Source organism: Panthera pardus, unplaced genomic scaffold (genome assembly GCF_024362965.1).
Source record: "Panthera pardus isolate Hobbes unplaced genomic scaffold, ASM2436296v1 HiC_scaffold_23, whole genome shotgun sequence".
Classification (NCBI taxonomy): domain Eukaryota; kingdom Metazoa; phylum Chordata; class Mammalia; order Carnivora; family Felidae; genus Panthera; species Panthera pardus.
The window spans coordinates 5,794,357-5,937,209 of record NW_026526799.1 but is presented as its reverse complement, the minus strand read 5'-3'; the positions used below and the strand labels follow the sequence as shown (position 1 = coordinate 5,937,209).

The 142,853-nt window shown below is 46.8% G+C and overlaps 4 protein-coding genes and 1 long non-coding RNA gene across 12 annotated transcripts in view; 1 reads left to right on the top strand and 4 right to left on the bottom strand.

The window, feature by feature from the left end:
* The window catches only part of ANPEP (alanyl aminopeptidase, membrane), an 18,938-nt gene extending 15,321 nt beyond the window's left edge, over positions 1-3,617 (bottom strand). The window contains exons 1-10 of one of the 2 annotated variants that reach the window (XM_053888673.1): positions 3,274-3,616; positions 2,743-3,225; positions 2,026-2,168; positions 1,773-1,912; positions 1,239-1,365; positions 993-1,147; positions 646-759; positions 391-534; positions 172-237; positions 1-19 (exon numbers count right to left, since the gene is read on the bottom strand). The exon at positions 1-19 is cut by the window's left edge and continues 47 nt beyond it. In XM_053888673.1, coding sequence (XP_053744648.1) covers positions 1-19; positions 172-237; positions 391-534; positions 646-759; positions 993-1,147; positions 1,239-1,365; positions 1,773-1,912; positions 2,026-2,168; positions 2,743-3,225; positions 3,274-3,401 — 1,519 coding nt within the window. In that variant the 5' untranslated portion in view covers positions 3,402-3,616. Of the gene's footprint in view, positions 20-171; positions 238-390; positions 535-645; positions 760-992; positions 1,148-1,238; positions 1,366-1,772; positions 1,913-2,025; positions 2,169-2,742 lie in introns of both variants that reach the window. The other variant, XM_053888672.1, reaches the window with a different exon arrangement.
* Positions 3,618-27,849: 24,232 nt separating this feature from the next.
* AP3S2 (adaptor related protein complex 3 subunit sigma 2) lies at positions 27,850-85,539 on the bottom strand. Of its 3 annotated transcripts, XR_008416889.1 has the most exons (7): positions 85,395-85,535; positions 82,121-82,212; positions 81,645-81,756; positions 62,264-62,335; positions 33,594-33,701; positions 29,547-31,860; positions 27,850-29,248 (listed from the first exon to the last, which is right to left on the bottom strand). XR_008416889.1 is itself a non-coding variant. In XM_019460259.2 (6 exons), the coding sequence occupies exons 1-6, from the start codon at positions 85,461-85,463 to the stop codon at positions 31,732-31,734; spliced, it is 582 nt and encodes a 193-aa protein (XP_019315804.1). In that variant the 5' UTR covers positions 85,464-85,539; the 3' UTR covers positions 27,850-31,731. The 3 variants fall into 3 exon arrangements, 2 of the variants coding, with proteins under 2 accessions (XP_019315804.1, XP_019315805.1); XM_019460259.2 differs by having other exon boundaries at positions 27,850-31,860; positions 85,395-85,539; XM_019460260.2 differs by lacking the exon at positions 62,264-62,335 and having other exon boundaries at positions 27,850-31,860; positions 85,395-85,536.
* Positions 85,540-87,903: 2,364 nt separating this feature from the next.
* Positions 87,904-101,181, bottom strand: ARPIN (actin related protein 2/3 complex inhibitor). The gene is made up of 6 exons (XM_019460258.2): positions 100,968-101,181; positions 99,648-99,723; positions 96,502-96,634; positions 93,286-93,492; positions 92,732-92,895; positions 87,904-91,831 (listed from the first exon to the last, which is right to left on the bottom strand). Exons 1-6 carry the CDS (start codon positions 101,057-101,059, stop codon positions 91,823-91,825), a joined length of 681 nt encoding a protein of 226 aa, XP_019315803.1. The 5' UTR covers positions 101,060-101,181; the 3' UTR covers positions 87,904-91,822.
* Positions 100,324-107,145, top strand: LOC109273448 (uncharacterized). 5 transcript variants are annotated; one of them, XR_002083054.2, is made up of 3 exons: positions 100,324-100,680; positions 105,372-105,496; positions 105,653-107,145. It is a non-coding gene; the product is annotated as an uncharacterized LOC109273448 (long non-coding RNA). The 5 variants fall into 5 exon arrangements; XR_002083053.2 differs by having other exon boundaries at positions 100,326-100,680; positions 105,387-105,496; XR_008416890.1 differs by lacking the exon at positions 100,324-100,680 and adding an exon at positions 102,900-103,446 and having other exon boundaries at positions 105,387-105,496.
* Positions 107,146-139,855: 32,710 nt separating this feature from the next.
* LOC109273296 (dnaJ homolog subfamily A member 1-like) lies at positions 139,856-141,102 on the bottom strand. Its single transcript, XM_053888582.1, has 2 exons — positions 140,794-141,102; positions 139,856-140,221 (listed from the first exon to the last, which is right to left on the bottom strand). Exons 1-2 carry the CDS (start codon positions 141,100-141,102, stop codon positions 139,856-139,858), a joined length of 675 nt encoding a protein of 224 aa, XP_053744557.1.
* Between the last annotated feature and the right edge of the window lie 1,751 nt (positions 141,103-142,853).

Sequence of the window (142,853 nt, the reverse complement as noted above, 5' to 3'; positions counted from 1 at the left end):
TATAGGTATGGAGGTAGGACTGTGGAAAGACAGGTCGCAGTGAGGGCAAAGCCGGTGCTCCCCAGCCTCCACCACTGAGTGTCTGTGGCGACGCACCTCGGGGGCTGGAGGAAACCGCCCCCCTCCCCCCCCCCCCCCCCCCCCGCCTCCATGGCTGCAGAGGGGACTCACCGCTATGCCCATCTTGAACAGGTCCTCAGTCAGGAAGTTGGAGAGCATCCTGAGGACAGAGGCTCCCTGGGGAAGGAGAGGGGGTTCAGAAGGCTGTGCAGAGCCAGCCGGACCCTGGGCCCCCACCGGACAAGGGCAGATGCTCCCAGTGCCCTAGCTGTGTCCCCGCCCCTTCCACACGCCCCCCCCCCCCAAAAAAAAACCACACTGTCTCAGTACCTTGCTGTAGGAGATGGAGTCAAACACCTCGCTGATCTGGGCCGGCGTGTTGATCTCCGAGGCAGGAGTTGACAGCGGGTGGGAGGAGGCCAGGGCGTCCACAGCCATCACATGGTACACGTCGTTCAGCACCATGAGGTCTTTCTGCAAAGCCCCGCTGGGCGTCAGGAGACCTGCCCGACACGGGATGACCCGGGTCTTCCCCTCCCCCAGCCCCTCGTCCCCAGACCTCGGGGCCCGGGGCAGCCGGCTCACCAAATTCCACGTGGGCTCTGCAAAGTCAGCACCTAGGTACTCCACGTAGGAGGCGAAGCCCTCGTTCAGCCATAGGTCATTCCACCACTCCAAGGTCACCAGGTTCCCAAACCACTGTCGGGTGGGGGGTGGGGGGAAGATCAGCCCGGCTGGCCACGCTGGCCTTGTGCTCACGGTCACCGGGTGTCCCCCACGCGCCAGGCACCGGTTCGGGACTCCACCGACCTTGCCGTGACTCCCCTCTGCCATCCTGTCGGGTGGGACCCTCCTCCCTTCGCAGGTGCCCAGGGCAGAGCGGGGACTTGGGCCGTGTCCTTTCCCTACCCTCCCTGGGAAGCAGGGGCTACCTGGTGGGCCAGCTCATGAGCAATCACGGTGACCACACGCTCCTGGTTGCCGCTGGAGGAGGACCGCCTGTCATACAGCAGCGCACTCTCGCGGTAGGTCACCAGCCCCCAGTTCTCCATGGCGCCAGCGTTGAAGTCAGGCAAGGCAATCTGGTCTGGGGGTGGCGTGGGCCAAAGCCATTGTCAGGACGGCCTCTGGGTGGGGAACCCTACCCGCCGCCCCCACCACAACGCCCCCTCACTCACCCGATTTGTTGAGCGGGTAGGGCGTGTCGTAATGTTGGGAAAAGAAGTCCAGGATGGGGCCTGTCACCTTCAGGGCATAATCGCCATGGCCCTGGTTGATCGCACCGGGCCGGGCCCAGATCCGGATCTGCAAAGAGGGTGGGGGTAGGTCAGAGGCCCCCCTCGGCTCCTGGTGCAGATGGGCCAAGCCGTGGGGATCCCAGGCTAGTAAGGGGGATGACTAGGTTAAAATGAGGGGCTGGGGGGTCTTTGGGGGGCTTTGAGCCTTAGGGAGGAGCTCTGGGAATAATAATAGCCACGGCCATCATCCGTTTGGCATCCATGCGCTGGGAACTCCCTTCACGAGGACAGACCCATTTTTCAGATGCAGAGACCGAGGTTCAGAGAACTTAAGACACTTGCCCAAGATCACTCAGAGCTGGGGTTTAAACACCGGCCTAACAACTCAGGGGCTGAGATGGGAATTAATAAAAGAGGAATATCCGTCAGGCCAGAACCAATCCCGGGGAAGGGCCGACAGGCCCAGCTTCTTACCAGGACGCCACTGGGAGCTCTTGTCTCCACATATGAGAACTCACTAACGATGTAGGCCAGCAGGTAAGTAGACATTATGGGTGTGGTTTCGAACTCGGTGACTTTCCAGGTGGGATCTCCATCAAACGGGACGCTGGGGCCTGGGCATGGACCGTTCAGGCATGTGGAGACGCCTCCTCTCCCCCGCCCAGCATCCCAACCCTGGGCTGCCTTCTTCCCAAGGCTGTGTGGCCCCTGGGACAGACCCGCTCACCTCTGGGCAGCATGTTGGACAGGGCCACCAAGTTGTTGGGGTGGATGATGGTGATGTTAAACGTGGCCTTCATGGCGGGCTCGTCAAAGCACGGGAAGGATTTCCGGGCCTCTGTAGCCTGCATGTGTGTCGTGGCCAGCACCCTGCCCAGACCGGGGTATTAGAGGGTGTGCTGGCAGAATGCCTGCACCCCGTGAGGGTGGGCAGGGCGGGGGCTTCAGGGCGCCGCTGGGCATGCGGGAGAAGGGCATGTCGCTGGGCATGAAAGCCCGGTCCGGCTCATCCCTGCCCTCCCCACCTCCCCCAAACAGCCTCTGGGCCCCGACAGGCCAGCTCCTATGGGAGAGCAGAACTCCTTCAGGAGTCGGGGTCAAAGTCCTGGCAGGATCCGTGCCCGAGTTAACTAGGAGGCTTTGGGCAAGTTTCTCTCTTCTGAGCCCCAGTTCTCCTATCTGTCTGAGGGGTTCTTTCGCCACTTGCCCCCGACTCCCTCGTGGGGGGGGGGGATGGAAGCTCCCCAGGAAGGAGTCCCAGGAAGTCCCCAGGAAGGCTCCCCAGGGGCCCCCCACCCCCGGCCCCCGCGGATGGAGTCATGGCCAGCCGAAGGCTCCAGGCGGTTCCGAGGCCCGCAACCCAAAACCTTCCTCGGCCCCCGGGACCCGGCTCTGCCTCAGCCTCTGGGACCTGCCCCACTGAGCAGACGCAGACGCAGCTTACTTTTTGACGCCGTTCTCCATGTACTCGCTGCGGTAGAAGCCCGCCAGGTCGTCGGCCAGCTCCCCCTGGAACTCACTCTTCATCTCGTACTGTCTGCCGGCCACCAGCGGCTCCTGGAGGTGCACGACCAGGTACTCGGTGAGCTCCACCAGCTCCGTCCTGACGATGACAGGTTGCGGCTGGAAGCCCCCCACGCCCGACAAGGACACCATGTGCCCCTGGTGGTTGGTGTAGTTGAGCCTCTTGCTGTGGATGATGACGACGCTGGTGGACTCATTGCACATGAAGCGAACGACGCTTGTGCCCGTGAAGACGTACAGGCCCTTATCGTTGGGGGTGAGGTAGGGCCTCAGCGTCACGTTGTAGGAGTCGGGAATCAGCGTCTTGGGTAGACGGTAGACGTTCCATGGCTTGCTTTGGTCCAAGGTGGTAGCCACGGTGGTGGTAGGGCCCGTGGGGGCCGCCGTGGAGGCCGCCGTGGAGGCCGCCGTGGAGGCCGCCGTGGAGGCCGCCGTGGAGGCCGCCGTGGAGCTCTCGGTGCTCCTGTTCTTCTCCTGGGAGTACACCACGGACAGAGCGATGATGGTGCACACGGCCGCCACGCCCAGGAGGATGGCCAGGATGCCCACGGGCTTGGAAATGTAGAAGCCCTGGGCCATGGTGAGGGCAGGGGGGGAGCTGGGGGAGGTTCAGGACGGCGAGGAGCAGGCGCAGCGTCTGGCCAGACTTATATCCCTGAGGGGCAGGGGGAGGAGCCCCACAGCCCACAGATTGGGCAAAAATTAACCAGGGCTCAGGCAGGCAAAGGTCAGTGGGCTGGCCAGGGGCGCCCTGTGCTCGGGCCCTGGAGAGGCTGAGATCCAGGAACAGCGTGCTGGGGGCGCCTGGTGGGGAGCAAACAGTGTCCGGTTACAGGCTGCAGGAAGGAGGGCTGACGGGCAGGCAGCGGGTAGAGGGAGCGGCAGGGCCGGGTGGCATCGATCGGCCTGTGCCCCGGGACAGCGGGGACAGAGGAGGAGGACCGAGGTTGGAGTCTGCGAAGGACTTCCCAGGAGCAAGAAGGAGGCGATACAAGGGAGGAGAGGATCGGTTTCTGGCTTGGGTCAAGAGTGCCTTGGGTCACCCCTGTGGCTGGATCCTGGCAGGGTGCCCGGGGCTCGTCGGCGACAGGGGCCCCAGCCCTCCCTCGATTCTTCCAGAGCAGGGAGTCCTTCCAGGTTCCCCTCTCACCCCTTCCTGCCCAAAACTTCTATCTCAGCTATCGGCATACTGAGGGGAAAGAAAGATGTTTTGCCATGTTTTTTTTGTTTTGTTGGTTTTAAAATGTATATTTATTTTTGAGAGAGAGGGAGAGAGAGAGAGTGTGTGTGAACAGGGGAGGAGCAGAGAGGAGGGGAGACAGAGAATCCAAAGCAGGCTCCATGCTGTCCGCACAGATGAACCGTGAGATCATGATCTGAGCCCAAGTCGACACTTAACTGACTGAACCATCCAGGCGCCCCTGTTTTGTTTTGTTTTGTTTTGTTTTGTTTTTAAAGAAAGGAGGCTGGGGGCGCCTGGGTGGCTCAGTCAATTAAGCGTCTGACTCCTGATTTTGGCTCAGGCCATGATCTCGCGGTTCGTGAGTTCAAGCCCCGAAGCAGGCTCTGTGCTGACAGTTCGGAGCCTGTTTGGGATTCTCTCTCTCTCTCCCTCTTTCTCTGGCCCACCCCCACCCTTGTCAAAATAAATAAATAAATAAATAAACTTTTTAAAAAAGAGAGAGAGAGAGAGAAGAGGCTGGTGGAGACTTAACCTCTTCCCCGCTGGGACCTTGGGCAGGTAACTTTCCCTTTCTGAGATCTCTCTCTTCATAAATAGATAATAGCATTCACCTCTCGGGTTTGTTGCACAGATTTACCGAGAAAACACGTTAAACTCCACATAATAGACCCGAAACATCGCGCCCTTCTTCCCCACTCAGAGCTCGGCCAGGCCTCTATTCCCATCCTCAGTGGAACGAAGATGTCACTCATCATACTTAATAAAATAATGTTCGTGATCACTCTTGCCATCCAGCAGCTCAGTGCCTCAGACCTTGACCCCTCCTGACCCTCACCTCCACATCCAATTCTACCCTCATCCTCTGATCTGACCATGTCCTTGGTCAAAGTCACTCTCCCTGTTTAAGTAGACACCACTATACTCTCACGGAGTCACCACTTCCGCTCGGGCCCCTCCAACCTGTTTGGCCCAAGAATTGGCTCATTTTTCACCGCGGCTTACAACCTTCCTGGGTCTCCTGGCTGGCTCAGTCAGCGGAATGTGCGACTCGAGCCTGGGGCTGGGAGTTCAAGCCCCCTGTTGGGTGTAGAGATCACTGAAACATAAAATCTTTTTTTAAAATTTAGTCAGCTTTCATTCCTTCTTTCTTGTTTTTTTTTTTTAATTTTATTATTTATTTTTTAAAATTTACATCCAAATTAGTGAGCCTATAGCGCAACAATGATTTCAGGAGTAGATTCCTTAGTGCCCCTTCCCCATTTAGCCCATCCCCCCTCCCACAACCCCTCCAGCAACCCTCAGTTTGTTCTCCGTATTTATGAGTCTCTTCTGTTTTGTCCCCCTCCCTGTTTTTATATGATTTTTGTTTCCCTTCCCTTAGGTTCATCTGTTCTGTCTCAAGTCATCCTATGAGTGAAGTCGTATGATTTTTGTCTTTGACTAATTTCACTTAGCATAATACCCTCCAGTTCCATCCACGTGGTTGCAAATGGCAAGATTTCCTTCTTTTTGATTGCCGAGTAATACTCCATTGTATATATAGACCACATCTTCTTTATCCATTCATCCCTCGATGGACATTTGGGCTCTTTCCATACTTTGGCTATTGTCGATAGTGCTGCTAAAAACATGGGGGTGCATGTGTCCCTTTGAAACAGCACACCTGTATCCTGTGGATAAATGCCTAGTAGTGCCATTGCTGGGTCATAAAGTAGTTCTATTTGTAGTTTTTGGAGGAACCTCCATACTGTTTTCCAGAGTGGCTGCACCAGCTTGCATTCCCATCATTCTTTCTTTCTTAATGTTTGTTTATTAATTTGAGAGAGAGAAAGAGAGAGGGTACGGGGGGAGGGGCAGAGGGAGAGGAAGAGAGAGAGAATCTCAAGCAGGCCCTGCACTCAGTGCAGATAGGAGGCTCGATCCCACCACCGTGAGATCATGACCTGAGCCGAAATCAAGAGTGGATGCTTAACCGACTGAACCACCCAGGTGCCCCAAAAATAAAATCCTAAAAACAAAAACCAAAAAAACCCTTCCTTCTGTTCATAAAATCCAGACTAAATTTTCTAAAAGGGACCCACAAGTTCAGCTGCCCATTTCCCAGACTCTTCTGTCTCTGTCTCTGACTCTTCCCTTCTGTCACGGTGGTCCAGCCACTCTGGGCTTCATCCAGCCTCTCCACCACAGGCCCTTTGCACATGCTGTTCCTGCTGCCTGAATCACCTTTTCCTCCCTCTTTCCCCACCTATGTCCTAGTCATCCTTCAAGTCTTCCTCAGAGAAGCCACCTCAACCTCCCTGACCAGGTCAAGTCCCCCTAGTTCCATGAGTTCCATGAGTTCCCATTAGTCCCACGAACCTCTTCTTCAAAGCTCCATAACTCAGTGCAGTTTTTTCCATTTGATCGAATGGTGAAGACCCGAGTCCTGCCTGTCTCTCCCGGCAGCTGCGGTCCCCATCAGCCCTGCCACAGTGCCTGGCTCACACTAGGTGCTGCACACACGTTTGATGAGTGCACACACGCACGAACAGGTGAATGCGTGAGTCGTTTCAGGAGTCCCTCCTTACTGAAGGCTTTCTAGCCCATTTCCAGCCCTGTCCCTGCCCCCACCCTTGCCCGGGGAGCACTGCCTGCCCCCTTCTCTGCACCTTCCTCCAACCATGGCAGACAAGCAGTATTCTTGCTGGGGCCAAATGCATCCCAGGGCTCACATACGCCTGCTCCATCAGCTTGTAAATTCCCGAGGAACCTCACGTGGCTGGCACTCCCAGCCCTGGCTCGGGTCTTTCATCCCTTGAGCCTGGGCGAGGGCTTCGTAAGTGAAGGGACGCGGAGATCAGTTCACTCACTTGTAACTGCCAGAAGGAATGACTGCCACCGTCATCTGGCCAGGGGACGCGAGGTCTGAGTGCAGGGTCTGCGGGGGAACCCTGGGTGCCCACCTCCCAGACTGAGGGTGTTCTGAGCCCTTGGCATCTCCCTCCTTCCACAGAGACCCGCCGACAGGGCTCGGGCCTGGGCGGTGTGGACCTCCCACCGCCACGGCCGGGAGCCACCCCCTCAGGCCCAGGCTGCGCTAATGGGAAGCCAAGAGCCCAAGAGAAAGCTCCAGCTGGGGCATGGTGACAGGGAACTGCGGCTCCCAAGGGTGACGTGTCACGTGCTCCCGATCTCCTACCATCAGGACTAGGATTCGCCTAGGGAGGCCATCTTTATCGTAACCCCGGAGGCTGGCATCCAGGGCCACGTGTCCCCCTGAACTAAGTTTCACTCTGTCTCCGACTGGGCCTGCAGCCCCCTCCCACCTTTGTAGCAGAAAGTCCCGACAGCCCACTTGGCCGAGTCCCTCCTCCAAACACAATCCCTCCTCCTCCCGCCCGGCCCAGTGTGGTCTCTTCCTGTTTGCTTTGGACACGGACCGCAGGCCCAGCTGGCTAGAATCTTTACCCTTTTGGAAAGAGCCTCCAGTTCTCAAAGCTGGTGCAGCAGGCAGCCTCCTGCCCTGTGATAAGGGGTCTCTGCTCCGGGGGCTCAGAGAGGGCATGATCCGTGGCTCCCACCTGCCATTCCACTGAGAAGCCCCCCCCCATGCCGTGGCCCAAGCCCGGCCGTCTTCACACCCCACTGGGTCGTGGTGGCAAGTGCCCAACCTCACCCAGCCTTGCCACACGCCTCAGCAGAAGGATCTTCCTTTCCCGCTCGAACCGGGTCTCCGGCTCCTTCTTGTCTGCGGAATGAAACCTCAGACCTTCTGTGAACTGCACCCTCTGGCCTCTCCTCTTTCCAAAGCCTAGTGTGGCTCCAGCCGCAGGCATTTCCCACACCTTTCCATACCTCGGCGGCTTTACTCATCCTGCTTCTGCTCCTAGGAGTGCCTTTCCCCTCCCTCCTGTCCAACTCCTACTCATCCTTCAAAGCCCAGCTCACATGTCACTGCCTTCTCGTGCCTGACGGCTCCTCTCCCCTCGGTGCTTCACTGGCCTCTGGGTCACACTTCTAACACAGCACTTACGAATAGGTCATCTTTGTGTCCAAAGACCTGTCCCTAGACCTAAGCCCCCTGAAGGAAGACTCTAATTTTGTAAACCCCTCCATCACGAGCACAGGGCAGGAGCCCAGTAAATATTGGCTAAATCAATGATAACGCACACAATCCCTGCCATGGCTTTTAGGTCTGGCGTGATCCAGCCCCCAAAGATTCTCCGGTCTCATTTTAGGTTTTCTTGCCCTGTCACCCCCCTGGGCTCTGCCCACTGGCCTCTTCCTGTTCCTCAAGCCCACCACATTCTCCCTCTTCTAGCCACATACTGCAACCCCCTCCCCACCAGCAACAAGCTGTTCCTTGGGGCTGGGAGGCTCCTGTCTTTCCCTCACCCATCATCCCGGAGGCTCACTTCAGCGCTGCTGTCCCAGCACAGCCTTCCCGGCCCCCTAAAGACTCTGAGCACCACGGGGATAGTATCCCCCACACCAGGCAGGCACCTAGCACAGCCAGCAGGTGACGCATGTTTGTGGAATGGATACATCACTAAGAAAACGAGACCGTGGTTAAAGATGGAACTCAGTGTAATTCAGACACTCGATCCTCAGGGCAGATTGCCCCCCACCCCCCACACCTCACCTTCTTCTTGGGCTCCTGGGTCATATGTACAGACCACCTTTGTGAGTTTTGCCAAATTTTCATCCTCTTGTGTATTATTCACTTAATATCTTTCCTTAACTCCATCCACTACTTAACTCTACTTCTGGGCAATAATGACCATGAACTCATGGTTAGATGTGTTATCGTTTTTCCGATACACATTTTAATTGAAGATTATTGACTTAAAACCTATTCATCCAGGTGGCCCCTAAAATCATCTTGCATAAGTGCACTCACTCTGGAAATCCTTGTTCCACCCTGTGTGATCCTGGGGGTGGTGTTCCCTGCGGGCTGTCTTTGGAGTGGGACCTTTCTGCAGGGGAGCAAAATGTGTGTTCCTTCTACTGTTAATCTCTTTTTTTATTTGTTTATTTATTTTTTTGAGTTTGCTTTTTGGGAGAGAGAGAGAGAGATTGAGCAGGCAAGGGGCAGAGAAAGAGGGAGAGAGAGGATCTCAAGCAGGCTCCACACGGTCAGCACAGAGCCCGATGCGGGGCTCGAACCCACAAACTGTGAGATCATGACCTGAGCTGAAATCAAGAGCGGGACACTTAACCGACAGAGCCACCCAGGTGCCCCCTTTTACCATTAATCTCTTGATGGGGGAGAAGCTGAGGACCTCCAGCCCCATCTCAACCAAAGCAGTCCTCCTATGGCTATCTATATTTTCGTCTAGAGAACAAAGGTTCTTCTAAATTAAAAATAAAATAAAATTAAGGTTGACAACTTGGAGAATATTTAAGCCAGAGCCACACGTGCAGGAGACCTCAGCTAAACAAGTAAAAGTCACCTTTGTCTCAGATGTGGGGGTACAAGCTGCCTCCTATTCAAACATGGAAACACCAGGAGCCTGGGAGGGGGCGTGGTGGGGAGACCCCAGGACCAGCAGCCGGGTGCGATCTAGGCTCCCTCACAGACCCCTCGGTAAGCCGCTTCTCAGTGCTCGCTCAGTTTCCCCATCACCTGCAGGGCTGGGCAGGCTGGGTTCTAGGGACAATCTGAAGCCCATCTGTCTGTCCTGAAGGAACAGTGAGTGGGAGGCAGGGACGCAGCTAGGGCCCCAGCACAGGGCACGCTCTGGCCCCTCAAGGCCCTGGCCTACTCCCAGACTTCCGAGGCCTCAATCCACAGCTGCATGAGGCTGGGTGTGGGCCAGCCCCCCAGGGTGCTTCCTCTGGGAGCATCAGACGTTGTTCATCCTGTGAGAACCTCAGAAGGGCCCTAATGGGAAGTCAGCTCCCGCTACAGATTTCTAGCCCCATGTAGGGCACTCAGGAGGGAAGGAGCAGAGAGGCCTTGTCGGGGTATGTGGGGGGGGGGGGCAGTCTGGCCTGTGGCTCTTGCCTGGCAACTGCTGTCTGTGTAACTGAGCACCTACTGTGTGCCCCACCAGGATAATCACCACCAGTGGGCTGCTGAGGAAGCCAAAGAGCCGAGAGAGATTAAGTGACTCGCCCAAGGTCACACGGCTAGTTAGTGGCAGCTTTTACAGGCTCAACTACGTAAGCATCCTCCCAACCTCCTACCCCGGCCCCCATTGGCTCCTGTGCAGTGCCCAGGAAATGTTAGGGACCCCGGGAGGAGACAAACACCTTTTAGCATAACAACACATGATAGACAGCAAGTTACAGAAGGCAGATCTGGGCAGGATGAAAGGTCAGATCGTCAGTTAGGGGAATGGTGTCCCGTCTGGATTTTCTAGGCACAGTAAGGGGCAAGGAGCTGCAGTGGCTGAGAGATTGAAAATCTGATGGAAGCCAGCCTGAGGGCTCTGCGAAAGGGCTAGGAGCCCCAGGCCTCCAGGACAGGAAGCTGGAGGGGGGGGGGGGGGGGGGGGAGGGTGGTTCTAGAAAGTGGAACTTCTTGGCAATAGGTTAGTGCTCGGGGGCTGCCTGCGGAGGCCCCTGGCCCAACCTCCATGGGTGCAGCTGAAGCCACTGTAGGGTTGTTGATGACAGACACCTAGGGTTGGGACCAGGCAGATGGTGATGGCTGACGGCTGACGCGGAGGAAGGCACCAGGGGACTTCAGTGTGAACGGCTCGCCCACCACCCCTGCCATCCCTCAGACCGTCCAGGAGCCCCCAGCAAGGGGGCCTGGACCTTCCACTAGAGCCACAAGCCCTGGAACCACGCCCAGTTCCAACCCCCACTCTCCCCACCACCACCCCTTCCAATGTGGGGACCCCTGCTGTCTCTCCAGACTGCTGAGCAGTAAAACTTCAGGGGCGCCTGGGTGGCTCAGATGGTTGAGTGTCCGACTTCACTCGGGTCATGATCTCACGGTTCGTGGGTTCAAGCCCTGGTCCGGCTCTGTGCTGACAGCTGACAGCTCAGAGCCTGGAGCCTGCTTTGGATTCTGTCTCTCCCTCTCTCTCTGCCCTTCCCCTGCTCGTGCTCTGTCTCTCAAAAATGAATAACTGTTAAAAAAAAAAAAAGTTTCAAAAGCAAGCAAACAAACTTCAAGCAGAGGGGCTGGAGGACCTGACTTAGAGATGTGGGAGTGGTAAGAGACTGGGGTGGGGGAGGTGGGAATCCAAGGAGGGGGCTGGGCTGCCGCACTCAGCTGGGCCTGTTCCCCACCTGCGAAATGGAAGCAGCTTAACTTTCTTCTGCAGGTGGTCTAGCCTTAACTCCAAGGCTTCACAGGGAAGCGGGTGAGCGGGCCCTAAGATCGCAGCAGGATCTCTGCCAAAGGCATTCCTCGCACTTCTGCGGGCGGGGCCCCGGGGACGGGACAGCAGGCACCCAGCCGGGCCACCGAGGTGCAGCAAGGAGTCCCTGAAGCAGCCCGAGAAGCTGGCCAAGGAGGCGGCCGAGGGAAGGCACTCCAGCAGAAGTGGAGAGAGACGGGCAGGACACACACATCAGGAGCTGAACACGAAGCCGCGGGGAAGGGCCCCCTGGCCACAGGTGGAATGAAGAAATCTGGCCCAAGTAAGCCCTTCCTGTGCCTGGGGCCCTGGCGATCCTTCATTGCATTCCTGCTGAAACATCTGGGTCCCCTGCCACAGCATCTGCTGCCACCTACATCTAGAGCGAAGGGTCGTCCTGGAAGCTGCTGCACATTTAGGAATAATCTTTTGTAAAAAGAAGAGGAGGAGGAGGAGGGGCGGGAGAAAAGAAGAGAAGAGAAAAGCAGAAGAAAACAGAAAAGAAAAAAAGAAAGAAAAGAAAAAAGACAAGAAAGGAAGAAAAGTTTTCGCTCTCCCTGGGCCTCAGTGTGCCGGACGGAGAAGGGGGCGTGGGCAGCAGACGTGGGGTCCTCTGCCGGCGTCGCGGTCCCTGCCTGACTCCTGCTGCCGCCGCGCAGCCCCTCCGCGCCCGCAGCCCCGCCCCTGCAGCATCCCGCACCTGCCCCGCCGGCTCGCGGCCCCCCACCCTCCCCACGGCCCCGCCGCCGCCCCGCACCCCCTGCGCGCCCGCAGCCCCGCCCCCGCCCCGCACCCCCTCCGCGCCCGCAGCCCTCCACCGCGTTGCACTTGCCCGAGGGACCCGCACAGGCGCTCGACCCAGGCCGGCTGGGAGCCTCCTCCCCGACGACGTCCAGGAGCCAGGCCGCCACCGAAAACCGCCCCACCAGGACCTGACTCCTCCTCTCCCCGTCTGTTTAAAAGGGAAGTAACCTGACCCGACCACTACTCCTCCCGGTTAACCCCTTTCAGGCCACGCGCCCGCCCCCGGCTCCGCCCGGACTCCTCCCGCGCCCGCCCCCGCCGCCCGCAGCCCTCAATCGCCCTTGGGTTCCTGGTCCCCCGCACCCTCCCCTCCCCCCCCCACCCCCACCGAGTCCCCCTGGGGCCCCGCAGCCTCAGCGCCCCGCCCCTCCACATCTGGACTGAAGTTGCCACCGAAGGAGGGACACAGAGCCTCCTCGCCTTTGGAGTTGTGGGTGGGGAGAGAGAGGCCCTGTCACCCAGAAAGAAAACAGATCGCTGAATCTCGCCAGCATATATATATTTTAAGAGTCAACATATATGTCCTAATGTTTTTATTTATTTTGAGAGAGAGAGAGAGAGTGAGAGAGACAGAATCCCAAGCAGGCTTCGTTCGCGCTGTTCAGCGTGGAGCCTGACATCAGGCTGGATCTCAGGAGCCTTGCGATCGTGACCTGAGCTGAAATCGAGTCGGACGCGTAAGGACTAAGCCACCCAGGCGCCCCTTGCCAGGACATAATTTAACTTTGGTGATGCCTGGGGCTCATCATCAGAAGGCAGAGAAGAAGCAGGGTTCAGCAAATAAATGAATACATAAATGCATAAATAAAATAGCAATTAAAAAATAAAAATAAAAATACCAGAGCCAGGAGTATGCACATGTGCACTTCTCGTTCAGATTCGGCTTCCAGAAGCTGTGCAGCCACGGCTGGGCCTTCTTCTTCTCTGGGCATCTTTTCACTGGACAGTCCCTGGTGAGACTCGCTATTCCTTTCCTCTGGCTGCTGCAACAAATTAACACAAACTGAAAACAATGCACATTTAGTACCTTACGGTTCTCTCTAGACTAAACTCAGCGGTGTCCACAGGGCCTCCTTCTGGAGGGTCTACAGAGTATCCATTTATTGCCTCTCCAGGCTTCCAGAGGCCGCCCACATTCCTTGTTTCATGGCGGCCACTATTTTCAAAGCCGGCGATGGCCGGCCTTCCTGCCCTGGGATCCGTCCAACACTGACTCTTCTTCTGCCTCCTGCTCCTACTTCTGAGATCCCGGTAGTTACATTGTCCACCGAGAGAATCCCAAATAATCGCCCCATTTTAAGTTCAGCCGATTAGCAGTTTTAATTCCATCTGCAACTTCAGGGGCCCTTTGGCACGTAGCATGACAGTGGTCACGGTTTCTGGGGATTAGGACGAGGACATCTCTGGGGAGGAGGGCAGCATTCTGCGTACACAAGACGTTCAAGGTGCCTGCCAGAGTCTCAGGTTTAGAAGCACATTTAGAGACCAGCCAGTCTCATCTGCTCTCCTTATCTGTCCTGGGAGCTGTGGGACAGTTAAGCACTTCACCGCATGGTCCGGGCCGTTGCTGCTTGACCCCATTTCATTATACTTTCACCTGCTCTTCCTTGGAAACTGCACAGCGGACCAGGGTACCCCTATGCAGCAGTCTTGCTTCCCCTCCCTCATTTGTTCCTGTGCTGTTAACAGCCAGCTCACAAGTTTAGTGGAATGTAGAACTGTGCGTAAAGTAAGAGTAGGCAGGCTCTGAGTGAGGCCCCGCAGCTGGTCTGGCTTTTCCTTCTCTCTCTCTCCCCGGGTCTCATCCTGCCCCCGTCCCCTCCTCCAGCATATTTCTCATAATCTGCTCTCCGGCCCCAGAAGCCAAGGAAAGATTCAATCAGGGCAGGAGAGAATCTTCTGCCCTGGGTCCCTTTGCTCCGCCTTAGGCCCCGAGGGCATTTGGAGAAGAATAAACATATGCCTCTGCAGCAGGAGAGTGCAGCCCAACTTTCTGGAGGGTAGTTTGGGGACAGGAATGAAGGTCACTTTCAGGAATTTAGCCTAATGAAATAGAATATTTATGGACAAGGCCCTTCGCTGCAGCGTGACTTCTATAATTCAGGAAAATCGGAAATAGCCTACACGTTCAGCTGTAGGTGACTGGTGAGATAAATTATGGTCTTCCCGTGCGAGGAAATACTACTCCACCATGAAAACAAATCATGTTTTATAACTACTGAATGAACCCATGGGAGAACTAAAAAACAGCACCGCCACTAACAACAAATCCCGGAGTGGGGAAGGCCTTCCTAAGTATGACCCAAAACCTGAAGGCTCAAAAGATTGATAAATTTGAGTTCGTAAAAAAGTTAAAATTTCTGCCTCGCACGAACTACCACAAGTCAACAGAAAACCTTGAAACTGGGGAGTGAGGGGCTGCGGGTCATAACAAAGGCAGAGGGATGATTTCTCTAATATATAAAGGGCTCCCACAAATCGTTTTTAAATGAACCCACAATGACGCAAATTGGGGGCGGGGGGGGGGCTGCGGAATAGGCAAAGAATATGAAGAAACAGTAGGGAAAGGGGAAATTCAAAGGAACTCTTAAACGTGTGAAAACATGCTCAACAACTCTCCTAAAAGGATAAACGAAAACTTGACCTCCAAAGATACTCTGGTTGACATCAGATGGGCAGAGACAACAAGGTTTGGAAACACACGAGGTTTGCGGGGTTGGGGCGGGGGACACAGACGCCCTCCTGCCCGGCTGGCTGGTGCGTAAACTGATAAACCCCTGACGGAAGGAATTTGGCAATATTTAGCGAACATAGAAACACACGTACCCTTTGACTCAGCACTTCCACTCCTAGAGATTTATCTTACCGATATCCTCACCCACAAGTGCAATGGTGAATGCAGGCTTTTCACGGGCAGAACCGTCTGTAGTTGGGAGGAACCTACCACCAGCAGAGGTAGGATCAGGGTCGCTGAACCCTTCCTTTGTGTCTCTGCAGTGGGATGTATGGAGCGATAAAAAAGAAGGAGGATGCATACCTAGAACAATCTCCAAGGCACGCTGTTAAGGAACGAGAATAACAAATAAAAATGTGTTTAGAACCAAATACACAGACCATTGTTTACGTGGATTGCCAATTGTGTTTTAAGCAGGAGAAAGCACACAATTCGCTTTTACACGTGTAAGTAATGACTGAAGATACGCAAGACGTTGATAAGACTGGTGGTTTTCCAGGAAGGGAACGGGGCAGCCCGAGAACAGGATAGAAAACAGATTTTTCCATGCTTGCTTTTGTCCTTTTGAATGTCTAGCCGTGTGCATATGCTGTCTATTCAAACGTAAATAAAAAGTGCAAGACAAAAAGACCAGAGGATTAACAGATTTTACGATATAAATTTTTTTTTTGACTTTTATATGTTTATGGATGAAAAGACTTGATTTCTGGGGTTTGCTTTGAAATAATCCAGGTGCGGTGGGGAAGTCAGGGCTGACTGCCCAATACAGCGTGATTTAAAATAGGGGGAAATCGAAGACAGTCTTAATGCTCAGTCAGTGCGGATTGGTTCAATAAATTACGGTCCTCCGTGTGAAAAAATGCTACGCCATCATTCACAAAATAACAAATCATGTTTTAGAAGTAGTGGAAGAATCTTTTTTTGTTTTGCTAATAGCCTTAGACTGGAAAGACCTTTCTAAGAATTATACAAAGCCCAAAAGTCACAAAAGGAAAGACTAAGAAATTCGACTGCGTAAAAGCAAAAAAAATCTCTGCATTGCAAAAAGCGACATCCAAAGGAAAATTCTATACTGGGGGGGAAAAATCAACCTTGCCTTGATCACTGTTGGAGCTCGAAGATGGGGACACGGGGAGTTCACTGAACTCTTCTTACTACTTTTGAGTATGTTTTCAAATTTCTGTAATAAAAAGTTAAAAATGGGGGCACCTAGGTGACTCTGTTGAGCACCCGACTCTTGGTTTCGGCTCAGGTCATGATCCCAGGGGTGTGGGATCGAGCCCCATGTCGTGCTCCGCCCTGAGCGTGCTTGAGATTCTCTCTCTCTCTCTCTCTCTCTCTCTCTCTCTCTCTCCTTCAGCCCTCTCCCTGGCTCTCTCTGTTAAAAAAAAAAAAAAAAGAAAGAAACCAGGACAAAGGACTAGATTCAAAAACTCATAGCGGAGGAAATAAAAAAGGCCAATTGACATATGAAAAGTCATTCAACCTCAGCTGTATTCAGGAAACACAATTTCAAAACAATGAGAGGTCAGGTTTTGCCCAGGAGGCTGGCAGAGGTTTAGACAATGCACCACACCTACAGTTAGCCAGGGTGCGGTGACCCAGTGACACCAGCTCCTAGCACACTTGTCAATTGCTCTGATTGCTCGAGAAAGTAAAATTAAAAATCAAAAACGTAAGGATGTGTAGGAGGAGGTTTATTGAAGTATTCCTTGTCATAGGGGGAGCAACAACAAAAAAAAGGTCAAAGTGTCCGTAGGGGGCCATTTAAACAAATTATCAAACATCCACGGGAAGCACTACACAGCAGTTAGAATGAGTTAATGCCGTGTACTTACCTTGGGATGATGTCTGTGTATATTATTTTTGAGGTTTTTTTTTAATCTTTTATTTATTTTTGAGAGAGAGACACAGAGTGAGAGCAGGGGAGGAACAGAGAGAGAGAGGGAGGCACAGAATCCGAAGCAGGCTCCAGGCTCTGAGCTGTCAGCACAGAGCCCGACGCGGGGCTCGAACCCACGAACCATGAGATCGTGACCTGAGCCGAAGTCGGACGGTTAACCGACTGAGCCACCCAGGCGCCCCGATGTCTGTGTATATTTTTAAGTAAAAAAGAAAAAGCAAGTGCTACAGGAACACAGTTACTATGTTTCATCTTCCTAAGAACTCTCTCGGGGCATGAATACTCCTGCGGTGTCACGAGTGTTGGGGCGAGTGGAAAGGCATGTGCCCAGTGATTAACCTGGGTGTTCTCAGTGAGGCCGGCTGGTGGCAGGGGGTGGGAGGGAGGGCAGGGAGACTGACGTTGCTTTCTTAGACGCTTGTGTTCTCTTTACACCGGAGAACAAACACACACTAATTTTGTAGCGACAACCACCCAAACCAGTCAAATGCTACTTACAAACGGGAAGGATAGATGACAGCGTTGGGGAAGGGGGAGATGGGAGGGGTCAGGCCCTGCCCAGCCCGTGTGGGGCCCCTCCGTGGCTCTGAGGCTTCTGGGCAGGGCCCTGGTGGGGAGTACTGGCTGTCAGGGTGGGCCAGGGACCAGGGCAATCCCTTCAAGGTCTCCATCTCCCCGTGAGTTCAGAAGTAGGGTGGGAGTAGGCAGGAGAGGGGTGGAGACTCCCGGGGTTCCCCAGCCTTGAGCACTGGGAGCACTCCCCTTCTCTTCCCTCAGTGTCCCTTCCCTACACACTCCTTCCTCTCCCGGGGGAACAATCGATCGATGGATTGTGTCCTTGAACGGAACACCTGCTGTGAGCAGGTGATTCAGCTCCCGGCTCTGGGGGACAGTGAAAAGAGAAAGGGTTACACTTCTTCATTCACTCATCTGGTCGGTCAGTCAGTCAACAAATGTTTGAGGAGCCCACACTGTGTGGGGGCACCACGCCTGGCTCTGTGGACACAGGTGGCACCTGTTCTAGGGGACCCGTGGTCTACCTGGGCAACAGTAGCAGGGATGATGAACTCCCAGGGTGCAGGGGCCGGATCTGTACTGCTTTCCGCTGCGCCCCAGTGCCTAGCACGGGACTTGGCGCTTACCGAGTGAATGTAGGAACCAAATTCCACACTATTGTCATGATGGTGGCAGGAGGTCTGCTCTGTGCCTGGGGAAGGGCAGGGGAGGGTAAGCGAGCAGGGAGAGCTCTCTGGGCTGAGTCTTGAGGATTGAGTTGAATTAACCTAACAGGCAGATGGAGGAAGGTTGTTCCTGAGCAGAGGGACCGGTATCTGTAAAGGCAGGGGGTCAAGTGTCCGGTGGGGCACAAGGCTGGGGCAGGTGAGGACAGGACATGAGAGCCTTGGATGCCACGATAAGGATTTTAGGCTCTACTCCTCGGGGACGCCGAGTCCCTGATGACTTTTGAGCAAATCTGGGACCAGCGTGGAGGGGAGTCGGGTGGGAGGCAGGGAGAGCGTTGGGAGGGGGCTCAGGCTCTCCAGAGGCTGGAGAAACCCAGCAGCGGAGGCAGGGGCTTCGCGGAAGGGGCTTGATAACCAGGAACTGCGGGCTTGAGGAGGTAGGTGTCCAGAGAGGGAGGACAATCCAGAGGGGCCGCTAGGGCTGGGATTTTATGATTATGATTTCTCATTGCTGCTGTTTTCAAGAAGTCAGTTTGGGTTTTATTATAAAATTGATTAAAAACACATTGTTTGGGGGAACGCCTAGGGGGCTCGGTCGGTTGACCTGAGACTTCGGCTCGGGTCAAGATCTCACTGTTTGTGAGTTCGAGCCCCGCGTCGGGCTCTGCGCTGACGGCTCGGAGCCTGGAGCCTGGAGCCTGGAGCCCGCTTCGGATTCTGTGTCTCCCTCTCTCTCTGCCCCTCCCCCGCTTGCACTCTGTCTCTGTCTCTCTCAAAAATAAATAAACATTTTAAAAAATCTTTAAAAAAACACACAAAAAAACACATTGTTTGAGAAAAAAAGGAGGACAAAGAGCGGCTTTGAGAGCAAACTCTGTTGGCCAGGCAGGAAGCAGGAAAGGACTTTTGATGTGGAGCTGGGCCCGGCAGGGTCCTGGGCCTCGGAAGGGACAGGACTGACCAGAGCACAGTGGGAGGGACAGAGGCCCCCAGGTGGGGTGAGAAGGGACAGGCAGGCAGGGCGGGGAGGCAGAGTGAGTCCCGCACCCCTGGGTGGGCTCCCATTCCAGTGCTGCCTCAGCACCCGACTCACGGGGGGGCCTCCCCAGGGCAGGCAGGGCGCTCAGTAGGAGCCCAGCTTTGCAGCCAGACGCTCGGCTTCCAGTCGGGGTCTGATGCATACAAGTGACATAACTGACTTTGAGCGCTTACTTGCCGAGGAAGCTTCACCTTCCTCATCTGTAAAATGGGCACAGTCCCTCATGAAGCACATAGGGAGCCCTCCGTAAAGACCCTACCATGCAAATGTCCGCCTTTGCCCGCTTTGGCAAGTTTCGTGCCCCCTCTGGCCATGCCTCTTCCTGGGGCCAACGGCCTTGTTCCCAGCAATCCCCAGCTCTGGGGTATCCCCATGTGCCTTCTCAGCCGTCCCTCCCGCATCCTTTCCCGGGCCCTGCTATCTCTTGAAAGTGCCCTTTCCTGAATCCCCATCATCCCTCTGAGAGCTCCGGGCCTCCTCCCCCCTCCCACCCCGGGTCTTGTCCATCCGTCAGGCCTTCCTGTGCCCACCCCACCCCCCACCCCCACCGCCTGAGCCCACCCAAGGCTACGAGGCAGCCCGCTCCCTGGCTCCCCCTCTCTCTGCCCCCCTGCCAGTCTGCAAACCTCCTTTCCCGGCCCAGGCGCCGCCCTGTGCAGTGGAGGAAAACGCGGGTTTTCGCCTCCACTGTGTTGGTTTCTTCTGGCTTCAGTAACAAATGATCACAAACCGGGTGGCTTAAAACAATAGAAACTTACTGTCTCCCCGTTTGGAGGCCAGATGTCTGAGATCCAGGCGTCGGCAGGCCCACGCTCCCTCCGAGGCTCTAGGCAAGGATCCTCAGCGCTTCCGGCTTCTGGTGGCTCCGGGTGGACCTTGCCTGGTGGCTGTGTCCCTCTGACCTCCCCCTCTGTGGTCACAGGGATTTCTCCTCTGTGTGTCTCTTATGAGGACACTTGTCATTGGAATGGGGGCTTCCCTAAGTGATCCAAGATGACCTCATGTCCAGGATTTTCACTTAATTATATCAAACATCCTTTTCCCAAATAAGGTCACATTCACAGATTCTGGGGACTAAGACATAGACATCTTTTGGAGGGCCACCATTCAACCCACCCCTTAGCCTCTTCCAGGCCGGCCTCGGCCCAGTGCCATGTGGCTTCCCTAGAGCATAGCGACCCCTCCCTCCACACCCCACACCACAGCCTCCCTGCTTCCAGCATCTTCCCACGTGCCCTGGGGACCAGGGAGGCCTCCTCCTCTTGCTCTGGCAGCCTGAGACCTTTTCTAGAATTCTCTCTTTTGCAAACCCCAGATGTTGAACAGTTTAACCCCTTCTCAACCCAGGGACCTCTCCATTCACACCCTCCACTGACCTGCTGAGAGGCCCTCAGGCTGCACCATCCAGGCACTTGTCAGAGCCCCGGGCCGCCCAGCCTCACCCCGAGCGCTCCAGGGCTCCCAAGAATATCCTCAAGCTGCTTTGGGAAAGAGGACCCCCACCCTTGGCCTGGGTCTCCCTGGCACTCGGAGCTGATAAAATGTGGTCCCCAAGACTGTCTGTCCACAGGAGAGGTGAGGCCATGGGCCTGCTGGTCCCTGAAGCCCACTCGAGGCTTCCGGGGTGTCTGGGGTCTGCACCTCCCTGGGGGTTTCAGGAAAGAGACCAGACCCTGTGTCCGACACCGGGGACAGAGTATGGACAGTGATCATTAAGGGTCAGGCTTTGTATCCCGGTCGTGACAATTTATTAGCTGAGCGACTGGGCAGGTAGCTCCTCCGTGCCTCAGTTTCCTCATCTGCCAACAGTCATAGCACTTTGCCTCACAGGGTGTGGTGAGGGTTAAGTGGGAGAATACACAAAACACTCATCAGGCAGCAGGGCGCAGAGGCCCTAGCCATCTTATCATTGTTATGACAGGCAGCCCTGGGCCTCGGCCTCCGGCTTTCCTGCCCCACCCTTCACGTGCCGGTCAGGGGCCAGACAGTAGGGCTCGGTGACCCGTTGGTTAAATGTGTAACGACTGGCAGGTGGTGGGGGTGAGGGGTTAGCCCCGCTTTAGCGTCTTCCGATCTCTGGGGCATAAATAACCCCACCACTTCTGAGTTCCATCCCCCACGCCAGGCAGAGTTGGGCACAGACGCTGAGGGCACGGCCTTGCAGACTGCCCCACCGCAGGGACGCCGTCGGCGTGCTGGGCCTCACGTGACACCGCTCAGGCGTGGGGACGTAATGAAGAAGCCATGAGCTTTGAGTAGTGCCTTTGGTTTTCAATATACTTTATTTAGTTGTAAGCATACATAATTTAATTTTTTAAAAGATTTTATTTTTAAGTAATCTCTATGCCCAACGTGGAGCTCGAATTTATAACCCTGTGATCAAGGGTTGCATTCTCTACCAACTGAGCCAGCCGGGCACCCTTTTTTTTTTTTTTTTAAGATTTTATATAATTTTATGTCTATCTATCTATCTATCTATCTATCGAGAGTGCACGTAAGCAGGGAAGGGCCAGAGAGAGAGAGAGAGGGAGAATCAGCGAGGACCCCGACGTAGGGCTCGATCCCACGAACCGCGAGATCACGACCGGAGCCGAAATCGGGAGTCAGACGCTTCACCGACTGAGCCCCCCTTCACCGGCGCCCCCCGAAGTTTCTTCTTAGAAGTGGCACATCTCACTTACGGTCAGGCCACCAAAGCAGATCAGGTTGCCCAGCTTGATGGCGGAGTTACGCGGAGTGCCGTGTTCCCCCGGAGCGGAGAGAGGCGATAGGTCTTTCGAACGGTGATAATGTCCACCGCAGCTGCTTTCCCTGTTATTATCATTATCATTGTTTCTGCTCAACCCCTCCCTCGGGTTGGAGATGACTCGAAGGCTCCACAGACACACGGTCCGGCCTCCTGGCCCAGGCACCGTCGCCCCGGACTGGGCTCCCTCCTCTCCACCGACAGTCTTCCCATCCACCAGTGCCCGGTTCGCGGTTTGGGAAATGAAGAGATTAGGGAAGTCCACCAGGCCCCACATCTCTTATCCTTGGCCCCAGCCCACTCCGCACCCTTCCCGATTCCCACTGAGACCCAGAAACCCTCCTGCCACGGCCCCCGCTCTCCCAATGGCTCTCTGAGCACGCAGCTTCCCTTCCCTCCCGTGGCCGGGAACCTCCACAGGCTTTGCCCGCTGCGTCTTCTCTCTTCTTGCTCTGCTCCCCAAACCTAACTTACCCTCCACCCCGGTTCCTGCTCCTCCCGCGGGGCTCGACAAGAGAGGCCCGCACTGGCCGCACGGCCGCCCCGGGGCCCTGGTCACCACGCCCATCAACGCTGCACGATGAGCCCCAAGACTTGTCAGCTCTAACCCCACGACGTCCCGCGCGTCGTCCGCATCTACCTCCACGGTCCCGCCCTGGCCCGGTCTGGGCCGCCACAGAAGGCCTCCTGGGATTCTTTCCCTCCCTCTTCACCCACTCTCTGTGCGAAAGCCAGACTGCAAAACTGGACCCGTAACCACCCTCCCCGTGCACAACACACACGCACAGCCGCTCGCCGGTTTCCTGCTTGTCTTCAGGACAGGCTCGCAAGGTCCCAGCGCTGGTCACCTCCCCGGCCTCGCTGTCTCCACACCTGCTCTGGCTGCTGGCCGACCCTTACGCTCCCTGGCCGCCTGGCCTCTGTGGGGAGCTGGCTAATTCCGAGATGAAGGAGCTGAGCCGTGTGGTCCCGGGGGTCTCTCCCACCTCCCGCAAACGAGCTCAGAGCCCCCTGGATGGTGGCGCCAGCTCTGTCTACTGAGGGCCGAGGACTCGTGGGTCTCTTCCCGGCTGGGAGGGTGGGGGAGGGGAGGGGTGGCGTGGGAGAGACCAGCCAGTGACAACACCGACCTCACGTTTATTCAGCTCATACCGTGAGCCACTGGTCCCAAGTGCTTCCGATGCACTTTTTTTTTTCTTCCTTAAACCCATGTTATTTGCTGTCGAAGTGTAACAAAACCTGGAGGAACCCACGAAATCCTAAGTGAAGGGCCCGTGGAAGCTTCACAGAGTGAACACATAAGGGGAAGCAGCGTCCGGATCAAGGGAGCGGACGTGCCCGACACCCCGGCAAACCCCCTCCTGCCCCGTCTGTCTCTGGCCTTCCGGGAGGACACCCGCTCTCCCGAACATTCACGTCGCCCGTGCCCGCAGGGCAGACACATGAAACCACACAACCTACGTTGTGCTCCTGGCTTCCCACGGCCGGGCGTTCTGTTGCTTGGGCTTATGCACGACGTCACGCGTCGGGGGAGTTGGCTCGCTCTCGGGCCGTGTGGCGTTCCAGGCTACTTATTCACTCCTGCCTTCCATTCAGATGGGCGTTTGGTTGTTCCTGCTTCTTGGCGATGACGCGCCAGGCCGCCAACATTCCTGTCCGTGTCTTCGGCTTGGACACGTGCACTCATTTGGCACCGCCAAGTCAAAGGATGAGCGTGCGTTCACTCCCGCGGGTTCCACAGACGGTTTCCCACCGGCTGCAGAGGAGAGTTCTGCACGAATTCTGCATCCGCACGACTGCCCTCTGCACGCAGTGTGGTGGACAGCTGTCTCTGGGACCAGTCCCCTCCGCGTCTGTCCAGGCCCTGGGCCTGGGCGTCACCAATCAGAGGTACCTGCCTAGGACTCTGTGTCTTCAAGGAAGGCCGGCAGGGTCTGTGGCCTCGGGGTCCGGTGTTGACGCTGGAGGTGACACGTTCCAGAGGATTTGTTTCTCCCTGTGTCCCGGCCAGCTTGGTTTGGGGCCTGCCAGAACTTCCCCGTGCTGGGTTGGTTCTATTGTTTGCTACCGAGAACCCCGGGCGATTCAAGGGAGCTATTTTATTCCCATTTCACAGATGAGGAAACAATCACAGGGAGGTCACGGGTGTTGCCCAAGGTCACACAGCTGACCTGGTGGAGCCGGGACTCACACCAAGTTTATACCCCATTTAGGGCTTTCTGTCTAAGCTGATGGGTACTCTCTCGTACACTATGCCTACAACTTGGAGTAGGCGGCTAAATGACTCACTCAAGGTCACACAGAGTCAAGGAGTCAGGCCGCATGACTCCCACCCACAGAGCTTCCTGTCCTAAAGCTTGAGCGAGTGTGGAGCGTCAGCACACGGGGAGGGCGACGGGAACGTGCCTTCCTGCATCCGACGATCATTTAATTCCTGACGGCTCACAGGGATCAGGCACTGTGCTAGGTACCAGCACAACAGCACCAAGAAGTAATGAAGACAGCAGAGGAGACATTACGCTGTCGTGTCAGGGGACAAGCCCATGGAGGATAAAGCCGGGCGAGGGATGGGGACAGGGAGTGATCGGGAAGGCAGGCGGGACAGGGAGGTCCTCTGAAGGCATTTGAATAGAGGACCCCCCCTGGAGTGACAAAGGGCGGAAGACAGGCAGCGGGGAGGTGGGGGCAAAGGCCCCCCGTGTTCAGGGACCCACCAAGGCCCATGTGGTTGGAGAGGGGGAAGCAGGGAGCTGGGCGGGGCAGCAGGAACCGAGGACAAAAGATGGATAGCAGCCAGCTAAGCAGGGCCCCGAGTTTTGTTCCGAGACCAGTGGGAAGCCTTTGGGAGGGTTTAAGGCCTGCAGGCCGGTGTCGTGGTCTGATTAATACTTCGGAAGGTTCAGTCTGCCTGCTGGGTGATAAAACAGGGCCATGAGGAGGCGGGGGGGGGGGGGGGGGCGACAGTTTAGGGGCTGTGGTGGCGTCCAGGCAGGGGATGAGGGACGTTGGGTGGAGATGTGAGTTACTGGACAGTTGGTTGATTGTCAGACAGGATCTGAGACCGGTGGGCACTGGGGTCCCAGGGAGAGGGCTTAACCTGGGGGCTCTGATGGGGTGGGAACATTGGGGCTGTACCACCCGAGGCTCCAACCAGGGACATGGGTGGGGACTGCAGATCCCGAACAAAGGGGCCACCTCTGAGGTCACAGAGAGGCCAGGAGAACCTGGCCTGGCCTTGGGCCCGTGGCCTTTCTGGGGACACCAGCACCCGGAGCTGAGCAGGGCTGGGCTGATGGGGAGCCTGAAGGGCCTGATGGGGAACGCCCGCCCCGGGCTGTCAACCTGTGCCAGGCATGGCTCCACGCCAGGTAGCATCGCTGTGGCGTTTGCCCGTTTGGCACAGACAGTTTGAACCCAAGGGTTTCCTTCCAATCCTGTCACGTCACCGTGCCCTTTAAGCAGCTGACGGGTTGGTTGACATTTCTGAGGGCCCAGGAGGGCCTGGCTGCCGGAGAAGAGGCAGGTAGAGGCTGGGAAGTTGGGAAGAGGGTTTCAGCAGAGAACGCCCCGAGGTGCCCAGCCCGGCATCTGAGCGGGAGCACCTTCCTCAGGGTCCCGGGGGAGCAAGTCTCCGCACACCTCCCGGCCACACAAAGGAAGTTCCAGGAAAGCTGGCTTAGCAGCTGGCAACGCAAATCCTAGCCTGCCTGTTTGCCAAGCACTCCCCAGCAAGGAGCAATGACTTCCCAGCCTGTGCGTGTCGACATCTTTGGCCCACAGCTTCCTTGGGCCGGGCAGCCAGGGTGAGATCCCCTCGGCCCGCGGCCAGCTGGGGAGCCACCCGGAGGCTCGGGGAGGAGTCAAAAGGGCGCTGGGTGCCAATCGCTCAGGACCAAGGGGCTGGAGGAAAGCTCCCCACCCACGCTGCCCAGGGTAGCAGGAGCGGTCTCCGGCCATGGGAAGTGCCCTGGGTTCGTGGCTGCCCGTCGGCCTCCGGCTTCGCTGCCAGCTGGGGAGGGTCCAGAGACGGGGCGTGGGAAGGCCCCCTCCCACCGCACTGCCCCTGCTGGAGGAGGCAGGCGAAGGAGTGGCTGCCTCCCGGGTTCTCGCCTCTGTCGCCTCCGGAGTGGCCGGGTCCTTCCTGGGGGCAGAACCAACACGGACACCACCGGTAACACCCTCACTCTCAGTCTGGTACCTTCACTCTGGCCAATGCCTGAACCATGCCAGTTGGTCAAGATTTTGAGAACCACCTCAATCTGGGGGAACAATGAGAAATGGGCCTGGTCTTCCCCTATCCCTGAGAATCTACCTTCCTTCCTTCCCGTTTCAGCTGTGCCTTTATGTCCTGAGTTCGCACAGGGCATTCATTCTCAGCAATCCGGAAGACGACCCTCAAGCTGCCCTCCTGAAGCCACACCCACTCCCAGGAGGCAGGGGAGGGCACCCCTGTTCCCGAGTGTTCTCAGGAGGCCCCGCTGATGGCAGAGTTGGAAGAACAATGGGAGATTTGCCCTTGAGAAGGCCCAACGATCCCCTTTCTCAGGGAAGTGCTCCAGGACCCTGACTCTCAGGCAGGCCTGCCTCACCCCTACACGGACTCCCTCCACTGAGCCCCCTGCGTGTCTTTAATTCCCTGCTGACGGGGAAGGGAGTTCTGGCCGCACCTCCCACCCTTCAGGTTCCGGGATCTTCGCTTTCCAGACACTCCGCCACTTCCCCCGATTTATCCAGTTTTGGCGGCCTCGGGATGTGGGCCTGGGGCTCGCTGGTGGGGCCAGGCCAGCAGCCAGGGCCCTGCGAGGCCCACCTGGGCTCCCCTCCCAGCTTCCTGGATCTACCCTACTCCCTCTGTAAAAAGCCGCACGACGACGGTGGCCAGGTTCAGGGAGCCTCCGCGGTCTACACCAGTCCTCTCGTTAAACCTCACAAGTCCCCAAGGCAGGAAGGAGTTCCTGGTCCCTCTTTCTTTTTTTTTTTTTTTTTTTTTTTTTTAACATTTTATTTATCTTTGAGACAGGGAGAGCGTGAACGGGGGAGGGTCAGAGAGAGAGGGAGACACAGACTGAAACAGGCTCCAGGCTCCGAGCTGTCAGCACAGAGCCCAACGCGGGGCTCGAACTCACAGACTGTGAGATCATGACCTGAGCCGAAGTCGGACGCTCAACCGACTGAGCCACCCAGGCGCCCCTCCTGGTCCCTCTTTCGATGGCAGAGGACAGGGACCTTCCGAGGGCTCTGCACGTCTCACACTCTCACGTGACCACCTTGCAGTTCAAAAGCTCCACTTGGCTAGAACCGCCGAGTTCTCTGGTGGTGCTGCCTCACTGGAGGACAACTGTGAGCTCAGAGGCCACGTCTTCAGTTCCCAGCCCCTTGGCCTCTCCCTGACCTGAGGTTGCCCTGCTGTCTCCCCTCTCTTCCCTCGCCCGCAGGCTGTATCCTCACCCCTCCTGCCACTTCTGGGCTCCGGGGCTCACCCCACAGCTTCGAGCCGTCTCCTCTCCTGCCCACGCCCAGGCTCCCAGCTGGCTGGCGGACCTCAGCCCCCCGCCCCCGCTCCCCTCCGACTCTCCCCATCAGGCCCGTCTCATCCACACTCTGGGCCCCTCTTCCTCCCAAACCACTTCCTCCTCTTGAGGAACCCCCTCACTGGTCCTGCAGTCACTTGGGTTCCACGGTCATCAGCTTCGCCTCTCTCCTCTCCCTCGGCCTCCACAGGCCATCACCGGGTCGCTCCCCTCCTGCTGCTCCCAATACCATTGCCCTGGTTCTCCTTCCCAGAGGGCAGAGCGCGGGGCCCGGGAAAGCCTCCACCGGCCGCTCATTCAACACTTCTTTATTGAGAGCACGCACCAGGCGTTGTCCCCACCGCGTGGAGCGAGACAACGCCCGCCCGTGGGGGCACTCATCCTAGCGGGGACAGATAGTAACTTCGATCCAAACGTACATCAGGTCGGAGTGCCCTGAAAACAGGAAAAGCAGAGCTGGGATAGGTATGCCCAAGCAGGGGGGCTCCTTGATGCGGGGTGGTCTGGGAGGCCCTCCTCCGTCCAGAGGGTGGCATGGCTGCAGAGGGCCGAGGCCAGTCACCGAGGTCAAAAGGAACGTAACTCTCTGAGGAAGAGCACACCGTCAGTTTGGTAATAAAAACCCAGGGACTTTATTTCTTAATCCTTTCAACTGGAAACACTTGTTGCCACGGGGTCGGGGGGTAACTTGGTGGTCTGTGGGAACACGGTGGGAATCTGGCTGAACAGGCTTCTGTTATCTTAAATTTTGAACTACATGAATGTACTTCCTTTTTAAAACATTAACTCGTTGAATAGGAAAGAACGTACCCAGTCTTTTGGAAAAGATTAATTATTCTCGTGGAACTATTTCCCTAGAGAGGGCCTGTCTGCATCTCTGGCAGCCGCTGCCAGGTCAGAGCAGACGGGAGCCCTGCCGCACTCCCGAGAGGGCAAAGCGACGTGAGCAGGGTCCTCAGCGCAGCGAGACAGGTGCCCCTAGGAGACCAGGTAGAGGACAGGGAAGGCTGAAGAGCAGGGTCCTCGCTGGGAGCCGACAACGCCCTGGTCTCTCATTCGTAAGTGGCTCTCCATCTTGGCTGTCACGTTCACCCCGATTTTTATCATCAGGCGCCACTGATGCATCCTATTTGGAAAGCCACGGACGGACGGCTACACGAAGGAAACGCCCTACTAAAGACCGGTCCACCAGACAGGATTTAGCCGGCGCGCTCCCGTGGTTTTGGGTGGAGCTGGGGCCAGAGAGCGCTTCGCTAGTGTGGCTCCGTGGAGGTGGCGGCGAGGAAGGGCCGGCTTTGTAAGGGGCGGAGGCCTGAATAACAGGGGCTTGAGAAGCCTCAAGAGATCCCGAATTAATCCTCATGTGACAAGCACACGGCCGTGTAGGCCAAGAGGACAGGCAGATAATGTGACCTGTGGATGAATGTCTGCGTCCTTCAGATTCCTACGTTGAAATCTAATCCCCAGTGGGATGGTATCTGGGGCGGGGGGGGGGGGGGGGGGCGCCTTTGGGAGGTGATTAGATTTGGATGGGGTCGTGGGGTGGAGCCCCCATGATGGGACTGGCACCCTTATAAGGGGATGAAGAGCAAAGAGCCTTCTCTCTCCGCCATGTGAGGACAGAGCAAGAAGATGGCAGCCTGTGAAACAGGAAGCAGGTTCTCAGAGACATCAAATCTGCTGGCACCTCGATCTTGATCAGACTGCAGAAATGTGAGAAATGTTAAGCCACCAGCCAGTCTTTTTGTTACAGCAGCTTGCACAAGGGCTGTTTGGAGCATGGCCCAGCGGGGCACGACGGAGGCTGCCGGGGGTGGCAAATGGGTTCTTGTCCTTTAACTATTCCACAGAACAGCCACCAACTCCGGTCACTACAGATTCAGGCTTCCAGTCGCTCAATCTGGGCACTCCGGGGTCCTCGGCGGAGACAATGGCAGGAGCTGAGCCTCAGATCTCTCCGTCTTCGGTGCCTAGGACTGAGCCTGGCACACACCAGGCGCTTACAAACTGCGCAACAGAATTTTTGGTTTTAATTACGGGCCGTGAGCCCTGGAAACCCAGTATTCTGTTCCACTTCAGGAAACCCTCAGCATCAATCATCCAGGACCAAGGACTCTCAAATTTAGGCCCAGTCCCTATTTTCCTAACTGAATCTCTCAGCTGCAGTATCTGTATCTTTCTTCAAAAACAGCATACGATTTCCTCTTATTAAAACAACAACAAAAAAAGTTTATGGCTTTGCTCGAAGCACGCAAGAGAGCTAGCTGGATTTGCAGACAACCTCGAGTGGCTAACGAACGATTACCGTGGCTTGTCCAAGGGATGGACTTTTGCAAATAAAAAACCAGGCTGAAGTTTCAGGCCATTTTTTTAGAAGCAGCTTCAGGGGTAAGGATGGGATGCTCACTGGGTGGAGTCTCCGGGACCAGTCAGTGGTCTGTGGGAGGAGAGCTGAAACCAGAAAACATCGGTTTCTGACAGGTAGACATTCGAAGGCCGTCCTGGGAAATCCGGGCCAGACAGGTGCCCTGCACTGATGCATTAAACCACAACACAAATACGTAAACTCCAGAGAAATGACCAGGTTCTAGCTTCATGACCCTCAGCACAACACTTAATACTCTGGGCTGCTCATCAGCTCTCCGAAAGCCTCCAGCTTTCGCCCTCTGAGGACGTCGTCACTGGCCCCCTTAGCAAACCAGGTTTGGTTTCATCAGGGTTTGTGAGAGGCTACTAACCTCTCTGGGACTCAGTTTCCTTTTCTAGAACAAAGAGGATAAAATTGGAAGAAGCCGTCTTGAGCAGTGAAAGAAAACGGACTTTGGACTTAGGCAGGTAAGTCTCAATTCTCAGCCCCGTGCGACGCACAGCAGGTTACTCGACCTGTCTCTTACTGTCCCTGCGGAATGGGGACGATGATGCCTGCTGTAAGGCTGTAAGGCCTGTGGGAAGGTCCTGCTCACACCGCCTCACATCCGTGCTCCTCCTTTCTTATTCCACACTTAGCAAACGTGAGAGAGGGACACGGACGTGCTGAAGCGTCTGTTACAGAAATCCCAAACCCTTCAAAAGAATGCTATCAGACCTTCCTCTCCCTCTTTGGACAGAGGGCCTCCTTCTGATCGCCCGCCCGTCCCGGAGGCTACCGGGGAGGGTCTGCCCGAGTGAGCACAGGAGGCTGTGGGGAGCAGAGGGCACCAAGCACGGGAGCACCGCGGTCCTGGGGGCGGGGGCGGGGGGGGGGGGGGGCACCATCTCAGACGGGCTCTGCAGCGGCAGCAGGACATTGGAGCGGTCCGGGGCCCCCCCGCTGGCAGGCACAGGAAGCCCACTGGCTGGGAGACGTCGCCGTGGTGACGCAGCGAGCTCCCTAACCCCGGGGCAGCGCGGCAAGAGGCACTACTAGGAGGAGCAGTTTTAGCTCGTTAACCACAGAAAGACACTCATCACACGTAAACATTTACAAGTTTCCGAAGCCAACCGTGGGAGGATGTCACCTGGGGGGAACAGGGAGGGGCTCCTCCCACAGTGGGGACAAGACACCGCAGAGCCACGGGTCTCAGCACACTTCCTGTGTCCCCAGTCTTCCCAGTGCCCGTTCTAGAACCAGTGATCCCAGCTCTCGTGCTCCACAGGCTGGTGCAGGCAGCAGTGGCTCTCCCGTATGGAGAAAACCCGTCACTTCTAACACAGCAACTGACCGTCTGCTCATCAGAAGAATGTATTTTAAACCTGGAAAGAGTCATAATTCTGAGACGTTTCACATGTTGTCAGCTTTACCTTCCACAGACATGGGCCTCTCTCCTTTGCTGAGGGACCCTCGGGCTGTGCCGGAGACATGGCCGTGGGGAAGGGGGCGTTCTCCCTATCAGCATGCACCAGGTTCGTGGTTTGGATGGCGCCCTGTGCAAGGACTGTGGCGGTGGGGGACGTGTTCTGGGGGCGGGGTAACCAGCAAGCTTGCCTACACAGTACAGCCAGAAGGCAACTCTGGGTTCTCATAAAACTCTGCCCTTCTCTGCCACTCACCGCATCCCCTAAGGGTCGGCCCTTCACTAGCTATGGCATCTCACCAGCAAAAGTGAACGCTATAGGACCGCGGAAGCCTCGTGGTACTAAGGAGAAAGACTCTCGTCAGACAATATCCTGGTGGCGGGTTCTAGGAAGCAGGAGGGCCCCAGTACAGCGCCCAGTCCCTGGAAGCGGCTACACGTGGGAGGTAAAGGTACGAGTGGCTGGGGCACGCTGACCCCACGGAGGCCAGGGGCCCCCCTCACGTCTGCGGTGGCTACACGTTTCAGAGGCCGGCAAGTCGGCACAGGTGAGAACCGAGCACATGCTTAGCGGTGAACCCAGGGCTCCCCCCACCCCCGACTCCACGGCAGCGAGGGTCAGGGCCCGGGGCTCGACCCTTCTAAGGCTCAGAGTGCGTTCTGTGGCAGGACTGGCTTGGCTGGTTTCAAGGGCTCCAGTTCGGTAGTCGTGGACCCTCAGACAAACTGGGACAGGTTGGGGACTTTGATGTTGAGATCACCAATGTTGATGTTCCGAGGAATCTCCGGCAGATTGATGTTTTTCACAGCGGACACGGCCCGGGCGGGGGCTGCTGACAGGCCACCCTGAGGAGACACGAGAGGGGGCATGAGACAAACGCTCGGTGTCATCTGCTTAACGCTTAAAAACACAAGTGACGGAGACCGGAAAGTGTCCACACCGAGCACACACAACACACGTTTTGATTTTTCCTCCTTATTCCTCAAAGGTATGGCCAACGCAGCAATCCTGAGGTGGGACGGGGGCTCTGGGACAGGGGCTCCACAGCGTGCGCTCCCGAAGGGGTGGTGGCTCAGGCGGGGTGCTAGCCCCCGCACCTAACAGTGCCTGGCACGCAGCAGGCGCTCAGTCCACGCTTGCCGGAATAACCGGAGACGGTTTGACCACGTCATACTCTGTGTCAGGGGCACTTTTCAGACTACAAAACAAAGCCCTTCCCCGAAGAGCCTGAACACTCTTAGAAGCGGGTGCAGTCACAGGGAAACGCGTACGAGAAAAAGGAAAGTCCGTTTAGGGCAGCTGCCTGCCAACTATCAACGTGAGATGGGAAAGAGCTGGCTTTGGAAATGTCACGTGGCAGCAAGATGGGCGGAAGGACCCGTGGAAGGTCTGACACACCCGCAGCCACGGAAGGACTGTGACAAACACAGAGATGAGGGGCGCTCCCCGCTGGCTCGCCCCCAGTGGGCAGAGAAGGGGAGAAGCCGACGAGACTCCCAGAACCCCGTCCTCCTTACTGACTGTCGGGACACCGACTCCAGTCCCGCTCTCGCCCAGCACGTCTCCATTCTTCCTGTTTCCAAACCCCTTGCCTGTGACTCACTCACTATTCCCGGAAGCTCCCTGGCCTGTGTCACTAAAGGACCGTGGTGCCGCTCCAGTGGTAGTCTGGCGGAGCTTCGTCAGCAGGGCCACCAGTCCTCACATACAGGAATTCTTGGCTCTTTGCAAGGTCAAGTTCCATCACAAGAAGGAATGAAGCTCTCAAAGACACTCAGATAATTAAAATTCTCTTCCTGCCGCGTATGAAGGTGTAGGCCTGTAGCCTCTATGCTGCTCTCCGGCTAGGCTGACGGAGGTGATAGAGAAACCTCAGGGGGGTAGGACAGAATCTACCGTGAGCGGTTTTTGTTTAAGTTTTAAGTAATCTCTACCCCCAGCGTGGGGCTCAAACTCACGACCCTGAGACCGAGAGTCTCATGCTCCAACTGAGCCAGCCAGGTGCCCCTAGTGGGAGCGTTTGTATCAAGCCCAGCACTGTGTGGGGGTGGGCTGGGGTATGTTGTTTGTAAACCCAGCCCAAATTCTGTCCTAGCTGAGTACAGGGCTAACTGGAAATAAGGGAACTGGCAGGTCGGAGGTTTGAAAGATACCACGAGAAATGGCCGCTGGGAGAGCAGACTCCTGGAGCACTGGAAAACCACAATGGGACCAGAGACAGGGATTCTGGGTCCCTCCAAGGAACGTGTACCTTTGAAAGGAGGAATTACAAACTACAGGCACCGGCCAGAGTCCCCCAAGCCAGGAGGCGTCTGTCTTTGTGGGCCATCTGGCTTTTCCGTTCACACTCTTAGCCTATTCTTACATGTTTTAATTTTCAGGGCTGGCCTTCCAATCAGCGGGCCTTCCAATCAGTTTCGATGGACTCAAGGAAGAAAGAAGAGGCGTATACACATTGCTAAAGTTCCCCAGCAACACAAACCGACACATGCATCCCTTTCTCCTTCTGCCCCGGTCTTCTCGAACCGGGTCTTCTCGAGCCGAACTGGCTGGGGCAGAAGTACAGCGGTGTACTCACCTCGGATTTCTCCAGCCTGTTTTGAGCTTCGATCTGAGCCACGATTTCATTCATGTTGGTTTCCAACACCATCCCACCCATCACCACCTCCTGAAGGATGTAGTGCACCTGAAGGGGAAGCGGGAACGAGAAGGGTTGGAGCACCCTGCGGTAGTCGGGGTGTGGCCCAAACAGAAACCCCGCGGGCTCTCCTGCACCAGCAGAGCGGCTGGACCCGACACCAGCTCCTGATTCCCAAGACACCTAAGCCCGAGTCCTCCACCCCTCACGTGAGACCACAGGGGTGGCCCCCGCGTCTCGGCACACCGTCACGCGAACCTCTTCCGTGAGCAGCTCATTCCGTAGCTCTTTCCCACCTGCTGGCCACACTCTGGGCGGGAAGGTGGTAGCTGAGAGCACAGGCTCTGAAGTCACACAGGTTAAGCTGGGTGACTTTGGGCGAACTATCCTTTCTGTTCCCCAGCCTCCTTCCAGAACTCTGGTGAGGACTGAGATAACCTCTACCAAACACCCAGCCTGCCCCACACCGGGTTCTAAATGAATCAGGATGGCGCTCATTGCTGCTCTCGGCAGCAGCACCGCTGACGGACGCACACTCGGTCACTGCAGGGGCAGAGGGACAATCCCTGCCCAAGCACATCCCGCGTGAAATGCGACGTCTCCCGGGCTTCCTAAGATAGGCCCTCCAGCCCGTGTTACGCTGGTGGCAAAACAGGCCCGCGCCTTCGTACCTGTCCTTATCCCTTTCTTACAGCTGGGATGAGAAACTGGGTTCTCTAGGCCCTGACCACCTTGTCGGCATTGGCTCCGGCCTCTCGCATAAATCTGCCTTTCCAGGCAGATCCAGGGGCTCTGCAGACCCACCACCGGCAGAATTGCTTCCTCCGGTGCCTTTCACCCGAAGTCCTTCTTCCCACTTCTCTGATGTCAGAGACCAGCTCGGTCCTCCCACCGTCTCAGTGAATCTCTCTGGTCTCTCTAGCTGCCCTCTTCCTTCCCGGGCTGTTGATCTGGTGCCTAATTAACAATAGAAGGTGGCACCTCGAAGGCCATGTTGACAGGATCTGATTTGAAAGAAGTGCCACCCCTTACACACCCCAGCAGACACCTCTGACCGACCCTCTGGGGGTTTCTATGGCAGCTCGCTCGCTACCGTGGGGTGCAGTGTTTGAGTCAGCACAGAGGCTCAGTCAGTGCAACGGTCAAGTACACGGAGATTCAGTTTTGCTGAGGAGGGCTGGCTGGATGGAACCCGAGCGCACACGTGAGCCTGGTGCCCAGAGGAGTATTCACACTGAACCTAGTGACGAGGTCGTCTGGGTCTAAAGTTTGAGCACTATTGCCACTTGGGGCCGGATAATTTTCTGTGTGTGTGGGGGGGGGGGTGTCCTGTGCACGGTAGCCTGTTTAACAGTACCCCTGGGCTGTGCTCATTCGATCCCAGGAGCACCCCACCAGCTGTGGCCACCAAAAATGTCTCCTGGTGAAACCGCCCCCAGTTGAGACCCACTGGTCTAGCGTCTAGACTGGAGCATGGAGGAGGTGAGGCCAATTTACTCTGTGGGCAATGAAGAGTCAAGATAAAAGACGTGTCTGTCTGTGTGCTTGTGCACATGCATGTTGGACGCGTGAAGTTCTCGGGCATATTAGTTCTTCATATTTTGCCCATGGAGGGAGAGAGCATAAGAACGTGTGTTTTACGTACAAATAAAGTATATTCACTTACACTGAGTTTTATTAACCACTTTCCTGTCTATACATACACACTCATGTGGCATTCTTAAATTTTATACAAGAGGAATCATTTCATTATTTAAATGCAAATGGGGATTTAATGGTAAAATTTTCATATTTAGATAATTTACAAAATGTTAAATGCTACTGGTCTTAAAATTATTCATTGTTATACTTCCCCATCAAGAAATTAGCTTCTGGGGGCTCCTGGGTGGCTCAGGCAGTTAAGCATCTGAGTCCTGATTTTGGCTCAGGTCATGTATTCACAGTTGTGAGACTGAGCCCCACATTGGACTCTGTGCTGAGCATGGAGCTTGGGATTCTCTCTCTCTCTCTCTCTCTCTCTCTCTCTCTCTCTCCCCCCCCCCCCCGTCCCTCCCCAGCTTCCCAGCTTGCACTCGAGCGCTCCCTCTCAAAAGGAAAAAAAAAAAGAAGAAGAAATCAACCTCTGAAAACATTCTCATGGCTCCTCAAAATATTTTAAGCAACAGAATAACCATATAATCAAACAATTCCGCACCTGCATTTATACTTAAGAGATATAAACCAAGGATTCAAAAAGACATTTCTATACCTATCTTCATAGCAGCATTATTCACAGAATAACCAAAAGGTAGAAGCAGCCCACGTGCCCATCGATGGATGGATGGATAAATGTGATACAGACATACAAAGGAATATTATTCAGCCTTAAAAAGGCAGGACACTCAGACACATGCTGCGACACGGATAAACCTCGAAGCCATTACGCTAAGTGAAATGAGCCAGAATTAAAAGGACGAATACGGTACGATTTCTTTCTGTGAAGTACCCGTGGCCAAAATCAGAGGTAGAAGTGGAAACCTGGTGGCTGGAGTTGAGGGAGGAGGGGACGCCTGTTGTTTAATGCGAAACCAGTTTCAGTTTTGCAAGATGAAGAGAGTTCCCGAGAAGGGCTGCACGATCGTGTGGATGCACTTAGCACGACTCAAGTGTACACTTAGAGATGAAGATGGAAAGCTTTACGTTACGTAAAATTCACAACTGAAAAAACAAAATACAAGTGTCCACACCAGGACGCCTAGTGTTTTATTCTGTTGTTTAATGAGCTCCTTCATGGCAGGAAGTAGTATTTGTTGAGCGTCTCCACTATGATAAGCACTTTACATGGTTCTTACTTTAAGTTTATGTATCGGTGTGTAACATCGTAATATCTGGGGCGCCTGGGTGGCTCAGTCATGATCTCATGGTTCGTGAGTTTGAGCCCCATGTTGGGCTCTGTGCTGACAGGTCAGAGCCTGGGGCCTGCTTCCGATTCTGTGTGTGTGTCTCTCTCTCTGCCCCTCCCCTGCTCGCACTCTGTCTCTTTCTTTCTCTCTCTAAAATGAAGAAACGTTAAAAAAAAAATGTAGTAATATCCATCTGAGGTAGGTAATATAATCTTCATTTTAATCTTCATCTGAGGTAGGTAATATAATCTTCATTTTATATATGAGGGAACTGACACATGGAAAAGGCAATGAACTATTCCAATGTCACATGTCTGAGTAGCAGAACAGAGCACCGAGTCCGGGCCCGTCTGACTCCAGAGTTCATGTTCGGCACCCTTTCCGCCACGGTTCCTCTGAGTCCCAAGCTGTGTCTTCTACCTGCTCATCCCTCACTCCTGGTCCATATGGAATCATTTTCAGACTTTCCTTTGGTGTGTCAAAGATTTTGCATGAATTCTTTTGTGCTTCGTCCTCAAGGCCTAGTGAGCCGCAGGCATGCTGACTGAATGAAAAGGCTTTTCCTAAGCCTGAGCAGCATATTCCTGGGGCTTTAGGTGCTTAGAAGATGGATGGCAGTGTGGTGATGGAGTCCTGATGGAGAAGGTAGTAAAAGGCCACTAGCAGCTGGATAGCATATGTTAAGACTTCTGATGCGAATATGGTATCATGAAGTCATAATTCTAAGATGCTATTCAAGATGTGTTCCAAGTGCAAAAAAGGAGAAATAAATAAAAACGCAAACTCCATTTTTAACAAAACTGGAAGACAACCCAAATCCCAGACCCTAAAACAGCTAGAAAAGCTGTCAAAAGCAAGGAGTTCGAGCAAGGCTCCTTTCCTTAGAGAAAGAAAAGAAAGGATACTACAGAGAGGGAACATGGGAGCTGGAGAGAAAGATCTGCCAAAATATACTGCCTGTGGGTAAAGGACACTCGCTCTGGGACCAAACAGATTCCTTGCTGGGGAGGCAGGAACGTCTGTGGACCTGGAGCGGGAAGCAGAGGAGAAACCACCACAAACGAGCCGTATTCGCTTCACAAGTTCAGCTTCATGGTGGCGTCCGCATCGTGGAAAAGTCTGCAGGAGCCTCGCTCTACTGGCTGGACGGAGATACAGGGTAAATGAACTCACCCCAAACCCTAGATCAGGAGAATGACTGCAGTCAGCCTGGAATTCAGACTTGGGACCTCCTCTAAACAAGCATCCTGCAAATAGCTAGTCCCTGAGAAACTCACCTGCTCGAAGAGGACTTGTAAGAATGAAATCTACACCGGATGTATACAAAGATACAACAAGAACAAAATTTGGAAAGAAACAGGAAAACCAAAAAGCAGACTAGGACTGTGCACTGGGAAACCGCCGCCACGGAGGAAACGAATGACAGTAAAATCTTTTTGCCAAACTGAAAAAAAGCAAACAGTGAAGCGAGAGCTCAGGGCAGAAGAGCAGGCACTTGTGGGAGGGGTGGGGAGGCGGCAACAAGAGAAGACCTCGCGGGAACCGCTGGGGGAGAAGTGGAAGGAAACAGTATGGATATGAAGGTAAAGCTGGAAAGAAGCAAAGGGAGAAGAGACACTGCCGAAAGCATGGTAAGGAACAGAAAGGAGGGAGATGGAAAAAAGCAGGTACAATGAAACAGAAAAGGGGTTAAAAGGAATAGAGAAAAAGGAGAGTTAGAGAAGCCAGCAAAGGACATGCAGCGGATGTATCAAGGGAAACCAGGATGCGGAGCAAACACATAGGAAAAGAGGTGTTCATAAAGATTATGTGAAAGTATGATTCAAGAGGTTTCTGAAACGAAAGAGGGTCCACATACTGCAAGGCCACACTGTATCCTGGGGAAAACTGACCCACTACGGTCAACGCCAAGACAGACCCTGAGGGTAACATTTCCAGATTTTTGCAACGAGGCAAAAAGATCAAATTATTTAAGAGAGGGGCAAAATCTTGAAAATTTCCACAGTAAAATCCAACGCTAGCAGAAAAAGATGTAATACCTACAAAATTCCCAAAGAGAGAAAGTGTAATCCAAGAATTTATACCAGTCAAGAGTAACAGAATAGGAAAAACCCTGTTCCTATGAGTCTGTCTTGAGAAACTGCCAGCCAAGGGGTGATGGCAGAGAGACTGGCGTTGAGCACCGAGTCCGCTTACAGGGAGGACTGAGGTTAAAGTGGGATTAGAGCGACAACAGAGGCCAAGGCTATGTGCCTGACAATGAAGGAAAGTTACAGCCAGCAGAAAGTCAGGAAGACAAAGTTGGGGGAAGGAAGGAGGTACAAGAACCCTGACTTCCTCACTCTCAATAACTGAGAGTCAATGGGTATCCTTGAAAACCAACAACTCATGTAATGAAGATCTAGTTATTATGACTTTTATTGTGATCCCCCCCAACCCCTGCCGTATCCAAGCCCAGAGTCACTTGCTATAAACAATACTTTGAGAGCCACCAAACTAATGATTTGGGGCCAGTAAGATCTTTGCTGCTGACCAGAGTTCTGTGCCACTCTTCTTGCATAAAATTCACCCATAATGCATCACCTACAACTTCCAGTTTCTCTGAAGTACAGGGAGAACTCAGACTCCTGTGAAACAGTAAGTACAGATTGCTTCTAGATTTTTCGGAGCCTCCATCTCTACCTTCTATATTTATCTTTGCCCAAACCTGATTCAACTTCATTTCCTTTTTGAAGTAACTTACCTTTCCAAAGCATTCACCTTGGTTTTCAGAGAACAATTCTCTTTTCTCATTACGGTTTATCTGTATATGATTCAGTTATATAATTACAATATCAGTTTGACTGGCATCAACAGGTCTAAAAATATCACAGCTGACCTTTGGTCAGCACAGTGACTCATGTGCTGTAGATGAGCAGAGAGTGAGCCACGAAGGGTCAGCCTGCCAGCTGCCCTCGTTCATCTGACAAGTCCATGAAGACCCCTTGCACTGAACGTGAAGTGCGCCATGAAAGACGAGTAACGTTTCTGCCAGAGGAAACACAGGGGATGTGAGAAAGTTCGAGGTTGCTAAGCCCGGGTGTATAGAGAACGCAGCATATGTGCATATGTGCAACTTAAGAAACAAAACAAGCGAACAAGGGAAAAAAGAGACAGACAAAAAACCAGACTCTTAAAAACGGGGAATAAACTGGTGGTTGCCAGAGGGGAGGCTGGTAGCGGGAGGGGTGGAAGAGATAAAGGGGACCAAGAGTACACTTATCGTGGTGAGCACTAAGAAACGTACACGATCGCTGAATCAATATATTGTACAACTGGAACTAATATAACGCCATATTGTTAATTATACTTGAACAAAAAAGGAAGAAGAATCAATACCAAACTCATGCACCTAAAAAAACTACATACAGTCAGATCACAAAGAATTAAATGACAAGAGTTAACTGATGGACTGACCTCAAGGATGCCAGCAGAAGTGGAGGTGAGGTCCTCAGAGAACACTGTGAGTTAAAAGTACCAAACCAACAAAGTGGAGGTGGGGGGGAAAGGAAGTCTGAAATCGAAGTCACATAGGGGCGGTAAGAAGCACAACAGAAGAAAGCAAAGAAGTAAAGGTCCTCAAGAGTCCTAACCCAGCCTAACATCATGTGCACTGAACAAACATGAATTATCAAGTAATTACATACTTGATATAATTATAATTCCTTGATAATTCATAGCTTTCTATTTCGGCAACCATCTAAAACGACGACAATAGCAAGATTCATTCAGAAGGACCAGTAAGAGAATCGAAACAAAAACACTACTGACTTCTTAGTTCTCGGCAAATCCAACGGTAAGCTGATCTAAGAATAATCACATCAAGGAACAGTTTCATCTGACCATAAAGATTAAGATAACCCCAATAAACCAATAGGTCAACTTGATGTAACGGGGAGGCAACAGAGAAAATACTTTGGGTGACGAATCTGAAATCTTAACAGGTAAAATGCTGGGTAGAAACATATATTACAAGATCAAAGAGACATAAACTTATGGCCACACTTTAGTGAGCCAAAGGTTGGTGTTTATATTTGTCTTATTTAAAATCTTCTCTTAAAATCTCTCAAAACAATCAAAAAATAAAATACAGTTGACCCTTCAACACCACGGGTTTGAGCTACGTGGGTCCACTTATATACAGATTTTTTTTGATAAATACAGTCCAGCACTACAAATGTATTTTCTCTTCCTTATGATTTTTTGAATTATTTTTAGTTTTAAAAATGTTTATTTATTTTTGAGAGACAGCGTATGTGTGAGTGAGCAGGGAAGGGGCAGAGAGAGAGGGGGACAGAGGATCTGAAGCGGGCTGTTCAGATGCTCAACCGAGTGAGCTACCCAGATGCCCCTTCCCTTATGATTTTAAGAGCACTTTCTCTCCTGTGGCTTGTTTTATTTGAATAATACAGTATAGAATACACATAACATACAAAATATGCTTTAATCAGCTGTTTATGTTACTGGTAAGGCTTCTGTCAACAGAAGGCTATTAGTAGTTAAGTTACTGGGGGGAATCAAAAGTTGTATGTGGACTCTGACGCTGGGGGTCGGTGCCCCCAACCCTGTGTTGTTCAAGAATAAACGGTAAACACCAGAATAACGTCTGTTCCTCTGAAGGCAATCTAACCTGCTATCAAGCTTCCATACTATGCTCCCGACACATCTGGGCAGCTGTCTTCCTTTCATTTTTCTCTTCTAGGAAGCTGGCACATTGTCCCCCCTCCCCTGAAGATACCTGCTTCTATAACTGGATCCTCTGGGCATGTAACTGGGCCTAACTGTTCTTTTCTATCAGTATAAGTTAACTGAGACCTTCCCCATCTCATCCCCATCTCACTCCCCAGAGGTAATAATGAGTATGTTGGGGCGCCTGGGTGGCTCAGTCCACTTGAGTGGCCAACTTCGGCTCAGGCCATGAGTTCGAGTGCCACACTGGGCTTGTTGTTGTCAGCCTGTCAGTGCAGAGCCTGCTTCGGATCCTCTGTCCCCCTCTCTCTACCCCTCCCCCACTTGCGTCCTCCCATAAATAAAGTAATAAAATAAAATAAAATAAATAAAAAGTAATGAGCGTCCTGATCAGGATGGGGACCTACAAGTTTGCGGCTCGTAAGGCTCCCCCGGAAGCTTTTCCGCGACCCAGTTTAATAGATGAAACAGGAAGAACAAATCTGGTGCATGCTGAGGACTCAACGGTGCTTAGGTAAAGCCTGGGGACTCCTAGAAAGCGTGACTCTCCTGTTCTGAAGAGCCGGAGTCAGAGGTTCTGGGCCAACAAAGGCCTGGCCAGCAGTTCCACTGTGAAGATGCACAGAAAGGGGAAAATGACACCGGGAGGCATCAGAGGAGAGTTTAATGACTGTCGAACCTGCTGGGATTCCCTGAAGGAAAAGAAAGCCTTTCTCAAACTGGAACAAGGGCTTGCACCGCCACCGATGCTGCTGAGATCTAATCCTAACCCTGATTACCTTCTACCATTCTTTACGCTGATCCTGTTAAGTTCTGTAAAAATCAGAGACATTCTTCCAGAATTGGAGGTGAATACCCACAGCCAAGGGCAAGTAAGCTCAAGAAAGGCTAAGACAATCCCCCTCTTCTGAGACAGAGTACTGCGGCCTGCAGGCACTTCTCCTGAGGTCCTTCATGTGGTGTGTTGTCATATGTTTTACTTGTCCGACCGTGATTTTCCTTGAGGACAGATCTATGTCACACTCACCTCTGGGTCTCCAGTGCCAAGCACGGTGCTTGGTAACAGCTCAACCTTCCTAAGGCCAGCTGAATGGATGAGAGCAGCTCGTCTAGTTCAAAAGCTCTGATCCCGAGGACACACACACAGGTCTGGCTTCCCATCCTGGCACCAAGAAACTAGTGCTACGCCCAGGACACAGAGTTAACCTCTACGGATAAGGGTGGGTTACAATAAACTTGCTAGTTTCGTGTCAGGATCGGGAGTCGAAGAGGGAACGTAAAAGTGTCACTTCAAGGACAGAGATGCTCCCTAGGACACAGCTCTGGAATTGCTGGGGAGGGAGGCAAATCAGTTTCGACAACCCTATCCAAGGACAGAGGATTCCAGGATCTTCAAGAGTACTAGTCTTGGTTATGTTTCTCACTGAGGTTAACAAAGTTCTGAATCCAAGCCCAGGTCAACGGAGACTATCGCTAAAACCAAACTGATCTGGAGCCTGAAGATAACAAACAAGACATTACTTTTTCCTCTAGTAAAAACACACAGTCGCTAGACCTCAAACTGGCCGTATTCCATAAATTTAAGTATGAAACTTACGATTATTTTTTCATAGATACAATAAGTAAGGTTCTCATGCTAGCAGCCCACAGCTAAAGCTGACTTTAATCCATAATGCTACCGGGGTGCCTGGGTGGCTCAGTCAGTTAAGCGTCCGACTTCAGCTCAGGTCATGATCTCATGGCTCGTAGGTTCGAGCCCCGCATCAGGCTCTGTGCTGACAGCTTAGAGCCTGGAGCCTGCTTTGGAATCTGTGTCTCCCTCTCTCTGCCCCTCCCCCACTCACACTCTCTGTCTCTCTCAAAAATAAATAAACGTTAAAAAAAAATCTTAAAAAAAAATCCATAATGGTACCTAGAATGTGGTACCACTGAGCACCCCTGCATCTGTATCTGCCATGAATAATACTGCTTCTTCTTTTTTTTTAATATACTACTCTTTTTTTTTTTTTAAAGTTTATTTATCTATTTCAAGAGACAGAAAGAGAGCCAGCGCAAGCAGGAGAGGGCAGAGAAAGAGGGAGAGAGAGAATCCCAAGCAGGTTCTGTGGCACCATCAGCACCGAGCCCGACTCGGGGCTCGAATCCATGAACCGCGAGATCATGACCTGAGCCAAAACCGAGAGTTGGACACTCAACAGACTGAGCGACCCAGGTACCCCAATACTGCCTCTTTAGTAAAATTCAGTTCCATCTTGGGATGGCAGGAACCTATCTAGCAGAACTCCTCGGGCAGACGGTAGGTAAAGATCTTCTGAGACACTAGTGGCACATGAAGGTACACCACACTCCAAGCTGATCACATCCATAGAAGCCTCTAGACTAGATCAATCCCTCCCAGATTTTTGCACTGGACGACAAAAGCCTGTTGTATCACAAAAGGCAAGGGATCCATCCCCACTACCTATCCGTATTTTCTCATCTTTCTAAAAACGACAGTGTTACCACAGAAGACAGTAAAACACTAATTAAATACAAAATAACACGGTCACGGTGCTTGTACTACTGGTACAGGAGGATACCAATATTGCAACACTCAAGTTTTAAGAAAGAATCACTGATAAGATACACACTTTACTACATTGAACGCTAAGTGCCGGGGTGCCTGGCTGGCTCAGTCAAAAGATCATGTGGCTCTTGATCTCGGGGTTGCGAGTTTGAGCCCCACATTGAGTGTAGAGATTACTTAAAAAAAAAAAAAAAAAAAAGAAAAGGAAAAAGAAGAAAGCTAAGTGCTGATAACTTTTTCAACCTCTTCTTGGCTTGGCTGGTTTCCTTAATTGCTAGGAAAGACCTCCAGAGGGAAGGGAGGGAAGAAATTCTTGGTAGGATGAGGTCTGCGTTACCTCGTCGCCCATGCTGGAGGGTAGTGGCTCTTGACAGGCCAAAGGAAGGAGATTCTAAGTGGACTCAGCACTGACAGGGGGAAAGGATCATCCTGGCCGAGAGTCAGTCTCTAGTTCTCACATGGCCAATTTTAGAAAGGAATGTGAAGGGGAAGAGCATATAAAAACACCTCCCAGAAACCTGGTACATACGCCTTCTTCTCCCTTATCCCTACTTTCATTCCAAAGTCCAATGTTCTATCAGTGTTTTGAGACCTGCCAGGAGTGCCTGTCCTCATCTCCGTGGTTTGCCTTTCACCTTCCCTGCCTACGAACGAACCCATGGTAATCAGACTCAACAGCTGTCAGGTGAGTACCTGTGTAGGTGTACCTGCAATGAATACTACGGACCACACAGAGTACCGGGCATACCTGGATCCATCGGGAAGCTGGCTTTCCGGTGAGAGAGACAAAACAATGCAAGAAATAGTCAAACATTAAATCACCATTAAACTATCTTAATGGAAACCTTCACAAGTACATTAGATCTGAATAGACATTTTCCCAAAGACACACAAATGGCCAACACACACGCAAAAAGATGCTCAGGGAATTGCAAATCAAAATCACAATGGGATATCATCTCACACCTGTCAGAACGGCAAGAATCAAAAAGACAAGAACGAACGAGTGCTGATGAGGATGTGGGCAGAAATGAACCCTTGGGCCCTGTTGGTGGGAATGCAAATGGGAATGCAGCCACTATGGAAAACTGTATGGAGGTTCCTCAAAAAATTAAAAACAAAACTACGACCCAGTAATTCCACTTCTGGATATTTATTGGAAGAAAATGAAAACATGAACTCAAAAAGATATACGTACTCTCTGTTCACTGCAACATTATTTACAATAGCCAAGACATGGAAACAATGTGTCGATCAACGTATGAATGGATAAAGAAATGTGGAATATAGATACATAGTGGAATATTACTCAACAGCACAGAAGGAAATCTTGGCATTTGTAAAAACATGGATGGATCCTGAGGGCCTTATACTAAATGAAATAAGTCAGAAAGAGAAAGACAAGTGCTATATGATCTCTCTTATACACGGAAGCACCAAATAAACAAACAAACTCATAAATAGAAGAGAGCGTGTTTGTCAGAGACAGGGGGAGGGGGGATGACGGAGTAGGGGGTGGGAGAAATGTGTGACAGGGGATCAAAATAGTAAAAAAATAAAAAGAGAGCAATACAACACATGCATAAACTGGTATGCCAGAAACAGAAATGGAGAAAATATACTCAACGATTAAAAGAAAACACATGGAACTTGATTTTACATGGTGAAGAGATACTGAACAGATCAGATGATTTCCCAGAAAAACTGACTCAGAATGAGTAACACAAGACTAGGAGCTCTAGGTTTTATATTGTTTCCAGGGATGAGAAAACTAACTTCCAAATTTGGAATTTGTAGATTGATGTATCTGGCTAGAATAAAAAGATAAGGGCAAGGCAAAAAACAAAAAAAAAGCAACATGTGGTTCATGATGTATGCTTGTGTGTATGTATGTGCTCGTGTATAAGTGAGATAAATGACAGCCATCATACAAGGGATAGTACGGAGGAATGAGGATTGTTTTGTTATTCCAAAGTATTTGCACTGCCAAAGAAATTATGATGTAGAGGAATATTACGTTACAAAAATGCTGATGCCGTATGAGGTTAAAAATAAACTGGCTACAGAACGGTAAGAAGAGGAAAAAGTGTGTACTACTCATTTCTATGATTTCTAAAACAGAACACCGTGAACATAATTTAGCTTTTTCTGTGCTGCTTGTTAACATCCATATTGAATGCACTATGACGCTGAGATGCCCTTGGGGACAGGGTTGTCTGGTCCCAAGCAGCTCTGCCAAAGTAAAAGAAAGCAGGCGGGGACACGTGGGTGGCTCAGTCAGTTGAGTGACCAACTCTTGATTTTGGCTCAGATCATGACTCCAGAGTTGTGGGATCTAGCCCTACGTCAAGCTCCATACTGAGCAGGGAACCTGCTTAGGATTCTCTCTCTCTTCCTCTGCCCCCGCCCCCGCTCACACACTCTCTCTTAAAAAAACAAAGAAAAGAAGAAAGCAGAGGCACCTGGGTGGCTCAGTTGGTTGAGTGTCCGACTTCTGCTCAAGTCATGATCTCACAGTTCTGTTTGTGAGTTCAAACCCCGAATTGGGCTCTGTGCTGACAGCTCAGAGCCTGGAGCCTACTTAGGATTCCGTGTCTCCCTCTCTCTCTCTCTGCCCCTCTCTGGTTCCTGCTCTGTCTCTCTCTCTCAAAAATAAACAAACATAAAAAATAAAAAAAATAAAAAAAAAAAAAGAAAGCAGGCAAAGAAACAACCTGCTTTGTAAAGTTGTTTTTCTCTTTTCCTTGCTATTAGTGTCTCCCGAACTACTTTTATGACCTTCCTTAAACTTCAGACAGAGGCAGGACATTTGCACGATTTTCTCCAGATGTCATGTCATGTAACCCCACAAACCTCAATCCCCTGCCCTTGATTTTCTTTCTTTTTTACACTCACATGACCATACATTCTTTCCATGAAGAATGAATGAATCTAGTGGAATCTCATCTTACAGAAGTTTAAGTTCTAAAGTCACCAGAAGAGACGGGAAATATACATAGCCCCAAGTTCCTATACAGTCCTCCTCCACCAATGGAGCTGCTGCCTTTTTTTTTTTTTTTTAAACCAGTTAGCACGGTTAGCACTAGCTGAAGTGGCTGGCTTGTTTAGGAACCACACGGACGGAAACTCTGTAATGTATCTTTAAGCATTAAATCACTCCGAGCACCGTAAGATGGTGAGAGGCACATGACAGGTACATAGGAACAGAGGCAAAGAGCGGATTCAAGTCTCCCAACTCACACTCATGCCAGCCATAAACAGACGGAGTCGAATTGTGGGTGGAATCATTCTGTACGTAGAATCTTCAGGGGCGCCTGGGTGGCTCAGTCAGGTGAGCGTCCGACTCTTGATTTCGGCTCAGGTCACGATCCCAGGGTTGTGGGATCGAGTCCCATATTGGGCTCTGTGCTGAGCACGGAGCCTGCTTAAGAGTCTCTCTCTCCCTCTGACCCTCTCCCCCATTTGTTCTCTCTTAAAAAAATAACAACAAAAATACAAAATAAAAATAAAAGAGAATTTTCATCCTCTTTTTTCCATATGGTTAGAGTTGAATCCATATAAGCTAAATATGTGTGTGTGAGCCCACCGTATCCACTATATACAAGATGCTGCTTTAGGTTCAAGGCAGTCACTCATTTTCACCAGAAGAATGTGACCTGTGACAACATCTGTTTTCAAATATGCTTAACATCACAGAATGGTAAGAGCTGGAAGAAGGAAGTGAAGATAAGATGTGAACCCTGTCCTCAAAGGGCTTAGAATCCAATAAGGAAGATAAAACATGTACAAAATTAACTATTGATTAAAGGAAGACTGTGAAAGTACTATGACCCAAGTACAAAATGCTGTGGCAGTTTGGAGGAGGTTGGGTCTTGAACGAGTAAACGGAGGAGAAGGCATCTGGGCAGAGGGAATGTGGCACAAAGCCAACAACTCACGAACTACCCTCCGAGCCCTGCCGACAGCTCTTGAAGAAAAGGATTCTGCGCACGCTGGCTGCATGTTTCACACTCTGCAGCAAAGCAGACTCGTTGCATGTTATTCCTTCTTCCCCTTTTTTTAATTTCCAAAGAATTCCTATTATGAGTCAGAGTGCTCTGTGACATAGATTTTAAAAAGATGTCCCAGTAGGACTTTTTCTTACTCGTCTGTTTCACTCTCCTTCATTTCCTGCCTATTTCCCGTATTCTGCAATACTGGTCCCATATGCGAAGCACAGTACCGGGTAAAGAAAACGGTCCGGGCCTTGTCCGCTTGAATTTTATCCTCTCTCTGACTGGTTATCTGCTAACAAAACATGACCCAGATACATCTCTTTCCACACTGAGGGCACTAGCTCAGAAGAGGACACTGAGGGCAGTGTGGGGGTCCGAATTCTGTCTCTGCTTACTAGGACCGTGTGACCTTAGAGAAACAGAGCTTTTCTACCTCGAAACTCAGTTTTTTCATCTGCAAAATGGGGAGAACTAGAGTTCTCACTTGACAGGCCTATTCTAAGGACAAAATAAGGTAACGCAGGAAATGAGACGTTATATTTAAAGCACCTGGCTACTGTGTGCCTGAAATGTAAGTAAGCACTTGATGAATACTAGTTAATGGAGTAATTATACTCAAAGTCACCTTGTCCAACCTCCTTCCTGATGCAAGAATTTATTCTTCAGCTCTTGAGACAGAACAGACCCTTCACCTAAGTGGAGAGAGCTCGCTGCTGTTCCTAAGCCGCCCAGTCTACTGTGGAGCAGAAGGAACCGTCAGAACCTTCTTAGTTTTTTTGAGCTGCAGTGTGCTTGGAACCATTTCCATCACCTGGTCCTGGTCCTACCTATGCCCGCTGAAGGAACAAAGAAAAAAATCCCTGCCCTCTACCTGGGATTCTATCACTCTTCCTGATCTGACCAATTGGCAGGCAGTCAGGTAAGGGAAGCGCGATTTATCTGACCATCAAGAAAAAAAAAAATCCCAATGCCCTGCTTGGATCCACAAACCTGTTTCTAAGGAGATGAGGTACATCTGCAAGTTCCCGTCCCTTCTACAGCACTGGTCGTGAGAGGGCCACGGACCCCGCTCCACCCTCTCCGGCTCTTTACATGCTGGCTCAAAAACGGATGAAGCCATAATACCCCATAAATAAAGAGCTCAGTATTGCTTCAGCACAAAGTTCAAGGCAGAAAATGGCAAGAGGTGAGGCTAGTAACGCAGGGTGGGACAGATGTCAGAGGTCCTTGTAAACAACATGAAGGGGCCTCGGCGCCAGCCATTTGGCAGTGGTCCCCAGCTCCTTCTACACTCTCGAGAATTCATTTGTATGACACGCTTCCTCAATCACGCATTTTAGCATTCATGCGGGCTCTGAGGACAGCAGGGGAGTGAGGCGTGTCCTCCTTTTCTTCAAGAATCACTGCTGTGTAGGATATAGAGCCACTGAATAATTCAGACAAGGGAAGCAAACAGTCAAAACACATTTTTAATGTCATTAGGGAGGTGTGTAAAGGATGGATTTAAGGGAGTAATGCTGGAGGCAGAGAGAACAGTGGGGAAAAAGAAAATAAAGACAAGGTCACCATTTATTGAGCTAGGCAATTACTAACTCCAGTCCTCAAAATAACCATGAATGGCGGATGTTACTTTACTTCATCAAGGCCAAGACTCCACTGATTATAAAACACACCGTTATTTTATGTACCACTAGAAGAGAAAAATGTTGCCAATTAAACTATGAAATGCCAGTGATGTAAGACAACTCTTGACCTGAGATGTTAAAATCACAAATATTACCCCAAATGGGAGTCTAAGAATCAATGAAATATGGGATCACCCCCGTTTTACAACCGAAGACAGTGAGGCACAAGAGTCTTGGAGATTTGAAGAGTCTTCAAGAGGGTGGCCTAAGCCACACAACTGGAATCCAGAAGTCTACAAAGCCACTTTAGGCAGAACCGCACTCAAGGAACACAAGGCTTCTCGTGCGCCCGTGAAAAGGTTACCCATCTGCCAAGGGAGCAACGGCAAAGTTGAGTGAGTCTCACTTTGAAACTCGCGAGCATGCACAGGTCATACACCTTAAAAGTCAAGGTCTAATTAAAATCTCATTTATAAGAAGAGGTCTCTGTGTGTGCTAATAATCAGATATTATATCTGAAAAGTACTTTGGAAATTTTTAAAAAACCACACGTGCAGAATTAGGATACACATTTATTACATGTCAACCAGTCAGCTATATTTGAGTGCCCTGTGCTGCTCAGAAAACCAACAAAACATTACAAACTGACACTATTCCAACAGTTTTCAATATAGTGGAAACAATTAGGACTAAAAACTTTAGAGCAAGAGCAAGACAAATAACTTGGGAGAACCACAACACTGGAGTTCAGAGAAAATTTCACCGAATGTAAGACTTGGGCTGGGCCTGGAGGTCTGGGAACCTTGACAGGGGGATGGGGGCGGGGGTGCTGGGGGTGAAAGGGAGTGGTGTGGGCCCAGGCACAGTATGTCTGGAGGATGCATCTGATGGGCCTGTGGGGTTGGTATCCCAAAGCAGAGAAAGCCTAAGGGCCATGAAGGTCCACGATCCAGAGATCTTTGGAAGCAAAAGGGAAGAATGTTGACTAAAGGGCAAATGGGAGAAATGTTTTCTATGGAAGATGGGACCAGTGAGGGAGGCTGGGAAAAGGCAAAATACAGCTGCTGTAGCCACCTAGCGCCGATATGTTAGTTACCTGGATTCAGGGGAGGGGAGGGGAGGGGCGGGGCGGGGAAGGGAGGGGAGGGAAGGGAGAAGCAGACCTGAAGAAAATACTCCAAGAAGAGCTGACACCAGCTGGTGAACCCTTAGGGCTCAAAGGTAAAGCCCACATCCCTGAGACTGCAGGCCTTGAAGAAAGTCGATGTCGATGGCAGGTTGGGGAAGTTGAGAAGACATCAGGTGCAGAGGTTAGCGGGTGAAGGGCAGGTGGGAAAGGGGTGGACCCAAGGGGAGAAAATGAGTGGACTGGTGTGGTGGCAGGTCACCCAGGTGAAGTGGGGTCACACATTCCAGGAAACAGCCTTGAGCTAGGTCAGAATGAAACGCAGATGTGTCGCCCACCTAGATCAGAGCATACGCGTGCTCAAGGGGGCACGCATACAGGAAAAGGCAGCGGGGCGCCCGGGGGCTGAGATGTGGGGGGTAGACCCATCATTCTCACTCGGTAGGCAGGAAAAGCAACAGCAGTCTTAAGGCCCAAAGGGTCAGGCCGTCAGCAGAGAACCTTCAAGAGGCTTCCATGACCAGCATTACACATGATATGTACAGGGCGAATTCAGGTATGTGGATTCTGAAAATCTAAATGGCCGCACTTGTGTCATGACTGGGCCAACAAAAGGCAAGTGCTCAGCTCCTGGCTTTGACAGGATGACTGTGTTCTTCAGCGGTCTCGGTACTTAAACCAGCGGGGGTGGGCCCAGGCATGCCTCTGCCATAGCTGCTGAAAATGTCTCAGGGTACCAGGGTACAGACCTGGCTGACGTCACAAACAGGTTCAACATTTGTTCTCCCATCTGCTTTCAGACTCATAAATGTACCCTAAGGCACACTCTGGGCCATTACCCTAACTCTGCACACCACTCCCTTGGCCCTCCCCACGTGTGCTCTGGCCATTAATCATAGTTCCCAGGTTAGAGTGAAGGGGCTAATTTGCAGACCATCTATCAATTTATCTGGCTTTAAGCTCAGACTTTGCCTTAGAACGGCAGAGAGCACTTAATGTTTACCGTGCTAGGCAATAAAGCTGTGTAGAGAGAGAACTGCCTGTACCCTTCGGTGCAGTGGACCTAAAGACCCAGGATGACAGGCAGGCAATGTATGTACATGGTATATAACATTTCTTTTCTTGTTTATTATTATTATTTTTTAAAAATTTCATTTAAATCGGTTAGTTAACATGTAGTGTAATAATGGTTTCAGGAACAGAATTTAGCGATTCATTACTTACATATAACATCCAGTGCTCATCCCAACAAGTGCCCTCCTTAATGTCCATCAACCATTTAGCCCATCCCCCCCACCCAGCATCCCTCCAGCAACCCTCAGTTTGTTCTCTGATTTAAGAATCTCTTATGGTTTGTCTACCTCCCTCTTTTTATTTTCTCCCCTTCCCCTATGTTCATCTGGTTTGTTTCTTAAATTCCACATATGAGTGAAATCACATATTCATCTTTTTCTGTATAACATTTCTCAAAAGTCAGTCCCTACACTTACCTAGTTCCCCTCCCCAGAGGCAGTAACTCTTACTAATTTCTTCTGTAACACTGATCTATAAGGACCTATCTGAACCTCTTCCCCACCCCATCTCAACTTCTATTACAGGTGACCCTTCAATGATTTGGGACTTAGGGCACTGACCACCCTGCCCTGTACCCCTGCACAGTTGAAAATCTGCATGGACTTTTGACTTTCCTCAAACTCAACTCCTACTGTTCACTGGAAGCTTCATCGATAACATAAATGGTCGAGTAAAACACATTTTGTATGTTACATGTACTCTATACTGTATTCTTATGAAAAGTAAGCTAGAAAAAGAAAGCATTAAGAAAATCGTAAGGAGAGATGCCTGGGTGGTTCAACTGGTTAAGCGTCCAACTCCCGACTTCAGCTCAGGTCATCATCTCACCTCATGATCTCATGGCTCATGAGATCAAGCCCTATGTCAGGCTCAGTGCTGGTAGCACAAAGCATGCAGGATTCTCTCTCTCTCCCTCTCTCTCTCTCTCTGCCCCTCCCCTACTTGCTACTTTCTCTCAAAATAAATAAATAAACTTAAAAAAAAAAAGAAAAAGAAAATCATAAGGGAAATACATTTATAGTATGGTACTGTATTTATTAAAAAACAAAACACCTTGCATATAAGTGGACTCACACAGTTCAAAACTGTGCTGTTGGAGGATCAACTGTACCTCCCACGTTCCACACTTCCATCCAGCCATATTGGCCTCCAGGTCTTTGTACTTGCTATCCTATCTACCTAGAATGTTCTTATCCAGAAAGCCCCATCTTTCTCACTTCCCTTTCCTCTTTCAGGTTTTTGCTCACACGCCATCTTATCAGAGATGCCTTCTTCCCTAACCACCCTACATAAAGTATCAAGCCATATCTCCCCAACCCTTAGCCAGCTTTATTTTATTGCCTGCATTCATCATCACCTGACGTACATTTTGTTTCCCCTTACTAGATACAAGGTTCGTGAGGACAGAACTTTTTTGTTTCCCAAGCACCTAGAAGAGTGGATGAATAAACGAATTCAAAAATAACTGAGTAGTCAGTCGGTGCCAAGTATTGCGTTACAACCAGATCCACAGTGGTCAGTCAACCAGAAAGTCTGATCCCTACCTTAATAATATTATTGGGTGTGCAAGTGGCAAACAAACCAAAGAATGAAATACTTACTATGTACAGGCCCTATTCCAAGCATTTCCCAGGTATTTAATGCTCACAACCACCATATGAGCTAGGTGCTGTCACGATTCCCTGTCCACATGTAAGTTCCTGAGGCACAAGTCATACAATTCCTATGTGGCAGAACCAGGATTCAAGCCCAACTACACAGGCCGTAGAGTCTGTGCTCTTAACCAGGTACATAAGCAAACAAACAAACAAACAAAAAAACAAAAACAGAAACAAAAAACACCAAAAAAACTCCAAAAACCCACAACACACTGTGTTAAGGGCAGTGGCAAAAGTAGCGGAGGGGCACTGGGGGGCACAAGACAAATATACCTATTTCAGTCTACGGGTGGAGAAAGGAATGTCAGAAAGGTTTCAAAGACTAACTTCTTTGAAGGGTGAGTCAGAATTGTCAGTTTGGAGAGGCAGCGTTTTGGATACAAATGAGATTCGGTTTCGGATACAACTGAGTTCAAACTGAAGTGTGTTCGGTTGGTAATTCAGAAATTACGAGCAGACAGATGACTGTGTGGGACTTCCTTTTTTTTCTTCTTTTAAAATTTATTTATTTTAGGAAAGAGAGTGCGAGCAGGGGAGGGGCAGAGAGAGAGGGAGTGAGAGAGTCAAGCAGGCTCCGCACTGTCAGCACAGAGCCCAACGGAGGGCTCGAACTCGCAAACCGTGAGATCATGACCTGAGCCGAAACCAAGAGCCAGACGCCTCATCGACTGAGTCACTCAGGCGCCCCGACTGTGGGAGACTTCCTAAGAAGAGAGCGTCTAAAAGAAAAGAGAAGGGGGGCTTAAACAAGAGGTAAGAAGCCCAAAAGGCCAGACGGAATGGCCAGAAAGGTGGATAAAAGACCAGGTGAAGGGGTGCCATGGGAACGAGGAACAAAGAGTACTTTAAGAATGAAGAGGTATGGAAACTGCTTGGGGAGAAGGGCACCGGGAAATGCTCACTGGACCCAGCACCAAAGAGGACAGGGCTCTCCACAGCCTGGGTGCCATTTATTCCTGTGAACTTTGCTCCCACCCTGCAGGGCGTTTGCACACGCACCAGGCAGGGGCCCCGCTGGCATGTGGTAGAGGGTAGTCAGGGATGCTAAATACCAGCAATTCAATGAAAAACTGCACTACCCAAAATGTCAATAATGCCTCCAATGGCAGACCCTCTCTGGCTCAAGATGAGTTTACGCATGGTTCCAAGTCCCCCCTAACGTTCACATGTTCCTCCCCACCCTTCACCTTACCTTCACTACCTACACTGCTCTGTCTCCTAGAAGTCTGGTTCTGGAAAACAGAAATGGACAAATTCTATACATTTCTACCTATCTTATCTATCATATTATTCATGCTTTAAAATTCTCAAAGTCTGAGATTCAGTGCAAAGAATGTGGGTTTTTAACGTTTCAGGCATTTCAGCCTGAGCCTCGGCTTGCTGATCTGTCATACGGGGCTATTACCACCTCCTTTAGGAAAGGTTACTGGGCGTGAGGTACCCACCACAGTGGCCGGCACTTGGCAGCTGCCAATCGACATTAATTTCCCTTCCCCTGATGGCTGTTCTTGACTTTATACAGCCTTCACTGCTCCTCTCCGCTAGCCATGATTTTCTACCGCAAATTGCTGGTGTCTTCCCCCAATTATTTGACTCTGGGCCATCACACCTGTGCTACTCGCCCAGCCTCATTCATGTCATTACAAGTCAGCACAGGTCACAGGTCACTTGCACTCAGTGGGCTGCGTAACCTGTTCCCACACCGAGGACCCCGGACGCTCAGCCTAAAGCACCGATGGGCTACCATCTATCCCGCCCACCTCCGTTTCAGAGCCGAGCCTCAGAAACAGCCATTTCTTCAAAGTCTCACTCTTCTTTCTCCACCTCTGATCACATATCATTAAATAAAAGAAGTCGCGATTCGGTACTATATTATTCCAGACCAATAATTTATATACACCTTAGTTTTAAGATGTACAATATGCAGATGTACTATATATGTGTGACTAAACGCAGTGCCTATGACCACTTCTATGAATAGGGCAAGATGAGAGCTCCCTTATATAATACCATGCCTACTGAGAAATTAGACTCAACTTATGGCATCTTTTCCAAAAATGTGGCTTACTCCAAGGCCAAGGAATGTTTGTATGTGACCCATCCTTCTAGCTGGGCCTATGAGCTTCTTGAAGGTAGGGCTTTTGTCTTTTCCGTCTTTGTATCTCCATATCTAGTACAGTGTCCTTCTTATTAATAAACGTTTATTATTTGTCTGATAACCATTGGAGGGAAAAAAAGACCAAAAAAAATCTCAACAGACATTAGTACTTTTGGTCCCAGAGCCCAGGTAAGGAGAGACGATTTGTGGAAAGTCTCTGTAAGGAAGAACGTACCTGTCTCCCAGATAATGGAAACAATTTATTCTGTTAAGGAATTTTAACTTCTTAGTCACCTTGACTTCATGTGAGAAGTATGGGATATAAATGTCTGCCTTTCTTTTTCTTTCTTTCTTTCTTTCTTTTTCTTTCTTTCTCTCTCTTTCTTTGTTTCTTTCTTTGTTTCTGTTTCTTTCTTTCTCCCTCTCTCTCTTTCTTTCTTTCTTTCTTTTCTTTTGAGAACAAGCAGGGGAGGGGCAGAGAGAGAGGAGTACAGAGGATCTGAAAAGGGCTCCATGCCAACAGCACAGAGTCCCACGTGGGGCTCAAACTCACGAACCGTGAGGTCATGACCTGAGCCGAAGTCAGTCCCTTAACCGACTGAGCCACTCAGGTACCCCCAAATGTCATAAATTCTAGTAGAAACTGAAAGGCTGCTACACGAGAGGTCTTTTTCCGAGATTCAACCATGCTTCCTTCTTACGCAAGCATTCCTCTATTTTTCTGACACTGAAATTTCTAAGTTCCTGCCTGTAAAGCGAACCTGAAGCAAATGTCAGCTTTTCCTCTTAAAGATAAATGAAAAGGGGTGTCTGTCTGGCTCAGTCGGGAGAGCGTGTGACTCATGATCTCAGGGTTATGAGCTGGAGTCCCATGCTGGGTGTAGAGATTATGTAAAAATAAAATCTTAAAATAAATAAATAACCAAATAAGGAAATAAATGAAAAAAATGTGGTAGTCATTAGTAATTCTGAAAACAATTTCAGGCTCCCCCTAATCCCGAGCACATGGTAGGAATGCACTCCCCTAGCCACTTAGGTGTAGGCATGTGACTCGCTGTGACCAATGAAGTGGGAGCACAGCGGGGTGTGGCGCTTTAAGAGCCAAGACACAAATGCCCAGGTGGAAGTACATGTTGAGGAGGGTTTCATCAGCCTGAACACCCAAGTGACTACAGTGAACAGAGACACCACAATGATCACACGGCATGAATGAGAAATAAACCCTGTTGCTACGGAAGCTACTAGAATTTGGGGGTTCTATATTACCTCCTCTACCTAGATTGATACAAACGTCAAGCCTGGCAAAGGGCTCTCAACTAGGGATCAAGAAATTCTGGGTTTTATCTTAAGAGCAGTCCAATCCTCTCCTGCATCATAAAGGATAACAGCAAGAACAGTAGGATGGAGCCTCAATTCTAACCTTTCAGGGCACCTACAAATCAACAATCAAAGTGATACACAATTTGTTTTATCCGTAACATATCCAAGTAATATAATTAGTCATAAGCTTTGCTACTGACTACAATCTTGACAAACACTAGGTTTTATTGAAAAGGCAGGATAACAAACAGATACTTCTAAAGGTCAGATTTTGCTGTTTTGTGTACACTGGCCTCCTAAATGCCCTTAACCATTAATAAGGAATGATTAAACAGAGGAAGAAGGCTCTCTGTAATTTCAAGCGGCAGACAGTGAGACCACGCACCGAGGCAGTGCAAGTTCGGGTAAAGAAAGTGAGAATGTGGGGCGCCTGGGTGGCTCAGTCGGTTAAGCGTCCGACTTCGGCTCAGGTCACGATCTCATGGTCCGTGAGTTCGAGCCCCGTGTCGGGCTCCGGGCTGATGGCTCAGAGCCTGGAGCCTGCTTCTGATTCTGTGTCTCCCTCTCTCCCTGCCCCTCCCCATTCATGCTCTCTCTCTGTCTCAAAAATAAATAAAAACGTTAAAAAAAAAAATTTAAAAAAAAAAAAAAAAAAAGTGAGAATGTGCACTGCAGCAGACGTTAAGTGTAGTTTGGCGCAGTCTTAGCTTTTCTTTGTTTGTTTTAAACAAAGTAGAGTGAAGTTAAAGATTTTAAAAATCATTACTGCTAGTCTGTCCGTTGTTCTGAAAGGGTAAGATATTGCGCTTCTGAAAAATATTCTGCCACAAAATTCTCATCAAGCATCAGCAGAGAAGGGCTCAGGATACGATGACACAAAAGGCTGGCCTAGGCTCCCCCCTCTTCTCTCTTGGGCATATCCGGAAAGAAACAGGTAGCCAGGCATGGTCAGCACGCCAACTGGCATGTTCTCAAGCACTAAAACTCAAACAGAATGTCTTCTTCTTCTGTGCCCAAACCGCGACTCCTTCATCACTAAAAACACACAAAATATGTGTCCCTTACTCTTTCTTGCGTTCCCGGGAACTAGCAATCAGGATACCAGCTTCAGTGTCACTAGGGTGTGGAGGGCCTTAACGTCACTAGGGTGTGGAGGGCCTTAATGAGCTCTGTTATCACAGCTCTGTCCTCAGGAGGGCCATTTAATAAGCACTGTCCATTATTACATTTATGATCCTTTCATGTTGGGCTCACCAGTTCATTCCAATTTGCAGCCCTCAGCATTTTCCCATGTCAGCAGCCTATACTTAGCAGAGAGTTTTAAATTCCATACTATGAGGTTTCTTGGCCTCAGACCCGCCCCAAAGCATATGTTGCAACTGTGCTGAGACTGCCCGTTACAAACTGAAATCTATAAAAAGGACGGATAATTCCCTCGATACAGCCACTGAATTGTGACTGATGACCGAACGCTGAGCGCCCCAACTGAGAGCCCAATCCAGCTTCGGTGGTGAGGCACTGGTAGATCAAAACGTTAGGCTGCCCACATGGTTTTCTTTGAGCAAAACTCAATTCACCGCAATGAACATCGATACCTAACTCAATCGTGACACCGAGCTGGGGCTGGGGGTCTCCGAATGCCACAGGGAACCAATCGCCCCTGGCAAGAGAAGCTCCATATGGCACGGTCTGGATTGAAGACTACCCCCAGAGACTGTGAAATCAGACTTCACCCAGCCTGCGGCAGTTTAAAGCATGAGCGGCCTCACGAGTCTAGTTACCTAGGAACTCTTTGGTGATGCTCACGTGAAGACCACCTCACTCAGCAACAGGTACCACGCTGGGTTCAGTGAGGGAGACAAGGACAAACACAAAGATAAGGACGGTCTAATCAAGTAGGGAACACGCACAAACTTACATAAACCAAGGCACATAATGCCATAAACAACACTATAAATGGCCCACAGAGATCATGATGGGCCAAGGTGACGAGGTCAAGTTTACTAGGGTGGTAGGATTCGAGCTGAGCCTGAATGACAGGCTGGATTCAGTTACAAAAAGATGTGAAAGGCAATTCGGGCCGAGGCTCTGAGCAGGAATTACAGCGTGACTGAGACTGGTCCAGTCCGCTGCAGCAGGGGTATCCCGCAAGAAGTACTGGTAAGGAAGACTAAGAGAGAAAAGGGACAACTGTGGACAGCCGTGAATGCCTGGTTAGGAGGTCAAGGTGACCAAAAATGGTCTATGCTCAAGGGAGCAGTTAGTCTAAAGGGTGGTTTAGGAAAAAATATATAATTCCAGTGTGCAGGATCAATAAGAAAGAAGAGGAAATAAGGTTAGAAAACTTGTCAGGCGTAACTGACATCAAGAGGCACTATAACTTAAAGATAGCACTTGACCTACAGTCAGAATCTGACTGAAAAATATAAAGGATGTTAAGTGGGACAAGTGGAGAATTTAAATATGAACTGTATACCGAATAATAGTATTTATTAGTGTTAAATTTTAAATATGTTAATTACATTGTAGTTAATTGTTTTTTTTAATGTGTATTTATTTTGAGCGGGGAGCACGAGCAGGACAGGGGCAGAGAGAGAACAGGGAGAGAAAGAATCCCAAGCAGGCTCCGTGCTGACAGCGCAAAGCCCGACACGGGGTTTGAACTCACGAACCGCGAGATTGTGACCTGAGCCGAAATCAAGAGTTGGACACTCAACCAACTGAGCCACCCAGGCGGCCCAATTAATTATGTTAATTAGAGAACTATGCACAACGGGTTACATAAGACGATTTCCTTGTTCTGAGGAGACACCTGCTGAAGTACTTAGGGATGAGAAGTCAGGATGGGTCAAGAAGAAAAGTATGTACGTCTAGAGAGAGACATAAAGACAAGTGGGCCAAATGTGAGTAACTGGTGAGAAAAGATATAAGAAGCCTACAGGAAGAAGCAACAGGTTTTAGTGACCGACTGGCTACTGGTGGCAAAGAAGAGGGAGGAGAGGTTTTGAGTGTATTTGACAGAGGATGGAGGCAGCACTGGGAAAGGGAGGCCGGAGGAGGAAACGGCTTTCGGGAGACACGTGCCGCATCTGGCTCTGGGGAAGAAGCGGCTGGAATGAATTGAGGAAGAGGTGCCATCTGGTAGCGGGAAAGACAGGGACGGGACTCAGGCCACACTGGATTAGAAATGACAAGTTTGGGAATTACCCAGACAGATGATAATTTACACTGAAAAGTGGATACAATCTAGGATCCGAACAGGAGAGTGAGAAGAGCGAGGGAAGAGATGACAAACCTAAGTTAGTGACAGGAGGTGGGAAGAGAGTAAGAGAGAAGCCAGAAAGGTTCTGTGTAACAGAAACAAAGGTGGAAAAGGATTAAGACAGCAGTGCGCCACGGAAGGATCCACAGCCTCAAATGCTGCACGAACACGACAGAAGGTGATATTGGCAAATGAGAGCAGGAAATCGCCAGTGAATTTTGGGTAAGAGTGAAAAGCAGGCCCCAGGGCTCCAGAAAGGGAAAAGATGAAGTAGAAATGGGAGGCTGGGCGTAAGTCACGCACTCAAGATGTTTACCTTTAGTGCAAGTGTGTGGAGATGAGACTACAGTTAAAACGCGGGAAGAGCCGTGCTCTGTGAGACTGGGGTTACAGGGGAAGGAACAAATCAAGGCCCCTCAAAGAGGAGGTGACACTGAGATCACGGTGTATGCTGGGTAGAGACAGGAAGTGGCTGTGGCTCTACATATGGAATGAAACACACTTTCCTTTAAGGCAGGAAGAAGGGGTGAAGAGGTGAAGAGACTTAAGGCAGAGAGAAACTTCTTCAGTTCCGAAGGATGGAGTTCAAGGTCCTTTGCCTACTTGAGTAAAAAGACCATTTCCACCTCTATGCAGAAGATAAACTTGAATTAGCAGCTGCTCTACCTGAGGGCAAAGACAAGCCTGAAACCTCACTACAAGAAAGTCACCTGCTGGAAGACACCTTCAGACACTCTTCAAGGGAGGAGGGGGAGATGCCGACGCCTTGCATCAGCACTTTCCAAAATCTCAGGAAACAGGGATAGCAATTTCCCGATGTCAGGTGAACAACTAAAAATAGACAGTTTTATCAACTATAAAAGAAATCTGCAGCAGCAGCAAATTACTTTATGGAACCTATCTGAAGATAAGACATAGGAGAAAGAACAACATTTTTATGACTTTTTATTTCCTTTGAAAGCCACACCCACTGGTATAGCTGGTATAGATGGGAGGTGGATTTGAACTGTGGTTCTCCTTAAGAGAAATTACAACATAGCGGCACCTTTAACAACTGACAAGCCTAAAGCAACTCTAAATGCTTGCAAAGAGGGGGCTAAGAGGTCTCTGAAATTTCTAAGATTCTTTCATATGAAAAGGGAGAGTGACCACATCCAAAGCACCAATGAGCTCCGGGGGCCTCGTGAGCCTATCGGGGAGCACCGAGTCAAGTATCTACAGCAAGAGTGGGGTTCTGTGCCTCTCTTGTACCAGGCTTCCCCTGGAGCTGTGGAGCCAAGCCAGATGTTGACAGAGAAAACTTCACTCCATTCCAGCATCCAACCTTAAGAATGCACTCACCACATCTGTCTGGAAAGTGTCATCCGACAGTCTCGGGAGAGTGAACAGAGACTGAAGATCCTACTGGAAAATGACGCGAAAGGCCTCCAGATGGCGATGCCAGCGATGAGGGATGTGAAAACAACTACTTCGTTGTGATAAAAATAAATTCATAAAGGATCACGGCTTAGCACTGAGTAGCTGTCTTATAAAAAATCACTCCCTCTCTCCAAGGGCCATGAATCACAGTGACAACAACCCGCTGAAGGAAACCAGGATCAAGCACGACTAAGACACGCCAGGTGAACGGCACTGGGTACGGCATGAGCCCCGCTGGATAAAACAAATGTGGCAGTTCCCATCCCCTTGCTGGCTATCTCTCGCCTTGAATTTGGCACATGAGGACACAGACCACGTCAAAATTATGCCGGCAGCACAAGTCTGAGAACATGTACTTTGTCCTTCAATTCTGCCTGACAGTCAGCTTCCCTACTGAGTATCACCTGACCTCAAACTGTGTTACCGATGTCTGAGTCACTCTATTACTCTTGGGGAAAATTATAAACTCTGCTAGCCAGGTCAAAGACCCTGTGTCATGATTCTTCCAAAGCTTCACTGTGTCACTGGATTATGCCTAGGGAACTCGTTTCACAAGCCACACAAAGCAATTTCTCTCACCTTCGGTGTGGCCGTCAGCCAGTCATCACCGTGACATCACTGCCCTATACCAAGAAGGCTGTCCAGGTCAAGATGGACAATGACATGGGCCCGGTAATAATCACCTGTGTGTTAAAACTAATAGCAGATCTTAGCAAAATACCCCCAAAATTATGAAACTCAAGTTATTAAATGAAACATGTTCTGGGACTACTCCCAGAGTAAAAAGCCACGAGAAAGAACAGGAAGGTGTAGAGATGGACAGTTTTCTAGCAACCCTGCTCAGGGAGAGAAGGTACCTTATCCATATGGAAGATCAAATCCAACTCACAAACATTTTCAAAACACTTATCCAGGGTCTCCACAAAAACCTAGGAAACAAGGAGAAACAGAAAAAGAAAAGAAATCAGAACATATTCACATCTTCGTCACTGTCACATTTGAAAGTAAAGGGGAGCAGTCGTGATACCATTTACCTTATGATGAATTTCAGAATAAACAAAACAACTACCAGCATTAGGCAATCATCCTACTATCCCAATTTAGAGGGCACAGTCTAGACCAGGTCAATCTTGTTTTCAGTACAGCAATACAACCAGCAGACACGTGGGGCTTTCTTTCCCCCTTTAGAAGATGCTACTTTACATAGAAAAATAACAAACTGAAATACCAACTACTTGCAGCACTGTGTCCTTTCCCCAAGCCTCCACCTGTACCCACAACAAAATTTCCTTATTTCGGTGTTGCTATAGGTCTGTCCCGCTCATTTCAGTGAACATTAAAACTTCAAAATGCCTTTCCACGAATTGTTAACAAGCTCACAACTTTAGGTTTTTAACTTCTTTTTTTTTTAATTTTTTTTTTTTTAACGTTTATTCATTTTCGAGACAGACAGAGCATGAACAGGGGAGGAGCAGAGAGAGAGGGAGACACAGAATCTGAAACAGGCTCCAGGCTTTGAGCTGTCAGCACAGAGCCCGACGCGGGGCTCGAACTCACGGACCGTGAGATCATGACCTGAGCCGAAGTCGGATGCTTAACCGACCAAGCCACCCAGGCGCCCCGGTTTTTAACTTCTTAATATAACAGGAAAGGGTACTGATGAGAAGAGTACGGCTTAGTGAATTTTCAGAATGAACATATCACGTAACCGACCACCATCCGGATACCGCGTGGACTATCACCAGCTCTAGCCGCGCCCTTCACGCCCCTCCAAAGGTAGCCGCCATCCTGACTCTGGTCTTTGAACTTACACAGATGGCGTCACACAACAAGTACTCTGTCTGACTTCTCTCATTCAACAGTGCTGGGGAGCCCCTCCATGTTGCTGTGTGTCATAAAATTCGTTGTTCGTATTCGCTGCCATAGAGTACCGCATAGAAATATTCATCCATCTCCTACAGGTGGGACATTTGAGTGATTTTCCGCTTCTGACGGGGCATAGAGTGACATAAATGGAAATCCTGTTTCTAACCACTTTGGACAATTACTTGACATCATTATCTATTACAGCAGCAATTCTACCCTAGGTACATCCCCAACAGAAATGCACACATGTGTGCCAAAAAACACGTATGCTAATTTCGTAACGGCACTACGTTTTTATCAGAGGCTGAATATTTCCCAGCAAGGATAACATTCTTGAATTAGGGCGTGTTTTCTATCCAGGTGCTAGGCACTCAGTGAGCCCTTACAATCCAGCAACTCAAGACCTTCAGGTTGGGAAAATCGTATCAAGTAATTTGGCTGAGAATTTCCCCGCTTCCATGTTCCTAATCTTCCTTTTTGGGGCTGCTTCTCCTGAGGTGCTGGACCTCCTTAAGCTCTTATCTTTTCTCTTCCAGTTTTCGCTCAGATCTTTAATTTCTAAGAGATCATTTTGTTCTGTGTTTCTTGTTGATTTAGCAGCCTGTTTTTATTTGTTTGATTTCCCTGTGGCTTCAAGACAGGGGTTTGCTCATTTTACTGTTTTCCTTTCTTTGACTGGGCTCTATTTACTTTACGTTGCCTTTTAGAGTTTGTCGGTTTTAGTCTCTATCTTCCATGTTAGAGGCTTTCCTCAGATCACCGATTACCTTTGTTTTTTTATTCCTAAGAATAAAAGGCCGATTGGCAGTTCTGCAATCATAGCTACTTGTTGGGGATCCTCCCCTTCATCCACTTAGGCTTTCTTATTCCGTCCCCTTAGATTGATCAGATTTCCCAGAGAAATGTGACAATCTCCAGCCTAAAGGTTGTAAGACTGGCTACCTGAAACTCGGGAGCTGAGTGGCGGGAAAGGGCTAGGAAGTTAGCATACAACATTCACAAGGCACACATTCATTTCACCACCCTGACTTGCGCCAGCAACTCTCTGGTGGCCCCCAAACCGGAAAACTGGAGCTGGGAAAACTCAGGGATCTGACTGTTCTCAGACAGCTTTTCCTGCCCCCTCCACACCACACCCAGCACGATGCTGCCCGCTCTGGGCCGGGCGAGGCGCCCGCAGCGTGTAGCAGTTTGCCCATCAGCTCCTACTGCTGGCCCAGGATGTGGCGTCCTTGGACTTGCCAAGTCAATTACCAAACATCCATATTCTTTGCTCCTTTCGAGAAGTTTCTTGCTAGTGTTTCCTCTCCTGTCCCTGTGTGTGTGTGTGTATATATATATATATATATATATATATAGCCTTAGTTTTCAAGGAAAAAAAAGAACTTGGAAGCATGGAAGGTCTCAGGAGGACTTAAAAAAAAAAAAATGAAACAAAATCTCAAGTTCTTAACAGAAAATAAAATGTGAAAATGCTCTGCCAAGATGTTTAGAAAAACAAGGATGATAAGGAATGACTAGTCTTACTAGGTATCAAAATTCACTGCAGGGGCACCTGGGTGGCACAGTCAGTTAATCTTACTCTTGATCTTGACTCAGGTCATAATCTCACAGTTCATGAGTTCAAGCCCCTCATCGGGCTCTGCACTAATAGTGCGGAGCCTGCTTGGGATTCTGTCTCTCCTTCTCTCTGACCCTCCCCCACTTGTTCTCATTCTCTCTCTCTCTCAAAATAAATAAAATTTAAAAAATTCACTGCAAAACTTTGGTCATTAAAATAGTATAAAACTAAGGTAGAAACAAAAGTATGGATCAATGGGACAGAATATAGGGGCATCTGGGTGGCTCAGTTGGCTAAGTCCCTAACTTTGGCTCAGGTCATGATCTCAGGATTTGAGGGTTCGAGCCCCATATTGGGCTCTGTGTAGACAGCATGGGGCTGGCTTCAGATCTTCGGTCTCCCTCTCTCTCTGTCCCTCACCTGCTCATGCTCACTCTCTCTCTCTCAAAAATAAACATTTAAAAAATGGGACAGAATATAAAATACTGAAACATATACCAGTGTATAAGAAAATACATCCTTCTCCCCAAGAAGTGGTAAATAATTTTCACTATTGTCAAAGGCATAATCTAGTTTTGGAAATTTGTTAAGAAGCTAAAATTCATACAAAATCTGCTATAAACTAAGATAAAGGTAGATTAAAATGCATCGTATCTATCTCTTAAATAAAGTAACACCTTCTATAAAAAGCAAAGGTGGGCTTTTGACTTAATGCTGAACAATGCTGGCTCTAGAATTCTATCCAATTCTGAACAAAAATGAATTCTCTAACAACAGTTTTCCACTTTCTGTGAACTTCAACAGACCAAGTTCAAAAGCAAATCATGATAAAATCTACCATGGTCTTGAATTCTAAACTCCAAGAATTTCAGACAAGCTGCGCTGTAAAGCCACTGTTGAGAAATCCAGTGAAGCACGGGGCCACGTCCTGGGCACTCTGGGTTTTGAAGTCGGAGAAAATTAGAGTGAAAAGTTGATTTTGTGTGTAATATTTTTAGATGCTCTAGGAAGACCAAAACCATGAAAGCCACGGCAGTCTGTGAGTGTCCCTGCCTCCTGCTGTGGCCAGCCTGCCTCCAAGACGAGCTCCCGCAACCTGCACCGTGTTCACGCGGCCTCTGGGGGTTGGCGCCACCGAACCCTCTCCCTCTCCCTCTCCCTCTGCCTCTATTACCCATGCGCGCTCCTCTTCCCTGCCCTGCAAGGTGTGGGGACCCTTCATCGTGCATGGGGCCTGTCATGTCAAGAATACACAATTTGTGACAAACGCGGTATTTTAAATTGGTGGGGAAAACACGCACTAGTTAACCGTGCCAGGAGACACGGCTGTCCTTCGGGGGAAAATTAAAGGTAGTGACCTGTCTCAGTACAGACATAAGAGTACCTTACAGGTTTTACAGAACTAAATGTAAAGAGCAAACTAAAAAAAGCAATGGCAGGTTCCTTTTGTGCCACTCACGTCTCTCACGGGAGCGGATTTAGTCAGTCTACGGGAAGCTTCTAGGTGGTTGGTATTGTCATAAGTGCTGCCCCAGCAGCCGGGACTCTGGAGTAGGATGCCCAGAACAAAGACAGACCATATTTCTCGGCCGCCGTTTTTATTAAAGAGGGTTAATGACATGAAGATTGGCATATTAGTCGCCTGGGGCTGCCATAACAAAACACCACGGGCTGTGTGGCTTAAAGAGAAATTTATTTTCTCAGCGTTAGAGGCCAGAGTCCCAGATCAAGGTCTGGCAGGACTGGTTCCCGATGAGGGCTCCCCTCCTGGCTCACAAAGAGCCACCGTCTCACTGTGTCTCTGAAGGGACTTTCCTTGGTGCACATGGAAGGTGTCTCTTCCTCTTCTTATAAGAACAATGCCAACTGTTTGGGGTGAGAGCCTCACCCTTATGATCTCATCTAACCATAATGTCTGTAAAAGCACCATTTCTAAATATAGTCACACGGAGGGTTAGGGCCTCAACATATAAACCTGGGGGGGGGGGCACAACTTAGTCCATAACAATGGGGTTCTCACATAGGCTAGTAACATGGAATGAGATCGAATAGCTCCAGGAAAGATATCCCCAGATAAAGATCAAAAAAGAGGAGTCAGATGTATCTGTTTCTCCTAGAACCTCAAAATATCATCATTCAAGATCATGATCAAGAGGGAAAGAAAATAAAAGTCAGATAATGTAAGAAGAAAGTGCAGGAGCCAGAGCCGAAGCAAAGGGTAGGCTAACGCATGAAGAAACCGAAGATGCGGCAGACTCGGACAGCAAAATAGTAAGACGTGAAACTAAAAAAAAAAAAAAAAAAAAAAAAAAATCCTCATAGATTTGAGGAACATAATGACAAAGACCATTCTTCTTAAAGAGGAAGGGAGTGACTAAATTCATATGAAAATGGTGAGGACAGATACAAATGCAAAGAAAGAAGAAGGTCATCAAGAGGCAGAAGTCACTCAAGATCTAAGGTCATTAAAGGCATCATCATAGAAGTGGGGAGTGGAAATATCTTGATCCAGGAACAGAAAGAGAAGTCAGAGAGGAAGAACCATGATCCGGAAGCAGGGAAGAACACTGCAGATCAGATCTAGCTCCTGCTGAGGACCAAGACACGGGTAGAAGCCGGAGCAGCATAGGAGGAGACATCAAGACAGAAAGAAGAAAACAGAAAAACCAAGAAAAGTCAGCAAGTTTAAGCCAGACTCCTAGTGTACGTCTCCTGAGGCAGAAATAGCAGTGGATGCACAAAAAGCTTTAGCCAGAGGACGGAAAAGGCAGAGGTTGGAAATGACAACAGCAGCGAGAAGAGGAAATAGCTAAAAAAACAAAAGCAGGAAGTAGCCGCAGTTGCTCAAGATTCTGTTCTCAGTGTTGCTGCCCTGTTGACAAGGACAGTAAAGCTCCCCTTCATCCATGGCAGGTACGTTCCATGAGCCTGTGGATGCCTGAAACCATGGACAGTAACCAACTCTACATACGCTACGCTTTTTCCCATACACACCTATTTATGATAGTTTGTTGATTAGCCCCTCTAAGAGATTAATAATAATACAGTAGAACAATCAGAATATATTGTAATAAAAGTTATATAAATGTGGTCTCTCTCTCTCTCTCTCTCTCTCTCTCTCTTATTGTCCTGTATTCACCCTTCTGAGGATGCGAGATGACACAGTGCCTACACAACGAGAGGAAGGGAGGTGAGTGCGTAGGCGCCGGGACCAGCGTTCAGCTGCTACTGACCTGACGGTAAGTCAGAAGAAGGATCATCTGCTTCTGGATTGCGGCTGACCCAGGTAAGCGAGACCAGGGAAACGAAGCCGTGCATAAAAGGGGGGCTACCCTGAGTCCCCACACAGCTGTGGCTCAAGTATGAGCCCCAACTAACACTCTGGCAGAGATCAGACTCGCCTTCTCTAGCTATTACAACCTAGCAGTTGTGAATCCAGTGAAACCGACTGAACAAGAGAAAGGAAGACACCTCAGCAAGACAAAAAAGAAGGGACAAATCCCAGCCTACTTAAATATGGAATAAACTGAATTTTGAAAACGAGGACCAAAATGTCAAGCTTAGCAAATTAAGCAATATTACGAGTGAAGATGAAGCTGGATACAGCTCGGCTGATGAAGAAAACTCCCAAGACTTTAAGCGATGGGAAGGACGGGAGACTCTAGAACACAAGGCTTAGGGGTGCTGCCCACCCCTCACCACTTCCTGCACGCTCAAAAATCCATCTATAACGTGACTCCCCCAAAATGTAACTACTAATAGCTACTACCAGGAGCGCCTGGGTGGCTCGGTCGGTTAAGCGTCTGACTTCGGCTCAGTTCGTGATCTCACGGTTCATGGGTTCGAGCCCCACGTCGGGCTCTGTGCTGACAGCTCAGAGCCTGGAGCCTGCTTCGGATTCTGTGTCTCCTTCTCTCTCTGCCCCATCCCCACCTGCGCTCTGTCTCCCTCTGTCTCAAAAATAAATAAACATTAAAAAAATTTTTTTTTCTAATAGCTACTACTAGTAGCTGGAAGACTTACCAATAGACAGTCAGCTGACACATGCTTTGTCTGTTATATGAATTATACGCTGCATTGTTATAACAAAGAAAGCTAGAGAAAAAAATGTCATTAAGAAAATCATAAGGGGAGGGACGCTTGGGTGGCTCAGTCGGTTGGGCATCCGACTTGGGCTCAGGTCACGGACTCACGGTCCGTGAGTTCGAGCCCCACATCAGGCTCTGTGCTGACAGCTCAGAGCCTGAAGCCTGCTTAGGATTCTGTGTTTCCCTCTCGCTCTGTCTCTCCCCCATTTGCACTCTGCCTCTCTCTCTCTCAAAAATAAATAAACATTAAAAAAAAATTTTAAGAAAAAAAAAAGAAAATCATAAGGGGGCACCTGGGTGGCCCAGCTGGATGAGCATCAGACTCTTGATTTTGGCTCAGGTCATGATCTCACAGTTCATAGGATCGAGCCCTGTGTTGGGCTCCACGCTGAGCGTGGAACCTCCTTGGGATTCTCTCTCTGCTCCTCCTCTGCTCTCACTCTCTCTCTCAAAAAAAAAAAAAAAAAAAAAAAATCGTAAGGAAAATACATTTACGGTACTGTACTATATTTATTGAAAAAAACCCATGTATAAGTGGACCGGCACAGTTTAAGGGTCAACTGTATTTGGAAATCTAGATGTTCAGTATGAAATGGCAAGATCATAAACCCACTCATAAAGAGGAATGGGGCTGAGTTTCACATCTTCAATGCAAGGAATGGATTCAGTTTGAAAAAGATCACACTTTTACAGTGTGGGACTTAACAGACTTCTTGTTTGGATGTCAGGTCCTTGTTCACCAAAGAGCATTCTAGCTTGCGTGGGTATCACATTGATTTTAATTTATTGAAAAATACGATTCTCACTAATAAAAGAATGGCAATTATGTGATGCAATAAGAGGTGATTACAGCGGTAATCATTTTGCAATATGTAAGTGTATCAAATGAATAGACTGTACACCTTAAACTTAATGCTACATGTCAATTATACCTCAATAAAGCTGGGAGGAAGAGAAAAAAACATCAATTTTGGTAAATATCAAATCAGTGATACTGGTGTTAATCTTGTAATCAGGCTAAATCTTCCATTAAACTCAACAGGACAGTAATTTTTAGTTCATGAATTCTACTTTTCAAATATATAAATGCCGCAGGTGGGATAAAATATCAGACAAGGATTTTCTGTGTCATTTTGTGTATCTTTGTAGTTAACTTTTTACAGTTATTTTCACCTCTTGAAACATGAAAGAAATGTTATGCAGATGTTCTTGAGACAATCTGGCCATTTGCTACAAAATCCAGCACAAATAAGCTGGGTGGTAATAATGATAAAAATGGTTTTCTCAGGAGAATAAATGTTGTTAAAGTGGCCATACTACCCAAAGTAATCTACACATTCAATGCAATCCCTATCAAACACCAATAGCATTTTTCACAGAACAAATAATCCTAAAATTCATATGGAACCACAAAAGATCCCAAATGGCACAGCAATCTTGAGAAAGAAGAAATCCAGAGGTATCACATACAATCTCAGATTTCAAGAAATACTTCAAAGCTATAGCAATCAAACTCTATCATACTGGCACAAAAACAGACACACAGGTCAAGAGAAAATAGAATAGAGAGCCCAGAAATAAACCCATGATTATATGATCACTCAATCTTCAGCAAAGAAGGCAAGAATACACGACGGGAGAAAGTCTCTTCAAGAAATGGCGCTGGGAAAACTGGAAGCCACATGCAAAAGAATGAACCTGGACCACTTTCTTACAACATACACAAAAATAAACTCAAAATGGATTAAAGACCTAAATGTGAGACTTGAAACCATAAAAATCTTAGAAGAGCGCACAGGCATTAATTTCTCTGACATCAGTCATAGCAACGTTTTTCTAGAGATGTCTCCTGAGGCAAGGGAAACAAAGGCAAGTATGAACCACTGGCACGACATCACAGTAAAAAGCTCCTGCACAGCACAAGAAATAATCAACAAAATCCAAAGATAACCTACTGAATGGGAGAAGATATTTGCAAACGACATTCAATAAAGGGTTAGTATCCAAAAAATATAAGGAATTTACACAACACCAAAAAAACCCACAAATAATTCCATTTAAAAATGGGCAGAAGACATGAACAGACAGTTCTCCAATGAACACACACAGATGACCAACAGACACATGAAAAGATGCTCAACATCACTCACCATCAAGGAAATGCAAATCAAAACCACACCGAGATATCACCTCACACCTGTCAGAAGAGCTAAAATCAAAACCACAAGAAACAAGTGTTGGTGAGGATGCGGAGAAAAAGGAATCCTTGTGCACCACTGGTGGGAATGCGAAATGGCGCACCCACTGTGGAAGACAGTACGGAGGTTCCTCAAAAAATTGAGAACAGAATTACCATATGACCCGGTAATTCCACTACTATTTACCCAAATAATATTTAAAAAACCTAATTCAGGGGCGCCTGGGTGGCTCAGTCGGTTGAGCATCCGACCTCGGCTCAGGTCATGATCTCACAGCCTGTGAGTTTGAGCCCCGCGTCGGGCTCTGTGCTGACAGCTCAGAGCTTGGAACCGGCTTCAGATTCTGTGTCTCCCTCTCTCTGACCCTCCCCCGTTGATGCTCTGTCCCTCTCTGTCTCAAAAATAAACATTAAAAAAAAAAAAAACCTAATTCAAAAAGATACACGTACCTCTCTGTGTTTACTGCAGCATTATTTACAATAACCAAAGTGTGGAAGGAACCAAAGTGTCCACTGATAGATGAATGGATACAATACAGAAGATGTGGTACGTATATACAATGGAATATTATTCAGCCATAAAAAAGAATGAAATCTTGCCATTTGCAACAACACGGACAGATCTAGAGGGTATAATGTGATGTGACATAAGTCAGTTGGAGAAAGACAAATACATATGATTTCACTCACTCATGTGGAATTTAAGAAACTAAACAAATGAACAAACAAAAAAAGAAAACAAAAAAGACTCATAAGTACAGAGAACAAACAGGTGGGTCCCAGAGGGAAGGGGATGGGTGAAATGGGTAAAAGGGACTGAGAGTACACTTAGAGTGACAAGCACTGAGTATGTATAGAATTGTTGAATCACTCTATTGTACACCTGAAACTAATATAACATTGTATGTTAATTATACTGTACAGTCTTTAAAAATGGTTAAAAAAAAAAAAGAATGGCTAAAGAATAAGAAGAGCTATCTTTATGTGTCATCAATCAAGGGTTTACTGAGTAAAAATACATACACATATATATATGTATATATGTATATACATATATATATATATATATATATATATATATATATAGTGTGTGTGTGTATGTATATATCTACGAAGGGAAAATTTAAAAAATGGTTTTCTCAAAAGAAAAAAAAGGAACTGCAATATTGGATAACATTTTTATACCTCGGAGCTATAAGGAAAAACATCAACAAACATAACTAAAGTTAAAAGAACAAAAAGAAAAAAAAGAACAATGGACTAGGAGAAAATATTTGCAATAAATACAATAGAAAAAGGATTTAATACCCATGAAGTTAGGAAAAAAATGCAACACTTACCAATGAATAAAACAAATGGCCATTAGAAAAGCGGACAAGTGATGTGGTCAGATATTTTCAAGTATAAACGATTGGTAAACACTAAAAGACATGCAGCTTCAGCAATACTCAAGAAAGCTTGGGAAGACAATGAATTTCTAGGTTCTCACCTATCAGACTGGCAAACATTTGAGAATATTCTTAACATTGAAAGTTGGTGACATGATGGTGAAACAGGCCTTCTGGGAGAAACCTATCACACTAAAAAGTGCACACCCTTTAATCAAAGCAACAATTCAAATGTTAAGAGCCTACCAAAGAAACTAACACATGGGCATACAGATGAATGTACAAGGGTATGTGCTATTTAAAACAGTGAGAAACTGGGTACTGAATAAAATATTACGACATACCTGTATTACGGAAAAATCCTGCACTACTAAAAAGAATATATGAAATGGACAAAGCTGCAAGACTTATCATGAAGTGATAGAAATGCAAGTTACAGAAGCATGTAGTGTGACTATTCTTTATTTTTAAAAGTAAACGTATATGACGTGTATATATATGCATGCATTATTACCATTTAAAATTTATTTAGTGCTAGCAGGGGAGGGGCAGAGAGAGAAGGAGAGAGAGAATCCCAAGCAGGCTCTGCATTGTTAGCGCGGAGCCCAAACTAATGAACTGTGACATCACGACCTAAGCCGAAATCGAGACTCTGACGCGTATCTGCCTGAGACGCCCACAGGGGCCCCTGTATATGCATGCATTTAAAGACTTTATAGCGGCTGCCTCTAGGAAGGGGAGTGGTGTTTGAGTGAGGCGGTATGAATGCTAAGGGAAGGACTTCTCCGTTCTCCGTTAATAAACTTGCCGTTTGAATCTTTTATAAAAGAAAGAATATGTTCACGTACTACTTGTATAATTTTAAAAACCCAAAACGAAGTAATATATTTGAAATTCCGGAAACAGGCCTAAATGTATATAGACAGTTAAGTTTAAACAATGGGAGGCCGTATAATTTGGAGAAACTAGATAACGATATGGAAAAAAAGTAACTCGGTTCTGTACCTCAACATATACTGAAATAAATCTTTGTTCTAAAAGGCTTAAAAATGCATATATTTTTTAATTGAAAACAACTGAGATAGGAAGATAAACTCATAACTAGTGAAAAAGTAGAGGAGATAAGCACGGTTTTAGTGGAGAGTGAACAATGTCAATCACAAATTGAGAATTAAAGGGAATGTTGTGGAAGAAATATTTGTGAACATAATGACGTATAAAAGCTTGATATCTTAAAATTTCAGAATAAACCATAAGATATTAGGACCTTCTTTGAAAAAAAAAACTTTAAGATCTGAAAGAATGAAGAAATGGAAAGAAATGCTATTTTTTTTAAAGGTTTTTTTTAAATTTTTTTTTAATGTTTATTTATTTTTGAGACAGAGAGAGACAGAGCATGAACGGGGGAGGGTCAGAGAGAGAGGGAGACACAGAATCTGAAGCAGGCTCCAGGCTCTGAACTGTCAGCACAGAGCCCGACGAGGGGCTCGAACTCACGGACCGCGAGATCATGACCTGAGCCAAAGTCGGACGCTTAACCAGCTGAGCCACCCAGGCGCCCCAAGAAATGCTATTTTTAATACATTTCTAAGTACAAATCCAACAGAGACTTATGGGACCTTTACAAATTATTCAAGAATGTATCCAGATGAACAAACGGTCATAAGTATCAGTGAATATATTGAAAGAGAACTGCACCCAAGGGGGATATTGTCTTATTAAGTATATGAACTTATATTAACGACAATAAATAAAACAGGGTGAAACTCATGCAGAAAGAGAAACACAACTTAGTCGAACAAACAATGAGTAAAAACTAAATCTCACTATGTATTATAAAGTTTATTCAACCAATGTTTAGTGAGTGACTACTATGTGCTAGACACCTACCACTCTACTCCGGGGCTACCTTGGTCAATAAGTCACATTCTCGGCTGGCTTACGTTCCGAGTGTGGGAAGAACGAGGCACATGAGCATGGTCTTTTCCACCATCATAAGCTCTCTGAAGGAAATGAGCAGGATGGTATGATGGGGGTTACTTCAGATAGGCCGTCATGAAGGTCTCAGGATCTTGGACCGAGTCATGAACGCTAAAGAAGCGAGTCAATGAAGAGCTATAGAGGGAAGGGATTTGGGCAAGAGTGTTCTAGTGGACAGAGCAAGTGCAAAGGCCCTGAAGCAAAACTGCACTTGTGTCTGAGGAACAGAAAGAAGACTGAAATGGCTAGAGCGGTGCGAAGGTGAAAGTGAGTATGATGAGGTCAGACGGAGAAGGACAAAGGAGCCAGATCACGTCAGGCCTTGTAGGCTGACAGGGAGTTTGAATTTTACTCTAAACACATTATACATTAAGGTTTCTTCAACAAAGGGAGGTAAAATGGAGAGTTTACATCGAATAATTCAGAAAAAAATGTTAGTTTTAACATAAACTAAAAAATATACAGAGAGTTACTTTTGAGAAGAGAAATCATTTGTGTGCTAAGATGAAAGTGATGTTAATTATAATCGTGAGAGGTCATCTAATATAATATGCATCCTGATGCTGGAGTCATTAAAGTGTGAAAAAAATGTGCATCTTAGAACATATGTAATATAATACCATGAACCAGGTTCTAGACTTTACTGGACAAGTGGTTCAATTATGTTATAATAGGTGTATATGAAAAGAACAATGGAAATCTACACATGGAAAAAGTAGGCAGGATGATTAAAAATAAAAATTCAGACATCTGTGAGGCAGCACTCTACCTCAGAGTAGAAATTAAAAATGACACATTTCAATGTTAGAGGTAGGAAGACACATGAACTCAAATATTCCTGGAGACATTATAAATTAATATAGCTTTTCTGTATATCTACCTAGCAACCTGCCTTATAATTAGAAATATTAGTATCTTTGACTCAGGAATTCTGTTTTCTGTCTGTTCGGTAAATTGGCCCAACGGTCCGCATAAAGACACGCAGTAGTTTTGTCTGTGTTAATTTAAAAAAAAAAACAAATGGAGACAATCTAATTTCTCTCCTACTCCCCTACGGCCGGATGGGCTAAGGACACTCAAACTGCCCCCACTGAAACGTTCTGCTTTGACTCACTCCTGGAAAAGCGAGGTAGGTCGGGACACGCTGAGAAACAGAAAACGTGGCCTGGTCGAGTCCTCCTCACCACGTTTCCGCTGGAATGCCAAAGCCAGGTGCCCCGCCTACGGCGAGCTCTGTTTCTCCAGATGCCCTCACGCGCCTTGCCCTCGGGTGTCCCCAGAAGGAGCTCATGGACATTCCCAGACCGTGACCCAGACACTCTGCTCAGCTGACCTTCTCTCGGAGGCCTGCACGGAGAAGCGGCAAGCGACACCAGCCTCCCTCAGCCGTCTGTGCTTTTGCCACTCAGATTTTCCAAACTAAGACAAACGGCAGTCAGGGAATACACATCACATGGTAGAGCCGTGAAGAGAAGCAAAGGGGTGAGCAACTCAAATGTCGGAGGAAGGATGCCACGGATGAGGGGATGGAAGCGAGGAATGCACGCACAAGCCTGAGGGCACTAGGAGTGTACTGTTTCTTAATCTGGGTGAGTTTCATCTTACTGGCATTTTTTACACTTATCAGCACGGTTAGCGTTATTTTTTTGTATATACATGTTTCACAATAAAAATAATTTTAGGGTCACCTGAGTGGCTCAGTCGGTTGAGCCTCCAACTTTGGCTCAGGTCATGATCTCACGGTTCGCGGGCTCGAGCCCCGCGTCGGGCTCTGTGCGGACAGCTCAGAGCCTGGAGCCTGCTTCGGATTCTGGGTCTCCCTCTCTCCCTGCCCCTCCCCTGCTTGTGCTCTGTCTCTCTCTCTCTCTCTCTCTCTCTCAAAAATAAACATTAAAAAAATTTTTTTTTTTAAATAATTTTAAAAACAATAATCTTACAGGGATTCTGATTGGGTTTTCAGTAAATGGATAATCTGGAAGTAAGGGACATCGTAGTGAGTTTTCTCAACAGGCAAAGGGTGTGTTTAATTCATTTATTTTGCTCTTTTTTCATATTTTTGGTAGATTTTTGAGAGTTTTCTTCATATACATCTTACACATGTTTTACGTTTATTTCTTGATATCTTATGGACCTTTTTGCTTTTGTTGAGTGGGCCCCTTGAAAGATTTCCTTATTATTGCTAAGGAAAAGCTATTGATTTTTATATGTTAAACTTGTCCCCATAATGAACTCTATTAATAGCTCTAATGGTCTACCAGTTGATTGTTTCAGATTTCCTAGGTAGGTAATAATTTCATCTGTAATCATTATATATTCTGAAGCCCAGTAAAGCCAATCCCCAATTGCTGATCTTTTTCCCTCAAAACGTACTTTCACATTGCTTGGCCATTCATTTTTCCTGATAAATTTTCCCTTCACCAAAAGTTCTGTAAGATTTTCTGATGCAATTACACTTGGTTTCCCATTTAATTTATTGATTACTATTATTACCTTTGCTTGACTTTTCCCAACAAGCAGAGGACTTGTAGCTCCATTTATTTTAAGTATTCTTTTATGTCTTTCCTTTAATATTTTATAATTTTATTTGAATTAATGTTAAGTATTCCACACTAAATTAATTTCTAAACACTCAATATCCTTTATCACTATTGTGAGGGTTTTTGTTTTTTTTTTTGAAATTAAGGTTTTTTCTACCTGTTTTCACAGAAAAAAACTTCAATTTTGATGAATTTATCTCATATTCTGCCATTTTGCCCATATCATTCATTACTTGGTATAATTTTTGCTGGTTTTTTTTTTTTTTTTAAAGGTTTTCTAGGTATATAATCGGGCCATGTTATAGTGACAACTCATCTCTCTTTCTTCCTTTACCATGTTACTTGTTCATTTCCTTTTTTATAACTCATTACAAATGTTTGTTCAAATTAGAGTAAATAGTAAGAGATATCCTTGTTTTCATGAATGCCTATAGATTTCTCTCCTGAGAAAACACTGGTCCTTGGTTTTAAAACTAAAATTTGCTGGGGTGCTTGGCTGCCTCAGTTGGTACAGCGCATGACTCTTGATCTTGAGATAAGTTCAAGCCCTACACTGAGTGCAGAGTTTACTTTATTAAATGAATGAATGAATAAATAAATAAATAATAAACAAATAAACAAACAAATAAATAAATAAATAAATAAAATCTTGGGGCGCCTGGGTGGCTCAGTTGGTTAAGCGTCCGACGTCGGCTCAGGTCACGATCTCAGTTTGTGAGTTCAAGCCCCACATCAGGCTCTGTGCTGACAGCTCAGAGCCTGGAGCCTGCTTTGGATTCTGTCTCCTGCTCTCTCTGCCCTTCCCCACTTGTGCTCTGTCTCTCAAAAATAAACGTAAACAATAAAATAAAAACAAATTAATTAATAAAATAAAATAAATTAATAAAACCTTGGAAAAAAACCCTAAAATTTGCTTCTTCTAGAAAAATAAACTAGGTACTGGAGAAAAGAAGAAAAATACTTTTCACTATATATTCTTGGTTCACCTTTTGAATCCTGAACCATCTAAATGTGGTTTATTTCCCCAACAACAAATAGTTTATGGTAAATAAATAAACATGCACTACATAATCAAATAAAAATGTTTCTTATTTCAATTCAAGAGCATTCTGGTGGGGCGCCTGGGTGGCTCAGTCGGTTGAGCGTCCGACTTCGGCTCAGGTCATGATCTCACAGTCCGTGAGTTTGAGCCCCGGCTGAGTCGGGCTCCATGCTGACAGCTCGGAGCCCGGAGCCTGTTTCAGATTCTGTGTCTCCCTCCCTCTCTGACCCTCCCCTGCTCATGCTCTGTCTCTTTCTGTCTCAAAAATAAATAAACCTTAAAAAAAAATTTTTTTTTTTAAATAAAAAAAAGAGCATTTCGGGAATATAATTTGGATAATCATTTCTCTCGGCATCTACTGATGCAACTCTATCAGTCTCCACTATTTTTCTTACTGCTGTAACAGACCCTAAGAACTAGTATACTGTAAATCAACACACACACACACACACAAGCCAAAACATAAAACAAGAACCCTAGAGCCAACCAAGATTTAAGGCCACAATGCTTTTTTTTTTTAATGTTTATTTATTTTTGAGAGACAGAATGTGAGTGGGGAGGGGCAGAGAGAGAGCGAGACACAGAATTGGAGGCAGGCTCCAGGCTCCGAGCTGTCAGAACATAGCCCCACGTGGGGCTCAAACTCACAAGCTGTGAGATCATGACCTTAGCTCAAGTTGGACGCTCAACTGAGCCACCCAGGCACCCCAAGGCCACAATGCTTGTTAATGGGACAGAAAGAAACAAAAACCAGGTCTGGTGACTCCTTGCTACAAGTGATTATTGGCTAAGATTTTCTTTAGTAATTTTGTACCAAAACTAATATGCAATATTACTCAAAATATTTTTTTGCAAGGCTTTTGGATTACAAACCATTTACACTGTAAAATCGCTTAAGTAGTATGTTTTTATTCTCGGTTTAAGAAATACCTTTTACAAGATAGAGGTTTTATTATACTTCAACATTTAAAAAGAATTCTACCGAATCTATTAGGGAGACAGTTTTGTTTTTGTTTTACTTTTAAATGTTTACTTATTGAGAGAGAGACAGAAGCAGAGCATGAGCAGGGGAGGGGCAGACAGAGAGGAAGACAAACACTCTGAAGCAGGCTCCAGACTCTGAGCTGTCCACACACAGCCTAATGCGGGCCTCGAACCCACGAACCATGAGATCATGACCTGAGCTGAAGCTGGATGCTTAACCAACTGAGCCACCCAGGTGCCCCATACTTTTTAAAGTTTATTTATTTTGAGAGAGTAAGTGATTGCACGCGCACGCGAGCGGGTAGGGGCAGAGAGACGGAGAGAGACAGAATCCCAAGCAGGCTTTGCACTGTCAGTGCGGAGCTCGACTCAGGGCTCGAATCCACAAACCACAAGACCATGACCTGAGCTGAAACCAAGAGTCGGCCACTTAACTGACTGAGCCACCCAGCCGTCCCAGGAGTCAGTTCTTTTTTACACCTTTCTTATTTCATCCTGATGCTGGATTAAGAGCCTTGTTGTTGATCTCATTTGGTACTCATGTTCTGACGTCAGCTATTTCAAATACATTAGTAATACAACTATGCAGGTCATCCTCTAAAAATGTTGTTTTCTGACTTTTATCCTCAATATATTAGGCCAACTATTTGTTGATTTTATTGTCTTTTCAAAGATCAAACCTATCATTTTCCTTTAGTTCCTATTATTTTCACCCTTTTACTTATCTTCCCAAATCCAGTGCACACTATTTAATAAATGTCCATTACCTTATAAAGTTAATTTCTTTTTCTTGCTAATATAGATATTGAAGTACATCTCAATTTTTAAAATATATTATCACATATTTCCTTTTTATTCTAACACACTTATATGTACATTTCTATCGCATTCTACAGTTTAAAACACTATAAAATACATCGTCATAATTGAATCCTACAACCTGGTATTTCTACATTCAGATGGTAGGTCTGTGACTCAAATGCAGGTTCTATGATTCTAGATCTGGAGTTCTTTCTATTATACCACACTGACTCAATGTCCAATCTGACTCAGGTATTTTAAGAAAGTTTTTAAAATTATCTGAGGGATTAGTCTTTTTTAGGTTATTTATACTGTTATGTACGATAAGCGAATAAAATGCATGAACTCTTAAATTAATCACCTTAAATCATTTTCTGAATGTAAAGTTTGTATTTTTATAGCTAGAGAGTTTACTTTTCTGTTAGTTAGGTTTTAATGCAAGCTTCTACTTCAGTGCCTTCTACTTAAGTAACTTATTCGAGTCACTTAAAGGAAGCCTGCCTAAAATTTCACCTATAAAATGATGGAATTAGGGGCGCCTGGCTGGCTCAGTCAGTAGAGCATAAGACTCTTAATCTCAGGGCTGTGAATTTGAGCCCCACATTGGGTGCAGGATTACTTTAAAAAAAAAAAAATCTAAAATGATGAAATTATATACTAAATTAATGGTTCTCAAGCTAGGGTCCCTAGGCATCTCAGTTTCCATGAAGATAATGAAAAAGGATCTGTAAGCCATTTCTAACTTTTAAAAAGCCTAAAAAAATCATGTTGATCTATGTTAAGATTGCACAGACTAACTAAAACATCAAGCCTCTTTGTCTTAGGCTACAATTACAAGTGAAAATAAAATGTATGAATTCTTAAATATCATTTGGTTTGATAGCTGAAGAAAATTTCTAAACATAGTATGCTACTATAATTTATAACAAGAAAATATTTGGTATTCATGCCTATTTCTGGCCCAGGGCTCCTAAGTGATAAAGGAATTTGGAATTTCCTAAGTGATAAAGGTGTCTTGTTTATGTTAATAAGGTAACTTCTGGAAAGCACCTAAAGATGGGGGCCGGTTGCCAGGAAAAACAACCATTCAATCAGAGGATCAGAACTTTCAGTCCCACCCCAGATCTCCAGAAAAACCCAACAGGACAGGGTTTGGGAGCTTCCAGGTTAATGGAGATGGGAGAGAGTGGCCTGACTGGAAAGGGCATAAAAGCTCCATGCCCTTTCCCCTTTCCTTGCCCTGTGCATCCTTTTACAGTAAGCTGGTAATCTAGTAAGTACAATGTTCTTCTAGAGAGTTCTATAAGCCCTTCTAGCAAATTAATCAAACCCAAGGAGGATGTCATGGGAACCTCTGATCTACAGCCAGCCGGTCAGAAGCACAGGTGACAGACAACCTGGACTTGTGAGTGGTGTCGTGTCTATCTATCTCCAGGTAGATGGCGTCAGAACGGAGTTAAATTTGTGGGACACCTGCTCGTTTGTGGGACACCACAGAGAACTGAGCTAACTGCTAGGTGGTGTCGGGGAAAGAAAACAGACAAATTGGAATTGGGTGTCAGAATCGTACCCGAAAACCAAGGGCAGGGAGAGAGCTGGGTAGAAACCAAGGAGTCCAAAAGTTCTAAGAGTTTTCACGGGTTGCTAGGAGCTTTCTCACAGTACCGTATGGTGGACACGCGGCAACTCTTACCAGTGTCAATAAAGAGACTGACAACAAGACCGACAGGATGGTTACGCAAAAATCCAGTACGAATTCTTTACTGGCTGCCATCATTAGCTGACTACACATACCTGGATGAGGTCCAAGATTCCAAGTTCACTCTCGGATGAATCCACACAAAACACAAAGTACAGTGTAGCATAGTGCCGATAGATGAGTTTGTAGTCGGAGCCGCCAATCAAACTGTGGAAAACGGGAAACATTTAAATGGCTGTATCCAAGCTAAACCCATCTCCAAGAAACCCTGTGCCAAAGAATGAGAACGGGCTCAACAGAAAGGGGAGGGTGGGCCAAACAATAGGCCATTTCTCCCAGGGGACCAGCAACCAAGTTTGGCCGAGATGCCTAAAGCCCCTTGACCTCACCTTTTCTTCTGCCATCTTCCCAGGAACCAAACCTCTAGATGAAGCACAACCAAGCAACAGCTTCCAAACGGAAGTGGGACTCTTCCTGGGCAGCTCAGGCACCCACCCGACACTTGAGGAAACAGCGACGAAGGCCACCCAATAGTAGACGTGTGGGTAGAAAACTGAAACCCATCGTTTACCTTCCACCTTCCAAGAAGTTACAGATGTTGTCATCTCGCTTGAGAACTAGGTGGAAGGTCTCTCGGACAATCTGCTGTTGAATTTCTTCTGGCTGTGGAATAAAATGAATAAAGTGACTCAGTGGGGAGGTCTGAAAAACTACATTCCATGGATGGGGATACACCGGGAGAGAAATGCTTCCAAGCAGGGAATTATCGGAACATTTGGTACCAGTTTTCAGAAAAAATAAAAAATGAGGAGTAAAGAAAAAATAAAAGGGAAATCTATGGAAAAATAGATTAAGACTCAGTTACAGGAATTAAGATAGGGTATATTTACCTAGATATCTAGTCACTAACCATTATTGTCCTGATAGGTAAAGTGATACTTCCTTATAGTTAACAACCAAGGAAAGGAGAACTGATCAACTCTCCTAAAAGATCAAAGAATAACTAGAAGACCAGTCCTGGAATATTTTGTCTTCCCCTAGAAAACATCTATGCCAACATCAATAGGTCTAACCCTTCAAGGAGGTCAAGATGTAATCATGTAACTTTGTTTTTAAAAACCGAATTTTCCATCTTTTGCACTGGTAATATGGTATAATGGGGTGTTACCAACAAAGTATTACTGAGGAAGACAGAAAAAATTCTATTTACAGATTAGAATTTGGAATAGAGTTATACTTTTTTTTTAACTACTATATACAAGAAAGCTCAACTGTAATAACATCTCTTGATAACTTACACTGATTTCTATTTATACAGAGGAGGTTCACAGTAAGTATGGTTTTAAAAAAGGATGATGGCAGGAAGAAACTAATCATTAAGACAAAAGTAATAAAAAGCTCTAGACCAGTGACCTGGGAATGATATCAAAATACAGGTTCCAATTTAGTAGGTTTGGGGTAAGTCCTGAGACTGTATCGCATTCCAGGGGATACCAAAGCTGCTGGTTTGGAGATCACACTTTGAGTAGCAAAGCTTAAGAAAATCTTCAGACCGGACTTGCCCTTAGACTCAGAAACTAGACTGAAGTAACGCTAATGCCTTCTTTCTACAGCACTGAATTTGTTTGAAATCACCAGTTATTTAAAAGAAAGAGAACCAAACAAGAAGATGTCATTGTGAAATTACTTTTCAGAACTTTGACTCAACATGGACATACAGTGGCCCTCTGTTATTTACTGAATGAATGAAGACTAGTCACTATAAGTCTGAGTACGCCAGGATGCTGTAAAGGATTAACTCTGCGTACTTGGAAACAGAAAACGTGCTAAGCATCAGCACTTTTTTAAGCTGACCAAAACAGCTTTCAAACCAAACAAAGCCTTTTGCCTGACCCTAGGTGGAAATGGCCACAGAGGGAAAGTGGTATGAAACAGTAAAGCTAACTAATTTCTGATTTCAACAAAAAGACGGACTACCACTTGCTTCCAAGCCTCAAGTACTTTAACAGTCCCGCGTATCTTTTAGTACTCTGCAGTTTTCAAGGTCAGTTTTCACTCACGGGCTAACGTGGTTCTCATAAAACTCGTATGTTCTCTAAAGGTTTACAAAAGGCGAATAAGAACACGCAAAGATGTTCATTAGAGGAATGGAAAATTAAAACCACAGTGAGAACCCACTTTATACCCATTATAGTATTTTTATTCAAAAAGATAATAACAAATGTTGATAGAGAGGTGGACAAATTGGAACTCCTATACACTGCTGATGGGAACGTAAATTGGTGCAGCCACTGTGGAAAACAGTTTGCCAATTCCTCCAAAGGTTCACCATAAAGTTACCTTATGGCCCAGCAATTCTACTCCTAGATTTATAACCAGGAGAAATGAAAACATGTGCACAGAAACACTTGTACATGAATGTTGATGGCAGCATTCTTCACAAGAGCCACAGGTAGAAACATAGGCTGATGGACAATCAAAATGTGGTATATCCATACAATGGAATTTAACTTGGCAATGAAGAAGAATGAAGCATGAATACATGCCACAAGCGGGATTAACTTTAAAAACATACTAAGTGAAAGAGGCCACATACTGAATACCATTTATATCAAATGTCCAGAACAGGCAAATTGAGAGAAGCAGAAAGTAGACTAGTGGTTGCCTAGGGCTAAAGGAGCTGAAGAAGAAATTGGGAATGACTGCTAATGGGTAGTGGTTTCTTTTTGCGGAAATGGAAATGTTCTAAAACTGACCGTGGGGATGGTTCCCCAACTTTGCAAATGTACTAAAATCCACCGAACTGTATGCTTTAAACGTGAACGTTTTATGCTTTAAAGGTGAACGACATGTACGTGATTTATTTCTCAATAAAAACCTAAAAAAAGAAAAAAAAAAGAAAAATTCACACACACACACAAATGCAAATACAAACTAAATGGTTGTAGTGAATGATCGTATTTTTATCTGGAAATAATTATTAAATGTAATCTAGCTTAAAAATTCTATGAAAAAGTAAAATTATTTTGTTCATTCCTATTTCACACACACACACACACACACACACACACACACACACACACACAGGGAAGTAACACAAGGGTCAATAGACACAGGGGTTAAAAAAAAAAAAAAAAAAAGGCGAGCTGAGGCCCGAACAGGAGTTTTCTGACTTTTAACCCTCTTGCGTTTCACCGATAATGTATGGAACATTTCTGAAACCTCGCCGCGAAGAAATACAACGCTGGGGGTCAGGAGACAAAGAATGATGTTTGTTTTCCCAGAGGAGTTTTTGGGGAAACTCAAATTTCCGTGATCGTTTATGGAGCCCTCACGCGGCAGCCTTTATAATTTCTCACCGTTTCCCACTTGGAAGCTGACTTTCTTCAACTCTACAGAAGGAAGGGTATCCAGTCCCTGGGCAGTCCCACCCAGCACTGAAGCAAAATAATCCCAAGAAAGCACGTTTCCAGATCTTTGGGCTAAAGCAAAAACTTTAATAAGCTGCATATTTCTTCCTACTCGTACGACCAACAAGATTAAAGGGGCTTAGATGGGTGAAGTTTTCAGTGGGGCACACCCCCCCCCCCCAACCGTCCTTTAGAGAGCCCCGAGACGCAAGGAGAAATGTCACTAAACGGCAGAGAGATGCAGGGGTCCAGGAAGGGTTGAGCGGGGGTAGGACGTGAGGCCCGACGCCGACCCCGGTCCCGCAAGGAGGGTGACGGGTGCGAGGGTCACGCTCGGTGCGGGAGCCCGAGGTGGGGAGACGGCAGGTGGGGCCGGAGGGAGGGAGGGGGGCGCGGACGCTCTGCAGGGACGTGACGAGGCTGGGCCGCACTCACGAAACGCTGGTAGAAGCGGACCAGCCGCGGCTTCCCGTGGTTGTTGAAAACCAGAATCGCTTGAATCATCTTTGCCGGCCACGTTCCTTTCAGCGCCGGCGGCCCCCACAAAGCATCTACTTCCGCCACAACACGGCCACTTCCGCTTGGTGCGCTGCTGAGCGCGGCCGGCGGAAACGTTCCCCGGCGCCCAAGGGGCCCGGCCGCGAAGAGTCCGGCTTCCCGGCACCGCAAGGAGAAAGCGCCAGGGTGGGCTAGCGGGGAGGGGGCGGGGGTCGGGCCGCTGCGGACCCCGAGGCTGGGCAGCGTCGTCACCTCGGCTGGCACCGGTTTGCCAGTCAGGGGCTGGCCAGGGCGCGAACCCGGATCTCTTGCCGTTCGGCCGGCCGGACCGCTTGCTGCAGAATCTCGGGCGGAGCACGTCGGGAAAGCAGATCCCGAAGCCGAAGTCCCTGACAGCAGCCGCGCTCCCGGGCGACTGGGCGGCGGGGGGCTCCCTGTTTCCCCGTCTCCCCTTCTCCCCGTCCACGCGAAACGTGCAGTCCTGCCTCTCCCCTTAACACTTGCAGAACGGTTCTCAGCGTGGAGACACCAGCCTATTTAGCCGTTGCCCGCTTAGGGAACGTGAAGTTCCTTTTTGATTTTCAGTACTATATACATAACAACGCTGCAGGCAATATTAATGCCTGCTGGTGCAAAAGGGCCGTTTCTCCACGGTGGGTAGCGAGTGGTGGAATTAAGGAATCTTCAGCGCAAATCCATGTGACGATCCCAAATTTGTAGATTTCCTTTCTTCTTTTAATGACTTGGGGTGAGGTGGAGCACGGTCCCTTGTTGCAGCCATAGAGCTGCGAATCGGAATCACCTGCCCGGAGGACTGTTCTGCAGTGGGGAGCAAAAACCTTTACGATATGTAGAACATGAGGCCCAGCATCTACGGTTTTGGAATTTATAATAAAAGGATTGTGGGATGTGTGAAAAGCCTCAAGAATGTACATCTCAGCAATGTTAACTGCAGGGAAAAACGGGACACACACTAATCATTCCGAAACGAGATGATCCTTAAATGCATTGTTCTATCTGCACATGAGGAATATTAAATGGTCATTAAAAACAATGTGAGGGGCGCCTGGGTGGCCGAGTCATTTAAACCTCTGACTCTTGGTGTCTGCTTGGGTCATGATCTCAGTTTGTGGGTTCGAGCCCCGTGTCCGGCTCCCCGCTGAGTGTGGAGCCTGCTTGGGATTCTCTCTCTCCCTCTGGCTGCCCCACCCCTGCTCATCCTGTCTCCGTCTCTCTCAAAATAAATAAACTTAAAAAATAATAATGTTGTGAAAGGTTTATGGGATAGATAAATGTTCATGACATATCTAAGTGAAAAGATCAAAGTATGTACATGGATACCCCACTTTGTAAAAGACTGTAAGTAGATACACTAAAATATAAATAATAATTGTGTCTCATGGAACGGCAGCATCACAAAGGGTTCTGCACGGGCCACGGTAACAACACTGCCCTGGTTAGAACCCTAGCTCTGTTGACCACCTGGGCCCCTCGGGCAAGTGTCCTCATCCGTAGAACAGGCGTGGTATCAGTTTCGTTTACTGTAATACTAGACTTTTTTCTACTTGAAAAAAAAAACTATTCTCCTTAGACAGTTATAAACACAAAATTAGTTACTGTTTGTCACCACGTGGAGCATGGCATGTAACTGATTTCCTACACAAGCGATTTCAAAAACGGTGGTGAAATTGTTATGTTTTTCATTTTTTGAATTTTCTAAAATACAAGAGTCTTACTCTTGTAGCCAGATTTTTTTTTTAACTTAAACCCAAAGGCAGTCAATGCGCACTGAAACTTGACGAAATGTTTCAAATGTTGAGGCAGAATATCAAAATTCTAAGACAAGAGTAATGAGGGGTACCTAGCTCTACAAAACCTTAAAGCCGCCTATGATAGTTCAAATTGTCACTACAGGGAGACTTATTGAAATGTAATAACTTAGGTATAAAATAACTTTAGGGGCGCCTGGGTGGCTCAGTCAGTTAAGTGTTGAGCTTCCGACTTCGGCTCAGGTCATGATCTCATGGTTCATGGGTTCGAGCCCCATCAGGCTCTGTGCTGACAGCTCAGAACCTGGAGCCTGCTTCAGATTCTGTGTCTCCCTCTCTCTCTGCCCCTCCCCTGCTTGTGCTCTCTTTCTCTCTCAAGATAAATAAACATTTAAAAAAATTGTTTTAAATAACTTAGTATATGATATAGGAGACATCCTAACTTCAGAGGGGGAAGGAATCCAATAACTATGTTGAGATTACTGGTTAGCCATTTGAAAATAATTATCTTGCTTATCTTACTTCCTACCCTTTCACAATTAAAGGCAGAGTGGATTAAGGAGTTAAATGTAAAACCATATAATAACCAAAATGGAAGAAACAGAAATTGACAATATCTAACATCTGAAAGGAGAATATAAGCTTAGAAGCGATACAAATCACAAAAAGTCAACAGATAGCTCTATACAAAGATTTTTGTTTGTAAAAAATCCCTTTTTAAAAACAAAAGAGGTTGTTAAAATACGGTAAATGGTTATATTTAAAATATAAATAACCGAAAGCCCCCCCCCCAAGTATATAAACAGGCAAAGAAATTGAGGAAGCAAAGAGGAAATATATCTAGGAAATGAACATGAAAAAAAAGTTTAAGTTCACTATTAACGGGGGAAAAAGCTAATCAAAATTTAAGATTTAAATTTAAGTTTGGGGCTCAGTCGGTTAAGCTGCTGACTTTGGCTCAGGTCATGATCTCACGGTCTGTGAGTTAGAGCCCCGCATCAGGCTCTGTGCTGACAGATCAGAGCCTGGAGCCTGCTTTGGATTCTGTGTCTCCCTCTCTCTCTGCCCCTCCCCAGCCTGCACTCTCTCTCTCTCAAAAACAAATAAACGTTAAAAAAATTTTTTTAATAAAAAAACTTGTTTTATTTTTACCTGATCAAATATCATTTTTTAAAATGTTATCACACTCAATTCTGGCAGGGGAAGCATGAAAATGGGTCTCTCCTACATTGCTGGTGAAATTATAATTTAGAACAACCCTTTGGGAAAGCAAATTTGATGATCTAAAAAGACCTTCACAAAAAAACTCCTAAATTCCCAGGAATCTGACTTGCGGGAATCTGTCCCTAAAGAAATAACCCCAAGATACAAAAATATGGCATGGTGGGGGTGGGGAAGAGAGGGCAGGAGGTGGGGTGGGGTGTGGGAAGCTGTATGGGTGAGACTGAGGGAACTATATAATCTAAAACAGTTGTATATAATTATATAACAGTATATAACCTAAAACATTAATTATTTTAGCTCCAAATAGGAATCAATTACCCCCAAATTGGGCAGTGACAGAGCTATGAGAAGGCAGTCAATCTTAAAAAACAATGGTTATGAAGACTGTGTAGCAACATGGAAAGCGATCATACAACACTAATGGAAAAAGGATTATGGAATTTTATGTGTAGGTATGGTATGACAGCAACCATGTCCAGAACTTGCATATTCCATGGGCGGGCCACTCCCCCACCTCCGCTCTGCAGGTGTTCTTCTGTTGCTGGGAAGTCCCTTTCCTCCTCCACCTGAATTTCTGTCCTGTCCGCTCCCGCCGTTATACACCAAACCACTCTAGCCCCGTCACTGTGAAACTGTAGCAGCCCCAGTTGGATTCGTTACTCTCAGGTTCTCTGCAGTCAAGTGATCTTGGATATAAACAAATCAAATCTTATCACTCTCCCCAGAATCCCTGGCTTCCAGGAAATTAAGGATAAAGTCCCAAAGTACTTAATGTGATAAAGATGCCAAGGCTGACCTCCAGCCTCATCTCAAACGACTTCTACTCATTCTCTGAGCTCCAGCCACAAGGACCCTTCCCTTCCTCCCTTCCTCTCCTCCTTCCTTCCTCTCCACCCCTCCCCCCGCCCCCCCAAGACACCAAAGCCATTTGTTGTCCAGGTCTTCCCCTATTGACCCACTGGCCCTCCTTTTTTGGAATGGTGACCTGCCTATATGACCTTGCCATACCCTTTGGCCACGGTGCTTTGGGCAGCAGGATCCCTTCACAGGGTGCCTCTAGTCAATATCCCCAGTCCTCTTGCTGCTTAACCACTTCCCTGGCCATCCCCATGGTGGAGGTCCCAGCCAGCCCCATTCAGACACAGGATACCAGGGAGGCACCTTCTATAATGGTTGAGGTCAAAGGTCACAAGGATCTGAACTAAGAAAAGGGCAACAAGAACAGAAGAGATCTATGAGCAGCCCAGTGACCCATGACTTCAGGTGGCCCCAATGGAGCGCTAATCCCAAACCTCACAGCCATATCATCGAGCACTGGCTCAAATATGCAAGAAGGTAAATGAAAACTGGAATCAAGATAATAACTGCTGGAAGCATAATATTACCTGCTCAACTGCTAATCAGTAGGACTGGCTTCAGCCTGGGCAGGTCAGCAGTCAAGGATTTAGACAAGTTCCCTCAAGTCTAGGAATATAACCCTACTTCACAGGGCCAGGACTCCTCGGGCCCCTGAATTCAAGGTCCTTCTCTAGGCCAAGGAAGCAAAGGACAGGGGAAGGAACATAAGCTTTGCTTTGGACATCTCTGGATTTGAATTCTGGCTGTTTCACTTATTAGCTGTGACTCTGGGCCAGTTGCTTCAACCTCTCTGAAGCCCCCTTTCTTCCCTGTTACATACACGTGGAAGCAGAATAAGCCAGTAAAGAATATAGAGTTTGAAATCTGAGTGCCTGGGTTTAAAGTCCTCTCTCCTCTATATACTACGGATGGAGCCTGTAAGTTTCAAAATCATACAAAAAAAAAAAAAAATGGGAATAATAATCACATGCACCTTAAAAAATAATCACAGGTACCTCATGGGATTGCTGTGAAAAGTAACATTTTGCCAGCGCTGAGCAAATATAAGTTTCCCCCACTATGCAAAAAGTACAGCAATCCTATGAAACTTTTTATAAACTGAAATGGCAGAAAGTGAAGAAACAATAGGAAATTTTTTGAGCATTCACTTAGGCTTTCCTGAAACCTTAGGGCACATCTTGCTAACGCATGCCCATAATCGACTGAGGTGAAGCAGGTGCTCGTAGACAGTTCAAAGCTATGGGGGCTGGATGCCGAGTGTCATTCCCAGGGAAGGAGACTCATGGGGCCACTCTCGCTGTCTGGGGTGTGCCCAGCCTCTGTAACGGCTCGCTGCAAAACAAATGCTGAACACAACTTTCAGTTTTTGCCTTTTTTCATAAAAATGAAAACCCCCTTCAGATTGCTTTCGGTTAGCAAAAACAGGTACTAAGGTAGGTCTGTCATAAAAGCCAAGGGTCATAACACGAACTTTCTTAAAGCGGGGGACATCTGTACTAGCATCAGGAAGCGGGCTGTAATTATCATCACGGAAAGCATCTAGTGCTGTGTTTGATACATCAGGGGACTCGTCACCGCCCCCTCTTGTCCCCGAGGCAAGCAGGACCCACATGCCACCACGTCTGTGCCCATTCTTGGGACGTGTAGAAGTCAATTCCACATCTCGTCACAGATCTGGGTGTGGGCCCACTACCCAGCAAGGAAATGTTCATGATCAAAAAGACACGGCTTCCTTCTTACAGGATCACCGCTCAGTTGGAAGACTGTTCACACCTGACGTAACCCAGTCAGCGTAAAGGAATCCTTTTCTGAAAATTTACTCATTCAAAAAAAGTTCTCAAAGTACAAAAAATGAAGACAAAGATGTTATCAAAATGTGGCCTGGTAGAGTGAGTCTGAAAGGTAGGGATCAGCCAGCCATACCTGTGAATACGCTAGGCCTCCCAGAGAGCAGCCCCAGGAAAGCAGCCAGGGAGGTCAGGAGACAGGAGTCCCCCGTGTGGCAGAGAACCAGAGGGGGGATAAAGAATTGGCAGCTGTAGGGGAAGAAAAGGGCACATGGGGGAAAGGGAGGTGTGAACGGGAGAGCAGAGGCTACACCACTGGGCACTGGGGAAAAGCGACAGGTGTGCAGGGAAGGCAAGAAATACAACAAGGACAGAGGAAGGAACACCTGAGGCACTCTGCATGCAGATGAGGGACATTCCCCAAGTCTACGCCAAGACCAAGTTCAATTCCTCTGACTGCCCCGGGGGGACCCATCCACTGCCTGCCTCTAGAAACAAGGCTGCCACTCAGGGCAACAGCCACCATGAAAATATCTAGAGACGGGCCCTGCATGAGCCACAGCATGGGGCCCCCACTGCTCATGTCACGGTCTGGGATTTGGTTTTAGCAACGCTTATTCAAAGGGTATTCCATGGCGGCTGTAGGGAAGAACCAGGTAAGCCGAGCTCCAGAGTAGACGTTGATGGAAGAAATTCTCAGCAGCGCTGGTGGGACCCAGAGGCGACCTCAGTCATCCTGCGAGTTAAGTAAAGGGGTGTGAAGAGAGCACATTTCATGAAAGTCTTCTACAAGGCATCAGACAAACAAGGTTCAACCGAGTGGTACCAATGGGGCCCTCGGCCATCCTCCTTGGCTTTCCCTCATTAGAGCTGGCCCAAGGAGCTGGCCTGGCAGCCCTGATTATTTTTCATTCCGAGACTCCCTTTAGTAAGACAAAGGGGAATCCAGACCCTCTACTCTTCCTGCCCTGCTTTCTCTGGTGAATGTCATCATTCGCCATGGGTGAATAACCCATTTTTCAGTGACTTTGTTGTAAATGTTCAATTTGGGCCTTTTGACATCAAACCTTCAGGTGAAATATGCTTCAGGAAAACACATCAACTGCAGATAGGCTAAGGATGGACTGGGGGGGGTTGATCCTTGGCAGAAAAAAAACAAAAAAAAACCTAGTAAGGACCAAGCCAGCCATTTTCCAGCCACTTTGGGCAGAGAGCCCAGAACGAAGGAGAAAAAAAAAAAAAAGCTCATTCAGCTCAGCTGCCACAACATGGCTAATGTGTTCACTTGAAGTGATAATGTTTGGAGATGTAATGGCATCAGGTTTCCCCGGTTTCCCTGTGAATTCCATTCTTTCCAGCCCTTGCTTTTATCCATCTTTGGAACTTTCTTGTAGATTGGCACAGTTCAGACCTACCGAAAAGAAAGGTCTCTCAGGTTGTCACCCTTCTTGCCTCGAAAGGAGTTTTCCCGAGGCTAACACGTTCTCAGAAATTCCATGAACACCAAAGCTGGGGGGAGTAAAATTGATGCTGCCGTGTCCTTGTCCTACACCCAACCACAACCTACATGTACGAAGCTCCCGCCAAAAGATAAACCGTACCAATGCCAGGCCCACAGACATCTCTCTCGACCTACCCACTCCTCGTCCTCTGCCCCGTCCCCCTGCTCTCGGATCTCTGCCGTGGCCTCTTCCGAAGACTTTTGGGCCATGATGTTGTCCGTCCAGGATGCTCCTGTCTTTCCATCACCAGCGAAATTACACTTGGTCACTGTTCCAGCCTCAAGTTTGGCTAATGACTCTGAAAGAAGGGAAGAAGTTGAACGGCTTGTCTTTCTATAGTGGTAAAATAGTGGGGGGCCGGCCTGCTCTGCTGGGTACCCTAGGCCCGGGTTAAACCACTGCTCTCTTCAGTGCCCTCAGGAAGGCCCTGAGTGTGACCCCCAAGGCACTAAATAGGAGAGGTCACCCTAGGGAACCACGGGATTGGGCGGCACCCCAGGATCCAGAGTGTCTAGGCTGCTGGCCCCAGGGCACTTGTCCGGAGACTTAGGAAGAAGTCTTGGCAATAAGCAGACCTGGCCCACTCACGTGGGTTCTCAGCAGGTGGGGTCGAGGAGCCCTAAACAGGAGGCCGGGAACCGCTATGGGCCACGGGGACACGAGACCACGTCAGGGCTGCACTGCTCACCCAGGAAGGGGCCGTCGCCTCGGGTTTTCAGCCGTACCCCGATCCCCAGCTCGAGCTCCATCGCCCCCATCTCTGACTCGGGCATCCAGAACGCCACCGTCTGGTCGGGGGTGAGGCTCTCCGTCAGCGCAAGCAGTTCTGGCTTTTGTACCAGGCTCTTCAGCGCCTCGGGGGTGAGTCTGTCCGTGTCCCCCGCAGCTTCCACTTCTGCAGGCACACAGCCCAGGAGGGTCACAGCAAGCACTCAGGGAGGGTCTTTTGGGAGCCAGGGGAGACCTGAGTGTCTGACGTGCCCACAACCACCTGAAGGCAGGGCTGTGCGGGCCCGCGGTGCCAGGAGTCATCGAGGCTGTCCTGGCAGGTGACTTCCGGCCCCGGGCTCTGGAGCCAGGCTGCCTGCTGCACATCTGCTCACAAGCCACGTGAGCCCGTGCAAAGGTGACTCAACCTCTCTGTGCCTGACAACGAGGGATAAAAAGGGTACCTAATGACAGGGCGGACATGAGGTGTAAACGAAATGACACCCGTGAAGCACTTAGCACAGAGTCTGGCACGTGGTAAACCCCCAATGAGCGTAAATGTTTTCATTATCCCTTTTTTTTTACGCGGGAGAAAACGACGGCTTAGAGAGGTTAGGTGATCTGCCCAAGGTCACACAGCTGGTCAGCGGAGGCAGGATTCAAACCCTCTACAAAATTCTGCCTCCGCACGGATTCCCCCCTGCCTAGACAGGGTTCTTCTCCCCAGGCTCTCAGGGTCTCCTGGCTGGGCTGGGGTCTGTGGAAGGAGCAGCGAACTACGGGGTCCACATACTCTCCCCTGGCCGGCTCACCCCAGCCCCGGCAGAGCTCGGAGGCTCAGGGGGGGGATCCCAACAGCCTCACCTACCTGCCCTGAGTGTCCCAAATCTGCAGATCCCGGGTCGGGTCCGGCGGGGGGCGTGGGGTGGGATGAGGTGATGGTCCGAGACTGAGAAGTGAGGCCTCACAGGGCTGGGAGGACTCACAGGCCCCAAGAGCCCAGGAAGGTGTGCACAGCCACCCCAGCTCAGCAACTCGGCTCGGGCCGGCAGGCTGGCCTCTCCACGCCGAGAGCCAGGGGCAGCGAGAGTAGCGCACCAGCCGTGGAGGCCGGACCCTGTTCCATTCAGGGTGTAAAACCTTGCCAGGTTCTGTCGGGGACGCCGTCTCGGGTTCCCCAGACGCCGCGCTCCCACCAAGGCCTTTCAAACTGCTCCTGGTTCCTCAGCCCTCACCCCGCCCAACGTCCCTCAGACAAACCACCTCTCACCTCCACTCCCCAAGGTCACGGAAGCCCGAGGTGGGGTGCCTTCCCGAATTCTGGCTTTGACACCCACTACTCCAGACCCCCCCCTCCCCGAGTCACTGGGAGCACTTCACTGTGAGCCCACTGGATGCTCCACGGTCCTGGCCTTGCTGGGCCTCAGGCAGCACCTGACCCCACTGCTACCCACCCTCAGAGAGACACATGCTCCCACTTCCCTCAGACCTCTGCAGGGGTCCCTCCTCTGGTTCCTAGTGGGCTCCTGCCCGGCCTCCCGGGTGACTCCATATCCACTCTCACAGCTTCCGTACTTGCAATGTGTGATGGGCCCTAAACGTGTGCCACCAGCCCCGCCTCCTTCCTGGGTTCCAGAATTGTGCCTCCAAGGCCCCAGCGGGCATCATCCTCTACCTAGAGGTGCAACCACGTGTCCCAGACAGAACTCTTCTCCTCACACCTGCGCCTGAGCCCAAACCCCAGGGCCGTCCCTGACCCCTCTCTCAGTCTCCCCGTCTCCAAACACTGAGGCCGCTGTGCCTCCTCTGTCCCGAGTCTCTCCAGTCTCTGCATCCTCACTGACAGGCCCTTAATCTGGCCACCACAGCCTCCTAACAGGCCTGCTGGTCGCCCCCTGGGATTTTTGTTAAGTTTACTTATTTTTTTTTTTATTTTTTTTTTTTTTTTAGGAATCTCTACACCCAACATGGGGCTTGAACTCACAATCCCGAGATCAAGAGTCACATGCTCTTCTGACTGAGCCAGCCAGGCACCCCTCCCCCTGGGAGGGGATTTATTTATTTTTTTAAGTTTATTTATTTATTTTGAGAGAGAGAAAGAGCATACTTGAGCAGGGAAGGCGCAGAGAGAGAGGGGGAGAGAGACAATCCCAAGCAAGCTCTGCACTGTCAGTCAGTGCAGAGCCCAATGTGGGGCTCAAACTCACGAACCGTGACATCATGGCCTAAGCTGAAGTTGGATGCTTAACCCACTGAGCCACCCAGATGCTCCCCACTCCACCCCGGGATTTTTTAAAACCGTTCTAATCACATCCCTGCCCTACTTAAAACCACTCACAACAGGACTCCCTTGCATTCTCGATCAGGTGTCCTTCCGGGGCCCTTCTCCACCTGGCCCCTGCCTCCCTAAAGGCTTCTCCTTACCTGCATCAGGAGCCCCCAGTTCCCAGCATGCTTTGGCCTGCAACCCCCTCCTGCAACACCTTTCCAAACCCCAGCACCCTGCTGATTCCTGCTTTCCTTTCAGCTTTTTGCACTGGTGTTCCCCCCTCCAGGCCCGCCCCCGACCGTGCCTGCCTGGGCCCAGAGCCCCTCCTGTGTCCTGTCCATCTCCTCTAAGGGACTGAGGACATCTCGAATGCAGGTCCAAATCTTGTTTGTCCCTGTGGTCCCTGGACCCTGGCATGTGGCTCAGGGACTGGCAGAGGGTAGATGCTCATTAAATATTCAGAGAATGAACGGACAACTGAAACTATGAATGAATAAACTGATAGAGGGATGGAAGGATTCTCACTCAACCTCCAAACCTTCTTCCACAGACAGCAAAGCGGTCCCTGTAGAGCCACAATTGGAAAGAGGAAGGAGGTCCAAGGGCCTAAGAATCGTATGGAATTTGGGCAGGAAGGTGAAGGCTGCCAGGGGCCTGGCCTGGGCTCTGCACAAAGGCAGTGAGAGCCCAGAGCCAGGTTCTCAGACGCCTCTGCCAGGCTGCAGGAGTCAGGCCAGCCAGGCCCCTGGGACTGAGGTGGGGCACTGGGGATCCTCTGAGTGAATGAGGGGCAGGAGGAGTCCGGCCAGCAGGCCCCCAGGCCAGACACGGACTCCAAGGCTGAGCGGACACTCATTAGGGACCAAGAGACACAGCAAGGCCACAGGGTGGGAGGGCCCTGAGGGAGGAAGGACGGAAGATACCTACTGTAGGACGACATGAGGAAGCCCGTGTTCACCTTCCTGGTGGCACTGAAGTTGGGCTCGATTTCGTTTCCCTTGGGGTCGAACTTCCGGCGATGGATGCGACTGGGCCGGATGTAGAGCACGTAGTAGCGCTCCTGGGGCCGGAGACAGGGAGGGCGCTGTTTCACTCCCCCCACCCTCCAACACACACTCCCCACAGGGCTCCGCTGCGAGCCCCCCAGCCGCCCCCTCCACCCCGAGCCCCCCTCAGCTCCCAAAGATATTCCAGTTGGGCAGATGCCCCGCCCCCCCATATTCGCTCATTTATCCAATCACGTGCTCAGTACGCACCTGCCTCACATAACGAAGCGTGTGTGCTCCTTGCGGCCGTGAGACGGCAGGCCCCCCGCCTGACCCCAAAGTCCCCACACGGCCAGAGACACAAAGCACATACAGAAAACCATAACCCAAGCACCGAGGACCCCAAATACCATGATGCAGGAGTGGAAGAGGGCAAGGGTCATTGAAAGCTCCGAGGGAGGGCGGCCATTATGCCGCTTCCGACACGTGTTGGACCTGGGGCTAATCCCTCCTAGCCTCAGTTTCCCCTGTTGCGTCGGGACAACGTGCTGTCTACTTTCAGAAACGCGGCAAGGGCTCGATGAGATACTAGACGCAAGCACAGTGTAAAACGTAAAGGGTGCTGCAAATGCTGTTTGCCAGCTACTCTGGCCAAAGCGGGTGGGTCACATGCTCCTGGACACTGGAGAAGAGGAATCCACCTCCTGGCAAGGTCTCAAAGCATGGAGAAACCTGCAGCTTCCGGGGAAAAGGGAGTAGGGAGAATATTAAAAGCCTGGGACAGGTAGGAAATAAAAGTCAAGGTCTGGTGCGCATGTCTGAGCAACAGAGGATAGTCAGAGGCCTCGTGGGAGCCCAGGCTGGGAAAGCAAGTAGCACTGGTTTGAAATGGGCCTTGAGTTGGTATTTGGAGTTTGGACTATACCTGATAGACAAGAAGGAATCCCAAAAGGTTTGTGTGTGCATGTGTGTGTGTGTTTTAAATATTCTTCAACATTTATTTTTTGAGAGAGAGCGAGAGAGAGAGAGAGAGAGAGAGACAGAGTGTGAGTGGGGGAGGGGCAGAGAAAGAGAAGGAAACACAGAATCCGAAGCAGGCTCCAGGCTCCGAGCTGTCAGCACAGAGCCCGACATGGAGCTCGAACTCACAAACTGTGAGATCATGACCTGAGCCGAAGTCAGACACTTAACCGACTGAGCCACCCAGGCACCCCATGAGGGAATCTCGAAAGGTTTTTGAACAACAGTGAGACCCTCCAATATGTCTTTCAGGAAACAAGTGACCGGCAGGGCAAGAATGAGCGTTGGGGGCAGCTGGAAGGTTTGATGAGGACAGGCTAATTTTCTGAGGCCCCATCAGCCTAAGGCCAGTAGAAAGAGAAAGGGGAGGGGTGGGAAGGGATGGCCAAGGTAGAAGGACCAACAGGACCAGGCACTGCTTCCCGGGGGGAGGCTGGAGGAAGAGACAGTAGAGGTTTGCAGGGGTCTAGTGCATTATCATTAGAAGGGAGAACTCAGAGAAGGCAAGTGTGGGCAGGGCTGACAGAACGCTCTGCCCCAAGGGCAGTGGAGGGAGGCTGGTCCCACATCAGCCTGGAGCTACTGCTGGCCCTGCCAGGCAGGCTGGCTGGGGGCTCCGGACAGCTGTGTCCACCCTGCTGGCTGGCACCCTAAGGAGGGGGGTGGATGCAGCAAAACACCTCTTGGGCGAAACTGGTGCCGAGCTGGGAGCGGAGGCTTTTCCCGGGGCTGCAGGGCAGCAGCGGGCTCTGAGCCCCTGGGACGAGCTCAGCTTTAGAGAACAAGGAGATAAGGTGGTCAGCACACCGAGTGGGGCTGTTAGAAAGGGGGTGGAAATTCAAAACTAGGGCTCAGGAAAGACACGGGCAAGTATCGGAGGGTGAGCAGTGGGTGTGTCTGTGGAGACCTGAGATGGCGTGGTGATGGAGGGCACGACCCCAAGGGTGTGAGGGGGCAAGCGGACAAGGGCACGGACATGGGAACTGAAGCCCCAGGCGGGGTCAGCAATGCAGACTTAATGTGGAGGCTGGACAAAGGCCCAGAACACAGCTACCCTCCTCCCACCCCAACGTCCCTGCCTGTATCCACGAGGAGGCCCAGGTCCACAGCAGTGACCTGCTTTCTAAAAACCCCACATTCCAAAGTGCCCAGCCACACACAGTGCTGCTCAAAGACGAGCGAGCCCAGGCCAAGAGAGCCACCACTTTGCAAATGGAGAACTTTAGGTCTCCTTCCAACAACAAACTCCACCAGTACATTTTCAATGATTCAGGGGTGCCTGGGTGGCTCAGTTAAGTGTCCGACGTCAGTTCAGGTCATGAACTCACGGTTTATGAGTTCGAGCCCCGCGTCGGGCTCTGTGCTGACAGCTCAGAGCCTAGAGCCTGCTTTGGATTCTGTTCCTTCCTCTCTCTCTGCCCTTCTCCCACCTCTCTCTCGCAAAAATAAACATTAAACAAAAATTAAAATGAATCAATTCCAAAAAATTCAAAGGTGACATGACCTCCCAGGAACAAACCTGGTCCCCAAAAGGGGAAGGTCACTGCTGACCCATCAGGCCCCAGGGCAGTGGGAGCTACCAGACCACTTCCAGAAGCCAGGAATCTGGGCCCTTGACCCTCCCAGAAAACAGAGCGCCTCATCCTGCCCACCCAGCGAGGCTCCCAGCCCTTTAAACAGAAGCAATGGGACCTCTTTGGAGCACCTTCCAGCCCACACAGCACCCACAGCCTCAGTCCTGAACCGGTCACCTCACCCCTTCCTGCTCTCAACCCTCCCAATCCGAGCCCCAAACACTCACCACTGGGGTTAGTGCTGATCTGTGTCCTCAGCAGGAACCCAGGCCCCGTCATCTGTCCTCTGCCCAACGCCAAAGTCACCTTTCCACTCAGTGGTCCCTTTGGGCTGCTATCACCCCACCTACTCCCCACCTGCCCTGTGAGCCCCTCCCGGGAGGAACCGGACCCCAAATCTCAGCACTGATGTAGTCAAGCACCGGGAGATCTGCCGGTGGGTGAGGACCATGAAGGCAGTACCCTGCTAGTGTCCCCAGGAAAGCGTCCTCACCTTCCTGCCACGGGCATCCAAGATGCTGTGCCGAGACACGTCCACCAGTTCTCCCTCCAGCAGGACGCCATTTCCCCTGGGGATGGAAAGAAGGGATCAGCTGGTTGTGTCAGTCCTCAGGGAAGAGGCGTAAGTTCAAGGGCCCAGGGCAGAGTGTGCACTGGGATAGAAGAAAGGCCCCCAAGTGTCTCCTATTCACCTGACTCCCAAACGCTGAGGCACTGCCCAGAGAGTGGAAGGGACCTCCTCAAGGCTGCAAGACCAAGCTGTGGCCCCTCCTGCAAGGGGTTACTGTAACCAGAGCCTCAGTCTTCCTATCTACAAAATGGGAGAATAGCCACCTCACTCTGAGTCTTGTGATGATGATGACAGTGCTAAACTATTAAGTGCTTACCAAATAGAAAGGATTTTACTTCTTTATTTAATCAAACTTGAGGGAGGGGTCTAAGCTGCTGTAAAGGATCTTCCCTTTTCACCTGTTTTAAAACACTTTCTATTCCTCTTGTCATCCATACGCACTTAGAGGTGGCGAAATCCCAAACCAGAAGTTTTATGAGTAGCCCAAGATCGTGGGGTCCCTCGCAGAGAGTTCCTAGCTCCCCGCTTCCCGCTTCTAGTTTTCACAAAACCTGGGGTTTCCCTTTTAGAGCCACAGAAATGGGAGAGGGCGGGGACACGGGACGGGATGGGGGAAACTCTATTACCTGCCCCTACCGACCCCTCACCTCCAGATTCCTTAGTGTTTGTACCTGCAGCTGGCATGGCCCACGTGTTCTCAAAACCTCTGCGTGGGCGACCGCAGGGCCTCCCCTCCACCCCATCCGGATCCCGATCCCACACGCGCCTCCGGGCAGGCATTGCCCTCCCGCGGCCGCGCCACGCCAGCTCCCCCGCGCCGTTGGGATCGCTCCACGCCTTCGTCCCTTCCGGGGCGGGAAGTGCGGCGGGCGGCCTGAACCAAGGCCCGCGGGCAGGGCGGCGAGGCAAGTGGCTGGGAGTTTTACAGTCGCGACAGACAGGGGTAGAGACAAAGGTCGGTGCTTTCGAGCTCCGTTTGGGAGTCGGATCGAGACCCTCTCCCGACGCTACGGGGCGGGGGGCAGTGGGGAATTTTAAGCCGATCTGTGTTCTAAGGGTGCGCTCTGCTTGCAGGGCGGAGGGGAGCGCTGGGGGCGGGGGGCGGTGGCGGGTGGCTTTGGCCAGGTCTGCCTCCCCTCCCACCCGCACCGGACCGCGGTCCCCTCCCCAATCCCGAAGCCCGGGTTCTAAACCGGGGCCGGAGGCGGCCCGAGAGGCAGGGGCAGAGCGCGGCGGGCCTACCCCTGGTGGGCGGCGGGGTCCCAGGCCCCCGGCAGCCGCGCGCTCCGCACCGCCTTGTTCCGGAGGGCGCTGTCGTCGTAGATGCGGCTCATGGCGCACGGCCCCTGCGTCCGCAGGCCCGGCGCTCGGAGGCGGCGCGCGGGGTCGCGGGCTCGGCGCCGGGAGCGCGGAAAGCGCGCGCCGGGCCGCAATTCCCAGTCGCCGAGCCGGGAAGGGCGCGGCCCCGGGCGGGATTTAAAGGGGCCGAGCCCATTCCTGCCGCGGGACGGCGCGCGCGGGGAGGTGGGCTTCCGGGAAGACCCTCGGCTGGGGCCTTAGCGTGGACAGGGTGAAAGCCACGTCCTCCTCTTTCCCTCCCTCTTTCGCGTTGCTAGAGGGAGGACCCCCCCCCCCCCCGCCCCAACACACGCACAAAGGGGGAAACTGAGGCCCAGAGATCCTATAGGATCAGCTCCGGAAGCAGCAGGAATGGGGAAAAGAGAACAGCTCTCAGGGATGGCGGGCTGGTCGGCACAGAAGCTACTCTTGATGCTCCCACAGTGGCTGCGGGAGGGGTTCCAGGGATCTGAGCTTAGGCTTAGGTCAGAGCAAGGGCACATGGAGGTTTGTGCCCCAGCTGTGTAAGGTTGGCCAAGTTTCTCAACCTCTCGGAGCTCATGCGTCCTCCTTTATGGGGTCAGGATGAGAGGAGTAGTCAAGATTAATTATCTCACTCTACAACATAGCATTTCCCCTCTCTGCCTTCCCACACAGCTCTTGAACCCCTCCCCAGCTCCCCACTGTCCACTGCCCAAAGTACGTAAAAGTCTAGAGAGGCGTTTTTCCAGTGCAGGGCTCTGTTCTGACCCTGGGATTGTTGAAAAGTCTTGGTACTCTTGTTTGAGAATGGGCACTTGAACCCATTCATGGAGTTCATCTGTGGCCTCTGAGGGGGAGCATTCAAGAAGGCAGATACCTGGTTGCCCAAAATGAGCTGTTAGTGGTAGAAGCAGCCCCTCTCCCCACACACACATAAAGACTTGGGTGGGTCCTAGCGTTTTTATTTTCAAGGACTCCTTCCTCCATTAAAAAAAAAAAAAAAAATTGGGGGTGGGGGGCGCCTGGGTGGCTCAGTTCATTGGGCGTCCGTCTTTGACTCAGGTCATGATCTCACGGTTTGTGAGTTCAAGCCCGACATGGGGCTCTGTGCCGACAGCTCAGAGCCTGGAGCCTGCCTTGGATTCTGTTTCCTTCTCTCTCTGCCCTTCCTCAACTTGTGCTCTGTGTCTCTATGTCTATCAAAAAATAAATAAATGTAAAAAAAATTTTTTTTTCAATTAAATAAAATAAAAAAAATTTTTAGGGGCACCTGGGTGGCTCAGTCAATTAAGCGTGGACTTCAGCTCAGGTCATGATTGCGTAGCCCCATCAGGCTTTGCGTAGCCCCATCAGCTGTGCTGACAGCTCAGAGCCTGGAGCCTGCTTGGGAGTCTGGGTCCCCCTCTCTCTCCACCCCTCCCCTGCTTGCACTCTGTCTCTCTCTCTCTCTCTCAAAAGTAATAAAGCATAAAAATAAATAAATAAAAATTTTAATTATATTTTATGGGTGGGTTGACCTAACAATGAATGTATTAATATTATATATTAAAACATTTTCTTCAGCCTAAAAATTCTTTTTTGTTTTCTTCTAATTTTAAAGAAATTAAAACATTTCCATGGGCCCCAGGCTTTGTGTCTAATGGATCCGTTAGCCCCACCCCCAGCCTGGCCCACCAGACTGTTCTGGAAATGTCTGAGAAAGAAGGACAAGACCCTTAGTGGGAAGTCCCTCTGGCCGAACTGTCTTTTGGTTCTCTCTCTTCAAAACTCCCCAGCCTGATGTAAGGAACTCCTACAACTCAATAGCAAAAACAACAACAACAACAACAAATAACCCGATTTAAAAATGGGCAAAGGAACTGAATAGACATTTCTCTAAAGAAGACATACAAATGATCCACAGGTACATGAAAAGCTGCTCAGCATCCCTCATCATCCGGGAAATGCAAACCGAAACCACAATGAGGTATCACCTCATACCTGTTAGAATGGCGAGTATCAGAAGAAACAAAAGAGAAATGTTAGGGAGGATGTGGAGAAAAGGGAGCATTTGATACACTGTTGGTGGGTGTGTAAACTGGTCTAGCCACTGAGGAAAACGGTGTGGAAGGTTCTTAAATGAAACCTAGAACTGCCATATGATCCAGCAATCTCACTTCTGAGTACCTATCCAAAGGAACAGAGATCAGGATCTCAAAGGGGTGTCTGCACTCCCGTGTTCCGTACAACATTGTCCACAACAGCCAGGACATGGAAGCAATCTAAATGGTCATCAGTGGGTAAATTGGGGGGAAATGCGGTATATACCTACAACGGAATATTATTCAGCTTTTTAAAAAGGCAGGAAACCCTGCTATTTGCAACAACTGGATGAACCTGGAAGTGAAAGAAACCAGACGCGGTAAGACAAATACTGCACGATCTCATTTTTACACGGGAAATCGAAAAGAGTCAAACTCGTGGAAGCAGAGAATAGAGTGGTGGTTGCCAGGGGCTGGGGGGAGGGGGAAATGGGGAGATGGAAGTCAAAGGCTACAAAGTTTCAGGGCTACAAGATGAATAAGACCTAGAGATCTGTACAGCGCGGTGCCTCTAGTTAATATTGTAGTACATACTTGAAGATTTACTAAGAGGGTGGGGTGCCTGGATGGCTCTGTCAGTTAAGAGTCTGACTTCGGCTCAGGTCATGTGCTCTTGGTTGATGAGTGTGGGACTCCGTGCTGACAGTTTAGAGCCTGGAGCCTGCCTCGGATTCTGTGTCTTCCTCTCTCTCTGCCCCACCCCTGCTCGCACTCTGTCTCTCTCTCTAAAAAATAAACATTAACAAATTTTTTTTAATTTTTTTAATTTACTAAGAGGGTAAATCTTATGTTAAGTGTTCTTTTCATACACACAGGATAATAGTAACAAATAAACAAGGGCAGGAGGAAACTTTTGGAGGCGATAGGTGTGATTTATGGCATAGATTATGGTGATAGTTTTTTGGGTGTGTACTTACCTCCAAATTCATCAAGTTGTATACATTAGATATTTACAGCTGTTTTTATGCCAATCATGCCTCAATAAAATGGTGTAAAAAACAAACAAAAAGCCGCAGGCTGGTCACAGCCACTTGACTGGCATGGCCCCCTTCCTTTGTCATCTTCCCACTCAAATGGCTTCAAATCTCCTCTGTCTTCTATGGCAGCCACTAGCCACATGTGGCTATTTTAATTTTTGCTTTAATTAATTAAATCTATGTAAAATCCAATTCTTCAGTCTCACTAGCCACATTTCAAGAGCTTAATAGCTAGCAACATGTGGCAAATGGCTACCATTTTGGATAGCACAGACACAGAACAGTTCCATCATTGAAGAAAGTTCTATGGGACAACGCTGCTGTAAATCCTTTCTTGGAAAGAATAATCTCTTTCTTGCTGGGCTCTGTGACTTCACCCCGTCAGTACAATTGGGAGAACAGGCACCAGCGAGACACGAAGCTAAGAGAATAAGAAAACTTCTTTTTCAAAAGGTTCTGATATTTATTTCCTAAAGAGTAGCAGTCATCATTGGCAAAAGACCAAAACTTTGTTGGACTTTCTTATACCTTTTTGTAGATTATTGCTGTGTCTACATTAAATTGTAAACCATGAGGTACAACACAGAGACAGCTTAAGCTCTGGGCCCCTCAGTACCATGGCCCTTTTTAAGGACAGGGTTGAAGAACCCTAACAACGTGTTCACATGGGCATATGCTTTTATAAAATGTTCACAGGTAAGGCAGTTTTTGGGTTTTGTTTTTAAATTTACATATATATATATATATTTTTTTTTTTTTATTTATTTTTTTTTTTTTTGAGAGAGAGAGAGAGAGAGAGCGAGCAAGCTGGGGAGGTACAACGAGAGTGGGAGAGACAGAATCCCAAGCGGTCCACACTGTCAGCACAGAGCCCGATGCAGGGCTTGAATTCACTAACCGTGCAATCATGACCTGAGCCAAAACCAAAGGTCAGGCTTTCAACTGACTGAGCCACCCAGGCACCCCAATAAGGCAATTTTGGATGTGGTCAGTTAAGACCGCTATCTCTCTCTTTTTTTTTTTTTTTTTTTGGCCAGAATTTTCCTTTACCTCATGTCGGATATTGGAATGACTCGAATGAGAGTCAAGTTGACATGAGATACGTTTAGTTTGGGTTTTATGGAACAGATTTATGGGGTCTATAGTCTTTCCCACCTATCATTCGGTTTTTGCAAGCTGTGCTGGTGTGGGTGTGCCCTACCAGCCTCTGAGCCGACTCACCGACCGTAGGGCACCAAGGTGCAGGGCCAGGGATCACATCCCAGCAGAAATGTGTCCTGTAGAGCCTGGCACTGAGACTGCATGGGGACAGGAGAAGCAACAAAGCGTGGATCATAAGGAACCAGAAGCTGCTGTATAGAAAATTCTTCTACTCGCCAGACCAGGTAAAATCGTAAGCCGAGGATTGGTTCTTAATCCTCATCAAAATGCAAGTTTTCTCAGGAATGTTCTCGCTAAAGATGTAATTATAAACCCACCAACATTTTTTTTTTCTCTCTTTTGGTGGGCACTGGGCACAATTGAACGTATCAGGATTTCTGTTGAGCAGAAATAGACAACAGTGAAACAAACAAGGAACGCCTGCCTGTGTGTGTAGTCTCGGGTTTTATGCATCGCATCACATCTTAGCATATCTGACACATCTTGTCTTGACAAAGTCTGCTGGTTCCGGAAGAGAGAGAGCACCAAATTGCCACAAATGCGGTGAAATAATCTGAAGAAAACACGCACACACACCACACAGCAAAAGATGCAAAACAAAGGAAGCACTGAAGAGAGAAAGCATAATACAAAATAAGATGCCAGAATGAGAACGAAGCCTATCCATCACATTACATCAATAAATGCAAATAGGACAGGCCTTGTTTGGAAAGAAAATCTATGATACGCCTTTGTTATCAGACATCTCTTCCTGCCACATCACAGCCTCTGGTCCTTCCATGCCTCCAGAGCCTCTGACCCGTCCTGTCCTAGCCTCTCCAGGGTGACCAATTCTGCCCGCGTTCCAGCTGACTTCTGACACACAGAAACAGTCCTCCACACTTCACCTCACGGCCACACGCTTGCCCCCCGAGACAATTGGTCCCAAGGGCGCTTAAAAGAAGACTCCCGGGATAGGATTGTGACATTGAATTGCCTCCTTACTGGTCTGATGGCAATAAGGGCACTTGCTAGAGTAAAGCAGGTGGTGGTAACCCTTGGCATGAACTGGGTATCAAAATTACTGAGGTTTTCACCTGTGGTTACATGGGGGTGAGGGGCAGGTAGAAGGTGGAATTCAGCTGGGAACTGGAATGTCTGTAGCCTTTCGTTGGTTATGGGGACAGTGATGATTATGAGAAATGCAGAGTAGGCCGGCTTTTATGAACATGAGACACCTTGCAAAAAAGAAAATGGTAGGCTCGGGGTAGCTGACAGCCAGCTTAAGGATTTGTAAAAGCCGTGGGGAGCTTTATGGCAGTTTTTGAGGAGCCTCAACTCCTGCAGCTCGGGGGCAACCTGATAAAGCCAGGCTCCGCCGCTGATCGTCAGGGTGACAGGGCTGCTTGCTCCGTGCCAGCTGCTGCTGAGATGACAGACCTTGTGCGCTTCAACTCACTTCGTGTGGGTACAACCCACCAGTGCCCCAAGCCCTCCTGTGTAGCACGTCTCCCCCTCTTGCCCTGAGGCGTCCACATTGGTGCCGAGGTGCGAGACACTGGGGGCCCTCTGGGTGCCAAGCTTGGACGACCCTGAAGTGAAGGGCAGTTAACACTTGTGGAGAGAATGTTTGACCCATGGGGGACGGAAGCTGCCAGATAAAATTCTCCCTTCTTTCTCTCCCTGTATAGACAATGATGAAATACAGTTAAAAAGGAAGATGGCCTCTTGGAAGATGGTCCCATGAGATCAGACACACACTCCCTCTTCATTCCAAGCCTTGACCTGCTGAGCGATGCAGCCTCAGATTTGCTCTTCCCGCCTCCCCGCCCCTCAGCGATGTTCCCTGTTCCCTTCCTCTGGCTTTCCTGGGATTGCATTCCCTAATAAAGTCGTAGCAAGGGAGATTGGGTCTCGGGCTGTGCGTTTTGAAAAACCCAATCTATACAATCATGTGTAAGAATTTTCCAGGAGCACCCGGGTGGCTCAGTCCGTTGAGCGTCTGACTTCAGCTCAGATCATGATCTCACGGCTCGTGAGTTTGAGCCCCACGTCGGGCTCTGTGCTGACAGCATGGAGCCTGGAGCCTGCTTCACATTCTGTCTCCGTCTCTCTCTGCCCCTCCCCTGCTCATGCTCTCTCTCTCTCTCCTTCCCTCTCTCTCTCAAAAATAAACATTTAAAAAAAAATTTTTTTAAGAATTTTCCAAAGCAAAATGACCCAGAAAGATAAATATAAAAGGACTTGGCAAACAGGAGACACATACAAACCAAAATGGCAGACACTTTTAATAACAGACAAGGGTGAACTTAACACATAATGCATAAAATCCGACTTTTTTAAATGGGATTTTATAGTGATAAAAATTACAGTCCACAAAGAAGCTGTATGAGGATGATACTGATGTGTCAAAACAGGCAGTATTAAAATTCAAAAGTAAAACACCATAGAAGAAAAGACAACTCAAAAGAGATCACAATGAGATCCCACCTCACACTCATTAAAATGACTAGTGTACAAAAACAAAAACAGAAATAACAATTTAAAAAAAAATTTTTTTTTAACATTTATTTATTTTTGAGACAGAGAGAGACAGAGCATGAACGGGGGAGGGTCAGAGAGAGGGAGACACAGAATCTGAAACGGGCTCCAGGCTCTGAGCTGTCAGCACAGAGCCCGACGCGGGGCTCGAACTCACGGACCGCGAGATCATGACCTGAGCCGAAGTCGGCCGCTCAACCGACTGAGCCACCCAGGCGCCCCAGAAATAACAATTTTTTAAAAAATTTTTAATGTTTTCTTAATTTTGAGAGAGTTAGAGTGTGAGCAGGGGAGGGACAGAGAAAGAGGGAGACACAGAATGTGAAGCAGGCTCCAGGCTCCAGGCTCAGCACCAAGCCCGACGCGGGGCCTGAACTCACAAACGGTGAGATCCTGACCTGAGCCGAAGTCGGACGCTTACCCGACTGAGCCACCCACGTGCCCCCAGAAATAACAAATTTTGATGAGAACGTAGAGAAACTGGAACCCTCACGCACTGTTAGCGGGAATGTAAAATGATACAGCCATTATGGAAAGCAGTAGGGAGGTTCCTCAAAAAGTAAACATAAAACTACCATATGATCCAACAAGTCGACCTCTGGGTATACACCCAAAAGAATCGAAAGCAGGGACTCAAACATATACTTACATACCCATGTTCACGACAGCGTTATTCACAAGAGCCGAGAGGTGGAAACAACCCAATGTCCAGCCGTGGATGAATGACCCCCAAAAACGTGGTAGAAAGCACAGTAGGATATTATTCTGCCTTAAAAAGGAAGGAAATCTTGACAGATGCCACAACATGGATGAACCTTGAAGACATGATGCTAAGTGAAATAGAAGGCCACAAAAGGATGATATTGTAGGATTCCACCTATAGGAGGAGGTACGTAGAGTAGTTCTAGTAGTACTTAGTAGTACTTAGTACTACTCTAAGTAGTACTTAGAGTAGAGTAGTAGAAAATAGAGTGGTGGTTGCCAGGGGCTGAGGGGAGAGAGGAATGGGGAATTGTTTTTAATGAGTGTAGGGCTTCAGTTTGGGAAGACGAGAAACTTCTGGAGGTGGCTACGTCGCAGGAGAGTGACTGCACTCCACAACACGGAGCTGTATGTTAGAAAATGGCCAAGATGGTAAATGTTATGTTAAACGTATTTTACCACAATAAAACAAATCGATGTACACATGCACTGTAGAAAATAGGATAAGCATGGGGCGCCTGGGTGGGTCAGTCGGTTAAGCGGCCGACTTCGGCTCAGGTCATGATCTTGCGGTCCGTGAGTTCGAGCCCCGCGTCGGGCTCTGTGCTGACAGCTCAGAGCCTGGAGCCTGTTTCGGATTCTGTGTCTCCCCTCTCTGCCCCTCCCCCGTTCATGCTCTGTCTCTCTCTGTCTCAAAAATAAATAAACGTTAAAAAAAAAAATTAAAAAAAAAAAATAGGATAAGCAAAAAGAAAACATTTTTAGATGTTGCACTAAGGGGGGAAAAAAAGAAACAGACTGAGTCTATATCTGAGATGATATATGTAAATTCAAAAACAAACACATGCATACACCAGCACTGGATGTCTTAGTTTACTAGGCCACCACAATAAAGTCCAATACGCGGGGAGCTCAGACAGTGGACATTATTTCCTCATGCTTCTGGAGGCTAGAAGTCTGAGATCAAGGTGTCAGCAGCACTGGTTCCTTCTGAGGCCTCTCTCCTTCGCTTGTAGTTGGCCATCTCCCTCCATCTTCCCACGGTCTTGTCTTTGAGCACATGCGTGTCTGTGCCCAAATATCCTCTTTTTTTTCCTTAATGTTTGTTTATTTCGAGGGATAAAGTGAACAAGCAGGGGAAGGGGCAGAGAGAGAGAATCCCAGGCAGGCTCCGTGCTGTCAGCACAGAGCCCGACGTGGGGCTCAATCTCATGAACCACGAGATCGTGGCCTGAGCCGAAATCAAGAATGGGATGCTTAACCGACTGAGCTACCCAGGCACCCCCAAATTTCCTCTTCTCATAAGTTCACCAGTCATACTGGATTAGGGCCAATCCTAAAGACCTCATTTTAACTTAATTATCTCTCTAAACACCTTATCTCCAAATACTATTTCATTCTGAGGTTCTAAGAGTTAGGACTTCAACATAAGAACTTTGGTGGAGACAAAATTCAGACTGCAACACTGATGTCATTCAATGATACATACCCAATCAAGGACACATAGTTACATGCATAAAAGTGGATGCTAGGGGATGACAGGAGAACACAGTTGGAATGGGAGTGGAAGTAGGGAACGGAGGGGAAATGCTATTTGAAAATGTACATGTCTGTGTATGTGTGTGCATTAGAAATACAGTAGAATGAGAAGACAGAGGAATTTATCCCAAATGGGAGAACAAGATAAGGCCATGGCTGGAGATCTAAGAAAAACAGATATAAGTAACATGCCTGACGGAGAATTTAAAGCAACAATCATAAGGCTACTCACTGGACTTGAGAGAAGAGTGAAAGGCATTAGTGAGACCCTTACCACAGAGGCAAAAGAGTTAAAAAAAAATCAATTAGAGATGAAGAATGTAATACATGAGATTAGAAACATGCTTGATGCAATGAACAGTACGCTGGAAGAAGCAGAGAAACGAATTAATGACCTAGAAGACAAAGTAATGCAAAGCAATGAAGCTAAAAGAAAAAAGAGAGAAAGAAGATTTATGCAAAACAAGAAAAGAGGGAACTCAGTGACTCCATCAAATGTAATGCATTCATATTATTGGAGTCCTAGAAGAAGAAGAGCAAAGGGGGCAGAAAATTTATTTGAAGAAATAATAGCTGAAGCTTCCCTAATATGGGGAAGGAAAAAGACATCCAGATCCGGGAGGTACAGAGAACTCCCATTGAAATCAATGAAATTAGCCCAACACCAAGATATATTGTAATTAAATTTGCAAAATATAATGATACAGAAAATCCTAAAAACATCAAGACAAAGGAAGTCATTAATTTACAAGGGAAAACCCATAATGATAGTTGGAGATTTGTCAACAGAAATGTTCCAGTTCAGTTATTCAACATAGTATTGGAAGTCATAGCCTCAGCAATCAGACAACACAAAAAATAAAAGGCATCCAAATCAGCAAGGAGGAAGTCAAACTTTCACTCTTTGCAGATGACACAATACTCTATATGGAAAACCCAAAAGATTCCACAAAAACACTGCTAGAACTAATCCATGAATTCAGCAAAGTCTCAGAGTATAAAATCAATGCGCAGAAATCGGTTGCATTTCTATACACCAATGAAGCAGCAGAAAGAAAAATCAAGGAGTCGATCCCATTTACAATTGCACCAAAAACCATAAAATACCTAGGAATACACCTAACCAAACAGGTGAAAAATCTATACAATGAAAACTATAGAAAGCTTATAAAAGAAATCGAAGAAGACACACAAAAAAATGGGAAAATATTCCATGCCCATGCATTGGAAGAACAAATATTGTTAAAATGCTGATACTACCCAAAGCAGTCTACATATTCAATGCAATCCCTATCAAAATAACACCAGCATTCTTCACAGAGCTAGAACAAACAATCCTAAAATGTGTATGGAACCAGAAAAGACCCTGGAGAGCCAAAGCAATCCTGAAAAAGAAAATCAAGGCTGGAGGCATCACTATTCTGGACTTCAAGATGTACTCCAAAGCTGTAATCATCAAGACAGTATGGTACTGGCACAAAGAGACACTTAGACCAATGGAACAGAATAGAGAACCCAGAAATGGACCCACAAATGTATGGACAACTAATCTTTGACAAAGCAGGGAAGAATAGCTAATGGAATAAAGACAGTCTCTTCAGCAAATGGTGCTGGGAAAACTGGACAGCGACATGCAGAAAACTGAACCCGGACCACTTTGTTACACCATACACAAAAATAAACTCAACATGGATGAAAGACCTCAATGTAAGAGAGGAAGCCATCAAAATCCCCGAGGAGAGAGTAAGCAAAGACCTCTTTGACCTCGGCTGCAGCAACTTCTTTCTCAACACGTCTCTGGAGGCCAGGGAAACAGAAGCAAAAATGAACTATTGGGACCTCATCAAGATAAAAAGCTTCTGCATGGCGAAGAAAACAACCAGCAAAACTAAAAGGCAATCAACAGAATGAGAGAAGATATTTGTAAATGACATATCAGATAAAGGGTTAGTATCCAAAATCTGTAAGAACTTATCAAACTCAACAGCCGAAAAACAAACAATCCAGTGCAGAAATGGGCAAAAGACATGAATAGGCACTTTTCCAAAGAAGACATCCAGATGGCTAACCGACACATGAAAAAATGCTCAACATCACTCATTTTATCAGGGAAATACAAATCAAAACCACAATGAGATACCACCTCAATCAGAATGGCTAAAATTAACAACTCAGGCAATGACAGATGTTGGGAAAGATGCAGAGAAAGAGGAACCCTTTTGCACTGCTGGTGGGAATGCAAACTGGTGCAGCCACTCTGGAAAACAGCATGGAGGTTCCTCAAAAACTTAAAAATGGAACTTCCCCATGACCCAGCAATTACACTACTGGGTACTTATCCAAACGATATAGGAGTACTGTTTTGAAGGGGCACATACACCCCAGTGTTTATAGCATCACTATCAACAATAGCCAAAGTATGGAAAGAGCCCAAATGTCCATTGACAGATGAATGGATAAAAAAGATATGGTATAGGGGCGCCTGGGTGGCTCAGTTGGTTACGTGTCCAACTTTGGCTCAGGTCATGATCTCACCATTGTGAGTTTGAGCCCCACATCAAGCTCTGTGCTGACAGCTCGGAGCCTGGAACCTGCTTCAGATTCTGTGTCTCCCTCTCTTTCTGCTCCTCCCCTGCTCACACTCTGTCTCTCTGTTTCTCTCTCTCCCAAAAATAAATAAACATAAATAATTTTTTTAAAAAGAAGATGTGGTATATATATACAGTGGAGTATTACTCAGCAATCAAAAAGAATGAAATCTTGCCATTTGCAACAACATGGATGGAACTGGAGGGTATTATGCTAAGCGAAATTAGTTATAGAAAGACAAATATCATATGACCTCACTCATGTGTGGAATATAAGATACAAAACTGATGAACATAAGTGAAAGGAAGCAAAAATAATATAAAAACAAGGAGGGGGACAAAACATAAGTCACTCTTAAACACAGAGAACAAACTGAGGGTTGCTGGAGGGTTTTGGATGGGGGGATGGGCTAAATGGGGAAGGGGCATTGAGGAGGACACTTGTTGGGATGAGCACTGGGTGTTATACGTAATAATAATAATAAAAGAAATTTTGCAGGCCAGAACAGAGTAGCATGATATATTCAACGTGCTACACAGGAAGAATCTGCAGCCAAGAATACTCTATCCAGCAAGGTTATCATTCAAAACAGAAGGAGAGATAAAAAGTTTCCCAGACAAACAAAAACTAAAGGAGTTCATGACCACTAAACACATTCCTGCAAGAAATATTAAAAGGGACTCTTTGAGTGGAAAGGAGAGAACAAACATGACAGTATGAAGGTAGGAAACAGAAATATTTCTGTAAAAAAATCAGTCAAGGATCTCACAAAAAAAGGTTATAAAATGTAATCACATATTCCTGAAATGTGGGGAGGAGAGGAGAGAAGAACGGGTTCAAACTTAAGCAACCTCAACTTAATATAGACTGCTACATGCAGAAGAGGTTATATACAAACCTAATGGTAACCATATAGCAAAAACCTAATAAATTTATTATTTGCACTAATAAATACACAAACAATAAAGACAGAGAAATCCAAATATCACTAAAGCAAATCAGTAAACCACAAGAGACAAACAAGAAAGGATCAGAGAAAATCTACATAAACAACCAACAGCAAGTAATAAAATGGCAATAAATACATATCTTCAGTAGTTACTTTGAATATAGATGGACTAAACCCTCTAATCAAAAGACATAAGGTGACAGAATGAATAAAAGAATAACACCCATCTATATGCTGCATACAAGACACTCACTTCAGATTGAAAGACACCTGAAGATTGAAAGTGAGGCAGTGGAGGGGTACCTGGGTGGTTCAGTCAGTTGAGCATCTGACTTCGGCTCAGGTCATGATCTCACAGTTTGTGAGTTCGAGCCCTGCATCAGGGTCTGTGCTGACAGCTCAGAGCTTGGAGCTGCTTCGGATTCTGTGTCTTCCTCTCTCTCTGTCTCTCCCCAACTTACACTCTGTTTCTCTTTCTCTCAAAAACAAAGAAACATTAAAAAAAATGAAAGTGAGGCAATAGAGAAACATCTATCACGCAAATGGATGTCAAAAAAAAGGTGGGTTAGTGATACTTATATAGAACAAAATAGACTTTCAAACAAAGACTGTAACAAGAGACAAAGAGGGGCATCTGGGTGGCTCTGTGTCGGTTAAGCGTCCACTTCAGCTCAGGTCACGATCTCATAGCTTGTGGGTTCGAGCCCTGCATCAGACTCTGTCCTGACAGCTCAGAGCCTGGAGCCTGCTTCGGCTACTGTATCTCCCTCTCTCTCTGTCCCTCCCCACTCACGCTCTGTCTCTCTCTCAAAAATAAATAAACATTAAAAAAAAATTTTTTTAAAAAGAGACAAAGAAGGACACTATATAATCATAAAGAGGACAATTCAACAAAAAGATCTAACAACTGTAAATATTTATGCACCCAACATGAAAGCACCCAAATGCATAAAACAGTTAATGACAAACATAAAGGAACTAATCAATACTAATACAATAATAGTAGGGGACTTTAATACCCCACTCTCAACAATGGACAGTTCATCCAAACAGAGTAGCAACAAGGAAACAGTGACTTTGAATGACACATTGGACCAGATGATTTTGGCTCCGGTCATGATCTTACGGTTCATGAGATTGAGCCCTGCATCATGCTCTGTGCTGACAGTGCAGAGCCTGCTTGGGATTTTCACTCTGCCCCTCCCGTGCTCTCTCTCTCTCTCTCAAAATAAATAAATAAACTTGAAAAAAAAAAAAGAAATCAAAGAAGAATTTAAAAATACATGAAGACAAATAAAAATGAAAACACAATGGTCCAAAACCTTTGGGATGCAGCAAAAACTATTCTAAGAGGAAAGTTTATAGCAATACAAGTCTGCTTCAAGAAGCAAGAAAAATCTCAAATAAATAATGTAACCTTACACTTAAGGGAGCTAGAGAAAGAACAACAAACAAAGCCTAAAGCCACTAGAAGGAAGGAAATAATAAAGATTAGAGCAGAAATAAATGATAAAGAAACTAAAAGAATGATAAAACCAATCGATGAAACCAGGAGCTAGTTCTTTGACAAAATTAACAAAATTGATAAACCTCTAGACAGATTTATCAAAAAGAAAAAAGAAAGGACCCAAGTAAATAAAATCACAAATGAGAGAGGAGCAATAACAACTAATATCACAGAAATACATACAATTATAAGAGAATTTTATGAAAAACTATATGCCAAAAAATTGGACAACCTAGAAGAAGTTGATAAATTCCTAGAAACATATAAATTACCAAAAGTGAAACAGGAAGAAATAGAAATTTTGAACAGATCAATAACCAGCAAAGAAACTGAATTGGTAATTAAAAACTCCCAACAAAGAGAATTCGGGACCAGATGGCTTCAGAGGCGAATTCTACCAAACATTTAAAGAAGTAATATCTATTCTTCTCAAACTGTTCCAAAAAACACAAGAGGAAGGAAAACTTCCAAATTCATTCTATGAGGCCAGTGTGACCCTGATACCCAAACCAAGTAAAGACACCACAAAAAAAGAGAATTATAGGCCTATATCTCTCATGAATATAGGTGCAAAAATATTCAACAAAATACTAGCACACCCAATCCCACAATATGTTTAAAAAAAATTATTTACCATAATCAGGTGGTACTTATTCCTGGCTTGTAAGAGTGGTTCAAGAGTCACAAATCCACCAACATGATATTATCACATCAACAAGGGAAAGGATAAAAACCATATGGTCATTTCAGTAGATTCAGAAAAAGCCTTTGACAAAGTACAACATCCAATCGTGATAAAAACCCTCAACAAAGTAGGCTTAGAGGGAACATACCTCAACATAATAAAGGCCACATATGAAAACCCACAGCTAATATAATCCTCATGGGGGAACACTAAGAGCTTTTCCCTCTATGGTGAGGAACAAGACAGGGATGTCCACTCTCTTCACCACTTTTATTCAATATAGTGCTGGCAATCCTAGCCTCAGCAATCAGACAACGAAAAGAAATGAAAGGCACCCAAATTGGCAAGGAAGAAGTAAAACTTTCACCATTTGCAGATGACATGAGAAAACCCAAAAGGCTCCACCAGAAAACTGCTAGAACTGATCAGTGAATTCAGTAAAGTTGCAGGATACAAAGTCAACATACAGAAGCCGATTGCATTTCTATGTACCAATAATGAAGCGGCCGAAAGAGAAATTAAGGAATCAACCCCATTTACAATCAGCCCCACTTACAACCCCATTTATAACCCCAGTTACAGCAAAAATAATAAGCTACTTAGGAATAAACCTAACCAACGAGGTGAAAGGCCTGTACTCTGAAAACTATAAAACACTGAGGAACGAAATTGAAGATAACACAAAGAACTGGAAAGACATTCCGTGCTCATGGATTAGAAGAACAAATGTTAAAACGTCTATTCCCAAAGCAATCTACACATTTAATACAAACCTTATCAAAACACCAACAGCATTTTTCACAAAGCTAGAACTAACAATCCTAAAATGTGTGTGGAACCACAAAAGAACCCGAATAACCAAAGCAACCTTGAAGAAGAAAAGCAAAATGGAGGCATCACAATTCTGGACTAAAAGTTATGTCACAAAGCTGTAGGAATCGAAACAGTCTGATACTGGCACAAAAATAGGCACAGAGATCAATGGAACAGAATAGAAAACCAAGAAATGAACCCACAATTATATGGCCAAGTAATGTTCGATAAAGCAGGAAAGAATATCCAATGAGAAAAAGACAGTCTCTTCAACGAACGGTGTCGAGAAAACTGAACAGCTACAGGCCAAAGAATGAACCTGGACCACTTTCTTACACCACACCCAAAAATAAATTCAAAATGGATTAAAGACCTACATGTGAGACCTGAAACCATAAAAATCCTAGAAGAGAACATGGGCAATAACTTCTTTGACATCAGCCTTAGCAACTACTTTCTAGATATGTCTTCCGAGGCAAGGGAAACAAAAGCAAAACAAACTGGGGCACCTGGCTGGCTCAGTCAGTAGAGCACGCGACTCTTGATCTTGGGGTTGTAAGTTCAAGCCCCACATTCGGTGTAGAGATAGTTTAAGAAGAAAACCTTAAAAAGTAAAAATAAACTTTTGGGACTACATCAAAATGAAAAGCCTCTGCACGGCAAAGGAAACAATCTACAAAACTAAAAAGCAACCTATTGAATGGGAGAAGATATTTGCATATGACGTATCCAATCAAGGGTTAACATCCAAAATACATAAAGAACTTATACAACTCAACACCCGAAAAATGAATAATCCAATTAAAAATGGGCACATGACAAGAAGACATTTTCCCAAAGAAGACATGCATGTGGCCAACAGACACATGAAAAGATGCTCAACATGACTCATCATCAGGGAAAGGCAAGTCAAAACCACAGTGAAATATCACCTCACACCTGTCAGAATGGCTACAGTCAACAACTCAAGAGGCAACAGGGTTCACCAAGTATGTGGAGACGGGGAAGCCCTCGTGCACTGTTGGTGGGAATGCAAACTGGTGCAGCCGCTCTGGAAATGAGTATGGAGGTCCTTCAAAAAGTTACACATAGAACTACCCTTCGGTCCAGCAATCGCACTACCGGGTATTTACCCAAAGAATACAAAAACACTAAATCAAAGGGATACAGGCACCCTGATGTTTACAGCAGCACTATCTACGATAGCCAAATTATGGAAACAGCTCAAATGTCCATCCACTGATGCATGGATAAAAAAGACACGGTACATTGAGCCAAAAAAAAAAAAAAAGAGAATGGAATCGTTTCATCTACAATGACATGGATGGAGCCAGAGAGTATTATGCTAAGCGAAACAAGTCAGTCAGAGAAAGTCAAACACCACATGATTTCGCCCATATGTGGAATTTCAGAAACAAAACAAATGAGCAAAGGGAAAACAAAAGAGAGAGAGAGGTGGACCACGAAACAGACTCTTCACTACAGAGAAAAAACTGATATTTACCAGAGGGGAGGTGGGTGAAACAGGTGTTGGGGACGAAGGAAGCCACTTGTCATGATGAGCACGGGGTGATGTAGGGAAGTGTGGAATCACTATACTGGACATCTGAAACTAATATTACACTTTACGTTAACTAACTGGAATTTAAATTAAAACTTCAAAAAAAATACGATAGAAATGACGGACTAATTTACTTGTCTCAGCCTAGAACAGATGAAATAGACCAAAATTATTTGTTAATATCTTAGTACAGCATCTTGCTGTGAGTATGCTTTACCGTTTTCTCTTGATTGTTATTCACCGGTTTTTAGTTTTTCCTCTCCAAAAATCATTCCTATTTATCAGTTCCAGCACTTGTCTGTTTTCAAATTTATTATTTTCTCCTTTCAGCTTCATGATTTCCTTCCATTTGCTTTCCTTACGTTTATTTTGTTGTTCTTTTTAAAGCGTCCTGCATTGAATACTAAATGCGTTTGTTTTCATTCTATCTGGTTTAGTAATCTCGGCTTATAAGGTTGTAAATTTCCCCTTGAGCCACCTGCCTCCAAAGTTCTCACACCCTCAGGCCTTCCCAACAATGCCCTTGAGAGAGAGGGCCAGGAGTGCCTCCAACCCAGAGCCCAGATTTGTGTTGTCTTCATGGTTTTGGAAGGTATTCCTTTTTGCTACTCTCAAAGGCGCTTGCTTTTTTCCCCTCCCCATAGCACGATACATCAAGATTCTCAGACTTCCCCAAAGTGAAATCTCTAGGAAGGCAACTTCACACATTCATAAGTGACTTTACATTCCCATAGCGACGGCATGGCAGGCAAATGGAACACCAGTATAAGATAAAGGTGCCATTGCAAATTAGCAGGGAAGAGATGGACAGATCAATAAATGATATCGGGGCAATTGAATCCCTATCGATTAAAGATGAACATTCTAAAATACTATAAAAATACCGGGAAAAAATATGCAAAAAAGCTTAATAATTTCAGTGGTAGGGATTTTCCAAACAAAACTAAACTCTCAGCCAAAAATAATAATAATGATAATAATAATAATAATAATAATAAGGCATGGACCTCAAGTGCATGTAATTAGAATTTCTGCACTGACGTGCCAATGGCATAAAAACAGGACGGGGGGATCACTGCTCTAGATTTAAAATTCATTGCCTTGTACGAAAGGTAAAAGGTGCCTCACCTCATTCATAGTTAAAGCCATGCAATAGTCTTATTGTGTTGAGTAGGGTTGAGCATCTTTTAACATGTTTTGTGAACCGTTTATATTTATGTTTTCTGTGAGAGCCAATTTTTGCTTGTGTCTACATTTCCCCCCAGTTTGATAAAAATAAGGACATGTGGCAATACATATCTGGTTACAACATGGATAAGCAGACACATACATCTCTGGGGAAAACATACGTGTGAGTTGGTGTGACTTTTGTGAAAGGGCACTTGATCTATTAAAACTACAAACACACAGGTCTTAAAAGTGCTCATCACAAGAAAAAAAAATTTTAACTATGTATGGTGGAGGATGTGTTTTGTTTGGTTGGTTTATTTTATTTATTTATGTATTTTTGAGAGAGAGAGAGAGAGAGAGAAAGAGAGAGAATCTCAAGCAGGATCTATGCTCAGCACAGGGTCCAACTCGGGGCTTGATCCCACCACCCTGGGATCACGACCTGAGCCAAAATCAAGAGAAGGAGGCTTAACTGACTGAGCCACGCAGGCGCCCCTGGTGGAGGATGTTAACTAGACTGTGGTAATTATTTCACAATATACAGGAATCATTACACTATACCCCTGAAACCAGCATAATGGTATGTCTCAATTACACCTCAATTAAATATAAAAACCTGCAAACACAACACCGTTTTATCCAGCAATTCTCTTTCTAGGAATATATTCCTATGTAAGTGAAATAACACACAGGTGAGCATGTTTGAAATCTCAAAATACGGGCGATGGGTATTGAGGAGGGCACCTTTTGGGATGAGCACTGGGTGTCGTATGGAAACCAGTTTGACAATAAATTTCAAAAAATAAATAAATAAAATAAAAATGAAATAAAAATAAAATAGAAAAAAGAAATGTCAAAATACTAGAAACAATCAAATTGTCCGTCAATGGGGAACGGGCTAATTGGATTATGACATATTTGTGCAGCAGTAAAAAAGAACGAAACAGATACATATGCAACATACGTACGCGTGTGCGTGCAGTGCTGAACTATGTCACTCAATGTTAAGTAAAAACTGCAAAATACAGCGCAACGTGCCCAAGAATCACTCATTCAACAAATGTGAGTCGAGGACTTACTTTATGCCATGAACTGTCCTAGGAACTGGAGAAATGGAGGAAAACAGAATGGCTCAAATCTAAGCTTACATTCTGCCAGAGGAGAGATGCAAGGAACAAACTAAATATCCAGAAATGAGATCACTTCAGATAGTGGTAAATATGGTAAAGGAAATCGTGAACCAAGAGATGTGACCGTGACAGATTGAGTGCAGTGGGGCTGCTTTACAACAGGTGGTCAGAGGGACTTCTCTAGAGACGCCATTTGAGCTGAGGCAGCAGGGTGCAAGAAAAAAAAAGACTCCGAAGCAGGAAGGAGCTCAGAGTGAGGGCCACAAAGATGGCCAGTCCAGTGGGTGTGGTGATTGGCAGGGAGGGCACCCCCGATGGGGTCTGAGCAGTAGGCAGGGTTCGGGATTTGTATTTCACTTTTTGTTTTTTAATGTTTATTTATTTTTGAGAGAGAGAGAGAGCACGAGCATGGGAGGGGCAGAGAGGGGCGGACAGAGGATCTGAAGCAGGCTCCAGGCTCCGAGCTGTCAGCACAGAGCCCCACGCAGGGCTTGAACTCACGAACTGCGAGATCATGACCTGAGCTGAAGTCAGACGCTTAACCGACTGCCACCCAGGAGCCCCATGTTTTACTCTTAAAAACATGTTCTCATTGGGGCGCCTGGGTGGCGCAGTCGGTTGAGCGGCCGACTTCAGCTCAGGTCACGGTCTCACGGTCCGTGAGTTCGAGCCCCGCGTCGGGCTCTGGGCTGATGGCTCAGAGCCTGGAGCCTGTTTCCGATTCTGTGTCTCCCTCTTTCTCTGTCCCTCCCCCGTTCATGCTCTGTCTCTCTCTGTCCCAAAAATAAATAAAAAAATTTATGAATTTTTTTTGAAAAAAAAAAAAATTAAAAAAACAAAACAAAACATGTTCTCGTTGTGTACAAAAAGGATATAAATCTACATAGATGCATTTCTTCTTGTGTGTGCGTGTTTGTATACGTACATATTTTAGGAAGGAGAAGCAAGAAACTGATCATGGTGGCTGCCTCAGGAGGACTAGGGCTCTAGGACAGGAAGGAGACTTGTTTCATAGTGTATGTTTTTATGCTGTTTGATATTTATACTATGTCTATGAATTAGTTTTTTCAATTAAAAACTAGTTAATATTTTAAACTCTAGAAACATAATATTCCATCTCAGTTGTAATCAGAGACATGCAAATTAAAACATCAGGGAAATAAGATTTTTTAGAAAGGATTCAAAAACTCATAAAGCTCCTAGTTGATGAGGAGATGAGAAAATGGACTCATGTACTGTTTGCATATTTTATTTGCGGACAGGAGCATTGGTAAAACTTTCCTGAGGATCACTGGACTTTTTTGATATCAAAGGCTCTAACTTTTTAGTGTATCTTTGCCTCAACAATTCCACATCCCTGAGTTTACCCAGAGGAAAGGATCAGGAGTGGGTGCAAAGAGTGAATGAGGAGGTTCAATCCAGCATGTTAATAACAAGGAAATTAAAGAAGTTAAAATCTAACAATAGTTACCTATGTAAATGAACTGTAGTATATCCATACAATGGAATTGTATGACTATATTTAAAATACTGTTGGGGCACCTGGGTGGCTCAGTCGGTTGAGCGTCCGACTTCGGCTCAGGTCATGATCTCGCGGTCCGTGAGTTCGAGCCCCGCGTCGGGCTCTGTGCTGACAGCTCGGAGCCCGGAGCCTGTTTCGGATTCTGTGTCTCCCTCTCTCTCTGACCCTCCCCTGCTCATGCTCTGTCTCTTTCTGTCTCAAAAATAAATAAACCTTAAAAAAAATTTTTTTAAATACTGTTAAGGAATATTTACTGATATGCAAAAATGTTATGGATTTATTGTTAGGTGAAAAATAAAGTTATAAAAAAGAGTGTTCCATATTCTAATTTTAGCACAAATATATATGTATATGTATATATATTTGTATGTATAAATATACATATACATATACATACATACATATATGTATATGTATATATATTTTTTACGTATAAATATACATATACATACATATATGTATATGTATATATATATTTTATGTGTATATATATATATATATACACATAAAACTGAAGACTGCAAAAATATTACCAGTAGTTAACAAGTCATGAGTTAGAGTCTCTTTTCTTTTTATTTATTTATTTTTTTCAACATTTTTTATTTATTTTTGGGACAGAGAGAGACAGAGCATGAACGGGGGAGGGGCAGAGAGAGAGGGAGACACAGAATCGGAAACAGGCTCCAGGCTCCGAGCCATCAGCCCAGAGCCTGACGCGGGGCTTGAACTCACAGACCGCGAGATCGTGACCTGGCTGAAGTCGGACGCTTAACCGACTGCGCCACCCAGGCGCCCCGAGTCTCTTTTCTTTAAATGTTTATTAATTTTGAGACAGAGAGAATCAAAGCAGTTTCCATGCCCAGTGCAGAACTTGATTTCACAACCTAGAGATCACGACCCAAGCTGATATCAAGAGTAGGACGCTCAACTGATTGAGCCACCCAGGTGCCCTGAGAGACAGAATCTTAATCTTGCTCTATGCTCAGGAGGAAACCCTAGGCAGGGCTCGATCCCATGCCCCTGAAATCATGCATGAGCCAAAATCAAGTTTCTAATGCTCAACAGACTGAGCCACTTAGGAGCCCCAACCTATAAACCATTTTTAAGTGTATGGTTCAGGCACTAAAAACATTCATAATGGTCTGAAAATATGCATGGCATGACGTCAATCCTTTTGTACTTGTTAAGGGCTGATTTGTGTCCCAGTATGTGATCTATTCTGGAGAACGTTCCATTTGCACTTGAGAAGAATGTGTATTCTTCTGCTTTAGGATGGAATGTTCTGAATATATCTGTTAAGTCCATCCGGTCCAGTGTGTCATTCAAAGCCATTGTTTCCTTGTTGATTTTCTGTTTAGATGATCTGTCCATTGCCGCAAGTGGAGTGTTGAAATCACCTACTATTGTGGTATTATTATCAATGAGTTTCTTTATGTTTGTGATTAATTGATTTATATATTTGGGTGCTTTCACATTGGGTGCATAAATGTTTACAATTCTTCTTGGTGGATAGAAGATTAATTATGGATTAATTATGATATAATTTCCTTCTTCATCTTTTGTGACAGTCATTATTTTAAAATCTAGTTTGTCTGGGGCACCTGGGTGTCTCAGTCAGTTGAGCGGCCGACTTCAGCTCAGGTCATGATCTCACAGCTCGTGGGTTCGAGCCCTGCATCGGGCTCTGTGCTGACGGCTCAAAACCTGGAGCCTGCTTCAAATTCTATGTCTCCCTCTCTCTCTGCTCCTCCCCCACTCATGCTCTGTCTCTCTCTCTCAAAGATAAATAAACATTAAAAAAATTAAAAATAAAATAAAATCTAGTTTGTCTAAGTACGGCTACTCCAGCTTTCTTTTGGTGGCCATTAGAAAGATAGATGGTTCACCATCCCCTTACTTTCAATCTGAAGGTGTCTTTAGGTCGAAAATGGTCTCTTGTAAACAGCATGTAGATGGATCTTCTTTTCTTATACATTTTGATATCTATGTCTTTTGATTGGGAAGTTTAGTTCATTGACATTTAGAGTGAGTACTGAAAGATATGAATTTCCTGTAGAGTTGGAGTTTCTGGTGATGTTCTCTGGTCATTTCTAGTCTTTGCTGCTTTTGGTCTTTTTTGTTTTGTTTTGTCTTTTCTCCCCTCAGAGAGTCCCCCTTAAAATTTCTTGCAGGGCTAATTTAGTGGTCACTAACTTCTTTAGTTTTTGTTTGTCTGGGAAACTCTTTACCTCTCCTTCTATTTTGAATGCCAGTCTTGCTGGATAAAGAATTCTTGGCTCATATTTTTCTGATTCACCACATTGAATATATCATGCCATTCCTTTCTGGCCTGGCAAGTTTCTGTGTATAGGTCTGCTGTGAACCTGATCTGTCTTCCCTTCCAGTAGGGAAGGGAACAACACTTGAGTAAGGACAACACTTGTAGTAAGGACAACATTTGAAACTTGAAATCGACCACAAGAAAAAATTCAGAAAGACCACGAATACTTGGAGATTAAAGAACATCCTACTAGGGGCTCCTGGGTGGCTCAGCCAGTTAAGCATCTGACTTTGGCTCAGTTCATGATTTCATGGTCCATGAGTTCAAGCCCCACATCAGACTCTGTGCTGACAGCTCAGAGCCTGGAGCCTGCTTCAGATTCTGTGTCTCCCTCTCCTTCTGCCCTGCCTCTGCTTGCACCCTCTTTCTCTCTTAAACAAACACACAAACAAACATTAAAAAAACCATTCTACTAAAGAATGAATGCGTTAACCAAGAAATTAGACAGGAAATTTAAAAGTACATGGAAGTCAATGAAAATGATAACACAACAATCCAAAACCTCTGGGACGCAGCAAAGGAAGTCATGAGAGGGAAGTATATAGCAATCCAGGCCTTCCTAAAGAAGAAATAAAGGTCTCAGATACACAACTTAACTTTACACCTTAAAGAGCTGGGAAAAAAACAGCAAATAGAGCCCCAAACCAGCAGACAATGGGAAATAATAAAGATTAGAGCAGAAATCAATGATGTCGAGATTAAAAAAAAAAAAAAAATAGAAGAACAGATCAATGAAACCAGGAGCTGGTGGTTCTTTGAAAGAATTAACAAAATTGATAAACCCCTAGCCAGATTGATCAAAAAGAAAAAGGAAAGGACCCAAATAAATAAAATCAAGAATGAAAGAGGAGAGATCACAACCAACAGTGCAGAAATACAAACAATAATAATCGAATATTGTGAGCAATTATACACCAATAATGAGCAATCTGGAAGAAATGGACAAATTCCTAGAAACATATAAACTACCAAAGCTGAAACAGGAAGAAATGGAAAATTTGGACAGACCCATAACCAGCAAAGAAATTGGATCAGTAACCAAAAATCTCCCAAAAAACAAGAGTCCAGGACCAGATGGCTTTCCAGGGGAATTCTACCAAACATTTAAGAAGAGTTAACACCTATTCTTTTGAAGCAGTTCCAAAGAATAGAGATGGAAGGAAAGTTTCCAGACTCATTCTACAGACCAGAATTACCTTGATCTCAAAATCAGACAAAGACCCCACTAAAAAGGAGAACTACAGACCAATTTCCCTGATGAACATGGATGCAAAAATTCTCAACAAGATCCTAGACAACTGGGTCCAACAATACATTAAAAGAATTATTCACCATGATCAAGTGGGATTTATTCCTGGGAGGCAGGGCTGGTTCAATATCCACAAATCAATCAATGTGATACATCACATTAATAAAAAAAAGAATAAGAACCACATGATCCTCTCAATAGATTCGGAGAAAGCATTCGATAAAATACAGCATCCCTTCTTTTTTTTAATTTTTTAAAAAATGTTTATTCATTTTTGAGAGAGAGAGAGACAGAGTGTGAACAGAGAAAGGGCAGAGAGAGAGGGAGACACAGAATCCAAAGCTGTCAGCTGTCAGCACAGAGCCAGATGCAGGGCTTGAACTCACAAACTACGAGATCATGATCTGAGCCGAAGTCGGATGCTTACCCCACAGAGCCACCCAGGCACCCCTACAGCATCCTTTCTTGATAAAAATCCTGAAGAAAGTAGGGATAGAAGGATCATACCTCAAGATCGTAAAAGTCATATACAAAACACCCACCACTAATATCATCCTCAATGGGGAAAATCTGCGACTTTCCCCCTAAGGTCAGGAACACACCAAGGATGTCCACTCTCACCACTGTTACTCAACATAGTGTTGGAAGTCTTAGCCTCAGCAATCAGACAACACAAAGAAATAAAAGGCATCTAAATCAGCAAGGAGGAAGTCAAACTTTCACTCTTTGCAGATGACATGATAATCTATGTGGAAAGCCCAAAAGATTCCACAAAAAAACTGCTAGAACTAATCCATGAATTCAGCAAAGTCTCAGAGTATAAAATCAATGCACAGAAATCGGTTGCATTTCTATACACCAATAATAAAGCAGCAGAAAGAAAAATCAAGGAGTCGATCCCATTTACAATTGCACCAAAAACCATAAAATACCTAGGAATACACCTAACTAAACAGGTGAAAAATCTATACAATGAAAACTATAGAAAGCTTATAAAAGAAATCGAAGAAGACACACAAAAAAATGGGAAAATATTCCATGCCCATGCATTGGAAGAACAAATATTGTTAAAATGCTGATACTACCCAAAGCAATCTACATATTCAATGCAATCCCTATCAAAATAACACCAGCATTCTTCACAGAGCTAGAACAAACAATCCTAAAATGTGTATGGAACCAGAAAAGACCCTGGAAAGCCATAGCAACCCTGAAAAACAAAATCAAGGCTGGAGGCATCACTATTCTGGACTTCAAGATGTATTCCAAAGCTGTAATCATCAAGACAGTATGATACTGGCACAAAAAGAGATGCTTAGACCAATGGAACAGAATAGAGAACCCAGAAATGGACCCACAAACGTATGGCCAACTAATCTTTGACAAAGCAGGAAAGAATAGCCAATGGAATAAAGACAGTCTCTTCAGCAAACGGTGCTGGGAAAACTGGACAGCGACATGCAGAAGAATGAACCCGGACCACTTTGTTACACCATACACAAAAATAAACTCAACATGGATGAAAGACCTCAATGTAAGACAGGAAGCCATCAAAATCCTCGAGGAGAGAGTAAGCAAAGACCTCTTTGACCTCGGCTGCAGCAACTTCTTTCTCAACACGTCTCTGGAGGCCAGGGAAACAGAAGCAAAAATGAACTATTGGGACCTCATCAAGATAAAAAGCTTCTGCATGGCGAAGAAAACAACCAGCAAAACTAAAAGGCAATCAACAGAATGAGAGAAGATATTTGTAAATGACATATCAGATAAAGGGTTAGTATCCAAAATCTATAAGAACTTATCAAACTCAACAGCCGAAAAACAAACAATCCAGTGCAGAAATGGGCAAAAGACATGAATAGACACTTTTCCAAAGAAGACATCCAGATGGCTAACTGACACATGAAAAAAAGCTCAACATCACTCATTTTATCAGAGAAATACAAATCAAAGTCACAATGAGATACCACCTCACACCAGTCAGGATGGCTAACATGAACAACTCAGGCAATGACATGTTGGCAAAGATGCAGAGAAAGAGGATCTCTTTTTCACTGCTGGTGAAACTGAGGCAGTCATTTTGGAAAACAGTACGGAGTTTCCTCAAAAACTTAAAATTAGAACCACCTTACAACCCAGCAATTGCACTACTATTTATCCAAAGGATACGGGTGTGCTGTTTCAAAGGGGCACATACACCCCTATGTTTATAACAGCCCTATTGACAATAGTCAAAGTATGGAAAGAGCCCAAATGTCCATCAACAGATGAATGGATAAAGAAGATGTGGTATATACATACAATGAAGTATTACTCAGCAATCAAAAAGAATGAAACCTTGCCATTTGCAACTACGTGGATGGAACTAGAGGGTATTATGCTAAGCGAAATTAGTCAGTCACAGAAAGACAAATATCATATGACTTCGCTCATATGAGGACTTTAAGAAACAAAACAGATGAACATAAGGGAAGGGAAGCAAAACGTACATAAAAACAGGGAGGGGGACAGAACATAAGAGACTTTTAAATACAGAGAACAAACTGAGGATTGCTCGAGGGGTGGTGGGTGGGTGGCGGGGGATGGGCTAAATGGGCAAGGCACATTGAGGAGGACACTTGTTGAAATGAGCACTGGGTATTTTATGTATGGGATGAATCACTGGATTCTACTCCCGAAATCATTATTGCACTATATTCTAACTTGGATGTATATTTAAATAAATAAATAAATAAATAGGAAAAAAACGTTCAAAATGTTACACAACCATCACCACCCTCCATCTCCGGAACTTTTTCATCTTCCCAAACTGAAACTCTGTATCTATTAAAGAAAACAATTTCTCCCTTCCCCCAGCCCCTGTTAACCACCATTCTACTTTCTGTCTCTAGGAATTTGACTCCTCTACATACTTCATATAACAGAACGGTACAATATTTTGTCATTTTGTGACCGGCAAATTTCACCTAGCATAATGACTTCAGCTACATACCGCCTTTCTCTATCCATTCAAACACAATGGACACTTGGGTTGCTTCTGTCACAATTTTGTCTATTGTAATGTATAAAAGTTTCAACTTTTCATCTCTTTTTTAAAAGTTTATTTATTTATTTTGAGAGAAAGAGAGTGAGTGTGGGAAGGGCATAGAGAGAGAGGGAGAGAGACAGAATCCCAAGCAGGCTCTGCACTGTCAGCACGGAGCCCGATGTGGAGCTCGAACACACGAAATGTAAGATCAAGACCTGAGCCACAGCCAAGAGTCCGATGGTTAACCAACTGAGCCATCCAGGCGCCCCTCAACTTCTCATCTTTATGAATTCTTGTTATTTTCTGTTTGTTTTTTTTTTTTTTTTTGATCCCCATCCTAATGTGTGTGAGGAGGTATCTGTGGATATTGTTTGCATTTCCTAATGATTAGTGATGTTGAACACCTTTCATCTTGTTGGCCCTTAGCATATCTTCCTCGGAGAAATGTCTATTTAAGACATTTGCCCATTTTTTAATCAGGTGGGGGGGGGGTTGTAGTCATTGTTTTGGGGTTGTAGGAGTTCTTTATATATTCTGGATATTAATCCCTTATCGGATATATGCTTTGCGAATTTTTCTCCCATTCTGTGGGTTGCCTTTTCACCCTGTTGATTGTGCCCTTTGACGCACAGAAGTTTAAAATTTTTATGCAGTCCAATGTATCTATTTTTTTCTTGTGTTGCCTCTAGTTTTGGTCTCACATCCATATAGCCCTTAAAAATGGTTTTGTCACATATGAGTGCCTACACAATGTATTGTTTTGTTTTCCTTGTTTTAGAGAGTCTTTATAAAAAGTGTACCGTAGGGGCACCTTTGGCTCAGGTCATGATCTCACGGCTTGTGGGTTCAAGTTCTGCGTCACGCTCTGTGCTGACAGCTCACAGCCTGGAGCTTGCTTCAGATTCTGGGTCTCCCTTTCTCCCTGCTCTTACCCCAGCTTGCACTGTCTCTCCCTCTCTCTCTCATAATAAATAAACTTAATAATAATAATTTAAGGGGTGCCTGGGTGGCTCAGCTGGCTAAGCATCCGACTTCGGCTCAGGTCATGATCTCACGGTTTGTGGGTTCAAGCCCCGTGTCAGGCTCTGTGCTGACAACTGAGAGCCTGTAGCCCGCTTTGGATTCTGTGTCCCCCCTCTCTCTGCCCCTCCCCTGCTCGTGCTCTATCTCTGTCTCTCAAAACTAAATAAATGTTAAAAATATTTTTTAAATAATTAAAACAATTTTAAGTGTATTAGCCTCCATGTGGTCATTTAAGAAGTCCTTTTTTTTCACTCATCATTATATACCCAGATTCATACCTATTGTTATTATATATTATTTTCATTGTATGAAATTTCAGAGCTGTATATTATTCCCCTGTGTGAATATACCAAAGTTTATTGATTCATTTTCCTACCAATGGGTATTACATCCGTCCCAGGGTCTTGTCACTCTGCACAATAATCAGTGAACACCTTCATAGTGTCTCTTGTTCATGTATATAAGCGTCTTCTCATTGGACCATAGGGTATAGAGATGTTCAAATGTACAAAATAATGCCAAATTACTTCAAAGTAGTTGAATCAATTTACATACTCACCGGCAATGTTTATGAGTTCTCATCAATCTATATCTTCTCTAACACTCAAGTACAGTGAGTGAGATTTCTTAATTTTGGTCAATCTCATGGATGTCAAATGGTATCTGCTTGTGGTCTTGATTTGCATTTCCCTGATTATGATGGAGATTGAGCATCTTTTCAGGTACTTATCAGCCATATGTATTTTCTCTTTTGTGAAATGCCTATTCATGCCTTTTGCATATGTTCTGATAGGTCGATCTTTTTCTTGATAGATTTGAAGACATCCTTTATGCATTCTTGATAGCAATCCTTTGTTTAGGTGCATAAGTTATAAATATTTTCTCCCTTTTTCCCTCATTTTTTTACAATGTCTATTGTTGAATAAGTGTTCTTAGTTTAAATGCAACGTATAAATCTTTTCTTTTATAATTAGAGCTTCTTGGCATCTGGTTTAAGAACTCTTTCCCTACTCTAAAATTAGAAAGATGTTCCCTACATTGTTTTCTAAAAGTTTTCAAGTTTTACTTCTGGCATTTACATCTGTAATAGACCCAGAGTTGATTTTCATATTGATCTGAAGAAGAGAGGCAGTTTATTACATTTTGCCCCATATGGATAATCTATTTGTCCAAGTCCAATTATCGGCAAGTATCAGAGGGAGCATAGCAGAATGTGAAGAACAGATGAAGCACTAAACGGGGCTGGAAAAGGAAACAAGGCCTTGGGCCTGAGGGAAGACTGCAGTGGATCCTGAAGCTTCCTTAATGTTAACTGCCAGGTGAGAGGAGACTGCTTTCTCACACATTGTCATATGAGGATTTGGTACTAGGAGCTGTTACACACATGGTGTCCCAGCAGGAAATGTTGTTGGACACACAGAATATCAACAATTAGCAATCTATAAAGGACGAAAGTCTTGGATCGTGTAATTGAGCTGCCGAGCCAACTCTAGAAGCCAGTATCTGGCACATAGTAAATCCTCAACAAATGTTTTGGAATAAGGGAATGAATGAACACATACTCCACCCAGGACCACTCCCTGTGCTTCCCAACACCTACTTCTTTTCTGCCTCCGTATCTTCGTATTTCGGTTCCCTCTACCTAGAATGCCATTCCCTCCCCATAGACTCACCTAGAATGCTACCGTATCCCTAATGCTTATCCCAACCCCCAAAGGCAAATGTGATTTCTCACTCCCTTGAATACACATAGTTCTTTGTACTCACCATAACTACCTTTTTAAATTTTGGGCTTTTAATTATTTATGCCTAGTCTTGCTCTCCAAAAGATTTAGAGGCGCTTGTAAGAACACAAAAACAGAGGGCCTCAGTTCCGGCAGTGGTGGGGGCAAGTCTCGTTTTGCAGTCAGACCGCGGCACACCTTGCTGCCCGAATGGGCAAAAAGAGCCTCAGCAGACAACTGGACTGAAGGAAAAAGAGGCCAAGACTCGACAGCAGAGCACATGCAACACACATAGGGAACACTCCCTGAAGGGCCAGGTCCCGGGGAACAGGGGACATTGCACCGCACGGCACTACAGGACCTCTTCCTCATAAGGCAATTATTGTTAAGGGCAGGAGAAGGAGTTAACTTTCCTAACACCCAGAAACAGGCACAGAGAGTCAGACAAAATGAGGAGACAGAGGAATATGCCTGCCCCAAATGAAAGAACAGGAACAAACCACAGCAAGAGGCCAAAGCAAAACGAATATAGGTAATATGCCCAATAGAGAATTTAAAGTATCAGGTGGCTCAGTCAGTTGAGAGTCTGACTCCTGATTTCAGCTCAGGTCATGATCCCAGGGTTGCGGAATCGAGCCCCTCATGGTGCTCCACGCTCAGTATGGAGCCTGCTTAAGTTTCTCTCTCAATAAATAAATAAATAAAAATAAAATAAGTTAAAAAAAATTCTCTCTCGGGGCGCCCTGGGTGGCTCAGTTGGTTAAGCGGCCGACTTCGGCTCAGGTCACGATCTCGCGGTCCGTGAGTTCGAGCCCCGCATTGGGCTCTGTGCTGACAGCTCAGAGCCTGGAGCCTGTTTCAGATTCTGTGTCTCCCTCTCTCTGACCCTCCCCGTTCATGCTCTGTCTCTCTCTGTCTCAAAAATAAATAAACGTTTAAAAAAAATCATTTAAAAAAAAATTCTCTCTCTCTCCTTTTGCCCCTCTCCCTGCTATCTCTCAATTTCTAAAATAAAAAATAATAATAAAAATAAAGAAATGATCATAAAAAGACCCACTGAACTTGAGAAAAGAGTGGAAAACATCAGTGAAACCCTTAACACGGAGATAAAAGGAACCAATCAGAGATTGAGAATACAATAAATGAAATTAAAAATACACTTGATAGAATAAAATACACTTGACAGGTTAGTTGAAGCACAAGAATGAATTAAAGACCTGGGAGACTGAATAATGGAAAGGAACCAAGGTGAGGAAAGGAGAGGAAAGAAAATTATACAAATTGAGAATAGTCTTCAGGAACTCAGGAACTCCATCAAGTGTAATAACATTCCCTATTATAAGGATCTCAGAAGAAGAGAGAGATAGGGGGCAGAAAACTTATTTGAAGAAAAAATAGCTGAAAATTTCCCTAATCTGGGGAAAGAAACAGATCTCCAGGAGGCACAGAAATACCCCAAAAGATACCTCCAAAAATTCAACCCAAGGAGGTCCACACCAAGACACAGAGTAATTAAAATGGCAAGAAGTAGGGTGCCGGGGGGCACCTGGGTGGCTCAGTCGGCTAAGCATCTGACTCTTGGTTTTGGCTCAGGTCATGATCTCACAGCTTGTGGTTTTGAGCCTCATGTCAGGTTCTGCACTGACAGTACAGAGCCTGCTTGGGTTCTCTCTCTCTCTCTCTCTGCCCCTTCTCTCTCTCTCTCTCTCTGAAATAAATAAGAAAAAAAAAAAGAGTGGGGTGTCTGGCTGTCTCAGTTGGTAAAATATGTGACTCTTTCCTTTTTTAAAGTTTATGTATTTATTGTGAGAGGTGGGGAGAGGCAGAGAGAGAGGAAGAGAGAAAATCCCAAGCAGGCCCTGCACTGCCAGCATAGAGCCTAATGTGGGGCTCTATCCCTGGAACCATGAGATCATGGCCTCAGCTGAAATCAAGAGTCAGACGTGTAACCAACTGAGCCACCCAGCCACCCTGAGAACATGTGACTCTTAATCTCAGGGTCATGAGTTCGAGCGCACTTTTCACATAGAGCTTACTTAAAAATAAATAAAATGGCAAAAAGTAACAAGAAAGAAAAAAATCTTAATCAGCAAGCGAAGAGAAAACAGTTACAAACAAGGGAAACGCCATGAGGCAATCATTGGATTTTCCAGCAAAAACTTTGCAGGCCAGAAGGGAGTGGCATGGTATATTCAAAGTGCTGAAAGGGAAAAATCTACGGCTAAGAATACTCTATGCAGAAAGGCAATCATTCAGAATAGAAAGAGACAGAAGGAGTTTTGCAGACAAACAAAAACTAAAGGAGTTCATAACCACTAAGCCAGTCCTACAAGAATGTTAAAGGGGACTCTGAGTGGAAAGGAAGACCGTAAGTGACAGTATTTGACAAAGTAAAAGTATGCAAAAGCAGTAAAAATAAACATTTCTGTAAAAATCAGTCAAGGGATTCACAAAATATAAGGATATGACGCCTTATATCAAAAATGTGGGAGGAAGAGGAGTAAAGAATGGGCTTTAAACTAAGTGCATCAACTTAATACAGACCGCTACGTGCAGACGAGGTTACATACAAACCTAATGGTGACCACAAATCAAAAACCAGTAATAGATATGCAAAGAATAAAGAGGAAGGAACCCAAGTGTATCGCTAAAGAAAGTCAACAGACCATGAAAGGATCAGAGAAAGTGAACAGAAACAACCACAAAACAAGGCGCAAGATGGCAATAAATACATATCTATCAATAATTACTTTGAATAAATGGACTAAATGCCCCAATCAAGAGACATAGGGTGAGAGAGTGTCTAAAGAAAAAAGACCCATCTATATGCTGTCTACAAGAGGTTTGTTTTAGACTGAAAGACACCTGCAGATTGAAAGTGAGGAGACAGAAAACGTTTATCATGCAAATGGATGTCAAAAGAAGGATGGGTTAGCGATAGTTCTGTAGAACAAAATAGACTTGGGGCACCTGGGTGGCTCAGTGGGTAATCATCTGACTCTTGATTTCGACTCAGGTCCTGACCTCACAGTTTGTGACAACGAGCCTCACGGTAGTCAGCATGGAGCCTGGTTGGGACTCTGTCTCCCCGCCCCCCTCTCTCTGCCCCTTCCCCATCCGTGCTTGCTCTCTCAAAATAAATACATAAACTTAAAAAAAAAAAAAAAGAACAAAACAGACTTTAAACAAAGACTGTAACAAAAGACAAAGAAGGACACTATATAATCATAAAAGGGACAAGTCAACAAGAAGATAATAACGATTGTAAATATTTACGCCCCCAACATGAGAGCACCCAAACACATAAAACAGTTAACAACAAACATAAAGAAAATAATTGATAGTATTACAATAATAGTAGGGGACTTTAACACCCCACTTACATTGATGGACAGATCATCCAAACAGAAAATCAACAACAAAACAATGGCTTTGAATAAGACACTGAACCAGACGGATTTCATAGATCTGTTCAGACCATTCCATCATAAAACAACAGAACACACATTCTTATCAAGTGTATGTGGAATATTCTCCAGAACAGATCACATAGTGGGTCACAAAACAAGTCTCAACAAATTCAAAAAGACTGAAGTCATGTTATGCATCCTTTCTAACCACAACACTATGAAACTAGAAATCGGCCACTAGAGGGGCACCTGGGTGGTTCAGTCGGTTAAGCAGCCAACTTCGGCTCGGGTCACGATCTCTCGGTTTGTGAGTTCAAGTCCTGTGTCTGGCTCTGTGCTGACAGCTCAGAGCCTGGAACCTGCTTCAGATTCCGGGTCTCCCTCGCTCTCTGCCCCTCCCCCACTCGTACTCTGTCTCTCGAAAATAAATAAACATTTTTTACAAGTTGAGAAATCAGCCCTTTTCCAGAAAAAATCTGGAAAGAGCCCAAATACATGAAGGTTAAATAACATGCTACCAAACAATGAATTAATCAAGAAAGAAATCAAAGAAGAAATAAAAAAATACATAGAAACAAATGAACAAAGGAAAGTGAGAACACAATGGTCCGAAACCTTTCCAATGCAGCAAAAGTGGCTCCAAGAGAGAAGCTTATAGCAATCCAGGCCTACCTCAAAAAAGCAAGAAAAATCTTAAATAAACAACCTAATATTACATGTAAAGGAGCTAGAAAAAGAACAAAAAAAAAAAAAACCCAACACCAACAGAAGGATGAGGCAAAAGATTAGAGCGGAAATAAGTGATATGGAAACTAAAAAAACAGTAGGATAGATCAATGAAACCAGACGCTTGTTCCTGGAAAAGAAATGATAAAATTGTACTCCTGAAACGAATATTACACTATATATTAACTAACTAGAATTTTTTAAAGTGTAGTTATTTATTTTGAGAGAGGGGGCAGGGAGGCACAGAGAGAGAGAGAGACGGAGACAGAATCCCAAGCAGGCTCTGTGCTGTTAGCACAGGCTTGAACTCACGAAACTGAGAGACCATGACCTAAGCTGAAATCAAGAGTCAGATGCTTAACTGACTGAGCCACACAGGGGCTCCAAACTAGAATTTAAATTAAGAAAAGAGGGGCGCCTGGGTGGCGCAGTCGGTTAAGCGTCCGACTTCAGCCAGGTCACGATCTCGCGGTCCGTGAGTTCGAGCCCCGCGTCAGGCTCTGGGCTGATGGCTCGGAGCCTGGAGCCTGTTTCCGATTCTGTGTCTCCCTCTCTCTCTGCCCCTCCCCCGTTCATGCTCTGTCTCTCTCTGTCCCAAAAATAAATTTAAAAAAAGTTGAAAAAAAAAAAAAAAGAAAAAAAAAAGAAATTAAGAAAAGAAAAAAAGTTAACAAAATTGATATACCTCTAGCAAGATACATTAAAAAAAGAGAGTAAGGACCCAAATAAATAAAATTATTAATGAAAGAGGAGAGAGAACAACCAACATCACAGAAATACAAACAATTGTAGCAGAATATCATGAAAACCTATATGCCAATAAATTGGACAACTTAGAAAAAATGAATAAATTCCTCAAAACAAAGAAACATAGAAACCATCAAAATTAGGGGCACCTGGGTGACTCAGTCGGTCCAGCGTCTGAGTTTGGCTCAGGTCATGATCTCATGGTTCGTGAGTTCGAGCCCCACGTCTGCCTGATTCCTGTCAGTGCAGAGTCTGCTTCAGATCTTCTGTGCCCCTCTCTCTGCCCCTCCCCTGCCTGCACTCTCTCAAAAATAAATAAACACTAAAAAAAAAAAAAAAAAAAAAAACCATCAAAACTAAAGCAGGAAGAAAGAAGATTTGAACACGCTGATCTCCATCAATGAAATTGAATCAGTAATCCAAAAACTCCCAACCAACAAAAGTCCAGGACCAGATGGCTTCATAGGAGAATTCTACAAAACATTTTTTTTTTAAATGTTTATTATTGAGGGAGAGAGACAGAGAGAGAGAGGGCGCGCAAGCAGGGAAAGGGCAGAGCCAGAGGGAGACACAGAATCTGAAGCAGGCTCCAGGCTCTGAGCTGTCAGCCCAGAGCCTGATGAGGGGCTCAAGCCCACGAACCGTGAGATCATGACCCCAGCCAAAGTCAGACGCTCAACCCACTGAGCCACCCAGGTGCCCCTGCCAGACATTTAAAGAAGAGTGAATATCTATTCTTCTCAAACTATTCCAAAAAATACAAGAGGAAAGAAAACTTCTAATTCATTCTATGAAGCCAGCATTACCCTGATACCCAAACCAGACAAAGACACTGCAAAAAAAAAGGGAACTACCGGCCAATATCTCTCACGAATAGGATGCAAAAATCCTCAAAAAAATATTAGCAAACTGAATCCAAGAATGTATTTAAAAATCATACACCATGATCAAGTGGGACTTATTCCCAGGATGCAAAGATGATTTCATATCCACCTAACAATCAACGTGATACGTCACATCAATAAAAGAAATAATAAAAACCATATGATCATTTCAACAGCAGAAAAAGCACCGGACAAAGTATAACAATGGTTCATGATAAAAACCCTCTGCAAAGTAGGTTTACAGGGAACATACCTCAACATAATAAAGGCCATGCATGAAAAACCCACAGCTAACCTCATGCTGAATGGTGAAAAACTGAGAGCTTTTCCCCTAAGATCAGGAACGAGACGGGGGTGTCCACTCTCACCACTGTTGTTCACCATAGTTCTGGAAGTCCTGGCCACAACACTTAGATAACAAAAAGAAATAAAAGACATCCAAATTGGTAAGGAAGAAGTAAAACTCTATTTGCCAGTGACATGATAGTCTACACAGAAAAACCCTAAAGACTCCACCAAATAACGACTAGAACTGATAAATGAATTCAGTAAAGTCACAGGATATAAAATCAATGTACAGAAATCCAGTGCACTCCTGTACATGAATAATGAAGCAGCAGAAAGCAAAATTAAGAAAACAGTCCCATTTACAACTGCACCAAAAGCAACAAAATATCTAGGAATAAACTTAACTAAAGACGCGAAAGGCCTGTACTACGTACGGAAACTATAAAATACAGATGAAAGGAATTCAAGATGACCCAAAGAAATGGAAAGACATTCCGTGTTCATGGGTGGGAAGGACAAAACAAGTTTTTAAAGATTTTACTTATTTATTTTGCTTTAGAATCAGTATATTTTCTAGAAAGTTTTTTTTAATGTTTATTTATTTTGAGATTGAGAGAGAGACAGATTGTAAGTGGGGAGGGACAGAGAGAGTGGGAGACACAGAATCCGAAGCAGGCTCCAGGCTCTGAGCTGTCAGCACAGGCCGCGCAGGCCTCAAACTCACAAACTGTGAAATCGCGACCTTGAGCGGAAGTCAGACGCTTAACCCACTGAGCCACCCAGGCGCCCCTGTAATCAGTATATTAAGGAGACATTCAAACGTTTCAAGAATTGCTTAATTCTGATATCCAGATTTAAGCTTATGAACATAACTGTTGAACATACAATTAAAGCTATTCACCATAATTTACTATACTACCAACATTAAATTGCAAGTTACTTCAGAGCGTAAGTTAAATGGTTTAAAGGAAGCCTGTAACATAGCTAAAAAACACCTTCCTATCTCATACATGCAAATTAACTTCTCCATGTCAATGCCTCTTCACTCTCAGTGACCCTGCTCCCGAAGTCACCACTCTGAAGCTTATCATGGTCCACAGAGAAGGAAAAAAAAGTGTAAACAGGACTGATTACACACACACACACACACACACACACACACACACACACACACACACATATATATATGTATGTTGAAAATGGCATAGCAGAAGGGAATGGAATTCTATAATTGCAAGCCCTCAAACAGCAGCATATTATAAACTCCTTCTTAAAAAGGTATCCTTTCTGGGACACCTGGGTGCGTCAGTTACTTGAGCGTCTGACTTTTGCTCAGGTCATGATCTCATGGTTCATGGGTTCGAGCCCCGCGTCGGGCTCTGTGCTGACAGCTTGGGGTCTGGAGCCTGCTTGGGATCCTGGGTCTCCCTCTCTCTCTGCCCCTCCCCAGCTCACACACACACACACACACACACTCTCTCTCTCTCTCTCAAAAATAAATAAACATTAAAAAAAAAAAAAGCAAAGTATCCTTTCTATCACTAATACCACAGACCAAATTACACGGCATGCCATCTTCAACGAACAGACAGTTGAGGCAACAGAAGAAATGCAGAAACATCACAATGAATCCCACTTAAGAGAACTACAGACCAACACTTTTCTACAAATTAAGTTCTTTTTCTGATTGCCAATTAAACACAAGTTTGTTTTTTTTTTAAACGTTTTTATTTATTTTTGAGACAGAGAGAGACAGAGCATGAACGGGGGAGGGTCACAGAGAGAGGCAGACACAGAATCTGAAACAGGCTCCAGGCTTTGAGCTGTCAGCACAGAGCCCGACGCGGGGCTCGAACTCACGGACCGTGAGATCATGACCTGAGCCGAAGTCGGACACTCAACCGACCAAGCCACCCAGGCGCCCCTAAACACAAGTTTTAACTGTACAGCTTAACAATTAAGGGTCATACGCTGAAGTCCATACATACACCTAGCATTTCAGTCTAAGCTGTTTCATGTCCATAGAGCTGAGATCAATCACAAGGTATGACGTAATAAATGCTAGGGGAGATTTTTTTTTTAAGCAGTTTTTACAAGTATGAAACTTACCTTGCACACTGAAGTCATCACACACACAGGGCAGAGTCAGAGCTTTTTATTTAAGTTTACTCTTCATTTAACTTTTAAAACACTACTATAGCTGAATATCTTTTTAATGTTTTTAAATGTTTATTATACTTTTTTGAGAGAGAGAGAGAGAGAGAGAGAGAGAGAGACAGAGCGCGAGTGGGGGAGGGGCAGAGAGAGGGAGACACAGAATCCAAATCAGGCTCCAGGCTCTGAGCTGTCAGCACAGAGCCCGACGCAGGGCTCGAACCCACAAACTGTGAGATCATGACCTGAGCTAGTCGGACGCTTAACTGACTGAGCCACCCAGGTGCCCCTATAGTTGAATATTTAAAGCAAAAGCAATAGCAAGTAGTGAGCTACAACTGTAGTCTTTCATTAACTCAATACCGCATATAAAATGCCAGCGGTGCTACTTACTGGCTCCATTAAGAGGTCTGACCGCCAAACACCACCCCTAGGATGATGTTCATCGTCCTCATATGCTTCTCCATTGTAATGGCGCCATCTTTCCTGATGTGGAGCAAAGTCCACCAGTCCTGCCTGGTCCATTTCATCAGTCTCTTCCACTTCCTTCCTCTCAGGTAGGAGTTTTTCCAGCAGAGAGAGTTTATCAGGAGAGAGAAAGTCATTGTCAGGAAAGTTTACCTCAAATTCGATGATCAGGTGACCCTTTTCACATGGTCTACGATAAATTGGCACGCCTTTGTCTAGCACACGCTTAACATCGCCGTACGTGACAATCTCACCTGGAATGAGAGGTGATGACAGTGGTTCTGTTGTCCAGAGCAGATGTTGGCTTTTGAAAGCCACACAAGGCTTCAACCCGCTGGATGTCCACACACATGGAAAGATCCTCTCCTCGCCGAGGAAAAACAGCCTGGTCCTTCTGATCTAAAACAGTGATGACATCTCCTGGTTCCAGAACCAGTTCTTGGTCTCCTTCACCATGGAATGTTTATCTTCTAGTCATCTTCCAGGCCTTTGTCAATATGAACTTCTAGAATCTTCTTTTCTCAAACTATCTCCCTTCCATTGCAGATTTTACATCGATCTTTAGGACCGATCCGTTCCCCATGGCCCTGGCACTCCATGCACACAGACTGAATTTGCTGAGTCATTCCAAGTCCTCCCCCCATGAGTTCTTATTTGCACTCCAGTGCCTCAGCAATTGGGACAACAGTCTTCCACTCCTTTCTTAACACCTGGGCCTTCACATTTGTCGCAAATCACATTCTTTTGAAAAGCTAGTTTTCCTGTTGCACCATTATGTAAATCTTCTAAGGTTACAGAGAGCTAATGCACGACATTTTAACCTCTCCTTTTCTCTGCATCCTTCGTCCTCCTCCAAAAAACCTATCAAAGATGTCCACAGGGGAGCCAAAACCACCACCAGCTCGGCCTTCTTTAATTGCCTGTTCTCCTCCTTTGTCATATAATTCCCTTTCCTTTGCATCAGAGAGCACTCCGTAAGCTTGAGAAATCTGTTTAAACTTCTCTCCTTCATTTGGATTCTTATCAAGGTGGTACTTCAAAGCCGGTTTCCCGTAAGCCTTTTCCATTTCTTCCTGGGTGGCATTGGGTTTGACCCCAAAACATAATAAGTAGTTTCTATCTCTCACCATTTTCTATAGCTGGTGAGAGGGCCAAGGCCAGTGTGGGGGAGCAGAAAAGAGTGCACGGCTGGGCACAGCTTGGGCGCCCACCGTTCCTCCACTTCTCACCGAGCATTCTGGAAAGCTCCCTAAAGATTTTATTTTCAAGTAGTCTCTACACCCAATGTGAGGCTTTAACTCACAACCCTAAGATCAAGAGTTGAATGCTACACCAACTGAGCCAGCTGGGTGCCCTTGAAGAATAAGCCTTGTTAAAATGTCTACACCACCCAAAGCAATCTATACATTTAATGTAATCCCTATCAAAATACCAATAGCATTTTTCACAGAACTAGAACAAACAATCCTAAACTTTGTATAGAAACACAAAAGACCCCAAAAACAGCCTTGAAAAAGAAAACAAAAGCTGGAGGCATCACAATTCCGGGCTTCAAGTTATATTATGAAGCTACAGTAACCAAAACAGTATGGTACTGACACAAAAATAGACACACAGATCAATGGAGTAAAACATAAAACCCAGAAATAAACCCATGATTATATGGTCAATTAAGCTTCAACAAAGGAGGCAAGAATATACAGTGGGAAAAAGTCTCTTCAACAAACGGATGCCGGGAAAACTGGATAGCCACATGCAAAAGAATGAAGCTGGACCACTTTCTTTCACAATATATAAAAGTCAAAATGGATTAAAGACCTAAATGTGAGACTTGAAACCATAAAAATCCTAGAAGAGAACACAGGCAATAATTTTCTAACACTGGCCATAATATGTTTCTAGATACGTCTCCTGAGGCAAGGGAAACAAAAGCAAAAATAAACTATTGGAACTAGATCAAAATAAAATGTGTCTGCACAGCAAAGGAAACAATGAAACTAAACGGTAACCTACTGAATGGGAGAAGATATTTGCAAATTACATATCCTATAAAGGGTTAGTATTCAAAATCTATAAAGAACTTATAACACTCTGGGAATGCAAGCTGGTGCAGCCACTCTGGAAAACAGTATGGAGGTTCCTCAAAAAACTAAAAATAGAACTACCCGACGACCCAGCAATTGCACTACTAGGCATTTATCCACAGGTGTGTTCTTTCGAAGGGACACATGCATCCCCGTGTTTATAGCAGCACTATCCACAATAGCCAAAGTATGGAAAGAGCCCAAATGTCCATCGATGGCTGAATGGATAAAGAAAATGTGGTATATATATACAATGGAGTATTACTCAGCAATCTAAAAGAAGGAAATCTTGCCATTTGCAACTACGTGAATGGAACTGGAGGGTATTATGCTAAGCGAAATTAGTCAGAGAAAGACAAAAATCATAGGACTTCACTCATATGAGGACTTTGACACAAAACAGATGAACATAAGGGAAGGAAAACAAAATTCATAAAAAAACAGAGAGGGGGACAAAAGAGAAGAGGCTCATAAATATGGGGAACAAACTGAAGGTTACTGGAGGGGTTGTGGGAGGGGGGATGGGCTAAATGGGGAAGGGGCACTAAGGAATCTACCCCTGAAATCATTGTTGCACTATATGCTAATTTGGATGTAAATTTTTTAAAAATAATAATAAATAGATAGATAAATAAATAAATAAATAAATAAATAAAAATTTAATTTAATTTAAAAAAATAAAATAAAAGAACTTATAAAACTCAATCCTCAAAAAACAAATAATCTAATTTTAAAATGGGCAGAAGACTAGGAACAGACGTTTCTCCAAATAAGACATCCAGATGGCCAACAGACAC

What these genes read in the sequence shown, in the direction of transcription:
- LOC109273296 (XM_053888582.1), bottom strand. Translation starts at nt 141,102, where the DNA reads ATGGTGAGAGATAGAAACTACTTATTATGTTTTGGGGTCAAACCCAAT. An exon ending in GGATGCAGAGAAAAGGAGAG is followed by an intron (nt 140,222 to 140,793) that starts GTTAAAATGTCG and finishes ATTCCAGGTGAG; the next exon opens with ATTGTCACGTACGGCGATGT.
- AP3S2 (XM_019460259.2), bottom strand. Translation starts at nt 85,463, where the DNA reads ATGATTCAAGCGATTCTGGTTTTCAACAACCACGGGAAGCCGCGGCTG. An exon ending in TCCGCTTCTACCAGCGTTTC is followed by an intron (nt 82,213 to 85,394) that starts GTGAGTGCGGCC and finishes TTTATTCCACAG; the next exon opens with CCAGAAGAAATTCAACAGCA. An exon ending in GAATCTTGGACCTCATCCAG is followed by an intron (nt 62,336 to 81,644) that starts GTATGTGTAGTC and finishes CTTGTTTCCTAG; the next exon opens with GTTTTTGTGGAGACCCTGGA.
- ARPIN (XM_019460258.2), bottom strand. Translation starts at nt 101,059, where the DNA reads ATGAGCCGCATCTACGACGACAGCGCCCTCCGGAACAAGGCGGTGCGG. An exon ending in CTTCCTCATGTCGTCCTACA is followed by an intron (nt 93,493 to 96,501) that starts GTAGGTATCTTC and finishes GTGTGCCTGCAG; the next exon opens with AAGTGGAAGCTGCGGGGGAC. An exon ending in AGGCGACGGCCCCTTCCTGG is followed by an intron (nt 92,896 to 93,285) that starts GTGAGCAGTGCA and finishes CCCTTCTTTCAG; the next exon opens with AGTCATTAGCCAAACTTGAG.